The sequence below is a fragment of the Acipenser ruthenus genome, chromosome 17 (genome assembly GCF_902713425.1).
Source record: "Acipenser ruthenus chromosome 17, fAciRut3.2 maternal haplotype, whole genome shotgun sequence".
Lineage (NCBI taxonomy): Eukaryota > Metazoa > Chordata > Actinopteri > Acipenseriformes > Acipenseridae > Acipenser > Acipenser ruthenus.
This window is the reverse complement of record NC_081205.1, coordinates 20,499,028-20,617,647: the sequence shown is the minus strand read 5'-3', so window position 1 is coordinate 20,617,647 and position 118,620 is coordinate 20,499,028. Positions and strand designations below refer to the sequence as shown.

Below are 118,620 nucleotides of genomic sequence, written 5' to 3'. Positions count from 1 at the left end.
ACAAAAGCAAAGTTTGTGGGGAATAATAGCCATTTTCTATACTTTTGAGGCATAAGCAATTAGGAAATAACACTTACTACCCAGGAACCAAAAAAAAAAAAAAAAAAATTGTTACATGGTGTTATTTAGCATAGCCTGTCACTGAACTGTCTTGATTGAGTTTGCTTGTGTTTGGAATGTGTCTACCAAACTGGACAACAAGCAACATGGATGTATTGGTGCTGTATCCTGTTAAAACATGTTTTAAAATACTGAGTACAGTGCCGTCACTTTACAAATAACCAATTTCAGTTTCATAAAATGAAAAGGAAATAAACATGAGCAGGAATTTATGTGGAAGTACTCAAGTTTACTTTATTGTTCTGCTGTTTTCAGTGGAATTCTCTTTCCTACATTACTAAGAGTGATATGCAATTTCGTTATCTTTCCTAGTTCTGTATACAAGTCTGTAGTTTTAAAAGATTTTAAAGATCTGTGGAGATAAGGCATGTTTTATTTTTTTTTATTTTTTTAATGAATATATATCAATAATATTCTTCTACAATTGTAATAACACATAATAATTCCAACCTGTTTGTTGCTAGTGTTGTTATTGCTTTAAAAGTGTAAAACCAAGATTTTTAAATCCATGTTTTTACCTCTAGCAGCATTGTCAGTGGTCCCCCGTTTGTCTTGTGTTGAACTCTTGGGATATGCAAACATTTCCATAAGTGATAAACAATGATAAGTGTTGAATCAGTAAAAATAATTTACTGTTTCGAGTGCCGTTAAGCATGAGAAACTGGATTATTTTATTACCGGTTTCAACGCTTTTAGTTTATATAACTAAAACATTTCTTCCTAATTGATTCTTGTTTGATAACGAGATTCAGTTGGTTGTTAATTTGGTTGATGATGAAATTGCTGTTCCTGAATCTGTCCAGTAGATATGTGGAAATGAATTTAGTGGCAGAATTTGAGGTACAATTGTAGAAGGCAGATATAAAAGATGTCTCTGTGAAGGCAATGACATGTGTACAGCCACTTTTAGTTAGAAGATATATAGAATTAATCAATCAAAAGACCAAAGAGTGACATCACAGGTTTTTTTTTAAATACCAAAACAACAGCGTTTTAAGTTGCTGTTGCTTCCTGGTACCTAATCACATCCTGTGCTGCAAGTCGATTTCTGTCCAATGGTCTAGTTTCTATGTGAGTTGTTGCTTCGAATATCACAGGAATTGAACAGGTACCAGGAAGCAAAGGTAAAGCAAGTTCATTATCTGAGTAAAAAATAATACAAAAATGAAGAAGCAGACCCAACATCATGTGAGAGTATCTGTTATTTGAAGTTTCTCTCTCTCTCTCTCTCTCTCTCTCTCTCTGTTTAAATTGATTGAAATATCCCCCTTTTTCAGCAGGATTTACAGAGATTACAGCCAGTCTGATAATGAAGAAGCTTTTTTGTAGGACACGTATTGAGGTCTGATGGTGCGCTGCATAGTTTCTGCACAAAGCGAGTCTGCCAATGGATTTGCGTGACAAATTCAACTTTAAACCCCAGGATTATCTTGAATTATACAGTTTCTGTACATCCGTCCTGTAGATAAGTTGGCACTATCCAGATGTGTTGTTGTCTGGCAAGAAACTATGGGATGCAGTGTCCTCATGTTGGAATAGAGGGTAATGCACTGGGGGCTCATACTATTTATTTTTTCAAAGTGTCAGTTAACAGGGGAAGTACTGCATTTTCCCTCAATTGTTTAAGCAGAGGATAAAGCCACAACTCGCTTACCAATAAGGAACACTGAACAGACCACCTCCATTCCTTGTTAAGCCAAAATCCTCTTTCCACATGCAGAGCTCAAGCAACAATGTATATCTTCATAAACCATATTGCAATCAAAGTGTGTATGACTTTGTGCAGTAAAAGAGGAATACAAAAAAAACAACTTTCAATGCATTTAGTGGCAAGTGTGGCAGTCGATTTTACTTAGTCACCATCTTTGCTCTTTGAAGTAATAGTAAAAAGCATTTAATTCCAATGTGTGACAAACTGCATGTTTGTTCGTAGGGAAATATCTGTACAATATACGGTAATTCCTTTGCTTACAGCATACCCACTGCTTGTGTTCTGTGACTAAATATGCTGATGCTGCTGATCTAGCATTATTAATGGCCACCAATTTAAAAGGAGCCGTGTGCTGATCCACAGATACGTCAATGACCATATTAGGTTGTATTCCCTTTTATTCAAAGATCCAAGTATGGGGAGCTGTGGGGGAAGCTAGTCACTAAAGATCAACACTGGGACTGTGCAGATACCTATCCTGTGAGCATCAAAGACACATTCAGGGCACTGTGTGGGAGGATAGCTTCTAAAGGCAGGACGCGCCCCCTCTGAGATGTCAGCTAACACACTGGAGGATGGCAAATACTCAAAGCCTTTGCTTTTTTCTCTGACTGTACTTTTTTTTTATATAATCATGCCATTTTTCTTTACAGCTCCTCACCCATTTCAAAGATCATGAATCACTAAAAATGCAAGTGTTATGTGCAGCTTCCTGAATTCTAAATTTTAAATTTATTGAAAATGTAACTAAAAGTAATGGGATATACTTCAAAATAGGGTATATTAATAAAAATACCTACTTAAACCTTTTTAATATTAATACATTAAAAAAAAAACTATGAAGTATGTCAGTACACCCCCCCCCCCCCCCCATCACAATTTGATAGTTTTCCAGATAGATGCAAAAACTGTGACGCACAGATGGACAGCTGTCAAGGTGTTAGTATTTGTTTATTTCTATTGAGATGAGCAGGTTCATCTTAATCCAACTAAACAAGCATGCCCTACTTCCCAGATGCACTTTGATTTTAGAATATTTATTTCCAGTCCTTTTCCCAATAGTCTATGAAAGGAAGAAAATAGAATACCAGAACACAACAAAAACTCTCAGGTAAGGGAAAATTGTTCATAAAGATAGTGTGTGTGCAACACCGTAACATTTTAATCACGATACTGGCTCTTTAATGTAGATGCACAAGAACTTGGTGAATAGAAGCAACACATGTTTTAAGAATGTCATTTGTTTTATTTGATCTAAAACACCAGTGGACAAAGGGGGCATTTTACATTAAATCAATGTATTTCATGTTGTTTAAATAGCACATATTTAAATATACATTCTCATTAGAGACTTAAACAGACAACAGCCAATTACCTAACTTGTTCCCATGAATAAAAATCTAGCAAACTTAAAAGGTATACAGCATATCAAACAGGTTTCAGTGTACATAAACTGCTTTATACTTTAAAACTTGGTGGATTTCCTGTAAATAAAATCATTGTAATGTACAAAATGTTATATCTTCATTCCAGTTCAGCAAAACACACAAAAAAATTATCTAAACTTGCAAAAGCCTTTCTAAACAATTCATTTCAATACATGCATATTTGATCTATGAAAACTGGAATTATTCAGTGGCTTGGAAAAGTATTTTTTAAAAGTTAAAACAACGAAGAAAAAAAAAAGTAAAGTTTGCTAACAAAATAAATCTAACCTGCCGTGCACTTTCATTCATCATATAGGTCTTAAATGTGTGAAAGAAGCACAAGTTACAACAAACATGTATTTTCATTTTAAAACATATCTCATTTTCTGTGACTCAGCATGTCAGTTACTGCTTCACTTCCTGGGTCATTTCACCTCAGCAGGGTCAAAGCATGTTACAGGGTGAAAGCAGCTATTGAAGGGGTGTGGACAGTTTCACTCTTTAAATGACCAATGACGAGGAACACTTCCTGAAAGCATAGCTTGAGATATCCCGTTTTAAAATGAAAATTCATCTTTACTATACCATGTGTTTCTTTCACAACTGAGACCAACTGGTGCCCAACAGGTAAGATTAATGGAATTCTTTTGTTCGCTCCGATCACTTGAACAGTATACACACCCGAGATGAAATGTCCTTTTAAAACTTCCATCCTGTTGCATAGATTTAGCTTTGTACATTATACAAATACAGCATCCTGGGTCGTTCTTTACAATCAGAGAAAGTGTTCAAAAACCTTCTATACGTTGAAGACGCGAGATCCACTTTGAAACACGGCAGAGGGGTTTTGGGATAACCTGGTCTTCACCATGGGCTCCTAAAAAACAAAACAGACACAAAAACACCATTTAATTCACAACCATATTTCAACATCAGTGACCTTTACACATAACAAATGTAAAAGGGGAGATCAGTTACAATACAGTCTACCAGAAAAAAGTGATTACCAGGCTTTAAAATGCATTCTCTTTTCCTTACATTATCACTGTGCTAAATTCTTTGTTCAATTTGAAATATGCACATTTTTCAAGTACAAGTTTAAATACGTGGTATGACTATGGAATATCTAACTCATTCTCCCTGTTATGTCTTCTAGATTCACTTTGTATATCATTTCCTTTTTCAGCTATCACATTCCAGTGACGTTTTAGAGCACCTCATGCTTCTGAAATTTCAAAAACATGTCTAACGTATGGTATAAAGCAAATGCATGTGTAACAGGCAGTGTTGTGTGGTGCACTGCAGTTACAGATTCTGGCCTCTGTCCTTGAAATGAAAATAGATTCAAAGCTCTATAACAATGAATGAAGACAAGCCTAGCTGGTATACATAATGAATAAGATGCTTTCATGCAATGTGTGTTTAGCACCCAGCCTCAGCCCTGTTACACATGGATGAAGCTAGGAACAAGCAAGACCACAAATGCAATTTTAAAACGAGAACTGTTCAAGGAGATAAAAGGATAAGGAAGGATTATGTCTATATACCTTGCACAAAACATGCATACTTCTTTCAGTGACTGTTTTCTAAGTTCAGATTCCTTACGTGATTCATGAATCCCTTGTTTTATCCAAGCATAGTTTTTGCACAAGGCATACTTGAATTCCTTCCTTATCATTGCATCATTCTAGAATCCTTCTTGCTTCAAACTTGCATCTATGGTGTCTAGCTGGACCTAGTATGATTATTGCATTGTGTTGGTATGGGCAGGTATGACCAACTGTCCTTGTTTATAGCAGTGGACCTGGGAGATTTCCATTTAAGACACACCCAGGTTAGGCAGATTTTAGCCAGGTCAGAATTTGAGATTCAATCAGGAGAAGGAGATTAACACTCCTGCTCTTCTTTAAAAGAGTACATAACAATATTAACGTCTCATTATGAAAGACTCATAACTCCTCCAGCACAGAGCCCCTAGCACTACTGCTGGTATATTTTGGGGCATTGGTTGGGCTCTGGCCCAGATGTTTTTCTTTCTGAGTCTATCTTAGCTCATTGTATTTCCACTCCAGGAATATCTCTTTAGTCATACTGGATTGGGTACTATAAATGCATCTTTAAGCATAAAATGGCTTAGTTAAGAAAGATCAGCACCCATGTTTAAATGAAGGAAGCCAGTGATGTTAGGAGTAATTGTGGGATGGGGGAGGCAACTTTGTTGTTTTATACTTCTGTGCAGTATGTTTGTTTTTTTTCAGTGTGGTAGCATGTTCATGCATAAAACCATGGGCCAACATCCACTCAAACCCACTGTAAACGTTTTTTTTTTCTTAAATTGTTTATATATATATATATATATATATATATATATATATATATATTACCAATTTAAGAAAAAAAAAGGCAAGTAGTTTTATACTCATGACAAGAATTCTTTAATTTTTTAACATTTTAGTTTTTTACAGTTAGTTGGCTTGCTCACTAGCCTTTCACCTTTGGATGGCTGGCTTTGACTCAGGTCAGCGTAAAATGAGTTTAGTGGTCTCAGCCTAACCACTGTAAACTTTTGGCAGGGGTTTTCAGGTCAGGGGGAAAAGCAAAATTACAATTTTACAGTGCTAAACCATTTATAAGGGACAGCTCAATTGATGGAGCTTCGTTGGCTAAAACAGTAGCTACGCCACCCCTGTCGTGGCACCCCAATGCACCAAAAATAATCGCGAAGAAACTTTCTCTGTCAAAATTTGCCATCATCTTTGGCTTTGAAGTCAGTTACAAACGTTTCCGCTTCTGACTTACACGATAAAGACACAAATTAAAAGTTTACCTTAGGATTTATGATTGAGTTTTTGATTATTATATTACAGCGGAACCTGAGAGAATTAATACTTTCAGGCAGAGTGGCCAAAGTTAGGGTGCAGAGGTTGAAATGCTTGCTCGGGGTCTGCTTGGTCACTGGATCATGCCCAGCATCTATTATGTTGAACACAGATTATAAGATCTCATATGAAATGTATGAACGGTACTCAGTATATACAAGAATGTTACACACAGCAGAATGCTGTATGCTTTGTTGCACTACGCAGTGCCTGCTCAGCCAGTTTTGTACGACCTGCAGCTCCAGTTGGATTGAATCCCGCTTGATAAACAGCAGTCCCTTTGTTATAGCGGCTGTGCAGAATGTAATTGCTGCTGCCACAAGACATTCTTAGAAACTAGCAGCTTGCCTCAGGAGTGCTATCCTGGTAGACAGCATTTTAATGAAATGTTAAATCATACCATCATCATGTGCTGTCCATAAATCCAGCAGGTATACCACCGCGTCAAGCTTCCAGTACATCATTAGGATATCAGGAAGATTTCAACCTCTTCGTTCCACAGGAAATGTTTTTAACTCCTTTTTATGGCACCTTTCTTGTTTGAGTAGTTCATAACAGCCACAAAGGATCCTTAGCAAACTCTGAGGCCTGATTTTAGTGATATAAATTATGGTATAGGATATAGTGGAATTCAACCCTGGTCTTCATGTACCCCCAGCTGTCTAGGTTGTTTATTTGTGTCAACAAGGTAAAACATTTTGTTTTAAACATACATTATTTTTCACATTAAATATTGCTGACAGACTGCTTCTGTGTCTTCAAACAGTGCATACAGTAATTGCTCCATAGTCTGTGTTCATTAGACTGTAACCCACATCTTAAAAAAAGAAAATTGGTTGAAACAATTGTGCTTCCATGCTGGCTGATGTATAAACACAAGCTGCAATACTGATTTGGAAACCAACTAAAACTATAACAAAAAAGCAATTTGTACCCCTTCTACTATTAATGCAAACTTAAAAGTCTAAACAAAGAGATCTCATCAATTAATATACTTTTAATTTGCTAGCATTTAACAGTTAATTTTGACAATTAATTGAGCAAGTGTACCTTTCCCCTGTGGGTACTGCCCACATAGGTGACTAGAGCACTAAATCCTTTACCCCAAAAGCGAAAGAGCACTAGACTATATCAACTTGAAATGGGTTCCACAGCAGATGATGTAGTGCACTTAACCACATGACTGCGAAGCAAACTCTTTAACTGAGCGGTAAGACTATTTCCTGCCCTTTAATTCAGTGGGCTGAGATGCCAGTCAGTTGGCATGAGAAACTCAAACTAGACAGAAAAAAAAGGTGATGGCTGAAATGTGACAGTGTAGGCATGAACTCAAATGAATTCAAATTCATAGTATTGTTAACTATGATACTGTCAACATACTGTCCACAGAAGCACAATAGTATGACTGTTGTTAATAAAATTTGCATGGAGGAGTGATGAGGGTGAGTTTGGAGCAGAACCAGCCAGTGGGCATGTTCTGTGGGAAGCCTACAGTTTGAAGACTGGTTCAATGTACATGTGGACATTTCTCTTGCCTTACATTACAAGTTAAAGGAAATCTATTCAAAGACTCCATTCAGTGACTACGATAAAATGTCCACAGAGTCCGGAGAGGGAGCAAGGAGAACTGGAAAGTAATAAAGATATAAAGTCTGTACATCTTTCACAGTGCAGAGAAAACACTGACAGACAGCAGTTCATTTTAGCACCAGCACACAATTCACCCAGATCTCTGTTTAACCTGACCTAAATTTCAGATTATATAAATATCAATCTACCCTGGCCATACTCTGAAATCTGCAGGGCCCTATGCAGGTAACCCCAGAGCCCAGAGCCACCCCAGCTGATGTGCTTGACAGCTCACATGTTTGGGCTTTTCAGAGCTGTCAGACCACTCTGGACCATTGTCATCCGCCTTTATCCAACATCTCCAATTTTTAACCCCTGATGAATGATAAAGACCAAAATGTTCCAGACTGTCAAGCCATGCGTGAGCACCAGCAAGTTGGCACCGCTAATATCACTGACACTTACAGTAGTCTAGAACCAAGAAGAATCAGGGGGACACGACTGAGGTCTTGAAAATCTTACAAGGAACTGACAAAGATGGAAGGAGACACTTCTTCAACACAGAGTGGCGAGGGTGTGGAACGGGTTACCTAATCATGCTGAATCACTGGGATCCTTTAAGACCCAACCTCACAGAGTTTTAAGATCAATCAGATACTAGGAACCGGAGGAGCATAAATGGACCGAATGTCCTCCTCTCGTTCGTAAATGTTCTTATATTCTTATGCACTCAAGCTCCATGGTTTGAAGCCGATTGGGGCATTTAACTGATGGCTGTAGAGACTAAAATATAACTTATTGAGGTCACAGTCATTCAAAACACATTAGATCTGCCCGGAATAGTGTCCCTAAAGACAAGCAGATACCAGGTTGTCATGGACAGAACATCCCCTGAGATTAACATGACGTCTCATGCTGCTATGTCAGCTGCAGCAGCCCAGGAGAGATGTCAATCTGCCACATTGAAGCCCTGGAACATCTTGGGGATAAAGAGGTTTGGATTGTTGGTAACACTTTAAAATAATGGATGCAAATTCATAATGAATTCCGACTGAATACAACAGGAATAACACTTGAATATCTTATGCACTGCAGAAGGCACTGCTGCCCTGTGTAGCTAATGGAATTATTAAAAAGGTATGTAATAAGTAACATACATATCTTACCAGGGATATAACTAATAAATATAACAAAGCCCCATGCTTCAGAAAATGGAAGAGTTTCCCAAGATACACTTTAATGGCTTAGCATATCAAGTATCAGAATTAAATGCTCCTGTAACCAAGCCCGTAGTATGTATAACTTAAAGGGACAGTTCGGAATAGTTCAGGCTTTTCAACTCACTGCCCAATGCATTCTGGTAAGCGTAGTCCTGCTTCTCTTAAAGGTAGAATGGTACTTGAGACAGGTAAAACGTACCAGAATGCATTGGGTTGCGAGCTGAAAAGCCTGAACTATCCCAAACTGTCCCGCTGAACACAGAGCCATATGGTCACCTTAGTCAAAATGCATCAAATTCAAGGGACAATTTGAAGAACCATCATATTATGAGACAGGAATACACTCCTGTAATCCCATTGCAAGTCTTGCGTTAAAAAATGCATATCGCACAACTTCAGAACAAATACCACACTAAGCATGATAGGGAACATCACTGCTTCTCCATGATTGTCAAAAGGGCATTGTTAGGAATTTCACAACAGACTTCTCTGAATAATCTCAAAATAGGTGAAGCTGAGCTCGTTGTTTAGATCAATCGTATCCTGCTGTTGAAAAACATTTTACTACAAAATACTTCTCTTATAATAATTACAGTAGTTATAGCCTACTTTGAAAATGAATTGATTTTCCCAGACACATTTTACTAAGTTCATATTACAGAGTAGTGATACTGATGGTCGCAATGCTGAGTAATCAAAAAACAAACCTAATATTAAATAACATAGTTTAAATAAAAACTTTAATTGAAGTTATAGTAGTGATAGCATGTTGGCACAATTTAGCACAGCTCAAATCTCTTTTGTGCTATGAGGAAATCTTAATAGAAATATTTAACAAATAATTACATTTAACCATCCTTTGAAAAAAAAAAAAAAAAACAGGAGATGGCCATTCGAACACTTCACTTACAGCTCCTGCAAACCCAGATAGCCACGATTAGGAAAGCAAAATTGGAACGTTTCTGTAATATCATTCTAAAATCTTCCAAAGTCATTGTAAACACATTTTAATGCAATACACAATTAATTAATGTTACGTTCTCATGATGCATGATATCTGAAATATTAGCATAGCGTGATATCTGAAATATTAACATAGTCCCTCCTTAATTATAGTATAAGACGCTTATACTATAACTGCACATAATAACTTGTATTTCAAGCTTGTCGTCTTTTGCAAGTGGTAGTGATCTCTTACCGAGGTCCCTCCCTTGGTCCTTATGTTTGCAGGATCAGATTTTTCTGCTAAGGTGCTCTGCTGGCTATTGTCGTCCACCTGCAGGGTCTCCATCTGCTTGAACACATCTCCCCCAAAGGCTGCTCTGTAGCTGGTCTCTGGAGGAGCGTCGGGGCTCGGAGGCACGTAAGACGGCTTTTTTCTTACTGGTTTGCATGGTTTGGCACCCATCCACGGGCGGAATTCTTCTCTGTGAAACCAAAAAAGCAAAAATGTAATTTCAGAGCTTAGTTTTATGTAAAAAAAAAAAAGTTGAAAAGACCTGTGAACTCTGTATTTCCAAAGAATAAAAGTGCTGTGGGAAACGGTGCTGTAGGCATTTTTGCTTGCTAAGCTTAAAGTAATTGAAGCTAACAAAATAGTTCCATACATTTTCTCTGCCATGCACATCCAAGTTCTCTAATATGCAGTTTTGAAAGAAACATATGTTTCAACACACATGTATTTTCATTTTAAAACATTATATCTGAAACTATACTAGGTTAAAGAAATCTCAGTTTGCAAGCCTGAGGATGAATTTGTCCCCACCCCTTCACTGGCTTATTTCCTATCAATGACCAATTAGCTGCTTCCCCTGTTGACTGACATGCTTTCAGCCAGTAACAAGCTTGATCCCGGTATACACTGCTGGGGTAGAGTGACCAAGGAACGAAAGCAGCAACAGGCTTCCTATAAGGCCTGGATTGCAAACAGAGATTTCTTTATTCTACTGTAGGACCAGATATCATTAAAAACAAAAATACTGCACATGTGTTTAAATAACTCCACATTTGAGACATATACCTAATGCAATATCTTGCCAGAGATATAACCAATAATAACAACAAAACCCCGAGATACACTAAAATGGTATAGCAAATCAGGTTACAAAATTAAGTAATTGCAGCTAACAAAATATGTCCATAAATCCTAGCCATTTTGCACTTCCATTTGCTAAATAGGTCTGAAATGTGCAGTTAAAAAAAAAAAAAAACACCTTTTACAGCACACTTGCACTTTAATTTAAAAACATGACCTCTGGTACTGCTTTAGGTTAAGGGAAGCTCTTAGTTAATGCCTTATTCTTGGGTTGTCTTTTTGCACATACTTCCTGGGTCATTTCACCTCAGGATTGTATTCGGAGTCGAAGCATGTTACTGGCTGAAAGCATGTCAGTCAATAGGGGAAGCAGCTAATAGGCTATTAAAAGGGAAGGGGTGGAGATGTTAAAATGCGTTTCTTTCAAAACTGCACATTTGAGACCTATAGAATGAATGGATGTGCCCAGTAGAGGAAATGTATGGAACTATTTTGTTTGCTACAATTATTTTGAAGGTTCCTGTTACCAAAATTGTAGTATGTTGAATAACTTCCTGGGCCTGTTTTTTTAAGTTAAAAGTTGTTAAGTTAAGCTTGCCTCAATTTTAAAATGTTATAAAAATAGCAAGAAACAACTTTACGTTATAATATTTACAAAGAGCAGTGCAAGCTGAGAACTTATCTAACCTATAACGCTAGATTCCCAAAGCTTTTTACTTCAAATTGTCATAATAAAAACTCACAATAAAGTTACCAAACTACAAATCTTTTTTAATTGTTTTTTTTTCCTTACAGAAAAAATGAAGTTAATACTGCAGCTTTGAGATTTCAAGACCGTTTGGTCAGACAAGCATACAATGTTTTATAGACGTGAGTAAGGCTCCAAAGTGAATGTATCATTTTAATGTCTTGGTTTCGCAAGCTTGCTGATCATAAAACCCTCTGTCTGCTGTTTTATGATGTGGACTGTCCTCATTTATTTATTTCATGTATTTATTTATTGTTGTGATGCATTTGTACAATTTACTCATTACAAAACATCAAGCATCAAGTACTGGGTATACAGAGTGATTAATATTGTGATATTACACTGTGTAACAATTTTTTTTTTTTTTTTTGTTCCTGGGTAGTAAGTGTTATTTCCTAATTGCTTATGCCTCAAAAGTATAGAAAATGGCTATTATTCCCCACAAACTTTGCTTTTGTGACCAGGACAGTGATATTTTGAAATTTACCTATTTTCCAGAACATTCCAGATAGATTCAGTGCTGAGTAAACTTGGAGTAACTTCTAGAACTTTCTAGAACTTTCCAGTAATATAAATAGTAGTATAAATACAGGGGCCTTAAGCCCACCAGTTCAGTTTAGTTCCAGCTGCCTAAGTGGATACATATCTGCATTTTTCTGAGATGGCATCAAGAGGCTGCAAGCATCCGGCAGACGCATTTTGAGACTTCAAAATGGTGGCATTCCTGATGGGTCTCCAGGGCGGTTTTACCAAGTTTCCCTGCTATCTTTGCCTTTGGGACAGCAGGGACACCAAGGCGCACTACCACAGGCGGGACTGGCCACAGCGGACCGAGTTCTCTGTAGGGAGGAACAACGTCAAGTGGGAGCCACTGGTGGACCCCCGGAAGGTGCTGATGCCACCACTGCACATCAAATTGGGCCTTATGAAACAATTTGTCAGAGCTCTAGATAAGGAGTCGGCAGCCTTCAAGTACCTTCAAGACTTCTTCCCTAAGCTGTCTGAGGCAAAGGTCAAAGCCGGTGTCTTCGTCGGACCACAGATAAAGAAGATCCTGGAGTGCAATGAATTCCCCAAGAAGCTCACTAGTGAGGAGAAAGTGGCTTGGATCAGCTTTGTTGCAGTGGTTCGGGGCTTCCTGGGCAATCACAAGGCCGAAAACTATGTGGAGCTGGTTGAGACTCTGGTGAAGAACTATGGCACAATGGGCTGTAGGATGTCCCTTAAAGTCCATATCCTTGATGCTCATCTTGATAAATTCAAGGAGAACATGGGAGCGTACTCGGAGGAGCAAGGCAAGTGCTTCCACCAGGATATACTGGACTTTGAACGCCGCTACCTAGGACAGTATAACGAGAACATGATGGGAGACTACATTTGGGGGCTGATTCGTGAAAGTGATTTACAGTATAATTGTAAATCTCGAAAAACTACTCACTTCTAAATCTTTTGTAGTCATTTTTGTATTACTTTAGTATAAATACATGTTAATTTGGATTCATATGTTGTTTTTTTCTGACTTTATGTGAACGAAAAGACACAAATTCGCCCGTTTTCTCTTTGGAAATAGGTAAATTTCAAAATATCACTGTCCTGGTCACAAAAGCAAAGTTTGTGGGGAATAATAGCCATTTTCTATACTTTTGAGGCATAAGCAATTAGGAAATAACACTTACTACCCAGGAACAAAAATTGTGTTACATAGTGTTATCAATGATTTTTATTCATACTGTATTCATATTGTCTGATGATTCCTGTCTGTGGAGCAAACAAGAAAAACTGACATTTCAGAGACATACAGTAGTTAATTAATTAACAGTAATAATTTATTTATTGTCTGACAATTTCTTTTAGGTGCATATTAGTGTAACATTTCCAGCCCGGGCCACAAGCAGTCTTTCTGGGTTCAGCACCAGAGCATCTAAGCACTTTAATCACTGGACATAGCAGAACCAACAGCCTGGACTGGTTCCATTGCAGAATGGTGGCGCACCACACCAAGAGGATGGTCCATTCCTCCTCTGGTTTCACTAACTCTAGCTCTGCTTGGCTTCCACATAAACGCTAACCTAACATCCTGCCACGCAAAAAAAGAAAGCCAACCTCTGGGAGGATGTTATTTAGATTGATTAGCGTCCAATAAACACTATAGATTTAAATACAGTGATTATTGTGATGTATTTAAAGTTCCAATCTGCGATGAAGCTGTTCTCCAGAATGGCCATCATTTATGAGACTGTACCATAAGTGCCAAGCAAAGACCTAAATTGCCCAGACTACACAAGATGAACTTTCTTATTTAGTAAGAGACACCCTACACACTTCCTATTAACCAATATTATTATTATTTGTTTATTTAGCAGACGCCTTTATCCAAGGCATCTTACAGAGACTAGGGTGTGTGAACTATGCATCAGCTGCAGAGTCACTTACAAATACATCTCACCCGAAAGATGGAGCACAAGCAGGTTAAGTGACTTGCTCAGGGTCACACAATGAGTCAGTGGCTGAGGTGGGATTGGAACCGGGGACCTCCTTGTTACAAGCCCATTTCTTTAATCACTGGACCACACATGCTCTACACTGGAGCTGTTTCTTTGTCCAACCACTTATGCACACCACTTGATAATAAGTGTCCGCAAACATAATTACATTTAAACTAACACACGATTTTCACGATTTAACATATTGGCTGCAAATTCCTATGAATTTCATTAGCTGCTACTCCTGTGGTGTTCCACTTGAATTGAATTGAATTGAATTGCATTTCTCTTCAGGACTAGAAAAATCATTACCAAAATCGCAACTAAACCATTTTTCATTCAGATGCTACTCCTATGCAGTCCTATGGACCTCTCTTGAAGTGTATATGAATTTACAGCCATTATATGAAACCCATAATTAAATATGGGATCCTAACATTATTTAATGACTTACATTTAGGTGCCACTAATATGTACCATATAATGAACTGATATTTACTATGAATTCAATACGGTGTATGTTAATTCATATGCAATTACATTTGAAATAGTCACATTTCTCCAAAAAATTCAAAACAATAAATAAAAACTGTTTATAGCTTCATTAAAATAGAAACGAATGAACATTTGTGAATAACTGAGCTGGGTAATGAAGTCCATTGGGGTACTGCTGTTAAAGAATATATTTGAATAGAGTTGTGTCAGAGAGTGCAAAATTTGAGATACGAGCAGTCGCATGAAAAATAATTATCCTCGCCCAGCAATGAAAATAGTTCATGCTGAAATGGTACCCACCATTTCCCTGCCTCATTAGTTTTAATAGCATTTTCTCTGCTCCTGCTAGTCTTGTGCAGATGCACATTTCATTTCAGCATAATCCCCAACCATAACTTCACAATACAAACTAAATAAGACAGTCACTGTCCAGGAGCAATAACTGTGCAGGGTCAGACTGGTATGTGCTTGTGGAATGGTTTGGCTGGGGGTCCTTCTGAGAGCCACCCTCAAGGAGGGGGCTTCAAGGCGATGTGCTGTGCTTAGCCTATCCCCCAGAAAAGATGCAGTTGCAGAGGTGGTGTAGGGGAGGATGGAGGGGCAAAAAAGGTGCAGACTTACCACTTCCATCCACTTTACAGGTCTGAAATGTGCAGTTTTGAAAGACAAACATGCATTGTCATTTTAAAACATGGATATCTGGTACTACACTAGGTAAAGTTAAAGTTATTAGTTCACTTGGCTACCCTACAGGAAACATGTTACACTTACACTTCCTAGGTCAACAGACTGCTGGTTGGTTACTGACAGAAAAGAAGACACTAAAGATGTGTGGACAAGTTATGCTGGATCATTAATCCACAGTGCAAATCAAACCATGTTTAAGAAGGAATACAGTTCATATTTAGAAAACTAGTAACAAGAATCTCTGTGGTAATTTATCAAGTTTGGATTATTAAGAGTCTGATTTCCCTTTTTAAAATAATATTGCAGATTTCACTTTGAATAATGCCCATAATACATCTGAAATCTAAAGGGAAATATCTAAAGGGAAATACAATACTACAGTTGTTCAAATAAATAACTCTGGCATGCTGGTGAAGAGCTCCTGTGTAGCCTGGAGGCCTTATCAGCCTGGTAACAAACAGTGCTCACCCAAAACTAACTGTGGCATTAACCATTCTGTGTGCATGCAACTTAAAACATGGATAGAGTTCATGGATAAGGTTAATAACAATATTGGAAGGATCTAGTTGAAAGCTGGTCTGCTAGTGATCCATAAAGACTGGAGTGTTTGCATTGTATTTATCCCATAAGATAATGAACCGTGGAAGGGAATCTAGAATTTTAAAAAAAGTTATGATTAATATGCCTTCAAACATTCCAGATCTCTTTTGCACTTTAAGCAAGCAACAATACAATAGCAGAATCGTTACCAATGGAAACTTACCCCCCTCTCCACTCACACTCACATTAACAACCATTACAAAATGACATTCTTTTACCATATTGCTGGGCAGTTCTATAACCTTGTTAAAGAATTCAACAACAGCCAGTTGATAAATATCAAGCTATATCTTCAAAACACACTCCATAAATCCTTCTTTCTTGGTTTTGTTTTAATGAGGCACATTTACCACAGCATATACTGTATTCTTTACATGTACGTTCATTATCTTGCATTACACCACTTTGTGCAGTATTGTGATCACACCAATGTTGTGTTGTACTGTTTGTTTAATTTGAGTGCATGCTTATAGAATCAAATATATCAAGAATACAGTGTAACTGTCAGTTTCAGATATGCAGGCATACTTTAATAAGGACTGAACATAGTATTTTAGCAGCTTGGGGTGTCTGCTCTACCTTATTGAATAAAATAAATTTAAAAAGATGCATTGAGTGTTTTGAAAATATAGCTTGCTCTTCTGCGAAGAAAATATAAGCAACGCAGGTTAAGGCTATATTTGCATCTTGAGCAATTCTAAAAAAAGGCATAATACCACAGTAGAGACGTAAAAAGTGATAATTCCTCTAGAGGAAAATAAACTTGAATTTTTACCCATTCGACTCCTCGAGACCATCACTTTCAATTCAATCACTCGACAACACCCACAGTACAGAAATGTTCATTAATGATCAACAAAATGAGAATACGTTAACAAAAAAGGCAAACCTGGTTCATTCGTATCTTAGAGAAACTGGAGTGGAACGGGAAATTAAAACAAGGTAAAGGCAATCATCCAAATAAAGCTGAAGCACTAACGGATAAAAGACATAGAACGTCTTTACAGGACTGAACCACTTCGTTTAAAAAACCCAACTGTACTGCTGAACCTCGTCTTCTTTAATATTAGCATCACATCCATGTATTATATAAAAAAAAATAATAATAATAGATGGGCCTCTATGCAGTATCTATGCAGGTCAAACATGTTATGAGATTCAGTTTCGGGGATTTAAATTTCAATTATGTCATAAAATGATGTTGAAGCAAGTGCAAAGGCGAATTTCCAGAGAAGAATCAAATAAATAGAACTTTATAAAATAAACGACTCCCTGCGGTTGCTAAGTTTATCAGTACAATCACTGTAAAGAGTTCATGTCGCACACACCGCACACATGGTAAGATAAAACAATGGTACAGTTAGTAAAACTCGTTACTTTAGGATGGAATGGTTGACCTGTACGTATTACTTTATAAACAAGTTCTTAAGCCATAGCATTAATATTAATGCAACTTTAACCCAAAAGGAGAACGCTCCTAGTTACGGGAATCACCGTGGTTATGAATGGTGCTGAAGAACAGCGCCTAAAGACATACCTGTTAGAGGTTGTTTTGATTGTGTTTAATTGCTCTGCTCCCCATCGCTGTCTGTTTCTCTCTTCTTTCTCGGCTCTTTGTGCTCCCGGCTGGGGGTACTGATTAACCGGACTGTCTGACGGGGAGACAGAAAATCCATCTTTTTTTCCGCCATTGCTGGTCCACGGAAAATTATCTTTTTTCGGAATGGGCCAAGGTTTGAAGTCCTGTTTGTACTGGGTCACAGTCTGAAAAGGTACATCTGGTGGCTGGTAATCCTCTCGAGGTTTGAAACTTGGTTCTTTCCGTCCCTTCCACGATCTCCTGAACGCCGGATCTTGAACAGTAGGTGATCCTCTGTGATCTGGTGTCAAAGGGTAATCGTTCCTCACAGATCTGTCCGCCGGGACGTGCTTTGTGACTGATCGAACGTCTTGATCGGTGATTTCCGAGTAATTCTGAATGGTCAGTGGAACTGAGAGATCTGATTTATCAAATTGGTTCCAGAAACGAGCAAGACAACATACCCTACTAATACATGGCCAAGCCATGGTCGTTTTTAACAGACAACTAATATATATATAGATATATATATTAAAATAGGAGAAAAAATATTATAAACGCACACATAACGCCATACCTAGAAAACAATGCTGGTGCGCTTTCTACATGTTAGTGTGCAGCAATGCCAAGCTGAGAGTGATGCTGACTGCTTTTAACCAGGGCTTTTCAATACACCCCTCACGTGGTTCAAAGGCTTCGAGCGGGTGCAGAATAAATCCATACAGGACCACCAGCAATGGAACATTACGACCTCAGGACCGACACGAGGAGTGGAGCATTAGGTACTAGCGCCGTTCAATATGCTACATCACATATCATTCTCAAATGCAAAACGCATTATGTTGTAAAACGTTTTCAGTGTGTTTTGCACTGCTTTTCAAATTAAGTAAGCAAAGGCACTTCATATTGCAGTATATCTGTTAAGCACTATTTCTCGTCATTTGTGTTTAGAGTCGATCGCTATCAATTTCTCATAGTCACTTTTATTCACACTTGCTCTTCTGCGAGGAAAATATAAGCAACGCAGGTTTTGGTTTTGCAGAAGCCATCGTCAAGTCTCTGGGAGTTGACAATAAAAATCCCCCCTAAAAGTACTTAACAGACTTCGCATATCAGATTCAACTGTATATTCCAAATCGGTCTAGTGCGTCATGTCCCCTTGGAAATACTGTGCATGTCAGATTAAAATGCCATGTTTGTAACGGTCTGCTCCGAACAGTTTCTGTGCTTGCACTTAAAAAACAAGTTCCCTTTCAATTCGAAGACGACCACCAACAACAACATTATGTTTGGGATATGCCTGCCCATTGGCTAGGTATTACTGAGCTGCCGATAGGCCCCTTCCTGGGATGACGCACTCGGTCACCGTCATCCTGAAGACGCCATTTCTCTTTTTCCTTCTCAAGAGCGTAAGGTAAGAACCTCTGTGTTTAACTGAGTGTTATTGTAAAAACAGCTTCCTGAACTGCATTCGTGCTGAAAGCCGGCTTGCCGCTTTCCCGGAATCAGTGACTCCAAACTGAAGTTTCTTTTTCTAGCTTCCTCACTTCCAGCAGCCTGCTTGCTTGCTTTGCAAGCTGCCTTTTTGTTTATTGTCTGTCATATGTGAGTGACTGCCTGTGCAGTATTATAAGAAGTGTGTGTGTGTGTGTGTGTTTTCTCTCTAAAAACTACACTCTTGGGAGAATACAGTTCCTCCACGGGGTTAGGCCTTGCTGTACCCCCGCTGTCCAGTGATTCCACTCGCCGCTGTCTGGCTAGTCAGCTCGCCCGCCGCGGCTTCAGCCCTTGTGTCTCCCTGGTGCATGCTATTCACCGACCAGGTGTGTGACCACGCAGTTAAGGTAGGCACCGTTGCATAGCTGCCATCCGGAGCTTCGGTACCTCTGTGCACGCATAGCCCTCGGTACTTCGGTACCTAGGTGCACATGGTGCTCATTGCACACGGCACACGGTGTGGCACAGTACACATTGCACGTAGTGCTCACGGTACTTGGTGCACACGGTGCCCTTGGCGCTTAGCACCCCAGTGCTTGGTATAAACAGTGCTCAGTGCACCCTCTGCACCCGGTGCTTATTGCACTCGGTACGCGTGGTACTCAGTAAGGATGCTCAGTACACTCGGTGTGTCCGGTGTTTAATACAGTCGGTGCACACGGTGGTAGGCTAGGGTTCCCAGTGCACTTGGTGACCGGTACCCTCGGTGCTCACAGCTCCAGTGAGCTAGTCTCGGCAGTGCGCACGGTGCGTGTTCACTCGGTATGCACAGCAATTGCGCACAGCACTCCAGCCTAAAATACATCGCTGTAGGCTCAACAAGACCACGGGGTTAGACACAGTCTCCCATGGCCGAGTCATCAGCAGCATTCGGGGCCCCACCCCCGCCCCTTCAGCTCCCGCAGAGCCCCTCGCAGGAGATTCCCTGTGCTCAGGCTCCTGCGCCTAGACCTCGCAGCTGCTCCCCCTCCCCCCAGACGAGAAGGATAAAGCGTTCGAAACAAGTGAAGGACATTATTTACTTGAAGGAGCAGATGACACTTGTCCTCGAGCTTCTATCTAGGCAACAAGTTCCTGCGGTACCAATACAGGTCCGACCCTGCTGCTACCTGCACCAGCCCCGGCCACTGAGACTCCTACAGGAGCCTAGATTGAGTCGCAGCCATTAATGGCGGAGGAGGACACACTATTGTTAGCAGCCTCCTGGGATGACCCCTTCTCCACGCCACGCCACGCCGGTCCATATTCTGGACACAGGCAGCGGCTCCTGCGGTGCAACTCTTCCCATTGTTTCCTGACTTCATGCAGGAAGTACGCTCCTCTTGGGACTGACCGGCGTCAGTGCCGAGTGCGTTGAAACAAGTCGCTAGGCTCGCTGCATTAGAGGATGCAGAGAAACTGGGGCTTGCAAATTTTTCCCCAGTTGACTCCACCATCGCGGCCTTAGTTAAGGCTCCGCTGGTGGGTGGATTGCCCAGAGGCCCCATGTGCCCTAACCCTCAATGTAGGGTTACGGAGACAACCAAGCCCCTCCACAGACCGCCAGGAACGTGGGCCGCGGTTTGTCCAAGCAACAGCATTCCAGGAGGCAACTTCAGGGCCATCACTCTAGGCAGCTGTCTCAGCGTAAACAGCCCCAGCACTTATCCCTGTCAGTCACTTTTGCCCAGGAGCCAGAAAAAGATGAAAAACTTAATTATTCAGTATGTTTAGCATGATGAGATGTGATATGTAAGATTGTTTAAAGATAACTGGGCAGCAATGTGGAGTAGTGGTTAGGACTCTTGACCGGAGGGTCGTGGGTTCAATCCCAGGTGGGGGACACTGCTGCTGTATCCTTGGGTAATTGTATGTAAAAATAATGTGTAAAAAATAATGTAATTGTATGTAAAAATAATGTGATATCTTGTAACAATTGTAAGTCGCCCTGGATAAGGGTGTCTGCTAATAAATAAATAATAATAATTTAAATTAGCCCACTAAATTAGAAACAGGGTTTATATATATTCAATATAAGCTCCATCTATCAAAGTGTTTATTTACTGTTTCCTTTGGTAACCATCTGAGGCTTGACATAAACAAGTGACCATACTTTGCAAGTGAGCACTACAGTATATACAATTACTGAGTCTCTTTTGTTGAGCCTATAACCTCATTTCCAGGAGACTGCAGGCACTGCTAGTTACTTCCAAAAATAACAATGTTACTGTTGACTGATTTTGAACTTTCGTTAACATTTTCTGAACCACCAAACACATGTGTAATAAAAAAAAGATGGTTTCATTCAATTAATGGAGTTTCCCCTAGTAAAAGCATAGGAAAGGGTAATAAAGCATGGCAAAGCACAAGTAAGCATTGTAAAGGCCAGAGAGGTATGGTGAGGCAGATTTAAAAACATGACAAACAATGGTAAACTGTAGTCAAATCATAGTATAACCATAGTAAAAACATGGGGAAACTGTAGTAGAATTTTATAAGGTTTACTTGTTTTTGAGTACAGTGTAATGGTGTTTTTTTAACAATATCTAGGAGAGGGGAAGAAATCACACACCTTATATTATAATCTTCATTAGCAGGGTGTAAATCGGGGGTATTACTACATATAAAAAATTCTTCTTGCATTGCAATTCGAATTAACAAAGTCAAATAATGTGGAAATATTATAAACATACTGGAAGACATCTGGGCTTCAGCGCTCCAGTTAGTGGTAAACAGTGACCTACTTCAGCAGAGCATGAACTGAGCAAACGGAAAGCCCTGAACACAAGCAAATGCAAGGTGTCAACACCAGGGGGATTAAAAGCTTCCCCCTGTTTGAGAAGTTACTGCAGTAGAGATAGACAGTGCGGTCGTATCGGATTCCTGCCTCACTCGAGATACTTTGACCCACAGCCGGAACAGAGGCTTTGGGACCATATTTCTGAAAGCTGATGTTTTTGCAGCCTGAAGAGGTAATTTAGGTTCAAGCCACCCAGCTGACACTGGCAATAGATATATGGTTAAACCAGTACACACACACACAAAGGGTCTTCACAATCATATAATAGAACAATACGTGAAAGGTTAAACAGAATGTATACAAATGTGAATTTATTGGGTTATAGCCAAATATAATCCAAAACATACATAGGAGGCTAGGAGTGTGACGAACGAAAAGACGGATATGATCAGCACATAGGTGTCCCTGTTTATTTAATGAGGACCCTAGAAACACAAGAGCCACTGGGTGAACATATTTGATTTATAGAGTATTTAGACACGTTTTAGTTTGATCAGTCAGATACCAGCAATTTAAACCAGCCAGGAAAGATAAATAAATATGTGTACTAAATTGACCAACAGAAAACTGTTTTACATCAGTCAATTCAAAATATTTTTAATCAAAGTGGACCATTATTTCAATGAAGCATCAGTGTAATAGACCGCTGACATTCCACAGTACAGTTAAGAATTTTACAGAAGTAAAGCAATTAAAATGATCACAATTTATTTTTTGTGGAGGGCTAATATTACACCTTTAAAATGCTCAATCAGAATTCTAATAATACTAATAACTTGACTATAACTATAAAATAGTTTTATAGTTTTATAGTTTTACCTTGCATATGGCAGTTATGAGTGATGGAGGTGTTAACTAAGTATCTTGGCCATGGCATCCTTCACTTTGAGCTGCACTTTCTTCTACACCAGCCAATCAAAACCATCAGGGCAGAAAATGACCTGCCAGCAACAACATAAGGAAACCAAGAAATATTTAATGAACAAACAGACAATAAATTAATACACAGTGACATACAATCCTATTTAGAGAAAGGACAACTAACACCAAGATTCTGCCAAGAATAGTATATGAAATGTCTGACCTTGTAAGGAACCTGGTCATGCTTGCAGGTCGTTCAAAGAGAGCAGTGCACTGACCACTGAACCCCCCGGGCTGGAAGGGAACACCTAATCTAGCTGTCCTCCAGGGTTTGATAGCTTCAATACGGTTCAACAGTAACATCAGGCACTTAGGTGCGTCGGCCGAAAGCAGGATGCAGGACCATATTCAGCTTCAACATATTCAACAGACACCTGGTACTACACACAGTTCTCAGTTTGCTTGTCTTGCTTTCCAGGAGGTCTGTTTCTGCTTTACTTCCTTGGTCATTTTACCTCAGCAGTGTCTTCTGGGTCAAAGCATGTTACTGGTTGAAAGCATGTCAGGCAAAAGCGGAAGCAGCTGATTGGTTATTGGCAGGAAAGAAGCCAGTGAAGGGGTGGGAACAATTTCACTCTCCAGGTGTGCAAACAGAGATTTCTTTATTCTAGTGTAGTACCAGATATGTTTTCAATCGTTTATTAAAACTGCATATTTGAGGCCTATGCAATGAATGAATGTGCATGTATATCAGACAGTCTGCTTCCGTTGAAGGACTGTAGGCAGGAGGTATGGATTCTGTGGAGAAACTGCAGCCATGTGTTGTTGGGGATTCGCAAAACAGGGAGGATATAACATCTTGTACATCAGAAATAAGAGAAGACTAGGCAGAATCATTAGCGGACCACAGCATTCCTAGCAATGGTAACAAAATGGACCTGGAACAAATATTTCTGATAGCAGTCCTAACGAAGTAGCACTCTGTTGCTATGGTTTCAGTTTGGCAACATAACAATATCTTACCACTGTGGTACTATTCTACAAATGAGTCATTTCATTGTAGCTGCCCTGTGCCATCATTGCCCCTTAGTACATAAGAAGATTATATTGTTAGGGTTTGTCTGGTTAAAAATGTTCGTTGTTGTTTCCTTTGTTAGGCTGCAATTTCTCCAAGGGAAAGATGACAGCTGCTGTGTTAACCACTATCCTGACATGATGGTTACTATTGAAGATTGCACTGGGGCTGTTTTTGATAGCTGCTGCTGTATAGTGTTCTAGGGCTATGGCCCTGAAACAGTGAGATTTTCCCTAGTAGTCAAACGTCATCATTAGCGGACTCTTGTGGGACGTGGTGACTGGCCTATGAGAGCTTGCTGGCTGCCCTGCTAGTTAATAGGGCAGCGTAGGTGGGTTAGTAGGGGAGTAAGGCGCAGAGTTGGTGTAGGCGGCAGCCTTGGCCGAGGATGGATGCCCCGTTAACAGCTTGTTAAAGAGGGCCTTTGCCCTGCCTTATATTAGGGTTATGGTAAATAAATAACCCTCCCCTTTTAATAGTAACCACTACCAGACAATTTGGCAGCATGGTCTACAATGTAGTTGTGCACAAATTCTGGGTCTAAATTGACTGTTTAATCTTAATGCATGTGGTGAGGATTAAAACATTGCTTGAAATGGGAAATATTCAATATGTTTTGCAGAATTTAAGGTATAGTATTGGTGTCTGTAGTACCGGTATGTATTTTTTATTGAACCTCTGTTCCTGGAAATGTTTTTTTTAATGAAGACAAGGGATCTGCATATTCAGATCTTGTTAGATTTGATCTAGAGTGTGTTTCTTAAAACAAATCTTAGATTTCTAAAGCATACGTGATTATATTAATGGGTATCAGTTGTTAGTAGTTTGTAAAGTTTCACTGTATAGCATCATGCTGCACTGAAGAGATTTCCTGGTGGTCTTGACTGCCACCTCTTGGACAGTCTTGGCTGAATACATCGCATGGCCTGTGAATTCAGAGTCTTGAAATGAAAACCTGCATTTTGGATTGGTGTGCTTGGTATTGGGTGGGTTTGCAGATTAGTATTGGGATTTCATGATCTGAGGGGCAGTGCGAAATTTATTTCAGGGGCCCTTACAGTATACCCAAGAAAATGTCTGTACAAAATTACTATTCCCTTGTGTCACCTGCAAGTAATCACACTATCCAACACTACTCACACCACCTCACCTACCTGAACTGGCATTGTGAGGCTGGGATGTTTTCTTTTATTTTTTAAAACCAGATTAGGCAAATGATTGAGAGAAAAAAACTTATATACTATTCATACGACCTACAGTAAATTATGCACGATGCTTTGAATAGTGATTGTGAATGATATAGGTATTGTGGATAGGGCATTAGTTGTGCCTCATTAAGCTCACTGTAAATGTACTTGGCTCCAACTGCTATGTAATGGAAGTCTTGTTTTCATCACAGGATTTGGATTTCCCTTACAGGTAATAAGGAAAAGTATTGTGATCTTACCCACGCGTCATGCATGTTATTTAGTTTCCAATTCTTATCTTGTTTCTGTTTTTCATCACAGCTTTGAAACTTATTTAAAAAAAAAAGCTGAGCAAGGTTCATAGCCACAGGCTTAGCTGCTAAAGACTCATTCCATTCCCTCACACAAGGGCTTTCTGCAGCATCAACGTGAGACTACAAATTAGATAGTGTAATTACTCTCGGCTGCAACACCTGTGCGAGCGTCCCTGCAGAAAACTCAGTTAATTACTGCTGTTAACGAGATGCATTGTGGCTGGGTTTCTTCTAATTTTATATTTAGAGAATATTGCATTGTGTTTATGTAGTATTGACTTGGAAAATGCTGTTGAAAACCAGTTAACTCAAGACGAAATGCATCTGTTTAACAGCAGCAGTCAACTGAACCAGCTCATCACAAGGCAATTGTTAGCGGGACGTTTGCACAGGTGTGGTAGGTGAGATTAATAATCAATTAAAACCCACTGTGGGGATACTATCGGCTTCTTGAAATGATCTAGCAGCAAGTCTCAGTGATGAGGTGAGTAGAAGAGGAATCCGTTTTGTAATCCCTTTCCATTCCACTTATTTCAGGAGGTTACCTGCCCTATTCAAGGACCCTGTGTCACTTCTTTGTGATGTCTGTTTTATTGTTTGAAAAAACAGAAGTGCGTTTTGGATTTTTATTAGGACCTCTGCATTTGCTGATTCCTCGTGGCTGCTAATTGGGAATAATATCCTGCCGATATGCATCAGAGAAAAGCGATTGCAAAGACTGTTCACCTTAAAAACAACAACAAACACCAAATTGTAAACACATTTTTCAAATTGTTCATTACATATTTGCATACTTTACAGGTTTGCACATATTTCTCAAACTAAATCAACTGTTAGCAGTAAATTTCAGACTTTTTTCTTTTTTTTTTGGTAGCAAGCGCCTAAGTGATGTAAACAAAGCAAGTTTGTTTTTAGCGAACCCGTAAGATAATTTCTGCAATTATTACAGGAACCTAATTCACAACATCCGTCCACTGCTGGCCCTGTGTGTTAAACATCTTTGAAGTTCATGTAAACTGTAAAAACAAAATAAATAGCAACCATAACAATGGTTAGCAGTATAACATTGTGTCTCTTGTAATTTCTGTCTGTTCTCTTTCCAGTGAGTAAATTACTGAGCTAGGAACACGTGCCACGGTTTCGTTTCCAGTAGTTATCAAAGTTTTTCTTCAGGTTGTTATTTTTTGAGGGTGAGTATCATCCTATTAGGTTAAATTATATTTAATACATATTTTGACAATTCCTGAACTTTGGCCAAAAAAAAGGGATGCCCATTCCTTAGCTTTCACACCTTTATCACGCACTTTTAAAAATCTGTTCAGGCTCTTTTTCCATAGGCTCTTTACCGGCTTAAGCATTAGTTTCAATATACAGTACATTACGGTTTAAAGGTCTACTCAACCAGAATACAAATTTGCTTATGGATGAAAATTATCCAAGTAAAACTCAATATGACAAAGATTCTGTACCAGGAAAGCTACAAAATGAACGACGTTACTGTAAAGGTACAATACAAGGATCTTGGCAATTGGCAGAGTGCATCTTTGTTGTCAAAACAGCCACCTGAAAGTCCCAATATAACCACCAAACTTGAAGACAGGATCAAAATAACAATGGATTCATTACTGGTAGTTGCCATTAAACCCGTTTCTTGTATACAAGATTTGGAAGTGGAACATCGTTGAGATTAGGAAACCTGTGCTGTAGCCTACTGTACTGTAACCTGTAAATCTCCTTGTTCACTTGTTGTTATTGCATTTTATCTGCCAAACAAAATGAAGGTGAGGTGAGGATAGCACGTTACGTGCTTGGTTGTGCAACGTTGTATAACCCAAACTCCAGTGGATTAGGATAATGGTACACAGACAGAAGCAGCTGATAGACACCTGTTCAAAGCAGGTGACCCATTCAGCTGTACAGTAGATTCCAAACGGGTAACTGAGGTAAAGAAGTATTAAAAAAACAAACAAACAAACAAACAAACAAACAACACTATTTTCAGAAGTGAAAGTGCTAGTTTTTGTTCCACTCCAGTTCGCTGCTGTCAGACTGAAACCGCCCCCGGCACGATCCTGCGTATATGAGTGTAGGACTTCCGAATGGTGACGCTGCCGTGGTGCGAGACGCCCCTGGGGAGAACGCACTCTTCAGTCAGTTTCTGCGCAGCCGGGTCCCAGCACAGCACAGTCGCAATTACTTCGTTCTTCTCGTCCCTGCCACCCGTCACAAACAGCTTGTTGCTGCAGGCGGCGATCCCGCAGCTGGCTCTCTCGTGGCTGAACCTGGTGACCAGACTCCAGGAATCTCCCACAGGGCTGTAGGAGTAGAGGGCTTTCATTGCACCACCTCACGAAAACAAAGGAAGGCAATATTAGTCTATTATATGATGCAAAATGATCTCAAAGTCATCTTTGGCTCACATGTAGGCCAATTGATGGATTTTTCTACGTGTCTAATTTTAGTAGGTTGATTATAGTGAAGCCAGTACATGGAGTTGGTAATAGGAAAAAGTTTGTGCAGAAAGAAGCTTTCGTCTGCCTTTGCTTGTGCCATGTTGCTCTACTCTATGCCACAGGCTGTACCCCGTGGGATATCTGTGAGCTTATTAATAATCAATTGGTTCGCCCTGTAATAGGTTTCCAGCCAAACTTGCTGATACTCACCCACTACATAGATGTGGTCCTTGAAGGTCACAGCGTTGATGCACTTGGCTTCGATTGGCATGGGGGACTTTAAAGTCCATTTATTAGTTGACGGGTCAAAGCACTGTGTCTTATCCGTGGCGAGTTTTCCATTCGGCCCTCCTCCAATCACGTACAGCTTCTTCTTGTAACTCGTCGCAGCAAAGGAGCTCACGTTTAGCATGAGAGGGGCAGCCTGTCAGCAGTGAGACACAGGCCGTTAGAACAGCCAGAATCATGATAATACATTCAGTACATTTGACATGCCTTATATTATCTTTACCCCTGGAAGTGATATGGCAACAGGAGTAAATGGCAACTTTCTTTTGCTACAGTGTGGTGCTTGAGAGATCTGCATGAAATTCAATTAAGCAACAAAAACAAAGCAAAAAGCATTAAGTGACCAGTAATAATGTTGCTAATGGAGCCATTTAAAAAGAGTGAGAACCAAGACTTTAAAGTCTAGTCTTAACTTGTATTAGTTTTATCCACAAAACACTATATAGTTCCAGTTTACAGATCTCCAAATCCCAGATTAATATGTACAAGCTTAGAACCTTTTACACAAGAAAGTGTGGGCCGGTGATAATACTGCTAACAAGACAAGAGGTGAGAACATTTATTTTGAACTACTGTCGTTCACCTATTACTCATTGGAGTAATATTTAATTGCTTACAATTACAGTTCAGTTATCATTTTTATTATCTAATTCATTATGAACAGCCCTTTAAGCAGGTTACGGTATGTTCTCGATTGTACCACTAGATGGCAGAGTGTAATTAAAGTTTGCTATATCGTGAACAGCTTAGTTGACTTGATTCCAGTTTCTATTCCTGCTCATGTCCCACACCTGTCACTGTATAAGTCTGGTAGGAACGCTACTTGTTCTGAGTCCAGGAATCCCACACTTTTACCTGTGTCTAGTACTAATAGCAAGAGCTGGGATTTGAGGCATTTCTTAAAACAGTGATGGTTTGCTGTGACTCGACCCAGGCTTCTAACTGTGGAGCTTGTCCCTTCTGACAGGTGAGCTGGGTGTAGAGATTTGCATTCTTTGTAAACAGTGTTTGTTTTAAGTTATACACAGTATGCTTAGCAATAGAATGTATGTGCGGTGCAGTATGTCACATTGAAAAAAATAAATCTGGTCGCTAACTTTTCGTGACATAATATAAAAGTAACTCATGGAAATTTAGCCACATGAGTGGTATACAAAATATGTATATTCTGTAAAATGCATAAAACAATATATGAGTAGGGGTGAGAAAGATGAGTTACAGCAAAGGAACATGGTTTTTATTATGGCCTTACTGGTTTCTTTATGGACAGCCACCATCCAGCTGATACCAGTAAAACCCCAGCACAGGTTTACAGCAATTATATTCATTTAGGCTTGTGGACAACACTCAATTTATAGAAGAGTCCTGCAGCTTTGCATTATAAGACCCTACACCATCACCTCAGTCCAGCAGTTATGAAAGGCGTCGTATGTTTCCACACTGTTCTGCCGCTGAATCCCATCAAAGCCACCAATCACGTAGACTTTGCCTCCCAGCACTGCCATTTTGTGTCTCCACCTGCCAGTGTTCAGATACTCGATTTGGATCCATTTGTTCAAAGAGGCATTGTATTTCCACACGTCATGCTGGGTCTCCTTTCCACCTGCAAGCATTACAGACACTGTGAGGATATGAGGTACAACTGTGTCGACCTACAACAAGACAACCATTTTAAAAATATTTCAGTCACGCTTTATTTTGTATTGGTTGTTACAACTAGATGGGTTTATGAATGAAAGAGAGGTAAAGTTAGCCCCAGTTGTGTGTTGTTTTACCCTAACAGTCAAGATATCACAACCTAAACTATTTTTGTGTTTTGTCAAACATGCTTTTTCTGCAGATTTGAATAGCATACACAGTTGGCTGTTAGTTCTGTTTATTTATGTGTAAGGGTCTGGTCTTTAGAGGAAGAAGATGAGGCAAGAAGTGATTGTTTTTTTAAAGGAGGATGTTCCACATGAAAGACGCCAGCTCTTTCATTGTTGTTCTCGTGTTGTATTTGTGAAGCAATACTAAAGCACACATTTCTGTGACAAAAATCTCAAGTAGCATTCTCACTGGAGAGTAGGAGTATCATTTCCTGTGTAACAGTCGCTAACCACATCCTCCTTTTACCCTTTAGCACCCAGAGACCAGACAGTATACATATATGGGAACAAGTCTTTTGGGAGTTTGAATAAACATCAAGGCCAAAGTGTCTCTCCCTGCTTGCTCCGCAGTCAGGACATGAACCTGCACTCCCTTGACTACATGGATTACCCAGCACACCATGCAGTCATTCCTTAACTGGGTGAGCCACGTGGGGAGAACTACAGTAACAGCGTTCAGAAAGTTACTTTTATAAAGTATATTGTTACAATTACTGTCAATTATTACATGCATTATATTTTACATAGATACTTTTTCAGTTTGGTCAGGCTACAGCTGGAAATAGTCTTTGAAGATCCAGCTATCGAACCCACTCATTCCCTCCACTGACACCGTTTCTAGCAAGAACATACGAAAAGCACATTCATGTGAGCTCTGACCTGCACTGTTGAAGCTCTTTGTGATTTCCATGTTATGCAATTAGCCGTAGCTCTTTTTTGAATTTAATGAAAAGCAACTATTACATTTTTTTTTTCATTAATGTAATCGTGATCCATTATTTCATTACCTGTCTGAAAAAGGAACTATTACAGTTACACATTACTGAAAAATGTAATCGGATTACAGTAATGCGTTACATTTAATGTGTTACTCCCCAACACTCATAACTAAGAATAGTTTCTGACTGGCTGTGATTATGAAAACATCTTCTGATAATGTACAATAAAAACCCCTTGGATGGTCCTTGTACAATCTGTGTCTCACTTCATTTATAAATGGTGGTGCATACCTGATATATACACTTCATTCCTAAATGTGATGCAGGCGAACTCCACCCACTTCTTGTTCTCTGCCTCGGTCTCCATCTCTGTGATGGGCAGCTTTGCCACCTCGAGCCGGCTGCGCCGCAGCGGATCCAGACAGGTCACCTCCGACACAAACTTCTCGTCTTTAGTACAGCCTCCGATAATCATGAACACTTCGGACTGGAATTCCTGTATCCTGGGCTTCGTTCGCTCAGAAATGATCTGCAATTAGCAAACAGCATGACAACATGGCTCAGTCATGCAGCAGCCAAAGCAAACATCCTCCACTATCACATTGAATGAGTACAATACTGTCAAATGGGGGGTCGGTCCCCCTGGGGGTCACAGAAGGGTTTCAGGGGGTGGAGAAACAAATGCATCACAAGCAGACTAACTCTTTATTTTTAAATTTAATTTGATACCTGCAGTGATTATTTTGTGTTGTGAAAGTCCATCTGATTAGGAATAATACCCTTCTTAATGTTAAAATGTAGAGATACCAATGTATTTCTGTTATCTATTAATGAGGGGGTCTATTGGGAGGGTTGAGGCAGACCCAAGCCACTTCAGTTAGAAAAAGTTTGAGAACCACTGCTATAGATAAATGTAAGTTGATAACTAATCAATTCCTGTGTTGTATGTCATATAGTCTGATTGTAGCTAGTCCATTGGAATACACATTTTTAAATGTAGGTTTCACTGTCTGGTTCATATGTATTGCAAAAATACATATCATGACAATGGTTAGTTCTAATTTCTGAACTATTAGTATACTTTAACACAAAATAACCAATCATCAATGAGTTGCTTGTTAAAAGCATTCTCATGAAAAAGTGCCTCGCTATCACTTATTGTAAAAGCCACAATATCACTCTCCCACTTATGAATGTAAAAGATTTCCTAAAAAATACATGCTTTTGTGCAACTATTGTGAAATGTGTTACACAATTAATAAATCCTGGTTTAAAAATCATAATAGTTAGTAGTTTTCATTTAGCACATTTTCTTTTGTTTACAAACAATTACTAAATTGCTTCTGGTTTACAAATAGCCATTCTGTAAACAGGAAAAAAAATATATAAAACACCTTTGATTTATAAATCAGAAAGACAAAATTCAGAACAGCTATACAGTACTTTATAAATTCTATACAGTACTTTAACCCAATTCATTATTTAAACATCCAAATCTATAAACCTAACATTTAAAACTATATATATATATATATATATATTGTAAAAGATCCTCACCCACTCGGGTTCGTTGCCCCTTTAAAAATAGACCCGGCACACAGAAATGGATTTTAAGCGCTGGTGCGCTATTTTTAATCAACACAAAAATCAAAACAAAACACACAAAATAAACACCTAGCTCGGTACGAGCACTAACTAACACACAGGAACACCCTGGCTAACACGGGACAGCTACACTGTTTCCCCGTCCTTACAAAACACACTGGTTTTATACAGCACTTACTTTTTCTCACTCATGACTGCCAGGAAGCAGAGCACACCTTTCTGCCTCCTTCTCCTCAGCAGCCTTGAGCAGACTAGCTGCCTCTCTTAAATACCCTGCACCTGGTTTTAATTTAACAATAGCTACCAGGTGCAGGGGATAATTAATAATAAAACAATTAACAAATCAATGAAACAATCAACCAAAACAATTAAACTAAACAAATGTGCATTCCACACATGTTTTCCACTCAGGGAGGCTTTAACCCCCTCCCTGCTGTGTTACACTTCCCCCCCCTTGTCTTTTCAAGACACCGGCCACTCGACGGCCACCTCCCTCCACCCTTAAAAGACCACCCACCCTCAAGTCCAGCAATGTCAATTGTCGCCCTCTTCCACGGGCGGGCTTGAGGGTGGGTTGGTCCCTCCGGCGTTTCCAGGGATGGACCTAGGACCGACGAGGAGGGACCCAGATGGCTTGTCCAGGGCGACCACAGCGCAGGCCGGTGACCGGGAGCCAGGACTGGCAGGCAGAGGCGCGTGGCTGTGGACCGGCGCAGCGACGTCTTGAATCTCAGGGGGAGCGGAGCAGTAGGTAGGCGGAATGGAGCAATCAGCAGGGGGAGCGCCAGCGACGTCTGCCTTTTGCGCAGTGACGTCTTCATCCTGCGCAGCGACGTCTGGGATTCCAGGGGGAGTGAAGCAAGGGACCAGGCAGGCGACTGTGCCTGGCTGTACTGCGACCTGGGAGCCAGGTCAAGCGGAGGGAGGTCTGGGCATTCCGGCCTGGTGTCCACGCTGCCGGGACAAGGGACCTCCCTCGGCAACGCCGGACTGGCTTGCAGGGGAGGCGGCACATCCTCCCCCTTGACTTCCACCGGTGACTCTGGCAACAGTGGCTCCTCCCCTCTGGGCTCTGAAAGCGGCGGCTCCTCCCCTCTGGGCTCTGAAAGCGGCGGCTCCTCCCCTCTGGGCTCTGGAAGCGGCGGCTCCTCCCCTCTGGGCTCTGGAAGCGGCGGCTCCTCCCCTCTGGGCTCTGGAAGCGGCGGCTCCTCCCCTCTGGGCTCTGGAGACTGCGGAGCTACGCTAGCCTGCTCCCATTCCAGGAGTAACCGCTCCAATTCGGTTGGCTCCCGCTCCTGTCTCTTCTGCGGTGCCAACCCCATCTCTCTCTCCCATCTCTCCAGCTGCTCCTTCTGAGCAGCGGCATTTCTATTAATCTGCTCGATCAGGTACCATAAATCCATCTTTCTGGGTCGTAGGGGCGCCCACACTTTCTGACACCAAATGTAAAAGATTGCACCTCACTCGGGTTCGTTGCCCCTTTAAAAATAGACCCGGCACACAGAAATGGATTTTAAGCGCTGGTGCGCTATTTTTAATCAACACAAAAATCAAAACAAAACACACAAAATAAACACCTAGCTCGGTACGAGCACTAACTAACACACAGGAACACCCTGGCTAACACGGGACAGCTACACTGTTTCCCCGTCCTTACAAAACACACTGGTTTTATACAGCACTTACTTTTTCTCACTCATGACTGCCAGGAAGCAGAGCACACCTTTCTGCCTCCTTCTCCTCAGCAGCCTTGAGCAGACTAGCTGCCTCTCTTAAATACCCTGCACCTGGTTTTAATTTAACAATAGCTACCAGGTGCAGGGGATAATTAATAATAAAACAATTAACAAATCAATGAAACAATCAACCAAAACAATTAAACTAAACAAATGTGCATTCCACACATGTTTTCCACTCAGGGAGGCTTTAACCCCCTCCCTGCTGTGTTACAATATATATATATATATAATTAGCTCAAAGAGCCAGCTGACCAGCGTTTCGATATGTTGTACATATCTTTCTCAAGGGAGTCTGTGTTTGAATCAAAACATTGGAGGTATTTATAGGTTTTTGACAGCATGACAACTACTTATTGTTATTGTTTACATTCAAATCCATGATTTATTCTTACATGATGTAATGCTTATATATATATATATATATATATATATATATATATATATATATATATATATATATATATATATATATATATATATTGTGAGGAAGCAGGTGGAGTGAGACAGCAGGGAGGGGGTTAAAACCTCCCTGCAAGAGAGAAAAGATGTGCGAATGCACGTGTTGTTAATTGTTTTATTAATGATTATCCGCACCTGAGCGTGATTGGGCAGTTTAAAAGGAGAGCAGTCAGTCTGCTCGGGGCTGCTGAGGAGAAGGACATGGAATGGAGTACTCTGTGTCCTAGCAGTCCCGAGCAGACTGACTGCTCTCCTTTTAAACTGCCCAATCACGCTCAGGTGCGGATAATCATTAATAAAACAATTAACAACACGTGCATTCGCACATCTTTTCTCTCTTGCAGGGAGGTTTTAACCCCCTCCCTGCTGTCTCACTCCACCTGCTTCCTCACAATATATATATATATATTTATAAATCAAACTTGCAAATCATTGTGAATCATAGAAAAACATACAAATTTCACTGTCTGATCAGGATTTTCCACATGTTGTGCATTAAGAAAACTAGGATCCTATGATACATCACAGTAAAACATGTAAAAACAAGCCTTTAGCTGCTCTAACAATACTCAAGGTCCTTTATTTAAGTATTTTATTGTATATAATTCATTTCCTAGTTTTGGGATTACTGTTGAGGAATGCTAATGCTGCTCATTTTCCCCCTATTTTTCATTTGCTTGTTACTGCTGTGAAATTCATCGCAGGAGTAATGTTTGTTAGAATATTATTTCACTTAACAAGGAGTTCAGATATGTTGTTATCCAAGCAGACATCAGTATCTTTACACATTCGGTTACATAAGCCACAGGTAGTTAGGTACAGCAACCCGCTGTATATAGTTCTTTTTCTGTTCATTTAGTGCCAGCTCTGAAATATGTTGAGATTATATATTTTTACTTTTATGCAGGTTATGATACGGTAATGAATAAACAAATTACAGTAGCTTTACATGTCCAACTCCACTCACTGTAATCACACACCCACAATGCATTTCTTACGGTGGAGGTGGGGTGAGACGTCAGTCTCCCAAAAGCCTAAACTTGAAATGTATTATAAAAGGGATCATCAGCACAATTCTAACCACAGTCTGGGTGACTTCTGAAGTTGTATCTGTACTATGTACATGCACATTATTTACATGCATGTATCTACTGAATATAAAGCCATAGATTTTCTTAATAAATCAGTATTTTCACTGAAATGCTGTTGAAACATAATATTGCACAATACATTGCTTAGAGGAGATTCTGTGTCAACACTGCAGTTCTGCTGCTGACTCGGTGTCTGACTTCAGACAAGTCATTTCCCTTTATTGTGTTTCAGTCTGAAATTTGTGGTTGTCTTACTACACTGTAGAATATATGCACAAACTTGTGCAGAGTATGAAACCCTAGAATTCAGCAGTGTAATATACACTTATCCTTCACCCACTCCTGTTGTTTGTGACTCTCTGTAAATTGTGGAGGTAGATACAACGAGAAATTGTAAAGATTTGCTAATAAATAAATATTTGTTCAGGGTTTGGCAGGGATGGGGTTATAAACCCATCCCTAAACAGTACATCTTTTTAATGTCCCCTCTGGTTGGACTGGCCAATCATACATGTGAAAGTGTATTACTTTTGGGAGCACTGTCCTAATTGGTAAGGCTAAATTGTATGACCAATTGTCAATTTAGCCTGGCCACATGTATAAAGGCATATTTTGCTTCTTAAAGACAAAGCCTTGTTTTATCTGTCTGAAACTTTTTGTTTTGTTTGCTTGTTTATTTTATGTTAACATTTGATTTATTTTTTAATAAATACAATTGCACAACCCAGTCCTTTAATGTACTGTGTTTATGAGAGTGTGTTTGCTTACTGCCTTGCCTGGCCATCAGCTGCTTTACCATATTGTTTTTTTGAGTTTTAATAAAAATCAGAATCCAGCAATCACTGTTGTCCTATATTTGCTCTGAACTTTGATCTTTGACTGAGTACCTGCTGGGAGAGATGCAGGGGAAAACTGTTAACCAGATTACACATGGGCCACCAACGACATCAGGAAAGTTTGATTGGCAGGTGCACTTTTAATGTTTTGTGAATTTGATGATGGTTTACTTAAATCAATTTTCATAGAATGTAATTTAAATCTTCCAACTCTTCTTGATATCACTGAAGAGAGTTCCACACCTACCTCATTCCCTGACAGATGGTACATCCTTGCCTCTTGCAGGAGAGGAAAGACTTCGGGACATTTCCGGATCGACTCGTCCCCTTCAACCCTCTCCACAAAGTACCAGGGGTCCAACAAAGGCAGCCGGACGTGCTTCAGAATGTTTGGTAAGAGTGACAGCCTCTCATTCTCTCTGGATTGGACCCAGCTCATGACCGTCTCAAACACCTGCTCTTCCTCGGTCACACTCAGCTCATCGCTCTTCAGGATGTTGCAGAAAATGTCCTCTGGGAGGTCGAGGAACTCTTCGTAGGTGACGACCTGTGGGAAGTTCTGGATGAGGAAGTTCTGGACCCGTGTTCTCAGGGTGTCCAGTGAGTGAGTGTCGGCCAGCCGCAGAATTCCGACGCAGTTATCCGGATGCAGAACTTCAGTGAGAAAGTTTGCGCAGGCATCAACCATCCGCAGGAACTGGGAAGATCATGAAGAATAAATACATACATCAACACTTTCATACTTAACCTCAAACACTCAATCACATGGGTGAAATTAGCTGCTATACATTTCTCAACTTTGCAAGTTTTCCAAAAGAATGATAATTTCTCGTTGTGTCTACCTCCTCATTCTACCTCCTGCAACAATTCTGAGGCTCTGGCTGAAATGAATGATGTGTTCCAAGAACAAAAAATAAGAGAATGACTGTAATTCTCTTTATCCTGGTAAAAGTTAGGCGATGTATTCCACAGCTGTTTTATGATGTGTGAATAAAAATATCAAAACAATCGCAAATGTGTATAAAAATATACACAGGATACAGCAAAGCTATATTTAAAGTGTTGTGTCTTGTAAACATGTCTTACTTATTGTTGTGTGATGATGAGAGCCTTTTGTATGTGTGTGTACTGGTTTGTTTTATAATTATTGGTGTTTTTTCCTTTTAGAAAAAAAAAATGTTAATAACAACTAAGACCTGTGGGTGACAGAGAAAAGATAGAATACAGTTTGTGTCGAGCAAAGAGAGAGACAAAGCATAGTGAAAGCATGGTCAAGCATTGGTAAGCATTGTAAAGCCCAGAGAGGAATGATAAAGAAAATGAAGAAATATCACAAACCATGCTAATCCATGGTAAATGCAAAGTAAAACCATGGTAAAAGCAAAGCAAAATGAACCTATAAGGGATTATTTAAAATTATTATTATTATTTGTTTATTTAGCAGACGCCTTTATCCAAGGCGACTTACAGAGACTAGGGTGTGTGAACAGTGCATCAGCTGTAGAGTCACTTACAATTACATCTCACCCGAAAGACGGAGCACAAGAAGGTTAAGTGACTTGCTCAGGGTCACAAAATGAGTCAGTGGCTGAGGTGGGATTTGAACCATGAATTGCTTTCATAATAAAGTGTTAGTTACTATTGTTTAACTGTACACGTAGAATTTACAATAATTGCCCTCAATTAGTGCTTTGCTAATTATCAACATCATTATTGAACTAATTTACACATGTTTTCTATTGACTGTTTGACTGATGTTCTATTTTAAGGAAGGACTAAGAAAGGTCTAATGATCGACTGAAACATATGCTTATTATACGAGCAGTCATGCACTGCATCCTGTATGTTGTCTATCTGTTAATAAATGTACACGTTTTGTCAATAAAACAATGACTCTTCATGTATTACATGACTCTTTAAGACATGTCTATACCAACCCACATGCCAGCCTTCTTGGAAAAGCTGGTAACTCTACTCAAAGTACCCAACAGTTAGGGTGCACACATGGGTTTGTTATTACCCCTATCAAGGCTTTAGTACTGCCTCCATTTCGACTAGACTGAGCAAGCTGCTGGAGGTACAGTATAAGAGTTCTACTGAGGATTGAGGAAATGATTACTTGTGTTCTGTTTTACCATCTGAGCTTTCAATGTGGGTGTTATTATGAGGCTAAAACCAAAAAGCAAATTTTCTCAACATTTTCTCGACACTCTGTCAACATGCAAACAGGCTCAAAAAGCTTGTCACGAATACTGGACTGAAGATGCCATTTTATCTTTATGATTGATACTGTATTAAAAATGATTTCCAGTCTTTTGTTAAGGTTATACAATATAATTCAATATGGTGTAGCGATGTGTCTCTTCTTGTGAAGTTTCATTCAAAGTACTTTACAAACCAGTAATGAGAAATGTTGATTCAGAATCTCTAATAGATCTTGGATGTGATTTTCAGTGGCAACTAAAACACTTGTCACCCAGTTTTCAAATAAAAAACGAGTGTGAAAAGTCCATTACTAAGAGCTTTACTTGCAAACATAAAGACAACAAATCAGTGAAATACTGCCAAACCCGGAACAATTGTTTGGGCCAACACATAAATTAAGATATAATACCCCAGCAAACTGAGGATAGATGAGTCCTTTGCTTCCCAAACCCTGAGCTGTGGCACTAAGGAGGGCAATAGGGCCCCTACTAGGTCTCAGAAGCAACATTACCTCAGCATAAATGTGTTCTGTATTAAAAAAACGGACATAACGAAAATGTAAATTCAGCAACCAGAATGCATACAATAGGTGCGCCTCATAACATGTGAATCGGCTGAGGTCCTCGTGCCCACAAGAAGATATCACACTATAAGAGACAGGATCAAACTGAGATAACGCTGATGTAAGGTTCTGCCGATTACCAACATGCACATGGCTGTGGGTATGGTATATTTAATGAAGTGAAAACTGAACTGGGTTTGTTTATGCACAGCTTGTGTTTTTGTTTCCATTACTGCGCTAAGTGCATCTCAAGGGATTTTGAGGGCTAAAGTACCTGAAAGCACATTGTAGTCCTCTGAGGGTTCCAAAATAAACCACCCAGCCAGAAGACCTTGGTGTGGTGCAGAGATGACTTTTTACAAGTTTAATAAAACCTGTGTTGAAGTGTGTATATGTCTTAAGCAAATCGTTTTTGTCCATGCTCACAAGTAATGTGGGTTCACAAAATGCAAAATAGCACTTCTTCACTAAGCTTTGAGTTATTTGAATCGGTGAAAAGAAAAACGTACTGTGGATGAAATTTTAGCGCAGGATGTGTTGGTAATGAATCTGGTGTTACAAAAATATCTGTTTTGTTAATACTCCATTTGGTGGATATCTGTCACAACTGCAGCTAACTGCAAATCTAATGAAACTCACTGCACATATACTGTTGATCCTTTGAATGACGAACCTGTTCCACACACGGAACACAACCCTTTCCATATGTTTGTAAACTGTAGTTAGAATCAATGTTCTTTACTTGCATGTACAGTACAGATATAGGTAAATTTCACAACCACTGGTCCCCAAACTGTGTGTGTTTTTAAATACCTAAAGTTACCAACAGGAGGTCCTGCTTTGAGTGACATATTAAACTGTGCGAGGAGATTTAGGAATCAGGTGGGGCAGAGTAATTGTATTCCTTGTATTCGAAAGCCTGGGTTGCCTATTTCTTTTCCAATAGGATTTCTGAGTCATGTAAACTTGGGATTGGAGCTGCACAGGGTTTTTAGTTTTCAATCTGCAAACAGGCTAGAGTCAGCCTCAAAAGCTCGATACCGTTCATAAACAGGCTGCATTCAAGCTCAATGATGGGGATCTGAGCTCCAGTTAAAACAACAGACAAAAACACTAACGCTTACACTATACCACATACAACTGACCGTCTCAGTATAACAAACTGTTACTTCCTCATTACACTGCTCAGAGAAGCAGAGTTAAGCTGCTTAAATAAAAATCTATTAGGGCTCCCAAGTGGCGCACCCAGTAAATGTGCTCCATGTGGAGTGCAGGATGCGCCCTATAGCCTGCAGATTGCAGGTTCAAATCCAGTCAATGTCATTGCCGACCATGACCAGGAGTTCCTAGGGGGCGGCACACAATTGGCCAAGCACCACCTGGCTAAGGAGGGCTTAGGTTGGCAGCGCAATCCAGAGTTTACCACGCACCAGCGACTGCTGTGGCCGCTACAGCACATGCGTATCTGCAGATGAACCATTCAGTTCTGTGTTGTTCTCCGGCACTATAGGTCTGGTGGCTTCGCTTTGGATCCGCAGTACGAAAAAAGACGGATTGGCAGGAACACGTTTCGGAGGACGTGTGTTTCAGCCGGGGGGTTGCAGTGGTGAACCAGGATAAAAATAGCAATTGGGCATTCCAAACTGGGGAGAAAACCGGGGTAAAAACCATTGGGGACGACTAAATTTATAAAAAATGTTTTAAAAAAAAATCTATTGATGACCCACCAAATAAGTCACGTATTATTTACACTAGGAATAATACTGCATTATTCTCTATATATTTACTTCAATATGTATCTATTTAGTGCAGGTTTTGCGCAAAAGAGGGGCGGGGAAAAGACTGGGAAGGGTAGGGTAAAAGAAAAATTACTACAATCATTTATTTTCACTTTCGACTCCCAGTCTCCTTTCTCTCACTTTATGATTTTATTTTGTGATTATTTAATTAGTGTCAAAATAAATGGCCTTCATCTACTCACAGTTGCAGTCTCATTTCTGTCCAAAAAGAACCTGAAACAGGTTGGGCAGCAGTGTGGAGTAGTGGTTAGGGCTCTGGACTCTTGATCAGAGGGTTGTGGGATCAATCCCAGGTTGGGGACACTGCTGCTGTACCCTTGAGCAAGGTACTTTACCTAGATTGCTCCAGTAAAAACCCAACTGTATAAATCGGTAATTGTATGTAAAATAATAATGTGATATCTGTATAATGTGATATATTGTAACAATTGTAAGTTGCCCAGGATAAGTACAATATATTGATGGACGTTACATAAGAAAATGAGATGTCCTTTTTTCGGAATACCATGTTCCTTCCCAAAAATGTGTTTTAATATTAGCCTTTAATAAAGGAAAACGACTGCTTTAATTAATTTTCATGTATCTATTTCAGTGCAATGTAGTTTCTTCAGGTAATAAGAAATATGTTTTTTTAACATTTACATTTTATTTCTGTTTTTTCATAAAAAAAAAAAAAAAAAAAAGATTTCTGGGGAGAGTAAATAATACATTAACTTTGATTCATGTACTAAGGGTTACTCTCAAATGAATTCACGATCCAGTTTATGGTAAACTGTGCATGGATGACTTGCACAGTCAGCTGTCAGCTGAGTCCCCAAAACTGAGCTGAATTCGAAAATGCAAAGAGGCCCAGAATTTGGGACGTTATCTAAAAACCAAGGCGGCCCAGAATTTGGGACGTTATCTAAAAACTAAAGCGGCCCAGAATTTGGGACGTTATCTGCAAACCAAATCGGCCCAGAATTTGCGACGTAAAACAGGGGCAGTCTATATGTAAAACTGTGATTACATTAGAGATAAACTAATGTATCCTGTAACAAAACTGCAATAGTGTATACATTTTATATTAAAATATATCGCAATAACAATTATAGATATATGCTACTTGAAAGAAAAAAGTACACCACCACAGAAAGCCAATTGTTACATTCGTGCATAACATGATAATTCATATAAAGTAATATCACCCATAGTTTGTTATATCAGTACAGCGTAATACAACATTATATTTTAATGGTAAGGTTGTGGAAAGCAGATCACTCTCTCTATCTGATCACAATGTTAAAAATGCCTGCAAGCTTTTCCACTCGTGTGACGACATATTCATGTGACAGACATGGACCAATCAAAACGCGAGACTGTTATGCGGTTCCATCCCAAAAACCGGGCCTGTGTCATACCTCAAAAAACAACTCTAGAATAAACAATAGCTATCCTTAAATGGGATATCTGTGGCAAAACATATTTTAAAGACCTTTTTCCCCTTCAACAGAGCTAACTGAACTTTATTAAATCTATGTAATCGGTATAATTTGTGGATTATAAATACATTTCAAAATATATTTACAAAATACAGCGATACAAGATACAGCTAAACCGTTGGTGTATTCATTTTTGAACACCGTTTGTTTACGCATCTCTTGGCAAACTGAGTTAATTAATAACAATAATTAATAACAACTGTCTTTCGTTGCATTTCGGTAACATGGCTTCTGGGTCAGAAGCGGGTCGAAAAAAAATCGGACCCGCGCAGGAGTTTGCTTGAAACTAACACAACCAAACGGCTTACCGCGACGTATTAAGCAGAACAGTAAGTTGTAAGGAGCAGTCTCTGTGGAATAGGTTGTTTTGAAGTTTAGTGTAAAAAACTAAGAAAAATATATACCTTCTTTGCAGCTCATTTAAGGCAGAGATTACAAACAAAAAAATGTTGGCCAAAAATAAAAGTTCACCCTGTGTTCTAAACTGTTTCTCTGCTCTCTGCTCTCTTGTGTTTCCTCCCTGACTGCTGACTAACAGGAACACATTTCGATGCATGCAATACACTACACAGACAGGCAAGCTGACGCACTCACCTGGAAAAGACTTGCCGCTTCAAGTATTCTCTGCACATTTTGCTTGGTGATGAGTACTTTGCTGGTGTAGGTGTAATCCAGCAGGATCTTCATGGTTTCTGAATCTACACCTTTTATTGCGATTGTATCTTCATGTTTCTCTTTAAGATCATTACAGAACATCGCCCTATTAAGGAAATAAAAAGGATTGTTATTTCCAGCATCTTTCTATTAATTGCAGGTGCTCCAACATCCTTGATGCAATTCAATTCTGTAGATTACTGTACAGTACACATTTTTCATTGATAAAGGTAACTTCAGTGGCACAAAAAAGTAAATATGAAACGTGAGTTATAAATATTTCATATACTGATGCTAGTAGTTTGTAGTATAAATACATATATGTATGGTCTGAAACTGGCAATGATATCAACTTTATCTTATTACTTTTCCATAACTACTATTTGTATAGCGATGCTTTGTCCTGGTGAACTGTGTAGTAACCTTTAACACTACTCTGTGTTTCATCAGTTTCCGTCCCTTCCTGTGTTTTACAATTAGGCTGTATTTTTTCATGGTTATCACTGATTTTACGATTGCCGTGTAATATGCAGTTCCCTGTGGAAATGCCCATTTCTGAAAGAATAGTGTAAATATACATATTTTGTATCACTTAAAAAGAAATACAGCAAATGTTTGCTTTATTGATGCACTAGCTGTTACACTGCACTTAGGAACCTGGCAGCCAGTTTAGTTTGCTTCTGTTAAAGGAGTGAGCACACTGCATGGAGCTACACGATTTCTTTGAAATGTCTTCAACACCAGCTGCATCAAAGATAGGAAATATTTCTGCTAAGTATCGCTCTGTTCAGTACAAGAAGTGGACATTTCCCCAATTGGAGGGGAATTAGCAGCAACACATTCTGCATTAACCCCAACCCTGCCAAAACACAATATGTACAATTTTACATGGGGGGGAAGTGCACTTATTTTGCTCAAATGAGTGGAGAGCTTGGCACAGGCTTCCCCCTAGCCTGTACCTTCACAACAAGTGACAGGGACACCTCACCCTGCCATATGCTTGGCTTTCATGTGTTGTCATAGTTACAAGATGTATAACATGTTGTGGGGGTCTTATGAGGGCCTTTATTCATATGTTATATTTTTTTTATGTAGCAAGTGGGCTGTACCCCAAAGCTTCAGGGTTTTTGTATATTTTCCTTTTTGTTTGATGTCTTTTTTATATTTTGAGTCCCTCAGTCTATACTCCATTGCCTTATCACAGAACATTTTATGATTTTGTTATTTTTTAATTACAGCCCAGCAAGGAGACTTGGATGCAGAATGCTACGTGGGAGAAAGGGTGTATTCTGACAGTTATTGTTGCGTTTGTTTTCACAGGAAGGAAGTGGTTACTTCTCAGAAGTGTGTTTCCTTGCGGGGTTGTCATCACAGAAAACTGAAATGAAACTATTTTTGTGAAGTTTTTATTTTCAAAAATCCTTCTGTTTATAGTACTGGGACAGCGTGTGAAAATAATAAAAAAAAAATAGATGGTGTCCCCTTAGCATCAAAGAAACTTAAAAAAGGGTGCAGAAAGAGGAAGCTACACTGCTTTGGAATTTAAACAGAAAACCAGTGTACTGATTGGCTTTGCTGTTCACCCATAATTTCAAATATACCTAATCATGAACTTTAAGGTAAAACTTAGGGCCAGTTTCAAAGGCTTCTGCGTTTGAACCAAGATAAATGTTTTTATTCAAGTTTCAGCTAGGGTCTTGATCAGTATCTTTCTATGTAGATTTTATAAAACAATAAATTACAATCCTCACTGAACAGTTTGAAAAGTGTTGTTGGGTCCACAGAATTATTAGGAGGCAATTGATTTTGAACAAACTACTGCATAGTACAATAGTCCCTATTGTATTGAAATGGTACCATCGTAGTGAACAGAAGTATTACTGTGCATTGGCTTGACAACTTAGTATTGTTTGACAACTTTATTAACACTGTGGTCCCACTCTAACAATGGCTTATATCATTGTAATTGATTTTGTACTGTCCTTGGCCCTTATAGGTAAACCTACAAAAATGTACCCAACACCAAAATGCTTTTTACCACTAAAAAACATATCTGGGTTTATTCAATAGCTCTAAATGGTGATTGATAAAAACACAGCCACCGTTTTAATAATTCTAATATGAACCTCCCTGAATTACTCATATTTCTACAGACCTTGGGCCTTTTATTAAATATTTTGTCTGCAAATCCAAAGCTGTTTAGATTCATTGAATAGACCCCCAAAGGACTGGGCCCCCATTTTTTTTTTAATGCAAAACAGTTTATTAAAGTGAAGGCGGAAATATTCCTGCGTGTCTCCATGCTGTTTCGTCTGACATTCCTGGAAACAAGTGTCTACCCTTGCAGGGTTAGTGCTTCCTGCTGTTACAATGCAGATCCTGCGGAATTCCTGATGGGTTACAAATAGCACTCACTGGAATCTGAGTGGACAGGATATAGGTTCTATTTAATGGTCTAACTGTCGCTGGTGTGAGGTGGTAGCAATGCTGAACATGTGTGTATGTTTTTATTTAAAATTAAGCTGCGTTTAGTGGATATTTACTTGTTGCAGTTCTCCAGGAATAGCCAAGGCAACCCGTATAAAGGGCTACTGTAGTAAAGGCATAGCCAAGTGTAATAAAACATAGACAAAGCATGCTAAAACCCAGATGCATGGTAAAAACATGGCATGCTGTGGTAAACTGATACGTGCACAGTATAACCAGGGGGAAACATGGGAAAATCCAATAAGAATGTACATATTTTACACTGTCATTTTTTTTTTAAGAGATACCAAGTAATCTGTTATTTCTCCAGTTCAATATTGTTGTCGTTGACAAATAATTCTGATTATGTTCATTAAGACATCTCTTAAACAGATCAAGAAAGGTTCACTTTATTGCTAAGGTAAAACTATTGGAAACATAGTCAAGTAGACAACGTTACGGCTAGAGTAAGATGAAGGAGGCACTGGCAGAAACGGACTGTGTTTCTTATAGTTCAACCTTAGAATTGTGATTGAGTGTTTAAGGTTTGGATGATTCACTTTATTGCTACCAGAAATATGAACAAGACCTCTAACAAGTTCACACATTGGGGGGGGGGGGGGGGGGGGTCACAGCCACTGGGTGTTTTAATGATCCCCTTGTTAACTTCCTTAAACACAATACAAATATAATGGAAATGTGTCTGTTTTATATCACATTACTAGAGTTTAAAGAGAGCAATATTTATCTCCCCCACTGTTACAATACAACACAAAATGTGTCAGGTCAACTAAGCTTTGTGTTTCACATATGACATTTCACACTAGTTTTGTGTGTAATCCTACTCATATGTGTGCTCTGTATTTCATAATTATTGTGTTTTAACACTAACTTGTGTTCTTGCAATTGAAAGAGCTGATGCTATCCACAGTGCATATTTATACAAAAATGAGCTGTTTCCTGATGGAACACTGCCAAAGATTTTAAGAAACAATTGAACAAATGACTCAAAACATTATATTAAAAATGCCATTAGAATGGACATGCCATTAGAAATATGAAACAGTAATAATTATGACACTAATATTAACACTAGCCCTTTTTAAAAAATGTGTACAACTTATTCTATTTATTTAGATTCATTTTTTGATTTCTGACTGTCTCAAATTAACTTCAATGTTCTACATAATTGACTTAAACTTTTAAGGGAACAAGGGCATACACATTCTCTATATTTAAAAAAATTATCATTGTATTAAAATATAATTGAAACAGATTTAAGATATAAATGCATTGAGCTGAATATATAATTGTAATATATTTCTTGAAACTATAAACGGCATTTAGCTTGGGCAGTAACTAGAAGTTATTAGAAATACTGAAAGAATCTTAATAAAATTCAATGGCACACATTTTTTAACTAGAACTCTTGTATTCAATGTCTTCAGTGCATTTCTAGATTTAGCATTATGGAGTGTTTATAGTTACAGAGCACTAACATCATTAGAAAGATCAATTTTTTCTACCTGAAATAATTGCTGGCAGCCGCTAGGACAACCCTGTGGCAAGGGAATTCCATTCCATCCACATATAGAGTAACATCTGTGAGTGAATTCTCCAGTCGGAGGTTCTCCAGACCAATCTGGAGCTGAGAAGAGAGGCCAGAATCATCGAACTTCACCTTCCCATCACTAGAGTTCTCCACCAGCCCGACCATCTCTGAAGATCCATCGTCCAAGGAGCCCGCTGGCTCATCACTGCTCTTTTCCACGAGATCTCCCATACCGAACCTTCAAAAACGACATTAGCATTCCATCCCAACAATGGCACCCCGAATGCTATTCATTTTGATGTAATGCAGCATGAATGAGTGGGATTCTTATTCTTCGTTTAGTGCTTCTTTTTTTTTTGCTTTCCTGCTAGGTCACGTTGCAGTCGCTGGGTGGATTTCCTGTTCACGTCCCCCTGCTTATCTATAGCTAGCAGGTGCAAAACAGGAAGCCCTGCACTTTCTCAACACTACTTAGATGGTAAAAGTGTTGGTTTGCTGTGTCTTTAAGACATTCCTACTAGACAGAAAATCCCAGGCACTGATAAGGTGTGACTTGGCAATGGTGCACACAAACTACCCTTAGAAAAGTTTTAGTAAATGTGCATTTTTTAGCTCCTTTACTTTGCACGGCTGTAAATCTGAGATTTGATATAGTAATAAGAGTGATGTAGTGCTGGTGCTGTCCCTCTTCATGAACCATGCTTAACAAGCATCATTAATTGACAGAGACTTCATTGAGACCCGATAGGATTGACATTAAAATGATGGGCACTAACTTTGCTAACAACCACTCCTCCCATCTTCTTTATCTTCGCTTCATACAATCCATCCACATTCTGGAGAGATACGTTAATACATTCTATATGACAGCCGTAACACTTAAACCTGTAATATTGAACTGATTATCCATAGTAGACTTAACATGATTATAACTTGTTTAGTATGCTAGTGTAATGATAATATACGAACTGGGCTCTTTTTGAACTTGCCCTGATAGTGTCCCTATGCAGCTCAAATGTAATGCATTTTATAGTTTGGTTTAAGGAAAAATCACAATAAACGATGTACAATATTGTCTGTATTGTATGAACATATCAGTAAGCAATATTTACAATATCAGAGTTAAAATAAGCAAAGAACATTGAAATTTGAATACTAAGCCCCATATTGTCCCCCATTAGCGTGACCGTGTCCTTATGTTTAATCTATGAATTAAAAAGATTTGGCAACACAGAACCTGGGTTAGATAAACATACCATTGTTACCAGATTTCCAAAGTGAAAAAACTGGATTTCTTTTCTTCATTTCATTGACGCCGTAGCAACTCTGAAGCAGTTAAAATAAGTATATAATTAATTAGTGTGCTATTTACATGCTGAAAACTACAATGGCGGTCATAATAATATTATCAGGCTTTGACCAGGGACAGTGGGAATTCTTTACAATGTGGTGCAGCTTTCTGGAAGCTCAGCTCACTACTGTATTATTTCTGTGTTTCTTAGTGTAGCATTACTCAATACAGAGCTCCACCATGTGGCAATAATATAATGTTGTTCTCAAAGAGAATTGGCACTTTTTAAATTGAATTCAACCAGAATGTTGTATTTTGAGTTATGAATTCATAATACTCAGCCATACAATTGTTAGTAATATCAAAAGATACTAAAGTTACCATACAGTAGTATTCTCCATATGGTAGTTAATGCTGAACAGAGTCCACAGTCAAATTATGTAAATCTTAGATCATTCAGTTTGCTAGACTATGTTGGAAAACCACAGCTCACAAGGCAAACTTTCCAACAAGGGAAAGAGCGCAAGGCTTTTTTCAATCAACTATCTTGAATGTGTTTGACAAGCCAGTGCCAGGCCTGTCACTTTTCACAGGGACCTCATCCCACATAAATTTTTTGTTTTTAAATTTTATTTAAAAAGTGTTCATTATATTTTGTCCCTCAAACAACTTTGAAATAGCTGTTTTATAAGCGGTATAAACAACTTCGGGCCGTGCAGTTCCAATGAAATATACACACTTTTTGGTGGTCAATCAACACCCAGGAGTGCGTAGATTTCATTGGAACTGCACGGCCCGTTGTGGTTTATACTGCTTAGAAAACGGCTATTTCAAAGTCGTTTGAGGGCCAAATATATTACTCTGTTTTGAAAATAGATATGTAACTGGATAACAAACACCTTCACAAATGGTAAGTCCCACTTACACAATGAAAATGAAACTAATAACAAACGAATTTATAGTATAAAACTTATTGGTTTTATGGCACCATTTATGCCTTGGAGTAACAGTTCTGCATATAAAATCTGGCACACATTATGGCATAAAATATGTGGCGTAAGACACAACACACACTAAACATCACATGCTAGGGATCAATATTGTTCTGATCTGTTGTAACAACATGATAATAAGTGATGTGCTGCCCCAGCTCTGAGCTTGCCTTCAACCAAGTCAGTCTGTCACACATTCAGGTTGTTCTGGGAATCAATGCGAACCTATTTATCAAAACTACACCATGTCCTGTTATCAAATAATTACAGGATTTGGAATCCCATTGAAAGAGAAAGGCAGAGAGATTGTGTGTGTGTAAGGATATTTGTCTTGTTAAAGAGGTCACCTTTTATTTTTGTTAACTATTCTGATGTTATTATTCAATAAAGAGCTACCATTGTGGTACACCTGTTATCTCCTTATCTAAAATCTAATTAATCAGCCTGGACAAGACTGCTGGGGGATCCTTAACAAACCAGCTACACAGCATGGACACAACAAAGCAGCAAACTTTTACATGCAGAAAGATGCGTTTACTGTACTTGTCAGTTATTGAATTCTACGAAAACAGAACTCTTTCTTGCAGCGGAACATAATACTCTGTTCAAGCACTCTTACCATAACAAAATATTTCACAGTTAATTATAATAATCACAAGTTACATTTTTTTTTGGTTTATTTCAATATTTATTTATGTATATATTTATTTATTTATTTATTTATTTATTTGGTCAATTAAGTACATCTTTTAATTTGTATTTTGACCATAACCCATTAGGGTCCAGAGTTTTTTGGAAAGACGATTCTCTGCTTCATTCGTGGTCCCTTGGCCCTGGTTCCCTCTCTCCCACAGTCTGGCCCAGGGTTGGTTTGCAGGGTGCGCTCCAGGGGGAGCATGATGTCTCTCTTCTAGTGGGTTCAGCTCCACCTCCCTATATTTAAGAAAGGGCCTCTGTCTTTGCAGTTCTGTCTGTATCTCCCCCTTCCTCTGCTTTTGCCTTGTCATTTGGGGCTGGGAGACTGGTGGTCCAGAGGGGATGCTGCTGGGTACATCAGGGGGTGTTGTCTGACTCTCTGAGGGGGACGACTCAATCCTCTTTGCCGAGCCCCTCTTGCCTCTCCCTCTCCTCTGTCGCCTCTTCCGGGGGAGGGACTCTGGGGGTTCAGGGCAGGGGTGGTTCTCCTCTGGCTCCCACTCGCTCAGGACAGTCTCCTTGATCCAAAGTGTAGAACTGGGAAGACTGTCTGAGGTGGGAGGGAGAAACCATGTTCTCTCAGTGTCCCTCACCCTGGCATGCCTTATTCTCTGTGGTAATGGAGGAAGAAATGGGGCCGGCAGTCTCTCAATTGTTGGCTGATTGGTAACTGAGGCCTCCTCATTCTGAGGCCTCCTCTTTCTCACCCTTCTCCTTCTTCGTTTCCCCTTTTGTTCAGGCACTTCCTCTTTCTCATCTTCTGCTCCCCCCTCCTTTCCCTGCTCCACCTTTCCTTCTTTATTCTTATCCTCCACTCCTCCTTCCATCTCTCCTCCCTCCATATTGTTCTCTTCTCCCTCCTCCCCTTTCTCTTCCTCTATTCCTTTTCCCAAACTCTTCTCTCCCTTATCTTTCTCTACTCCTCCCTCCTGAACTCCCCTCATCTCCTCCTCCTCATTTTTCTCCACTCCTGCCTCAACTGTTCTCTCCTTTCCTCCCTCCTCCTCTTCCTCCATTCCTATCTCTCCCTCCTCCTCTCCCTCCACTCCTCTCTCCTCAGCTCTTCTCTTCTTTCCTCCCTCCTCTCTGTCCTCTTCCACAACTCCCTCTTCAACACCTCCAGCCATATCATTCTCTCTCAACTCTCCTTCCTCCACTCCTCCCTCCTCCCCCTTCCCTTCATCTATTTGTCCATCAACTCCTCCATCCTCTCCCTCCTCTCCTTCTTCTATTCCCATCTCACCCTCCTCTTCTCCATCCTTCCATTTCTCTTCCTCTACTCCTCCTGCCAAGCTCCACTCTCCCTTCTCTTTTTTCTCCACTCCTCCCTCCTCTCCCTTCTCTCCTTCATCTATTCCCATGTCTTCCTCCACTTCTCTCTCCTTTCCTTTTTCTCTCTTTACTTTTCTCTCCTTAACTCCTCCCTCCTCTCCATCCTCTCCTTCCATTCCCATCTCAACCTCCTCTTCTCCCTCCTTCCATTTCTCTTCCTCTACTCCTCCTGCCAAGCTCCACTCTCCTTTCTCTTTTTTCTCCACTCCTCCCTCCTCAACTCTTCCCTTATCCTCCTCCTCCTCCTCCTCATCCTCCACTCCTGCCTCAATTGTTCTCTCCTTTCCTCCCTCCTCCTCCTCTTCCTCCAATCCTATCTCTCTCTCTTCTCCCTCCACTCCTCTCCCCTCAACTCTTCTCTCCTTTCTTCCCTCCTCTCCTCTCTTCCACTTTCCTTCCTCCACTCCTTCAACTCCTTCCTCCAGCTCCTTCTTCCCCTCCTCTCCTCCCTTCTCTCCCTTCTCTCCTTCTATTCCCATGTCTTCCTCCACTTCTCTCTCCTTTCCTTTTTCTCTTTTAATATTTATCTCCTCAACTCCTCCCTCCTCCCCCTCCTCTCCTCCCTCCTCACCCTTCTCTCTCTCCTCTTCCACTCCTCCCTCCTCCAACATCCCTTCAACTATTTGTCCATCAACTTCTCCCTCCTCTCCCTTCTCTCCTTCTTCTATTCCCATGTCTTCCTCCACTTCTCTCTCCTTTCCATTTTCTCTCTCCACTTTTTTCTCCTCAACTCCTCCCTCCTCTCCATCCTCTCTTTCTTCCATTCTCATCTCACCCTCCTCTTCTTCCTCCTTCCATTTCTCTTCCTCTATTCCTCCTGCCAAGCTCCACTCTCCCTTCTCTTTTTTCTCCACTCCTCCCTCCTCAACTCCCCTCATCTCCTCCTCCTCCTCATCATCTTCCTCCACTCCTGCCTTTTTCTCCTGTTCTTCCATTCCTATCTCTTCCACCACTGCTCTCTCCTCAACTCTACTCTCCTTTCCTACCTCATCTCCTAACTTCTTCCGCTTTCCTTCCTCTACTCCTTTAACTACTTCCTCCATCTCCTTCTCCCCCTCCTCTCCTCCCTCCTCAACCTTCTCTCTCTCCTCTTCCACAATTCCTTCTTCAACAACGCCAGCCATATGCTTCTCTCCCGACTCCCTTTCCTCCACTTCTCCCTCCTCTCTTCCTTCCACTCCTCCCTCCTCCAACATCCCTTCATCTATTTGTCTATCAACTCCTCCTTCCTCTCCCTTCTCTCCTTCATCTATTCCCATGTCTTCCTCCACTTCTCTCTCCTTTCCTTTTTCTCTCTTTACTTTTCTCTCCTCAACTCCTCCCTCCTCTCCATCCTCTCCTTCCATTCCCATCTCAACCTCCTCTTCTTCCTCCTTCCATTTCTCTTCCTCTACTCCTCCTGCCAAGCTCCACTCTCCTTTCTCTTTTTTCTCCACTCCTCCCTCCTCAACTCTTCCCTTATCCTCCTCCTCATCCTCCACTCCTGCCTCAATTGTTCTCTCCTTTCCTCCCTCCTCCTCCTCTTCCTCCATTCCTATCTCTCTCTCTTCTCCCTCCACTCCTCTCCCCTCAACTCTTCTCTCCTTTCTTCCCTCCTCTCCTCTCTTCCACTTTCCTTCCTCCACTCCTTCAACTCCTTCCTCCACCTCCTTCTCCCCCTCCTCTCCTCCCTCCTCACCCTTCTCTCTCTCCTCTTCCACAACTCCCTCTTCAACAACGCCAGCCATATGCTTCTCCCCCAACTCCTGTTTCTCCACTTCTCCCTCCTCTCTTCCTTCCACTGCTCCCTCCTCCAGCTTCCCTTCTTCTATTTGTCCATCAACTCCTCCCTCCTCTCCCTTCTGTCCTTCTATTCCCTTGTCTTCCTCCACTTCTCTCTCCTTTCCATTTTCTCTCTCCACTTTTCTCTCCTCAACTCCTCCCTCCTCTCCCTCCTCACTTTCTTCCATTCCCATCTCACCCTCCTCTTCTCCCTCCTTCCATTTTTCTTCCTCTATTCCTCCTGCCAAGCTCCACTCTCCCTTCTCTTTTTTCTCCACCCTTCCCTCCTCAATTCTTCCCTTCACAACCTCGCCCACCTCTTTTTTCAGTCCTGCCTCAACAGTTCTTTCATTTCCTCCTTCTTCCTGTTCCTCCACTCCTATCTCTCCCTCCACTCCTCTCTCCTCAACTCTTCTCTCCTTTCTTCCCTCATCTCCTCTCTTCTTCCATGTTCCTTCCTCCACTCCTTCAACTCCTTCCTCCACCTCCTTCTCCCCCTCCTCTCCTCCCTCCTCACCCTTCTCTCTCTCCTCTTCCACAACTCCCTCTTCAACACCTCCAGCCATATCCTTCTCTCCTAACTCCCCTTCATCCACTTCTCTCTCCTCTTTTCCTTCCACTCCTCCCTCCTCCAACATCCCTTCATCTATTTGTCCATCAACTTCTCCCTCCTCTCCCATCTCTCCTTCTATTCCCTTGTCTTCCTCCACTTCTCTCTCCTTTCCATTTTCTCTCTCCACTTTTCTCTCCTCAACTCCTCCCTCCTCTCCTTCTTCCATTCCCATCTCACCCTCCTCTTCTTTCTCCTTCCATTTCTCTTCCTCTATTCCTCCTGCCAAGCTCCACTCTCCCTTCTCTTTTTTCTCCACTCCTCCCTCCTCAACTCCCCTCATCTCCTCCTCCTCCTCATCTTCCTCCACTCCTGCCTTGTCCTCTTCTTCCTCCATTCCTATCTCTCCCTCCACTCCTCTCTCCTCAACTCTTCTCTCCTTTCTTCCCTCCTCTCCTGTCTTCTTCCACTTTCCTTCCTCCACTCCTTCAACTCCTTCCTCCAGCTTCTTCTTCCCCTCCTCTCCTCCCTTCTCTCCCTTCTCTCCTTCTATTCCCATGTCTTCCTCCACTTCTCTCTCCTTTCCTTTTTCTCTTTTAATATTTATCTCCTCAACTCCTCCCTCCTCTCCCTCCTCTCTTTCTTCCATTCCCATCTCACCCTCCTCTTCTCCCTCCTTCCATTTTTCTTCCTCTACTCCTCCTGCCAAGCTCTGCTCTCCCTTCTCTTTTTTCTTCACTTCTCCCTCATCAACTCTTTTCTCCTTTCCTCCCTTCTCTCCCTCCTCCTTCCCTTTCCCTTCCACTCTTCCATTGTCCACATCTGCCTGCTTCCCCTTCTCTTGCTCTTTTCCCTCCATGCCTATTTTTCCTTCCTCTTCTCCCTCCACACCTCCCTCTTCCTCTACTCCTGCCTCCGCCCCCTTCTCTCCCTCCTTGCCCACAACTCCTCCCTCTTCAACACCTCCATCCATACCCTTCTCTCTCAGCTTCCCTTCCTCCACTCCTCCCTCCTCCTCCTTTTCTCCTTCTTTCATTCCTGCATCTTCCACCACCTCCCCCTCCTTTCTAGTTCCTCCCTTTTCTGCCTCCACTCCTCCCTCCTCCACCTTCTCTTCATCCCTCTCATCCTTTCCTTCCTTATTCCCCTTTTCTCCCTCCACTCCTCCTTCCTTAATTACTCCCTCTTCCCCAATCTCTCTCCCCAGTCCATCTTCCATTTTAATCTTTCTCTCCTCTTCTCCCTCTTTCCTATTCTCTTCCTTCATTTCTCCCTCCTTTTCAAATACCCCCTTCCCTTCCTCCTCCCCCTGCTCTCCCTTCTCTTTTAGTCCCACTTCTCCCTTCCTCCCTTTTTCTTCATTTAGACCCCCCTCCTCCCCTTCCTCTCCCTCAACTGCTTTCTCCATACCTCTCTCTTCCTCCACTCCTCCCTCTGTTTCAGCCTCTCTCTTTCCAGTTTTTTCCTCCCTCCATCTTCCTTCTTTCATTCCTCCATCTTGATTCTTTGTTTCTCTATCTCCCTTCCAATATTTCTCTTTCCCTCTCCAGGTCCTCTCTCTTCCTCCACCACTCCTCCCTCCTCTCCTCTCTCTCTCACCCCTTTCTTTTTTTCTTCCGATCCGTCCACAACACGTCTCTTGATTACTTGTTTTCTTTGTTTGTTCCCTGGAGTCTAAACTCCAGGGCTCTTTCTTAATACAACACAATACTTTTTGCATGTCTGCCTTGTCAATGTTTGATCCAACACTGATAGCAAAGCAGCCTGAACCTTCCTTTATACCCTTGATTACATCACCAGATCAGTGACCTCAACAGTGATATCAACAATGGGCCCATTTGTGATGTCATGGTGACACAAGTGATGTCAGTTGTGCATCCTTTCAACTGCCTTAACAACACAACAGAATGTAAACAAACTAAAAATATATTTTAAAACATATATAGTTTCTTATTCTAAGAAACAAACCCATTTAAACTGTATGATATGAGTAAATGCATTTTCTAATGTCTCCCATAGACATATATAATTCATTATACAGATTCACTTGGTTTTGAAATCACTCTTGTGATTCATTAAAACACCATCATGTGACACAGTTTACACGACAGTACTTATATTTTAATTCTTCCATAGCAATTCTCATACACATTCTCATAGCAACCGCTCTGACTCTAGACTGATGTACTCACCTTTCACAACACAAAGAAGAAAAATGGCGGTCTAACAGGGGTGTTGATAGATGAAAGAGAAACAGAGGGTTTGATGTTGAAACGCCGCTTGGGCATCCAGGCTTTATCAACAAACAGGCAGTTGCAGGTGGCCGCCACTAAGGTACCAGCAATGGTATCCCTAGTGCGGAAGGACATACACACAGGTGTACATAATAATACAAAAACACAAAACAAAATGCTGTACAATAACAAACAAGTGCCAAAGCTCGAGCTGAGCGCTGCTCCCACTAAAAGGGAGGCCTGCTTCAGGAACCTTCTCCCTGCACAAATAAACTATACTGTGATGGGATTCAAATCCCCTAAATCTTTAAATGAATCCCTTCCATAAATACACACAGAACCCTGGAATACACGCGGACATTCTTGGTTGGTCTATTGGTTCACTCTCCTTGGCAATCGGCATATTCATTAACCCTCACACTGGTACACAAGAACAGGGTCAAACAAAAGAAGAACCAAGGACTGGCTTTTTCAGCCCCTTTTTAAAGGCAGGTGGCCAGAGTTAATTGATAATAAATTATTCAATTAACACCTGGCCACCTGCTGCAGATTAAACTTCAATTAGGCCCTGCCATATCTAGCACACACTTTGTTTTTACAAAACTTTAACCAATTGTATTTTTAAACCAAACCAAACTATTTTCTTTATAAACCCAACCAAATATACATTGTTTACAGGGGCAGGTCTCCACCCTGCCACAGGCAGAAACATATTTACCTCAGCTTTCTGAAGATGAGCTTCAAGAAATTCTAAATCAGGGCTTCTCAAACTCAATCCTGGGACCCCCTGTGGCTGCTGGTTTTCATTCCAACTGAGCTCTCAATTACTTAACTAAACCCTTAATTTGCTTAATTAAACCTTTTTACTTGTTTTCAGCTCTTAAACAGTTGCAGTTCAAGTTACTTATCAAATGTTATAGCTAACTTGAAATATACAACTGTTCAAGAGCTGAAAACAAGTAAAATGGTCTAATTAAGCAGATTATCAGTTCAATTAAGGGTCTAGTTAAGTAATTGAGAGCTTGGCTGGAATGAAAAGCAGCAGTTTGAGAAGCCCTGTTTGAAATGAAAAAGAAGCTAGAAACGTTTATTCATCTTTCAACAACATCTACTCCAGAAAGCCTTAAGACCTCAACTGCCTTCTGGAGAGTTCTACACTGCATTCTGAAACCAAATGCAGATAGAGCCGTCTTTCAAGGTTTAGTAAAACACATATCGACTGGATATTTGATATTTTGTGGAAAACTATTGTCCCCTTGTGTTGCTATAGTGGCCTTCAGAGGACAATATAGCCGCTCAGCTTTTGTCTTTGACAGTATAATCCCCTGTCAGACACTACATCCCCCTCAGAGACAATAGTTTTCCACTATAAGCCTCAACCAGCCCATACTTGTAAAATGAAACAGATTCATTCTTCATTATTAATGGTGTGGCATTCAGCTTGAGTACAGCTCACAGTTAAAGCTCTAGTTTTACTGCAGTCTGTGGGGGATGAAAAAAAATATGTACAACAGCAGTCAGCTGTATTTGTTTTAATAAAAATTCCCCTTTTGATCACCAGTACAAATTTCTATTTAAAAGAGAGTAAAAGCATTGACAACTGAATATGTCTTTATCCTATAAGTTAATACATTGCGTGCAGGGTGTCTCTTGCTGTATAAGAAATGGGTGAGAGGACCGCGAAGCAATACTGAGTACCCTACACACGACATACAGTATTAACTTATTAAAAATCACACACATGAAGATTGTAATCGCTTTAAAACCAAATATATATATATATATATATATATATATATATATATATATATATAAATTTATGTGAAACATCACTTTTCTTAGAGGTTCCAGGTATGTGTGGGGTTTTTTGGTTTTGTTTTGATTTTGGAACACTGGAATTCGTAATGAATGACATCTGTACGCAGGCGAAGATGAACTGGAATTTTGGCAAATACTTCACTGTGATTGGTTTATTTCTGATATGTGATTTATAACATCAGTCTGTGTACCCTCAGAAACTCTTAATGTCACATTCCAGTAGTGAAGTCACTGCACCATTTTGCTAAGAGTGGAATTCACAGTGACATCAGCTGTATCACCTTCTAAATATAGGTAGCACCTTTTAATCTCAGAGGAATCACAAGTGATTCCTCCTGTCTGACTGAATTCCGAAGCATCAGCCAAGGATTTCATTTAACAAGACAGGTGGTCTAACTGATGCATCCTCTGAGATTAAACGTTTACATATGTATGCCCCTAAGAGGTTTTTTTTTTATGTCCCATTTAATTTGTTTTTAGGTTATATAATTTTTTCTGAGTAAATGTTTTTTTGGGTTTTTTTTGTTTGTTTTTTTAGTATTTTAAGTATGTTCCTTAATTGTTGCTAGGGTAACCAGTTCCTTCTTGACTGTGTAATTGAGAGGCAGGTGTGTAAAGTGGTAATTGGCTGAATACAAGCTATAAGTAGGTGTGTGGGTTTCTATCATTTTGAGTGTTAGTATGGAGGAATGCAACATCCATTATTTTATTTTGTATCTTCTACAGTAACTGTTTACTCAGCTGCATCCCTAATTGGTTGGTGTGGTGTAAGAGATGACGTCTCAGCGGGAGGTAATTGGCTAGAAAATCAGGCTTCTGATTTTCCCAGTGGCTGCTTGGTCCCATACATTGTTGCAGGTCATCTTGGTCTGGATGGAGAGTTAGCAGGTCCAAAAGCTGGTGTGAGACGGACAGGGGATCCGTGAGCCACAGGGGCTCCCTGTTGAGTTGGTTTTATTGCATACTGTACTTCAAGCGTCAAAAAAGATTCAGCCCAAATAAGAAAACAGGTCTGCCCATGCTTTACCACCCATATCAATTTTGCATGCTTGTCACTCTACAAATGAAATCAAGTCTCACCCACCTTTCTGCCCATTCAGTACTTGATCTGGGTTTTATGCGCTTCCTTTGTAATTATGTCATAAACAATCCTACTGTCCTGTTCTGTGCATTAAAAACAGTGCAATTATAAAATATGTGGGTCAAGCAGATAAACACAGGAAAACAGAAACAGAGCCAAGATATGTCAGCACATTTGTGCACTTTTATTTACAACAAAGAACTTGTTAAACAAAGTGCCAGGAACACTCCTCACTTCATCACCACTTCTCCCTCACACCCAGCTGACTTGTATAATGACCTGCCTTACAGGTGAACCCGTCAGTTCATTTCTTAATAGAAGTGTTTAGGGGACAATCAGTCGGGATGCTGGTTTCTAACATTCCAGCCACATTCTCACCAGGCTGGAACGGAGAGGACCAGACAGAGCTTTTTCCTGCAGGGTTAGGAAATGTCAACCCTATCCATGTCTCACCCTGCCACAATAATATTTCAAAAAGAATAACCTTGTTAAGTGGCATTGCATTATAGGAGTATGATATATTATTATGATTTTTTTGAAAAGTAACAAGGTTATGTAACAATGTGAACTTTCATCTCTGTAAACCTCTCTCTATATATACACACGTGTGTGTGTGTAGTGGGGTGGGGCTTAACAGGTCATACTGTCACAAGATTCAAATAGAATGACAAGCTGAAAGCCAGCTGTAGGCAGATTTAAAGAAAAGGGATCATTCAAATTTGAGGAATAGAGCCCAAAATCACTCAAACTGATTAAAACACCATATAATTGTCAGGGAAACGTACAAAATACCACTGCACCTGCTCTTTAACCTTATATAATATACACCTGGTTTCAAACACCTTGATTTATCGCTGATCTTAACATTTTAAAGGTAAGATAATCCATTAAATTGGAAGATAAGAGCAGTGAGTAGGAATAATTTGAAATTACAGGTATATATGATTTGGTAATACCTAAGTAGGAAATATTTTCTGGTAAAATGGTGCCGTTTCTTTATTCAGAATGAGGTGTTCTCGTGTATTTCTTCCCTGGTTTCCACAAATTAATATTTTAGAGAAAAGAGAATATTGTGACATGTGATTTTATGCAAAAAAAGAGAGATTTATTTAAAAATGCACCCAGCTTTACATGTTTTGTTGACCATTTACACTATGTTACAATGCAAATAACACAACTGTTTCTTTTACCAAATGCATTATTTAACTACATATGTATTTAGAATGTATACACAGCACCAGTATGTACCATACAAGTCTGTCAAAGCTGCAGTGTCCAACAATCATGTTCAGTTTTAAATACATGTCTATTGCATTCCTCAGAATTCCTCATCCTCCATTGATTAGATGGCTCCAGGTCCATTACTTGGTGGGAATAGACTGTGTAGTAAAGGGAATTTCATTATGAACTCTGTAAGTCCATTATCAGGCTCAATGGTGTGCCTAGATCCACGTAGAATTATCAGGACACAGCAATCCTCACCTCACCAGTGTTGTTTTAAAGCAAATAATAAGAAAGATTGTTTTCTAATAGTGAAAGTGCCCTCTCGAGGAATGCTCTTCCGTGGGATAGTTGACCTTGCCTTTCGTTAGCGCCCTCACCATGCGATGCATAACTCCCAATAGCGGTTAACACATGGTAGAGCCTTCATCGGCAGACACTATTGTTTATATAACATTCGCTGGTGTCTGTTGACCGAATTCTTCCATAGTTCAGTCTTCTTTGCTTCAGTTCAATGACATATATGAGCTACAGTGCAACAGTAGTCCCTGGGGCCTGCAACTATTTACTGCTGTGTGGGGATATAAATGTTATATCCTAGTGAGTAGAAGACATTAAATGCAGGGCTTCCATTTTATTTCCTCTAATTGTTAAAATAATTATAGCTAACAAAAGAATTCCGTACATTTTTCCTAACTTGCACGTCCATTCACTATAAAGGTCTCAAAAGTACAGTTGTGAAAGGAACATGTTTCTTTTTCATTTTTACATTTGTTACTACACAAGGTTAAAGAAATCTCCATTTGCAAGCCTTGCTTTCAAATTGTCTTACACCTTCCTTGACTATTTCTCCGGGAAAGTGAAATTGTCCCCACCCCTTCAATGGCTTCTTTCCTGTCAGTAACCAGCCAGCTGCTTCACTAATTACTGGACTGCTTTGACTCCAAACACTGCTCATGTGAAATGACCTAGGAAGCACAGCAGTAACAGACTTCCTGGAAGACCACACTAGCAAATTGAGAACGTTCTTTAACCTACTGTAGGTCCAGATGTCATGTTTAAAAATGAACATACATGTTGATTCAGGTGGGGTGAAGACGAACACACACTGTCCTCCGAAGCGTGTGCCGTCAGCTGCCCACTTTTTTTACACACTGCAGCCACCCAGAGCTACAGCGTCAGAGGACAACGCAGCCCTGGGCAGCTTACAGGCAAGGCTGCAGGCGCCCGGCCAGACCACAGGGGTTGCTGATGAGCAGTGAGCCAAGGACACCCTGGCCGATATAGCCCTCCCTCCCCGGGAGGTGCTCGGCCAATTGAGCGCCATCCCCTGGTAGCTCGCGTCCTTGGTCGGCAAAGGAATAGCCTGGACTCAAACTGGCGACATCCAGACTATAGGGTGCATCCTGCACTCCACGCAGAGCGCCTTTACTGGATGCGCCACTCGGAAGCCCCGATATCCTCTGCTTTTGACTAACTCTGAGGACACCTGGTTTTTAGTCCTGTGCAAATCATGATTTTAACAGCTGTTGTAAAACCGAGACCTATAAGTACTCGACAAGTTTGCAATGAAAAACAGGAGGATGGGCTTGGGGATCTAAACATCTGATAAGGTAGGTTATTCTTTTTTTTATTTAATTTTGTATGTTTGATAACTGCATAGTAGTGTTTCTAAATGTAACTGTGAGGTGAAACATCATTGTTCTTAACAGGGCAATTTCGAGTTCATTGCAAGTTTGAAGTGTAGTTCATTTTTACTTGCAGAAACATTTTTATAAATTATTACACATCTGCGAAACCCCACCCCCCAAAACAAAATCTTGACTACACCAATGCCTGCCATGCCCCATTAGAAGTCACTATGGGTAGATTGCCAGTTCTGTGGCAAAAATATTTAGCAGCACTTATGTCATGGCATGTTTGGAAGGTTGTTCTGTGCAGTCCTTTTTGGGCCTCTTTTCCTATAGACATTATGTCTAAGGTTCTGATTTTCAGCCCCTTGGTGGTTAAGATTCCTTCTTTGCCTCATCTTTGCTTTACTTGCTTTCCAAGTCTGGGAATGTGTTTGCTTTGTCTTGTTTTGAACTGAGGCCTTCAAGACCATGTCTGGAAACTGCTTGTCATACAGCAATGCAGTGTACTGCAGCTCTGGTGTAATGAGCCTCTGACATCGTGTTTTGGTTTGGTCAATCAGATGGGGATTGAGGTTATAACCCTGAATTTCAGCAGCTCCGTACTGAAAGGGCTTAAAGGAGGTATCTTTTACTTGGGAAGGGTCCACCGCCCCTCCTTCCTGGAGACAGATTTTCATCAGTTGGTTCCTCCTGTCCCTGAGCTTCTTGACTTCATCCTGCATCTTCTCTCTCCCCATAGACTCATCGATCCTCCTCCAAAATGTCCTGTTAAAATGCAGGTAGAGCTTCCAGTCCAGGGAGTTCCACTCTTTTATTTTCTCCATGGTCTCAAGGGACAGCTGCTGTTTTGTTTTGTTGTTCCTGCTGTTGAGTTTGAAGGAAACCACATCGTCAAGGGACCAGCAGAGGGCGTTCTTCAGCAGGATCATGGACTCGTCGAAATACTCTGAAATCAAAATGAGATTGAAGGTCTTCGCTATCATGGCGATGGACAGGTTGAGATGCCTCTCGTCTTTCCCGTTGTTGTTAAACCCAAAGTCAAACATCAGCAGGTTCTTTGCATAGTGGTTATTGGGAAGTGAAGCGTTGTAGTGACTCCAGGGATCCTGAAGAAATTGGTCCAGTGTGCTGACTTTTGAGAAAGCTGGTATGTATTTGTAGTAAGAGAAAGAGGATTCCATCATGGTGACTGGGTTCCGCAGGATGGAGAAATAGAATGAATCTTCTGGCATTACTTTCCTAACCTGTAAATGGCAAGAGAAGGAGAAACGTCACATGTATCAGATGTTAGCTAAGGTTAGCTGGATCGTTCTCTATAGTTGGATTCAGATATAGGCAGGCCAAACCAGAAGTGGATGGGGGTCACATCAGAATGCGAACAGTTAATAAGTTTCTAATCAATAGCAAATGTTTGTACACAACTGAACTGTGATGCAACCATACCTACTTTCGGCAGGGCCCAGCCACTTCTGAATTTGAATCCTGGGGCTATGACGGTGGCCCAGATTTAAAGCTAGAACCTCATTAAAAAATCTCCTGCTGATTGACCCTTTAGAGTTTTGTTTTTTTGTATGAAAAAAAAATATTGAATTTAGTACTCAAGGTGATAAAGGTGTTTGCCAATACATTGCTATAGAGAAAATCAAGCATCATCTGAAAGAATATAATATAATATAATATAATATAATATAATATAATATAATATAATATAATATTCGTTAATTATAAGTGAAGTTTGCTTAATCAGATGGGTGCACAGGAAGTCCATATCAGATGGCATATGGTTGTTCACTGCTCCATTCTAGCAGTATTATAAAATATGAAGTATTCTTTTTATCAGCCCGATCTCAGGTGCAACTGGTATGCAGATGTCTTGTTTTTTACAATGCATTATACATTATTCCTTTAAAATTGAATAATGGTTGAAATACAGCAAGCAGATACATTTTGAATGCATGTGACTTTGACCTCATCCTCTTATTGGCTGCACCTTTGCTGTTTTAACTGAGTTGTTCTTATGTGGAGAATTAGGGACCCGTATCATACACACAGCCTGGCCATTGAACACAGTTAAACAGAGGTCTTGACTACACTGTGGACATTAAAGATCTCAGCAGTGTCCAGGCTAAATCCCAAAGGTAAAACTCCTCCTTCTCTGAGTTTCACATACATCAGCTCTCTTCCAAGGTTACTATTAGAAAAGCTGTCTACCCTCACCTTTACAACTGAGTACCAATCAATGTAAATTAACTTCCGCATTGAGTGTTTTAAAAGCCGATTGGAAGAATATGTTCCTCTCATGCTTGGCGCTGACTCAGTCGGTATGCCAGTAAAAATGTCTGTGCCCCGGATGAGAGAAAAATATTCTTCCAATCGACTTATAAACTACTCATTGGGGAAGTTTGTCCAAAAAACGACATGTTTGTAATAATTTCATGACGTACTCCCTTGGCTGCACAAATGCAGTTCGGTTTTTCAGTTTAAACTTTCATTTCAGTTTTACCAAAAGCCGACTGCATGTTAAAAACAGCTGAAAGAGTTGATAAAAAAACTAAACGATCATAGCCAACTTGCATCCCTAATTAGGGATTGTACGGTAACAAATGACATTGAACTGTTTTCCAAAGCCAGGCACACAGCACAGACACCATTGTTTGCAGAAGACCTGCAATAGTAATATCATCGTGTCACCTGCTGTTACAGATACTTGAAAGGATGAATAGCAAACTGTCTGCTATGTAAAATGACATATAATCTATAGTGAATTCAAAAACAGCAAACAATAGTTGTGTCTTTTGTTGTCTTGTCATGTTTTATTGCTAAACAGAACTAGTTGTGTTACTGTGCTGTGTGCTAGCAGGTATTATATTGTTAGTTTCAGAAACAAAATTCTGTTTCTCCTGATGGATGATTATATCAAATGGAATCTATTGGAAAAGCCAAGCCAAATGTAACATTCTTCAAAGGTTGCTTTAAAGTCCTGTAATTAAAGATGTAAACATTACAAAATCCATCACAGGCCTATTCATTGTCACAGACCTGTTCAATGAAATCTATTCTGAGCTCAGAGTCTTTCTGGCTAGTAGCAATGTCGTGCGTCATAAGCTGGTGAACAATAAATCATGAGAACATTGTCAGAAACTTACATAAGCTGGGAGCCTGGAGTCAGTTTCCACTCATCTTGTCCTTATTACTGAAATTGTTAACATACCTACACTTCTAGCTAGCTGTTTGAAAATAAAAACAGATTAAGTTCAGATTAAGTTTGCTGTCTTACCTCTGATATGTGGAACCTCATATGATTGCACATGATGTCATATTCCTTAATGGTCTTTGACTTAAAGCCTTCAACGAAAAAAGCTGTGAAATAGAAGGGGTAAAAAAGTTGGTTGTGTTTGCCATGGGGAAGGGCAAAAGTCAGGTTCCTGGCATCTCCAAAGCGGTATAAAATGTTCAAGATGGTACTGCTAGCTGTCTTATGCGTTTTGAGAAACACAATGTGAGTTTTTTGCTGGCAAGATGTGCTTGCTTTGTCTAGTTGCTTTAAAGCTCCTGGGTGGAGCTCAGGAAGGGTGCTGCTTTCTAGCAGGTCCCTGTTGCCCACCAAAGGTGCAAGGGGAGCTGATGAACGCTGGTCTTTGTCAGTCTTTGGCTGCTGTTTTAAAGTCACAGGGCTTTCAATGTGGTGATTCTTGGTGTCTGAATTTGCCATTGGTATCCCTTCCTGTTTGGTGGAACTTTGTGTTACAGGTGATGGGTTAGCATTTTTGTGTAATGTGATATCTGGATGGACTGGTAACCTTGAGATTTGGCCTTGAGAGGTAGCTGATTCTTTAGGGTCCAAATCATCTGCTTGTCTTGTCTTTGTTTGTTCTTTGAGAGCAGAAACTGGGCCATCAGAGTCAATTTTAACTTCTGAATGACATTTGGCTTCTTGATGTTTTACATCCTTTAAGTCTGTGGCTCCAATGATTTTCTTTGAAGGATCTTGGAGGTTGATCGCAGAGCTCAGAAACGATACAGATATTTCAGTGTCCCTGCTTTTTATGAGAATCTTTTCAGCAATGGCTTGAGAGGTACCATCCGAAAAGCTTACGTTAGAATCCTTTTTATAGCTGTCTTTGTAAACTGGAGTGGGTTTCTGGGATATGTGGCTGATGTCTCTATCTGTTTGGAAAGTTTGTTCTCTTTCCATTCCTGTTTTGTATTCTTGAAAAGGTATTTTAGAGGGCTCTTCTTCCAATTGATGTTGCGTTGATGTGATTGTCCTTTCAACTTCAAATATGAACCTCATATTAAACAGCTTTTCGGTGGCAAACTGTTTCAGGATCTGTTCTTTCCTGTAATAACAAGATGTTCTTAATTTTTCAAATAAAGAAGAAAAGCAGCAAGGGAACTCAAAACCATTTTTACATGCTTTGCTTAAGTAAATTACCCTGACTGTGTTTTCTTGTTTATACTACATGGTCATAAAATAGTCACATTACACTTCTGTTTTATTGCTTGCTCAATAATTAAGGTCATATGCTTTTTTTGATAACCAAATGTATCTGTGAGTGCTTAATATTAGGTGTTGACTGGAACACCCTCTATGACTTTTGGGGCTAATCTTACAACCTTGTTGCTCACTCAGATTGTGCTTCCAACTGTCCAATTAGATTACTCTGCAGTTAAAGATTTTTTTGACAATTGTAGTGCAAAGTGGTTAAAGAGTAAGTAGCATTTTTTTTTAATCGCTCTTGATGCAGTGATTTAGAGGACAATAACACCATCATGCCAGATCCTTTTATTTCTAACACGCTTCATATTGAATCAAAATGATTTTGATTATTACATTATTATGCTAATTCCGATAAAGAAACCGTTTGTTTACAAAACGTGGTGAAAATGGCTCTGTGACTGGCAACGGAATATAGGTCCTATTTACTAATGAATAAAATAAACCTGTGGTACTAAATGCAAAACACGTTAATACGCCCCATTTAAACAACATTGGGCTAGGTCGTAATAAGTGCATTTAACAAACCCATCATTTAAATGTTAGCTTTTTCTATTCCTGGTATTTCTGGTCTTTAAGTGTTGTGTTCCTCTTTGAGAAAAACAAAAATGTTGGAGTAAAGGGCACTTGAGAATGTAAATCATTAAAAGACAGCATGTTTTTGTTTTTTTTAAATAATGTGACAGTACATTACACAGTGCTTTCTTCCTTTAACGAACATGTTCAACAATGTACCTGCTATGTCTGGTCACCCCGAGTATCTGAATTGCCACACACAGAACAGCGAGAACCATTAAAGCCGTCCACATGAAGCGCAGGTGAGTGCAGAGCACTGTCTTCAGCCACCTGTGGAAACAGAAGGGAGCCAAGTCATTTATTCATGTACTGATTCAAAGAGGCACAGGGATACAGTTTTAATTTTAAGGTTTGTATAGACACCATCAAACACAGATCAATGGAAATCAAGAATACAAAAGAGAATATAGGGGTGACACATTTAAGATTTGAAGTCTGTGTAACCGGGTGGAGACTGTAGCTTCGGTCCAGAATGGCAATTCTTTATATTATTGAGTACACAACACACAACACACTCGGCAAGTTTCCCCACACCCTGCTCCGAGGAGCTCCCAGGCTTCCTTTTAACAGCCCACAGCCCGCCAACAACATTACAAAATTCTAACCCATATGTTATTGGTTTCATGAGCAGTGAGTGGAGGAAGGATAACAAACTTGCTGGTCACTATTTTATAAATTATATTATTATTATTATTATTATTTGTTTATTTAGCAGACACTTCCAAGGCAACTTACAGAGACTAGGGTGTGTGAACTATGCATCAGCTGCAGAGTCACTTACCACAACGTCTCACCTGAAAGACGGAGCACAAGGAGGTTAAGTGACTTGCTCAGGGTCACACAGTGAGTCAATGAGCGAGCTGGGATTTGAACCGGGGATCTCTTGGTTACAAGCCCTTGTCTTTAACCACCGGACCACACAGCCTCCCTGAATTGCTTGATAATTCGACAGAGATAGCTGGAAATTGTGCCTGACTATGTATATCAGAGAAAATAAAGTAAATACAACCTGAAATTATTCCAGCTGGATTGTAAGGATATTGTTCATTTACTCTATCTTGGTTTAATGATTTCGATTGCTAGATAACGACAGCTGTGTTTTCATGAGACTACTAGATGGATGCGGTACAGATGGCAGTGCTAAAGTTAATCTGTGTACGATATCTCCTCATCACACATATTTAATCTTAGCGTTTGTTTTACCTGACACTGGCCAGATGTCAAAACAAAAAGAAAATCCAACATCCTTGAAATCTGAAATGCAACAGACATCCAGTATATTTCAACTACATTAGGAGCAAGACTATTTCTGTACGATTTAGCAGCCACCTTATTTGCTAATTTACTTATCCTTTTAAAAAATTAAGTAATAAAACAATAGTTGCTGCTGATGCATGGTGGAATATGCGTGTAATAACAAGGAAATAGCCCATGCCATGGTGTTCCCATGTAATTATATCAGGTAACAAGATGTCGTTCACAAGAACATTTCCATGTTATTTTATATTAGTTTACATGTAGGAGCAGTCGACGTCAAGTGGCTGTGAAATAATTGTGAAGCATGCAATTTCTGAGGGATGGAAGTGTGATTGCAATCCCTTAACATTCGTTCCAAGCATTTTTAAAATGTAGTGCACAAACAGCAACGTGCTACAAAACAGTGTTCACAAATACAGCGACAGACATTGTCAAATACGTGGTTTCTTAATTCTTTTTTTATCATTCAACTGTCAAATAATTAGTAGTCGTTATACCCCTACTGCACAAGACAGCTGTTACAGCCAGTAAGCACGTGCACAGGGATTGGCTTGATAAAGTCCTTGCTTTTGTGTTAGTTAATTAGCTTATTTTATAGTCCCTTTACTTTGAGCATCCAGATGGGAGTGAGAACTGACCAATCAGAACTGGGCTGTGGATCAGCACCAGACTAGAAGGAAAACAAGTGGGTCAGAGAGCTGCTGGCTCCTACTGTCAAAAGACGTTTTCCCCAAAATGCCTCCTGGAATTTGTTTGTTAAATTCGGTCTCCTGTGTTTATTTGTCAGCGTCACATTTATACCAACAAGCACCAAGATATTTTTTTAAAGCAATGATAAAATATATAACCCCAGGAATTCTTTTTGACAAGAGAATCAACAAAATAATGCTGGTTGTCAGCCTTTCATTGTGTTGTTGGATAATCTCTCGAGCGTCCATTCCCTGAGGTGTCCACAGAAACAAAAGACACAGGAAGGCAGTATATACCCTTATAGAGATGCTTGCAATAGACAACTGGTCTACCGCTTGTAGGTTCCAACATTACCAGCAACCACAACAGATATGGAAGCAGTAGTGCTGTGGTACTATGTTTCTGTGGATTTTCAGACAGTGCAACTGTTGATGCCAATGCTATGTCAAAATAGGAAAATGTAAATTTCCCTTGTGATACCCTCAGTAAAGAACCATTGCATTGCCACTGTGCCAATCAAACAGACCCGTGAGGTTAGCACAGCCTGTAAATGTTTAACAGCCTGCCTAAGCAAAGTTTATGCTTCAGAGACATTTTAATTATATACATGAATCTTTATGAACAGTGTATAGTGGTATACCACAATGAAAATACAGCACAGCCAAGCATGGTAAAGTGCTGCATGTAAGACCTAAAGCTGGAATCAATGGGGATTCAAGGAAGTACATGCAGGTAGGCAGAGAACTGGTTTAAAGGAAGCAGAGAGTACTTGTAGCTGGGGCCGTGCTTGGACCCATGTTGTTTCTTATCAAAGACTTAGATGAACTAAAACAGGCTCACCAAGAGAGACCTTGGTGTTGTAATAGACTCACCCCTGTCAGCAATCAAAAAGGCAAAAATGCTTGGTTAGAAATAGACAAAACTGTAGACTACAAATCAAATGAGGTTACAATGATGTTGTATAAGGCACTGGTGAGAAACAGAAGTTTCAGACTTTCCTCATAGCTATACTAAAGCATTTATCATAGTTTATAATGGTTTGGCATGTTTTTAAATGTGATTTACCATACCTCTCTAGGCTTTACAGGGCTTTACAGTTATACGTTTACCATGTTTACACTATGCTTTATTACACTTTGCTAACCTTTTTGCTAACCTTCACCCATGTTTAGTGTTGGCTACATCAGTAAGAAAGTTGTGAGAAAGTAAATAAGAAAATGAAGACGCCCTGGTCATGTACCTGGTCCTTGCTGACTTTTAGCTTTAGAGGGGTGTGTGTGTTTGCACTGTACCTTATATATCAAGTTTCTCCATGTTTGATCATTATACATTTAGCTCAGAGACAGGCTGCTTTCGTGTCATTGAAAAGAGGGGGAAGACAGATGAAGAGAATACTGTTAAGTGGCTGAGGTAAGAGGTCGATTGTGATGTCACCGTTTTGAACTGATTTTGCAGGTATCATTTTTTTTGAAGCAGATGACCTCAACCGTGCTGATATGGAGGATACAGCACAGTACAAACTGAAAATAGCACGGTTAATATCATGAATTGGGTTTCTCCGTAACAGCAGGCTAACCGTGCGCTCTGACTGGCTGAAAGATCCTCAGCAGTATAATATAATATACAAATATAGACGAGATATTTTGGGTATAGTGGAAAACTATTGTCCCCTCTGACTGATATTGGGTCTGAATGTGGACTATTCCACTATATCCAAAATATCTAGTCCTTACATATTTCTTTTTAATTAAATGGCAGCTTGGGTTCTGCACAGTGTGCTTAAGATCTTGTAATTCTCCATGGCTTGTAAATCTGTAATTTTGGAGTGAAGAATATTGTTGAAAGATGGCAGGGTTTTTTCAAATTTTGGGTTTTTTGTATCTTTTTCTCTTAGAATTTACTGACGCTCAGTTTCAGAAAGCTGGGGAAAAATAGCTTCCACCATATATTTTTGTGTCTGTTTGTGAGAGTTAAGCAGAGAGGGGTGTGAAAGTAGTAATACTGCAATCACATTTGAGCAAAATTAATCCAGGAGTTGAATCTGGTTGTCAAATCCAGGAGTAGTTAATGTAGCTTTATGCCCTGTTCTGTTCACACTAGAAACTAATCCCAAGTTTGATGCAGCTTAGTTTTCTTTTTTTCTCTTTCTAGACACACTAAAGCTGGAGTTGACTCTGCAGTGCAGTTCTTTTGATCTGTGCCTGTGTAAAGCATGAGCAATCAAATACAATTAGCCGCATTATTTTTTAATGTGGCTCTGGTAATAATTAATGCAGACTCAAAACTACCTCAGGAGGTGGATTAAATAGTCTTGGTGTCAGCATTACTCAAATATTCATTAAGGTAAGCGTGAACAAAACAGGTTGTGAGTCTTGCTTCAGTGCACAGTCAGCACCGCTCATGCCAGTATGAAAACATCATCTGGATTTGAGTAATGACTTGAAGAGCCCAGGTAAAGAATCGAAAGTGTTAATGTGTTAGTGAAAATCCAAGTGTTAAGATATCCAGCCTTTCACAGCAGTATTTATGGTATGGTGTGAATTACAATCCATTTAAAAAAAATTAAATCTGTCTCTGAGTCATAACAGTTGTACTTCTCAAGTACTTGAACTAATGACTTCACCTAGAATTGTCATGGCAACAGCCTATATTTGCAGTCAAGCTGGGTTCTATATAAGCACAGCAGTTTCTCTCCACTTTCTATTCATAATAGGTCACATTTATCAAGGCGTTTAAACTTTTACTTGCTTGTAGAAGGAAAAGTTAATTTTACAAAACTCACAATGTATGGACGAGTCCTTCAATGAACCTTCTGAGTTGCTTGTCACAAGGAGTGTCTATAGCAGTGCTCCTCAACTGTGGCTCTTGAGATCCATTACAGTCCTGGTCTTTATTCCAAGCAGGTCCTAAATTAGTTAATTGCATCTTAGCAGATCCAATTAACAATTGTAGAACCTTTGTAGAACCTTTACGTTGGAATAAAAACCTAGACTGGACTAGATCTCTATGGACAGAGTTGAGTACCACTGCTCTATAGTTTCACAACATTAAAAAAGAATGGACTTTTAAAGGATAAAGAAAAACACTTGTCTCTTTACTAGAATCAAACAACTAAGTAATATAATTCACAGTTTCTTAAACACTTGTTTGTAGATTGTATACTTGAGGAAACTCTTTGGAAATAGTGTCCAGACAGAGTTCTAATATTTAATGGAGGGTAGTGTATGTTATAAATACACTTTCCAAATTAGGGGTGTAAATACTGTAGTTTAGAGTTTAAACATTGAAATGTTATCCAAATGTTTTGAATTTTGTCTAAACTTTTAAACGTTGCCAGAAATATTAATGTTCGTCTTTGTATTGTCACAGCAGTAACTATAAAGTTTCAGGTTATTTCTTTAATATGAGTATTTATTGATATACACATCAGCATTGCACACAGAGTAATATCATGATATCTGGTGCTACTACACTATAGGTTAAAGGAAGCTCTCATTTTCTATGCCTTATTCACGGGTATCTGTTTGCACTCCTGGGTCATTCCACCTCAGCAGTGTCTCCTGTGTCAAAGCATGTTACTGGTTGAAAGAATGCCAGTCACTAGGGAAAGCAGCTGATTGGATATAAAAACATGGCTCACAAACAGAGGCTTCTTTAACTTAGTGTATTACCAAATATTATGTTTTAAAGTGAAAATGCATGTTTGCTAAAACATGTGTTTCTTTCAAAACTGCACATAACGAATGGATGTGCATGCAGGCTGCAATTATACGTATTGTATCAAGCCGGTGGTTAAACCAGCTTAAGATGCCAGCCCCCCCCCCAGCCCGCACCTGCATCCTTAATGTTGGAATATAGTGAACTCGCTTGCTGCAGCAGAGTCACATATGGTTACATGATTCCAGCATCCAGGAAATCCAATCTACAAGCTTAAGAATCAAAACTTTTCCTCATGACAGGCAAATATTACTTTTCAAAATCCAATACATATTTCCCATACAGGTTATTTGTTATCTGATAAATTTTGGCATAACAAATAGGACTGCCTTCAAGTTCACTTAATGCATTTATTTCCTTTAATTTAAAAGTCTGCTGACCTTTTCATTTTCCACACAGAGTCCCCAAAGCCAGACAGAGAGACTTATTTAAAATGGATACAAAAACCGCACATCCAAGAGTTTTTTTAGACAGTAAAACATATCCTGTGCATATTACATATTACTGTAGAACCAGCCACACCACATTACCTTTATATATATAAAGTGCATTTATACATTTATTAGAAATAGCTATAATTGGATGTTCAGCAGTTCCAGTTCTTTGCTGCATTTAGTAATTAGGTCTGCCTCAGATTTACTCAGATTTAATCAATTGATGCAGGTCATGCCACCTCCACTCTTTTTCACAATGTGACTCAGACCGGATTATGTTCTTTCTGACTCTGCTGTTTTCTGATGAACAAGTGGTTTAGCTCTAGTACAGCACCAATGCCCAGCAACTCACTGTTTCTATACAGATTCATACTTTCCTCTGTCAGCACAGGTTTCAGATACCCAGTGTCCCTGTGTGCCGGGTCAAAGCCAGGTGTAACACCACGTGCAGCATTTTCTTCAAACACATTTTAAAGAAGAGCACACAGCTGTCAGCCAAATTGTGTTTTCCAGGATCGGCACCTTCATTTAATAATACTGACATCAGCTTAAGATGCGTACTTCCTGCACCTCTCAACTCCACATCACCACTAGGAGGCAGTTCCTTGGGTCTCTTCCCCATTCTCTTGCCCCCGCTCTGGGTGAGGACCAGTCTGCCCCATAGGCCAAACCATTCCACTTTCAGTCATTTAGTTCAATCCGCCCACTTGGCTTCTATCATGCAGTGATATCCAACGCTGCTCTACCCTGTCCCGATTGTAATACTACCCAAACATCCCGCCCCCTTGGTAAAGTAGGTGTCAGGCTCCAGCATGCACCAACATTTTTCTGCTAGTTTTATACTATTTAGATTAATATTAATTTGCCTTTGTTCAAAATTGATCCCTATCAGTCTGGTGATTATGTGAATCTCCATAGTTCAAGCAATCAAGGTATTTAGGGTTGCCTATTTTCTTACAGTAAAATGTAATGTTCTGTTTACAGGTAATACGGAATGGGTATGTGCAGTATATTTTGCATGGCTGTATTGCTTTTTGTTGACCCCTGCTCAGACCCAGTCCAGAGTCCAGATTTTCGTCTATGAAGGCATTTTTAAACAAATTGAGATAAAGCTTAACAATGACCTCATTAGCATAAAGTTTTCATCGGTCCTGAGCCTCAACCTGCTATTCATAAGAATGAATGACAGCAAAATGCTGTCGACAACTTGGAGTTATTGAACGCTGGGTGCGTTGGAGTGTAAACTAACAACAGCATCAAAGTGACATTGTCAAAAAAGTTATCTGACCGTATTTAACAAATCCCACCCCCCAATAAATAAATAAAAAAATAAAACAATAAAAAGACACAAGTTGTTGAACATAATCGCATCTTACAGTGTATAAATCACGGATCATACAGGCACGCTGTTAATAACATGATGGGTGCTGCTGTCGGTAGGTTCCATTTGTTTATGTTCCCAACAGCTAACGATGGAACTGAGCAAATGTTTATAGAGCTGATGATGTCATCAAAAGGAGACAGATTTCAGTCATGAACGAATATATACCCATTCATAAATTGCTTAGCGACAGTCGCTGGTCTGTACAGATCATTTAATGAATATCAATATGGACGACTTTCGTTAGTTTTAAATGAAATTCGATTACCTAGGACAGTCGGCAAGTACTTTTATGAATAGACCCTTATATGTCTGCTGTGATACTGGATATGTACCAAAAACATAAGACACGGACCCACCCATGTCTCATGTGAGCGTTTCAGGCCCTGTACACTTCTGAAGCCAAATCCTGCACACACCCTGTACATAGCAATGCACCATTACTTCTCCACAAAGATAATATACATTCAATCACTATTCCCCAGATATACACAAGGTCAATGGATCTGGGAAACAGAAACACTGAACTGAGCAATGGACTTCCAGAGGCACATACAAAGGGAAGATCCCATCAAAAATACATCACTTGCATTGTATCTCCATGCGGTAGAGGCATTCAATAAAACTATCCAGAGGCATGATGAATAAATATTTATAAAACCCATGGTCAATTTAAAAGTCACTTTTATAATGGATGCCAGTGTGGCAAGTGAAAATCACTAAAATCAATGAAAAAGCAACTATTTTAACAAATGAATGATGGTTCTAGTTTTGCATTGGCAGAAATTACTTTGAATGAATGTTTCAGTAAGAGCTAACCAATGTGTTTAATCTGAATTTGAGTGCTGAAACTAGATTATTTGAAAACTCATTCTATACTTTTTACTGTTTAAACATTACTGTAATCTGATTACATTTGTCAGTAACTTGAAACTGTAATTGTGGTAGTGGATTACATTTTCTGTGAAAAAATGAAAAGTTATCTTCAATTACATTTAAAATAAAAAAAAAGGCCAACTGCTAATGCATAAAATGGAAATCCGAAAAACGCTTCAACGAACAAGCTTTTTATATCCTCTTGCTAGAAAATGGTGTGAGAGGAGGGAACGAGCTGGATCTTCAAAGAATATCTGGAGCTCCAGCCTGACCAAACCAAAAACAATCTATATCTCTATAAAACCTTAACTGTGCCTGAGAAGTAACTGTTTGTAACTATACCTGTAAATTTTTTCAAAGTAATGAGTTACTGTGAGGTAAATACTTGCTAGTTTGTTCAAGTAACATGTAGGAAAATGTGTTATTAATCCACACCCTACTTATAACTATAACAGATTACTTCTTAAAAGTAACTTACCCATCACTGGTTATAGTTTTGCATTGGCAGAAACACAGGGGTGTAATATTAGTTTATTTTTAATGAATGTTTCAATGAGGGCTAAACAAACCTTTCCACTTCATTGCCATGTTTACATGACATGGGGCGTGTTAAGCTTGGAGGTGAGTCAGCCCCAGAGCTCTGTCACTTCCCTCAGGGTATACAGTCTCAGTGTTTCAGTCAGTCAACAGCGCTCCAGACAGCATAAACACCGCTCCCCCTCCTTCTCCCCCTCCCCCTCCCCCTTCTCTGCCACTACAGCTGTCCCCAAGGCTTGTGGGCGTTTAAACACCCTCAGATATAGAAAACTATAATCAGTTTTTTGTTTACCTTGTGTGCCTCTTACAGAATCAGGTTTCGAGAAATGTGTCAAACCCCATAGTGTAAGGATTTACATTTCAATCTTCTGTTCTTAAGTAATAATCTCTCCTTTTTCAATGAGAAATGTTGATCATGGTCTCCTGTTGGTAAACCGTGGGTTGTGGGATTTCTTATGTGGGTTCTTAGTTTACATCTCTTTCATCTTCAACCATCAACAGTCCTGATTTGGAATGCAATCTTAACCCTTGTTCTATTTGTTTGGTTTTTGAAAAGCAGAAAAATGTAATCTTTGCAGGGTTGTGCTCAGTTTTGTGCTGTGAAAAATATTTGTGCTGAAAAAATCTTGTGGTTTTCATATATTAACCTTTCTGTCAGTTTTTTGTGAAGTCTTATATTTGGAGTTTCAGTTTAATAGACAGGAATATTACTGCATCACCAGGTATGCATCACAATTATTTTGACAACAATCTGTGTAATTTTACTTATGGACTGATGAACATGTATTTCTGTCAAATGAGTCATCCATCTTTAATTAGCTTACACTGTACATATGTAATAAACTGTTAATTAAAAGCTGATTTGGGATACTAAACTTTAAGCATTAAATACTTAAAATTAGAGCTATAAAATTAATATTATCTTTATCCCTGCTTTTATAAGAGGGTAGAGGCTGGGCATGAACCAGCGACCTTGCACACTGCAAGCACACTTAACCACTATGCAAAAGAGCCAGAACAGTTTGCATTCATGGCTATAGAGCTTTTAACTGAATCTCATCTCACCGTCAGGGAAACGAATCCTTAAAGGCAGTTCTTCACACAACACCGCCTGTTACCTAGTCTTATAAAATAAAACTACTGTGTATGCCCTGCGCGTGAAGACAGGGTAATAAAATGCAAGTAGTCGACACAATCAGTGGTTAAAATGTACAGCTAATATTAGATTTCAGATATAGTTGTTGACTTTTTTACCCCAACTGTTTGATATGTTTTGTTTTTTGTTTTGTTATGAGTTATTATTTGTTGATTGATTGATTTATTTTACAAACAATAACAATATACCAAAAGAAAGCTGATACTCTTTGGAGTGCCACTTGTAGAATGTCTTGGTTGTTAAAATAATCAACAAATAATTGAAGAGGGACCATTATCTATTTATGAATACCAAGATATTTAGCATATCTAAAGCAGTCAGAGTAGGGTAAAACAAGCAATACACCTCCTCATAGTACCACATGTCCAGGAGGATGTGTATGTTTCCCTGTGACAGGGTAGCATCATGGCCCAGCTGTTACTGGCAGGAAGAGAGAGAAAAGAAAGCTGCAGTGAGCTCTTTTGGACAGTTTAATAATACACTAAAACAGTACACAAAACACATGAACAAATAAAAAGGCACAAGGGCCAAAACAAAAGGTCTATACAAAAACTCACGGACATAAACAGGACAGCAACACAGCACAGCACCTCCACCAACACCGACATTAATTTTAACATTAACACCCGTTATCACCCTTTTTATACACCTGTGACTGGAGCCTAATTAATCAGAATATATTCAATTCACAGATCCAGCCACATTCCCACATGACTTCTGCTAACCCAATATTCCCCACACACATTACCCCGGCAGGGCTTTCACCCTGCCACAGTCCCCAAGTCTACTTTGGCAGCCAGTCAGTTTTTCAGCAGAGTGTATTGACACAGGAATGTGTCAACCATATTGCTATAGGCAGTACTCTGTGTAGCAATTAGTGCATGCAGTACCCTTTTCAATGTCAACCAGTGTAAGTACATCTTACAGTTAATAAATAACATTTTCAGACTGATGTTTAAAGAACGTATTAAGTATAACAAATACCGATATGACAAAACAAACGGGGAAAGTGATGTTCAGGATTTGCATTCATATATTTTGAGATTAAAACAAGAATACAGACTTTCAGTTAACACTTTAATTATTAGAGTTTTACCTTTGACTATATGGTTGCATTTTCTACAAAAGAGTTAAAGACTGTGAGATTAGGGGGTTCTGATTCAGGTGACAAGGGCAGAAATACCTCTATCTGTCTCTCTCGCCTGCTTAAGCTTTCATCTGCTAAACACCACAGCAATAGCAATATCACCTGTTATCCAGACTACAAAAAACAGCAGCTTCAATTGTGCAATGCCAGCTCCATTCTGCACCCCCTCCATGGGTGAGGTCACTTGAAACCAACTCAAAGTAACGATGATTCACTTCAATTTGTGACAAATAAAGAAGTGCATCAGTACCATACATCCTGCTGTATATACACAATGAAAGCTATCAGTGACATGACGAAGTAGACACATCCACTGTATGTACATGTACAAATACACAGGCTGACAGAGGGCTCCATATACTGTACCTCCAGATTCTGATACTACCAATCATAATGTCGTTATAAAACGTCATGACGACTGGATCACCTAACTAGCTTTAGAACTACACTCAAAAATGGCATGACATCGGAGTCAAACTGGTTCAATGGATTTGTTTTTAAACTAGCATTTGGAAAGTTATTTTTACTGTGACCAGTTTATTATAGGTGTGCAGAGACGCCACTGAGTTGCACTTTGTCTCCCTAGTAATCACTGGACGGCAACTAAACATTAAAAAAGGTATCACAGCAATCTATAACTATACTGCGTTTCATGAAAATCTACCTTCATTGTGTTTTGCTTCTTTTTTTACTTGGAAGTGGGTCATGCTATAATCAGTTGCGATGTTACCAGACAGTGTGTTAACATAACATGATATTAATCATTTTGCGCTTGTTAACACTAGAACTGCCACGGCAGTCATTTTGATGGTTTTAGGTTTTCAGATGTATATTACTCTGCGTGTCTGAAAGCTTTGCAGTTGTCCCATTGATGACTTTTCTGAAATACATGTATTAAATGCCCTGAAGGCGTTTGAAAGGCAGGATCGCGAAAATAAGGAATTTATAATCCCGCCCACCTAGAACCGCCAAAGCCGTCATTTTTACTGCCTTTTACAATACATGTTTTTATTTTGAATATAACTTACAATATTCTATTTTTTTATATACAAGCCTGTTGTTATCTCTACTGGGCTTGGCAGCCATCAATTCCTTCATTTTGCACCAGGGAAAATATCAGTAGGAGAGATTTCATCTTGAAGCTAGCCACAGCACTTCAGCAGAAACATTTCAATCAGAAAACTGCAAAGCAGCAGGCTGCAGCAGCTCAACCTGGATTCAGTGCTACAGAGTGACACACACAGAGAAAAACATATGTTACTTTCGTTTTCAATTAAAAAATAATTTTGTTTTTACAGTTTCGTATGCACATATACCTGTTTACACACTACTTTCTTTTTAATGTTTATTTTATTATAGTTTGTCATTTTTTTGAAGTAGTGCTTTATATGTGATAAGTTAGAAAATAAACCCTTTTATGTTTAATTGTTCATTTATATACATTGTTTCGGCTGTGCAGATGTTTGATATGACGTACTTGAATAAAACTTTTGAGTTGTATCCGATTGCTTGTCTTTCATTTTAATATTGATGTTGTTTAAAATGACTGCCTGCGGCGGTTTTAGGTATGAGTATAACCGCAGTGGTTATACTTGTGTTAAACAGAAAGTATGAGTAATAAGCTTTGATGGCACTTCCCGTTTTAGCCTAAAAAATATGAATACTCAGTATTGATAGTCGTTTACACTTGTTACTCTGCACACTGTATTCAAACAGAACTCCATCATACTCCACTCCACCACGACAATTTGCATCATCAGAAACTGCTAAAATGCATCCAGTGTGCACCAACACAGCATAGAAAAGTTCCACAAATGTTGTTGTCAGGTTTATTGTGAATTGCATGGAGCGCAATAGTGTGTACCCCTTATCTAGGCTGGGAATCATTTTGATATTTCTATTGTAGAGAAAAACAACTCGGACATTAACATCTGGAGCTAGAAGTAAAGATTTTTGAATATTTTAAACTGTTTCAATTCCCTGATCTAATACAAAAACACAGTTGTCTTAAATAATGAATACCTTCACACAAAACTGAACCCATTAACCCATGTTTCTCCCTTGACCAGGTTTGCATTGGGCACTGTGTAGTATGAGTGGACTAAACAGAACTGATCTCAGATAACTGGGCCACCTTGAGTTCAGCTACTTCATTACTCCATGCACTCCGAAAGACAAAAGACAAAGGAGGTAAATATACTCTGAAGCAGTGCTTTGGTTTGTGTTACTCATTGTCTCCCTAGTAATCACTGGGGGGCAATATGACTTACATCCAATCTAGAACTATGCCAAGTTCCATGGAAATCCACCATCAATGACTAGCAAGGAGAAAAAAAAAACATGCAGAGTCTACACCAGAATCACAGGAATAATGGAATTCCAACTGCTGGAAGAGTTGTGGTCATACCAGATCTGCCAAAAAAGTGTAGCCCTGTACATAGTCCCAGTGCTTTCTACATATAGTCAGCCACTATGTGTAGCAACATTTAATCTAATAAAAATGAACTAATAGCAATAACAACATATTACTGCATTTGTTTACATTAAGCCAGTGATTACTGTACATGGTGGTGCACACATTATGCTAATCATTTCCTAGAGACATAATTCAAAATCAAATGCTAACAAAGCTGCAGTTACAACACTAGCTACAGCAAGAGCCTTACGTTTCCTGGCAGCAAAACGAGATCAACATAAAAAAAAACATCACTTAAACATCACACATACAGAATAAATTATATACGTAGAGAAAGAGAGAAAGAGAGAGATAATTCATGAACAGCAAACATATTTATCCAAGGAGAATCAGGATCCAACAGGATACTCATCAATCACTAGAAATAATATACTATGGGCCTCACTTACGAAAGGGCACTAAATGCAGCTGTAACGTGCACATTAAGTAGTGCGCCTAACGTGCATCATAAATCAAAATGTACTGCCCCATTTACTAACAGAGGACGCATTAATTTATGTGCACACGATTTGGCTAATTTACATACCATAGCATGCACACTGCATGTATTGTAAACGATAATTTAATGTGCACGATAATGTCCAAGACTTACACTTGACCACCGTGGTATAAAAAGCCCCAGCAGTCGTATCTTTTGGTTACTGGCTTATTGTGAAAGGTGGAGGTGGCTTACATTGACCGAAAATGAGCGATCAACAGACGCAGCACTCAGCAGGGGACAGGCAGAGGCAACGCAAATTAAAACTGCACGCAGAGGAGTTAGAAATTCTAGTGAAGGAGGTTGTTTTAAATGATAATACCTTGTTTGGTCCAGTGTTTTATTTAACAACTCTATTATTTGTACCAATGTAATAGACTATAAAATAAAATCGAAGAAAATATAACATTAATTCACGTTTATTCACGCTTAATAAAACCTGTTATTTACAGGTAATTTCACTGCTCTATATGAAAACTTTAATGCAAGTAATGCCTTCATGATGCCAAATAGAAAGCATAGCCCAGAAAATTAGGTTTAAATAGTGCGTCTATCAGTGATTAAAGCCTGGTTTCCAAACAAACTAATTATCCCTCAGTTTAAGGTGCACACTGCGATTATCGCCTTTTAGTAAATACTGTGTGAATAAAGCTCATCTCATTAATCAGAGTGGGGTGCCTCATTTACATACATAATCATCTATTACCAAAAAATGTCATATTTATTCTGATTACCATAGTGTGGCACAATAAAATCTGTGTGTGTCATAATATGCCCCCTATTTTGCGTGATAATTAATACAATTGCAATAGTAAATACGGAAATCGTTAATATGCACAGTAATTGCAATTATGGTACCATAATGTTTAGTGCCATTTCGGATGTGTGTGTATATATATATATATATATACATATACTGTGAGCAAGCTCCCACTGTCACCACCAGGGGGCGCTCATGGTGGTCTGCGATCACCAGGGAGACCTGTGGTGGCCATGGAACAAGCCTGCCATGACGTCCAGGGACTTACTGGGCAACAGGCTGCAGGTGCGGCTATTTAGGGATTAACCTTGGAAACCAGTTAAATCTAATTAGGCCAGATTGACCCCAGCCTGTCGCCTGTAGAAACCTGGTTAGTTAGAGCACCACGCCAGTCATTCAGGTGGGTTCTCTGACCTGAAGGCCTGGCTGTAGTTTGTCTAAGCGCAGTCCTCTGTGCTCTCATCGTACCGGGCGGCTGTGTGGATTCTTCAACCCGTCTGTGCTGGATCTACAATCTCTTCTCCTACTTATGGTTTGACACCATTGTGACTATTTCTTTATTTATTCTGTTTTCCTCATCCTGGAACTGTATTGGGCAACCTATTCTGAACTGTATTTTGTGTACCGGAATATCATTTTGTTTGCACTGAAGAGTTGTTGAAACTACATGTGAAAACCCCATATTAAATCTTGACTTTTGTTGGAACTACCTGGTCTGGTTTCTCAGCGTGCACGAGCCCGGTCACAATACACAGTGAAGTTTGATACTGTATACATATACTAACCGTGTATTTTAAATACTGTACAAGACCAATGTATTACAAAGATAATGCATCAAGGAGACTTCCAGATAAACATGGCTTATTCCTTTATTGTTCTCCTTTACATTGTGTGCAGCTTTCTCTCTTGGTTGGAGACTGAATGAAGTCACTTGATAAAACACTCCACACTCAAATCCTCTCCTGCTTTGTCCTCAAGCAGCATTATTAGCTCTCTGTGACTAATGTCACTACTTTGGTCTGAGCTGCTCTTTGTCTCTGTAGCAGGGAGTGTGAGCTGAGTGGGGAGCGGAACATGGCAACTTTATATAGAGTGGGGGAGTGGAGCAGGGTGGTTGCTGGAGCGGAGCACAGAGCGGACATTTCCAGCCCGCTCTTTCACAGCACTGAAAAGAACTGAGCACGCTTTTATTTTTCTTAAATGCATGTTTGGCCATTTTTTAAAAAGAAGATGACAAATACAGATGCAGTCACTTTACAGTATTTTCCATCATGCCTGTGCATAACCATTCATTTTCCAGTTTCAAACCAAAATTAGGCACTGTTTTGCAGACTTGAGAATTGCATTTTCTTTTTTTAAGTTATTTATTTTTTTACTATATATATATATATATATATTGAACTTTATATATATATATGTTGAACTTTATAATTCATTATGGAGGGAAAAGATATATTGCCCTGATTGTGGAGCTGCATTTGTGCCATATTATAAAAATGTGAGAAACGTTATCAGTGTGTCCATCTGTCTGAGGTTATTACATAGCCTATATTGTTCTTATACAGTTCTACGGTTATGCCCCAATACAGCGCTATGAGCACTGTTTATAGTGTCTGTACTCTTAAGGATAGTTCATATACTACAGGGTGGGCCGTTAGCTCTGTTGAGACTCACTCATATGTGTTCATTGGTTGCTTTGAGCTCCCCATGAGATATTCGGATACAAACAAGCCCAGTATAAAGCTAATTTGATATGAATCATTATGCATAGTTTGAAATAGGTGACTACACCGTACATGACATCGTAGGAACCTGTTAATTGCAAGACGATATTTCCTAACTTTTATTTTATTTTCAATGTACGCATTTTTTCAGTAGCAATCAATAATAATGAGAAAGCGTCTTTGAATTGAATTGAGCATTTTATGTTGGATCTTTTTCTTAGCTGATCATAGCTGGGTATTTTTTTTAAAATTTTTTACTTGAGTCAAGCTCTGCAATTTATAATAAGGAAGATTAAATAGTATTCCTTTCTGAATGTACATGACATCTGCAATCAGCAACACAGTGGGGGGAAAAAGGCTAGTTTTATTTTATTTTTTAAAATGAATACCATGTGAGCGGAGCAGAATTTTGTCACTGCTCCGCTGCGCTCACATTCTCTGCTCCCTAGTAACCACTGGGGGGCAATGAAATCCTTACAAAACATAACTTCAGTAGTTCAAACCTATTGCATTCCCTAGTTCACATCAATCAATACTGTACATGATAATCTATAAAACTTAGCCTACAATGCTTCAGGCAAGTAATACGTTGTGAGGAAAAACAATCATATCCATGAATGTTGTGTAATTGTGCTGTCATTTTCATGAGAGACTGTATTAGCCTGGGGTAACGAGTGATGGCTCCTCGCTGGTGGTTTAGATTAGCAGTCTTAGTTTAGCTTTCAATCAATAATTGGATGGATATGGAAACCAAACCACCATCTCACCCATAAGCAGGTGGTTCACTGTATAGCCCTCAGAATTATGTCTAACCTCTAAGGAGAGCGTTCTGATATAAATATACTAAACAACATGAAGAGTACAGTATGCTAGTTTAAATGGGTCGAGTTGTTCTTTCCCTGGTAACATGCGTTGATAGTTACACTATTATTCCTAGAAACAAATACACTTGACCCAGACCTTTTTTATTTTGCCATAGGTGTACAACAAACTTCCTAAGGTTCATGCCAGTGGGTTTCGTTTTATGGTAATTATGGAGATGATATGCTAATATTTTGGATATCACGCATCAAAGGAACCATACCTACTATAAATTAAAAACACATTGCATTAAAAAAATGTGATAACAAACATTTTCAAGATAATTATAGAACTGCTGTAATTATAAGAAAAATATCTTTGTATTAAAATACTAACAGTAGTATTTGATTCTATGGTCCTAAGGACCATGTTAATTGACATACACAGCAAGTTTAGCTTGTTGCTGAGACTTCAGTGTTTTACTCAGCGACAGTCTGGAGGTACCGTATGTACAGGCCATCTAAATATTGTATTTACTGTATAAACAGATTAACCTGTTGTGAGATTATTCAGAGAAGTCTGCTGTGAAATTCTTGAGAATGTACTTTTGATAGTCCTGGGGAAGCACTGATGTAGCTCTGTGCCCTTTTGCTGATTGGCATTTATTAATTTTCTTTAACACAAAATTGAAGATTTGCAATGGTGTTACAGTAAGATGATGATTCCTCATTTGTCCATGCATTTGACCCATGGAACAATGGAAATTGAACCAGACTAGCACGGTCATAGTCCCTCCAGGTGTTCCACGCTTGGAACGTTCATTTCCCAAATTTGGTATAGTACGATAGATTCCATGACATCAATATTCTAGAAAAAGAATTCTGGGTGCCAAAAGTCTTGGTAAACATAGGCACTTTAACATTTAAAAACACAACAAACATAATGTTCTTTCCATGAAGATCTACAACTATGCCAGAATTCATTCACAACTACCTTCCTTGATTACATGTTTTGCTTTGTCTTTTTTCAAGTTACAGTCTACATCAGAAACATATGAATAATGGCATTCCAGCAGTTGGAAGAGCTGTGGCCATATTACATTAGTCTTATACATAGTCACAATGCTTTCTCCATATAGCATGACTTTAAAAAAAAAAAAAAAAAGAAACTGCAGCAACACTAAACAACAAGAAACCAGACAAACAAATAAAAAAAAACCACCACTTAGCTATGTCAGACTGCCATACTGTACAATATACATTAATAACAAAATCATATATCTTAATAACCATGTATATGAACTACAAGCAATAGACCATTTACAAAACCTGGGATCAAAGAACATGCATAAAGATGATTTCCTACAACATAGCATAAAGACTCACATGGGTAGAGCAGTCTTCCAGAAAAACGCAGCATTTTCCTTTATTGGTTTCCTTTGTTGAAAGGGTGTCTGATGCATTGTGTTCGTATATGTGTGTGTGCATGTGTGTGTGCAGGTTTCTCTCCCCTGGTTGGAGACTGAATGAAGTGACTTCATAAAACACTCCACACTTAGCTTTCTGCAGTTAGACCCCGCCTCCAGATACTGGATTGGCTCAACCAAGGGACCAATAAATATTTATAAATAGTGAAGGAGGGTGACTGGAGTAGGTGGATGGAGAACAAAGGCCTATAAAGACATGTCTGTGTTTCATAGGTACTGACAGAGTAGTTGTTTACGTGTGGATACTGATGGAAAAATACAATGATTCTTTTTTATTTTGTGAATTATGTTTTTTTTTAAATTTACATAGATAGATAGATAGATAGATAGATAGATAGATAGATAGATAGACAGATAGATAGATAGATAGATAGATAGATAGATAGATAAATTTGAACACATTACAATTCATAGCAATATAGAGTTAATATAAATATAGTATAAATATGACGATAATAACATGGGATAGTAACAATGTCAGTGTTAGTAAGATAAGTTGATGCCTTACCATATGTTTTTAAATTCTCAAGTTTGTTATTTAAAGAATAGGAGATCTAACAATAAATTCTTCCATAGCTGTAAAGCCAATTGTTGCAGTCTTTCCAGGAAAGTATTATACAGCAGCTTTTTTAGCAACCAGAAAAGAAGAAAGGGTTAATTACAAGCCTAGCTGAAATTGAATGTCTTAATCTATTATTTTAGATACATGGAAAAAAATGTTTTCCCAATAAGATTTTAATTTGGAGCAATTCCATATCATATGTATTAGGAATCAGTGCCACATCTCCAGCCTTTGTTTGAATCACTTAAGCCACTTTGACTGTTTCTATATTTTTGTTTTGTTTTGTTTTGTTTTTTTTCCTACACCAGCCTTTAAATAAACATAAGGGACCCACTAAAGAGCATATTATATGCATGTTTCCTGTCAATGAGACCAGAAATAATCAAGAATCATCCCTTCCAGCACTGGCCAGCTCAAGCTGGGGTTGTGTTTTAGAACAACTTAAACTGGTCTGACCAGTTTACCAGCTCCTAGCTGGTGTGACCAGCTTACCGGCTCCTAGCTGGTGTGACCAGCATCTCCCAGCACCTCCTCCATTCTGAAAAAATGGTTCTGATGTCACTTTGGAATAAAAGTGAAGTTTTCCTTTGTAAATTTGGACCACTGTCTGCAATAAGTCTTTTATCTGAAAAATCACTGTTGATTTTCATAACAATTATTAGCAACATACCCAAGACATACTTTATTTGGAAAAAATAATCGTCCTGCCATGCTTTTTGCTATATTAAAGGAAGTTTAATGTCTGTGATACAGAATGCGATAATATTAGCAGAGTACACAACTTGAACTTAGAGAATAATTCCCATTCAATAAATTCATGATAATTATTCCTCCAGTCCATTTTTATATAACCTGATGTCTGTTCTTTATCATTCAGTATCTGTTATTTGTTCCACATTAACTAGTTTGCTTAGTTTAGTTACAAAGTTAATTACCATGGGTTAAAAAATTTGGCTTGTAAGGATACCTGAGGCAAAGTTATGACTTTTTTAAATGTTCCTAATACATGGTAATACCTGATGTGGAGGGCATTATTGCGTCAATGTTTTCAATTAAATCTGAAATCACTCAATGGCAATTTATTTATTTACTAGTCAAACTATATGCTAGAATAAGTAAGAAGATTAAAAAATGTTAAGCAAAAATAGTACTTTCCACATATTCAATAAAAACAATAAAAACAATGTTAGCCTACTTTGCTTTGCGAGTTTTGGTTTTACTGAGCAAATCAGCACTTTCAAGGTCATAAATTGATCTTGACTTCAGTGACGGTTAAAAGAGTGTGATGCATATCTGATCATTTCATTTTGGCCCGTTCCAACCCTTGTCTTTTTCAGGGAACACAAAAAAGATACAATGTCAAAAATACACAGTGGAAAGGACTGTGTTTTAAAATAAGTAGGCTTCCATTTAGATGTACTGTAGTTGGTTTTGTTGGTACAGTACTATGTTTTCAACGGAAGTAGTATTTTAATTCAGAACGACATGATTCTGAAAATATCACTTGCCAAAAGAGACGACTGGACACATACAGCACATACTTTTAAATCCAGTGCGTATTGTAGCAGTATGTAAAATTCCCCATTAACGACCCAACAACAGCAAAATGAAATCAAAATGTTATCCATGCACAGAACTGCGTACAACATAAAAGGCGATGAAATTTAGCAAAAGATTAAAAAAACACAGTTTCCAGAATTAAAACAGTATCCAAAGTCAGAATTCAAAATTGCAGAATATAGTGCTCAATAAGGCCCTAATGTCACAGTTCACTTGCAAATGAAAATGCACAAAAGCAACTAAAGATCACAGATTTAAAAAAAAAAAAATTCATCACAGTATCTAAAACGGTTTAATGATGAACTGTTTTACATTACAGTAGTTTCTTAATACAAGGACAGTAAAACATGATTGGCGTGTATCTTAGTGTCATATATCCGAGTGCTGACTGTATATATAAATATTAAATAGAATGTATAAATAAATATTACACCCACTCCAATTTATATTAACCAACCCTTTACTTGAACACATTACAATTCATAGTTAAACAGAGTTAATATAAATATGAAGATAGTAACATGGGTTATTCATAAATGTCACTGTTGATGCCTTATACCATATGTTTTTACAATTCTCAAGTTTGTTATTTAAAGAATAGGAGATTGTTCTAGGTTTATACTATCTAACAATAAACTCCATAGTTGTAAAGCATGTGGCTTGGAGTCTTTCCTGGAAAGTAATATACAGTAACTTCTATAGTGACTAAAAAAGAAAAGATTAATTACAAGTCTATCTGAAATGGAATGTCATAATCTATTGTTTTAGATAAATGGAATACAATGTTTTCTCACTAAGATTTTAATTTGGAGCAATTCCATATCGTATGTATCTGGGGTTCTGTATCAGTGCCACATCTCCAGCCTTTGTTTAAAGCACATAAGCCACTTGACTGTTTCAATATAAGGTTTTGACCTCCAGAGAACATGTTATTTTTCTACATCAGCCTTTAAATAAAGCAACATATGGGACCCACTAAGGAGCATACTATATGCATGTTCCCTACGGATGAGACAAGAAATATTCAAGAGATAGTACATCAGCCTGCAGTACCCAGGTTGCCATGGTAACAAGTGGTCTCTTGTAAAAACTGCAATTGTAGTACATTCATAATTTTTTTTTATATATAACCTATTCCTCGCATGATATCAAAGCTCTTGCTTCTGAGCCAGCTGAAAGTTTAACCTTGACACATCTGAAGAAATGGAGGTTTGCATTTGAAACAAAGAAAACAAAGCAAAAAAAAAAATAGCTTTTTACAATTGGGAGAGAATACCACTTTTGATAGATACAGCGCAGTGACCTACGAAAAATGTCCAATTGACTCAAAATAGGTACCAATGCATCTCTCAGCTGGACCTCTAAAAGATAAACAGGAGGAGAATACTGGCCCCAGCAGACAAATCTTGAAAACTGGAGGGACTCTCTTATTGTCCCTCACTGGGAATGAAATCCCTCAATAATAAGTAACCCTGTAATTCCCAAGCAATTTTAAATGAGAAAAGCTTTATTTATGTAACTAGATTCTGTTTCTGGTACAAAACACAACATTTTTTCCTGTCCGGCAACACATACAGTAATGCAAAACCATCAGTGAGTGCTTATCTTCATCACTCTACAGCGTACCCTACTGGCCAGGCACCTGGTGAGCTCACGCAGACATCTGCAGGGCTGGTCTGTGACCTCCAGAGGCTGGTAGCTCGCTGACATCCACTCTTGAGTTCCGTGCTGTAAAGAGGAAATTGGCTTGGCCGTGGGATCAAAGAACGCCCACTGAACCTTTAATTCTCCTGAAGGAACGGAATTGAACATTTAAAAATAATAATAATCATAACCAGCGGTCCAGATAAGCTGCGTACCTGCCGTTTTTACACATTAAAAAAATTTGAAATATGTACTAAATTTAAATTGAATGCATAAAAATATGCATAGCAATTTTGCTGCACAGCTTGTCTGTCTCCCCTCCCACCTCCCCTAAAACATCAACTAAACTACATCTCCCAGAATACAATGTCTTCAGTTACTATGAAACTGTACACAAGAAAAACCAACCCAACAACATTATCCAATCTCTGGCTAGCCTTGTTGTCTCTGCAGCCAATCACAGTAAGAATAACAAAAATTTGAAGCTACACAGGTTGAAGCGTAAACACCCCAGTCCAGCTAAAATTCCAACTGGAACCATCGTCAGAGGCAGCCTCTAAAAAAAGGTGCCATAATATTAAACAATGTTTTATAACTTATTAATGCATTTCCTTATTTTATTTATCTGTATGGCTTAATATTTAAGTTTTAACATGTTCACTGAGTTTAAAAATGTAATGTTAAAATATAAAGTAATTAATTTGCAGAGTCAGTGTGATACCTAAAAAAATGTGCTGAGCCGATAAAGATCCTTGTAGAACATACGCGTGGTTGCACAGTAGTTCAAAGTAACATTGCAGTTAAAATGGAAGGCTCTTTTTTAATGCCTACCCCATTACCATTAAGGATTGTACAGTACTATATTTATTGAGATTACTCATGACTTCAAGGTAATGTTGAATTTTACCCCCTGAAAATACATTTTACTCTCTCAGTGTTAAAACTAGAGGGTAAGTTACTCCCAGACCCCAAATCTTATCTGGATCACTGATCATAACAGTCTTGGGTTTCACTCCCATTGCCAAGCGAAAACATTCAAAGAATTAGGTGAAGATCATACCCAAGCCTAAATAAGTATTTTCCTAAAAACTCCTTTGTTTTGATTGGGTTGATATGGAGTGAAACATATAATCATCAGTGTTAAGGTACCAAAGTAATGTAATTAAGGATTGGTGAAAAGAAAGGTGTAGTACTGTACTTATCTGAGGCTGACAACAAGCTTCATATTGTGCGCATGGCCCTCTCAATAAATACACACTCTCATATCCTCCTTTTTTCTAACTCTGATTGGGGACCTGGGACCGTGGGATACAATGGTGGGGTAAAATGTTCAATAAATATCTGTTTACAGGAAGAAATAATAGAGCCTTTGAGCAAGGCTAATGTCTGCTTTCCCATGGGATCGTGAGGAGACCGAAGCCCAGGAAAGCTTCAGAGCTGCTGTGAGAAATGGGAGCCAAAGGTTACATCTCATTACTGCTTCTCTTTGCTTACCCTGAGAAACATGTAGCCATGCATGAGATGGTAGGAAAAGTTGTTCTCTAATGCAGTCCCTCAACTAACCCTTTAAATGTTTCATTTTTGCATCCCCCCCATCCTTCCTTCTCCACTGTTGTATCAGCTATGCTCCAGAGGGTGAGATCAAGCATCAATATGCGTTACCTAATTCCAAAATCAAATCATTGTTTCTTGATATCTGGTGTGTCTCAATAAAAGATTTAATCATAAACGTGTTTCCGTCGTTTAATACTTTGACAACCAAGTAAAAGTGCAACCTGCTGGTAAATAATGATACTATTTTAATTCAAGATGTGATAAAGCTGTTGGGTGGCTGTGGCAGGGTAGCAAAAACAATTCGCGAACACTTACTTTACAAAACAAAAGGAAATCACCACACCCAAATACCTGGAGACAAACACTCTCCAAAACACACTCTATTTACATAGCCAGTGCTCATTCACTGCCACACATGCCCCCCCTTATGAACAGCACACATGGCCCCAATGGGCCACCTCCACCCTTAAACCCCAGTCCTTTCTCAAAAAGTCCATTATCATACTTTTTCTTTTTCTATCTGGCTAGGTAGAAGGGTGGGTTGTCCCACATTCCAGCACTACCATAAAGAAGTGACAGGGGACTTGGCCGACGTGGATGGGGTGGCTGGAGAGCAGGTAGGTGACCAGGAGGCTGCAGCTGCAGGACGAAGTGTGCTTCCTGGTGACAGTGCAGCGAGTGTAATGCCAGCAAGGGAGCAAGGCTGGGTGTCTGGGAGCCCAGTTCGAGGGACCTGATCTATAATAGGAGGCGGTGTGGTCCAGTGGTTAAAGTCCAGGGCTTGTAACCAGAAGGTCACCAGTTTAAATCCCACCTCTGCCACTGACTGACTCACTGTGTGACCCTGAGCAAGTCACTTAACCTTCTTGTGCTCCATCCTGCAGATGAGATGTTAAATCAATGTCCTATTGTAAGTGACTCTGCATATAATGCACAGTTCACAGCCTACCTCTGTAAAGCGCTTTGTGATGGTGGTCCACTATGAAAGGCGCTATATAAAAATAAAGATATTATATTATATTATTAAAAAATAAGGATAAGTGCCCAAATGTGGCACTGGGGTGGTGGTCGGGGCTGTGGTGGAGGTGGTCTTCTCACACACACACACACAGACACCTTCTCTGTAGCCAGCGGCTCCCTTTTGTTGGACTCCGACCACAAAATTTCCTCTGTCGCTGGAGACCGGTGTGCCTCTCCCTCGGCCGCTGGAGACTGGTGTGGCTCTCCCTCGGTCGCTGGAGACTGGTGCGGCTCTCCCTCGGTCGCTGGAGACTGGTGTGGCTCTCCCTCGGTCGCTGGAGACTGGTGCGGCTCTCCCTCGGTCGCTGGAGACTGGTGTGGCTCTCCCTCTGTTGCTGGAGACTGGTGCGGCTCTCGCTCAAGCTCCTCCTGCAACTGCTCTTCAGACTCAAGCTCCTCCCACACCTGCTCTTTGGGCTCAAGCTCTTCCCAAACAGGCTCTTTGTGTGCCAGGAGCTTAGTTTTTTTTTTTTTTTGTTTTTTTTTAAATACCTGCATTGCTGATCCAAATCTCCAGGTGGCACTATCCCACACTGACACCATATTTGGCAGGGTAGCGCGAGTGCAGAGGTGGTAATGCAGAGACTAGCAGGAATAGCAGGTTGAAAGTGCAAATGCGTGCGTTTATTAAACAACAGTGAACCCAAACGGGCAACAGAAATAAACAAGTTAAACAAAACAATTCTCAAACACTTACTTTACAAAACAAAAGGCAATCACCACACCCAAATACCTGGAGACATTAACCTCTTCCCTGCCCATCACCAGCACAAACACAAACTATTTACATAGCCAGTGCTCCCGCTCTGCCACAGTGGCCATTATGAACACCAAAATGATGCAATGCACTCTGTACTCATGACGTATGGCAGCACTGAAGATGAATTTATTAACACGGTTACACTTGAGTATTACCATGTGAGGTGTTGGGGGCAGTTGTATACACACACTAGGGCTGTGCAGAGTAAGTAAGCCCCTTCAAGATGTTTTTTGTTGGCAGGTAAACAAAACAAGCCTATTCATTCATGTGTTAATTCAACAACAAGAAAACTGCTGTCTCTCACCTTTACAGTTGAGCACTTATTAATGGCAATAAACTTCTGCATTCAGTGATATAAAAGCCAATTGGAAGCTAATTTTTCTTCCATCCGGATATGACTTATTTACTTTTGTCTAGTTTAATCAGAAGTTAAATATACCCAAGACTACAATTCACAATGCACTGCAGAGATGAGGAAATGAGCAACGCATAATTCAAATCATTTTATATCAAAAGGCTAAAAGAAAGGCAACACAAATAATTGCAGATAACATATCCATTAGCACCTTGTGATCATCAGGAATGACATTGGTCTTATTGACTTCATAAAACGGAACTCATCAGTGAAATTGTACTAAATATGTGCTTTTCCAGTTATAAGCAAAATACAACAGACACCGAAGCAGGTGCAAAAAATAACAGAGAATCAAGGTAAATCTCAGTGATAGTATTCAACCCTTATGACTGTGCTGATGATCTTCTGTTTTCTGATAACTTCTAAGGCCCCAGTCTCACTATGGTCTTTCACACCTCCTAACTCTGAAATGGGACACTATCCTAAGAGCAGATTTAAAGAATTACCAAATAATCAATAATGTTTTTTTGCAATCCTGGCTGCATTACCATAAAATAATTGCATTTGTCTTTATTGCAACATGTGTTATTTGTTACTTGTTAAACCCAGTTACCTTAACTGTGGCCTCACATGATGGTACCACTGTTCTTAGAAATGAGGCAGTAAGTAGGGTAACAGAAAGCTTGTATGCTTTAATGCCGTCTGACTTTTCGGTTTCCCAGATTATAAAGACTGCACAAGGACTCACGACTGTGTTCTTAGAATTTCCTCTGTTAATATTGATTACAGGTTCATTCAATAAGTGAGGCAGCAGCATGGTTAAGCCTTAGAATATTTATTCAAGGGAATGATAAGACAGACGTGGCCCAGGATTTTAGCCTTGACAAAAGGATGGAGGTAAGTCCAAACTTTTAGGGTAAACCAATGAGGGAAGGACAAACATACATTTATAGCAAATTTGCAGGAAGTTTTAGTAAGGGACCATCCAAAATGATCATCATTTTCTGAAAGCGTATAAAGCGTGCACTGGGGGAAGAGTGGGGTTGAGGGCCTGCATGCTTATGATGACATTTGTGTATAGCTTTAAACATTCCCATGCCTTCCTGCAAAAGTACTGCATAGGCACCAGAGATGTCATTTTTTGTCACAGTTCATTTTATTTTTGGTTGAGAAAAGGGATCCTCTTACATTTGCCTACAAGGATGCAATTCTGGTTGACACTATGTTTCAATATAAATAGAAAATGCATGTAGGTGTTGGCGGAGTTGCCCCAATGAAAGTAATACAATATCATTTACCTTAAAATGACTAGAGCTGCCTGTCTCGGTAGATTAAATTCTATGAAAAATATGTAAAGCTAAGTAGTACCTGCTTTCCACGCATGGACAGAAAAATAGTGTTGTTATGTTTTTAGACACACTGAAAACTACTAAAGAATGTGTTTTATGAAAATCACATGAACTGTATTTTCTCTGACTTCTCGACTTCTATTGATTGTCTAGTGTACTGGACGTAATACATCAAAGGGTGAAGTATTTTTAGGGTTGAGACAATCCCTATAATGTAAAGAGTTCCAGCAGGAAACTGCACGGTTTACAAAAGTTAATCCGCCAGAATTTATCTTTTAAATGAGAACTCAAATGTTGTGTGTTAATTCCTAATCTGCAACCAGATATTACATACAGGTCAAATATCTCTTATCATGCTTTTGTACAATTCCTATTTATAAATGTCTCCACTAACCTCTAATGTTTGCTTATAATCAACTGAAGTGCTCGGCCTATTTTTTTTTTTTTTTTTTTTTTACAACATAATAACAAGAGAAGGTCATTCTGCCCATCACTGCTCCTCTTGTTTTGTCAAATTGGCCCTAAAGGATACTAATGATTCATCAACAACAACTTGGCTTAGCCCTTCTATATAATATGTGATCCATATTTTTGGTTTGCTTGGCTAACGTTGTGTTGATATAAAATGGCTGTTTGTCCTTAAAGAAGAACTGTTTCACTCTGCCTCACCTTCTAGTTGACTGCTGCCATTAGAAAACAGGCAGTATCAGTTCCATCTGATAAAGCTAAGCGTTGTCCCTAGCTGGTTTGTTTGGGATAAGGCCAACCCTGTTCAAATTAGGCCTGACAACTAGTTTTTCACCTTGAAAATGAAATCCTTCCCCCATGAAACCTCTGCTATCCAGCTCAGATATCCATTTCAAACAAACCCTTGTACTTCTGCTTTTTAGTTCTAGCTTTCCTCTGTACCAAAAAATAAAGCCTAGCACATTTCTCAGGAGCTATTGAATTCAATTTCCAGACAGTGAAACTGATGAAACAACTTCTCTCTAAAAGTGTTAACCAAGATTTTAAAATCGATTTTCTTACCGATTTTCTTAGCGCCAGCAAATATTATCACTCTGCCACACCTTTGTATATCACTTGGCTCTGTATAGAATTGTATAGTTACATTTGGAATCTGCCAATGTTAAATTTAGAACAAGAGCTTGCTGAAGATCAAACGGGGCCCCTCATTTGATGATTGGTATGTGGTTCTACCTTTTATAAACGTACCTGTTTCCCTGCACTCACTCATTCTCTCTTCTTATGGGGGGCAGGTGAGGACCTGCCTCAATCAAGACAGACAATGAGGAGGTGGTATAATGCACGGGTGAGACCGCACAGAGTACTGTGTCCACCACAGCAGCAAAGGGACATTCTGACCCTGTAGAGTCCAACAAAGAGCCACCAGACTAATCCCAGGACTTGAAGGAATGAGCTATAAAGCTAGGTTCAAAAAACAGAATCTGTTTTGCCTAAAGAAGAATTAGAGGGAACACAACTGGTATTTCAAATCTTAAAAGCAGTTGACAAAGTTAACCCTAACTAGCACATAAACCAGGACCAGAGAACAGGGTTAGAAATTAAGTGCAGATAAGACATTGGACAGAGGGTAAGAAACCATTGTCACTTACAGAGTGGTGAGAGTTAGGAATGGGCTACCTTCTCATGTTGTTGAATCACTTGAATCCTTTACGAGCCGACTTGACAAAGTTTTTATCTCAGTTCAGAATCTTACATTGCAATACGTAAAGGTGAGAGCATTTCTTTTCAGTTCTAATTAATGGATGGTTTGTGGATTCAGTTTCTTTGTACAGTACACAACTGCCATGCTTTTTAAAAAGACTCATTTTTAAGCTGCATTGTACACACTCGATATAGTGCGCTCTTTCACTGCAGAGACAATAGTAGTAATAACTTAAAGAGTAAATAGCTTCCAATGTCATTTTAATTGATTCTTCCCCAACCTTTTCCTTTTTTATGATGGCTGCAGTAATTCTGAGTGGTTCTGGTAGCCTGCCAACACAGAATAGATCACCTAAAGTGTGTTTATATCAGCAAGAGCCATCACCATCTCGAGCACAGCTAAGTATTGCCAGAAAAACAAAAGGTCTGTCTTGAGCATCACTGTGGCTAATCTCTTCTCGACTATGTACATGAACATCATCTACGACCATCAGCTAGAACTGAACAGCAGCTCCTGAAGAAGAACCACTCAGAACAATTGCAAGCGTAATACAAAGGTAATATAAGGGGGCGGTAAAAGCATACTGAAGAGTAAGTTACACACTCAAAAGCAATTGCAGCTTGCAGGCCTGCAACACATGTTATAGCAAACCTGTATTTCCGTGATATCTGATAGTACTTTTTAGGTTAAAGGAATCTTTCAGTTTCTATGCCTTATTCTTATCTGTTTGCACTCCCTATGTCAGTTTCCACCTCAGTAGTGTCTTCTGGGTTAAAGCGTGTTACTGGTCATCAGAACAGCACATTTGAATCCTATATTATAAATAGATGTACAGGGCAGGGAACATGTACAGGACTGTTTTGTTAGCTACAATTTCTTAAGCTCAATTTATTCAGCTATATTACAAAATGTCCTTACACCCTTAAAACATAATTTTGTTGTGTGTACAGTATATTCTTCCCTGGGCTGGTTAACAATAAGAATGGTGCATTTGGGTTGCGCAAATGTTGCATTCGGCTGTGCGCCCTTGTACTTAAAGTTTGCTTGTTGAATCAGTTCCAGCTGATTCATCAAGATACTCTCATTATATAAATGGTACGATTATTCAAAGCAATTAAATGAGCCTGCACACAAATCTCAAGTTCAAGAGTACACAGCTTTAAATGCCAGTCTGTTTTTCACTCGTCCCTTTTGATGATGAGAGCAATAATGCTGATTGCTTCAGAGTTCTGTCGCACCAAGACAGTGAGATGTATTGATTTCTTTCTGGTACAGTCTCTAAGGCTTTGCACTTGTGTGAAGGCCTTTTTGTTTTACCAAGTGTCTGGGATTCCTGAATGCAGAGAAATCAGACAAGGCTGACCTTTTAACTACACCTGCTCCTATAATATACCACGTAGCAGGTGTGGCCAACAAAGCACTCGGGTTCCAATATAAATTGCATTTCTCATATGCGGACCATCAGAATATGTGTTGGTAATAATAACGAGACAGAATAACCATGTTTAACACAGAACTACATGAGTAGTAGGGATCGGAAAACAGTAGACTAGCCCCTGTGTCATTCCTGGATGTTTTTTTTTTGGTTAAATTTAGGTTATTAAAAATTATTTTGCATTATTGTACATAAGCCAACCCTAACATGAAAGGTAGCACCGATACCACTAGTACCAAGTAATCATTAGTTATTTAAAAAGTATCATACTTCCAATAAACCTCTCTGTGAAAAGGAGAGAAGGAATCTGAGCTGCAAGTCTACCTCTCGACCAGGAAGGGCGCTGGGTAAGGTTGGTGGTACGCCTTCTCCGAGATGGTGGGACAAAACCAGATGTTGGCCATCTTGGGGAAAGCGTGTAGCTGTATGACTGCGGAACAACTCCAGCTGTGGTGTGGGCGGTGATTGGATAGAGCGCGGCGCCTCATTTATTACAGGGGGGAGTTGGGCGGTACAAAGAGGAAGCAGCTAGGTGAGTACGGCCCCTTACGTTGAATGCTAATCTATGTGAATGGCGAGGTGAAAACAGCTGATTGGTGGATTAGCAAGAGCGATTACTACAGTAATAAGCAGTGTTATTTAAATCTATGTGAATGGCACATATTGAGATCCAAACACCTGTTTGCCCGAAATATACGCCGTGCTTAACATGGTATAAATGATGCCTTTGTTATTGAAATCAATGGGAATGGCAAATGGCAAACGCTATTTGTCCGATATAAATGGCTGCAAAGAGACAAAGGAATAGATTTTATGCAGCTTCTTAGGGTATAAAATATTTATTTCTTCTAATGTAACAGGATTACGTTTTCTTTTTCATTAAAAATACACTGCCGTCTTTTTAGAAAGTAAGGTATTAAACCACATATTGTAGCGTAATGGACAAGAAGCTAGCTCAGAGCAAACAAGCCTCATTTCACAATATACAGTCTGCTTTTGACATGTGGTACGGTGACCTGGGGAAAACTGTACAATTACAATGCAAATTTATAATGGTAAACTTTCAGAAGGAGAGTTCTACTGTTCAGTAACCCCAGAATGCCATTGTGACAGACAGCGAATGAATCCTAGTCAACAATCTACCTCCTGACCTGTGAGGGCATGGTATAACAGGAACAGTGTGCCCTGGACTGGTTGGTTTGACAGTACATTCCAGGGTCAGTTGGAAGTCGGTCATCCAAAAAGGGGGCGAAGCCACAATACTAGAAGTCAACGCCTTACAGTCTTGTGTCAGTCATGGATTGGAGGAGACATGATTGCACTCACTACCAAAGGGGGCGTGACTGAAGGTATATCAGGGGATGTGGCCGAGTGATCTCTTCCTTTGTTATGGTTACGAAAAGACCTGTAAATGACGTACAAATGAAAAAGTACCGCAAGTGTTTAGTGTTGTCTTATCTGTCTGTTTAACTGTTGTTATTTGTTATTCAAATGAAAAAGTACTTTTTTTCTATTCAAATCCATTAATGTGTTTGTGATGTCATTTACTACATAGTTAATTATTTAACAATCTACTATTCCTTTCTGTTTAAACCTTCAAGCATCACAGTATTTAGTCTATTTCTAGTAGAAAGTTTAAATAAAACACTCAATACCACATTGCCTGAATGTTTAAACAGACAGGAATAGTAGATTGTTACATCATTACATATGTAGTAAATGACATCACAAACACATTAATGGATTTGAATAGAAAAAAAGTGAGTGCTGTTGCCATGGCACCAAAAGCCTATACATACCTTCACTGTTTGTTTTCAAACACACTTTCCCTTGACAAAGCTATCTATTTAGGAAAATCTTGTAGGTCATTATTAATTATGATAAGGCATGCTCAGGTCTTCTGTGAGCCAGCATTATACAGCCTGTATTAATTAGAATGTCTAGCCTATTGGCTGCGGAGAGCTTCACTGTAATCCTTTCCAACAACACCAGACGTGGGATCCCAGTCAAAGACGTCAGCCAGCAGCGGGGCTTGGCTATAAATACATTTTCTTTTACAATGTGCTATCAGAAATCTTGCCTGTCGTGGTGCTTTCAAACATTTATTGCCATGATAAACCTGCTAAAATGTCACTCTGTTCTTTCCAGATAATTTATTTTGCAATTGATTTATTGTAGGCAATGTCTTTCTATACCCTCTGCTGCCCTTCAGATAGATACAGCTGAACATAAAGTTCCCTTTCAATTCGAAGACGACCACCAACCAATACTTTTGGGATATGCCTGCCTAGGTAGGTATTCGCTGAGCATTTTATGTCAGAGCTGCCAATAGGCCCCCTTTTGCCTTTCACTACGGTAAGGTAAGCAATCTGTATCCCTAACCTGAGTGTGCTTTGAAAGAGCTCCTCTGAGTCGACTGCAGTTCCTTTGCATTTGTGCTGAGAGCTGGCTTGCCGCTCTCGTAGAATCAGCGGCTCCATATGAGTGTCTTTTTACTTTTTCGGCCTGCTTCGCTTGTGTCGCAGGCCGGCTTTTCTCGGCTGTCCGTCGTATAAGTGTAGTATACTGCCTGTGCAGTATTGGTGTGTGCGTGAGTTGTCTTTCAATCTACACCTTCAGGGAGAACACTGTTCCTTCGCCGGGGCTCGGCTTGCCTCAGTGAGCATAGCGCCTCGGTGCTCGATTCACTTGGTGTGCATGGTACTTTGGTGCCTCAATGAGCATAGCGCCTCGGTGCTTGGTGCACACGGCACGGGGCTCAGTGTCCTCGGTGCCTCAATGCCCTATGCCTGTAGACGGTGCTCCACTCCGCTGTAGGCTATGCACTGCCTCGGTTGTGTGACTGCACGCAGTCCAGGCTAGACACCCTTGTCCAGTTGCTGTGGTTGAGCCTGTGTGAAATAGTTCTCTCTCGAGTTTTCTGGAGTTCCCCTGACGTATCGCATTCACTGCAGCAGAAGAACTGCATGAACCAGGCTTATTCTTGTTGTAAAGAAAGCCTCTGTAAGTTGGTAAACTTCTGTTGTCTGATGAATTTGTTCTTCTGTCTTTACAGAAAACAGGTCACTCACAATTTTGTTTGCATTTTAGCTGTCACTGGTTTACATGCTTGCTCACTCAGCTATCTCATTCGCTGACCTATATATACAGCTACACATAAATGCTGCGTGAAACAACCAAACAATTTACAGATACTCTCAGATTTATATTTCAGTACATGATAATACATATTTTAATAATAAGGAAATAAAGGAACCGCCTAATCAAAACTGTTTTATATCCATTTTCAAGATTTCTGTATACATAACTTAATAATAAGTACAGTAGACCTACCTCTTTAGTGTGATCTGAAGGCAAATTAAATATAGTGTGATTTGATTCACTGCTGGCTGCTCCAAAAAAGCAAGCTAAATGTAATGTTGAATTTCATTAGCTTGCTGTGATGTTAATGCCTTGACCACTGGGGTGTAAGACCATGGAAAGAGCATTTTTTTCAAATGATTGTATGTTTGAAAACAATGGAAAGAGACAGAGAGAACAGGCTGAAAGGGAAGGAAAAAAAAACCTTATTAACCGATAAACAAAATCTTGAATATCGTTTTCATTCCAGAACGTAATAAATAATTTCATTTTGTTTTTTGTTCCATGAAAACTTTCGGGGTTTTTTTCCATTCTGGTGTTATGCAGATTTCTGTATCCCCATAGAATTCTGTATCCCCTTAGACTTGACGCCTGCGTTTTATTTTGCTACAGAATTAGTTTGGTCTTGTTTTTAATATTTGTTGCAAACTGCAGCAGAACTCAATGGCAGTGCTTGACAACACAGCAGGACTTGGGCACAGGAATATCGCGCATCCACGTCCAGCATTGAAAAATTGCACCGGCACAGGCGTGGAATCATGCTGGGATACAGAATTCTATGGTGATACAGACATCTGCGTAACACCAGTTGCCGTTCTGTTCCGAATCCCTGCTTACAACAACGTCTCACCCGAAAGACGACGCACAAGGAGGTTAAGTGACTTGATCAAGGTCACATAGTGAGTCAGTGAGTGAGCCAGGATTTGAAGTCGGGACCTTCTGGTTACAAGCCTTTTTCTTTAACCATCGGACCACACATCCTCCTAACCAGTACATCAAGGAAGCAACCTCCTAAATTCTACTGTCTGGAGCAGGAGAGAATTTAAGCATTTGTTTCAATAATAGAAAACCAGAGTCAATGGTTAAGGTCCAAGCACAGAGCCCTGCAGCACCTCACCGAGTACATGGTCCCAGCTAAATGTTGCTCCCCTTACAAGTACTCTCTGCTTCCTATGTTTTAACTGGTTATGTAATACCTTGCATGTACTTCCTTGTTTGTCCAATGAATTCAACTTTAGGATTAATTCAATAGTGCTTTGAAAAGCAATTAAAAAAACTCTGATCATAACTGCAAACTTAATTTAATTAACCAAAATTGTTTTTAAAAAAAAATAGCAATCTTTCACCTAACATGCCTAAGAAAAGATATTTTTGTGGGCCCCATTATCTTTTAAATATCTCCAGACTTGAGTATGCAGTTTCTGCAATGATAATCTTTGTTTCTAACTGCACACCTGAAAAATATAGTGCTCCACAACAGATACCTTGAAAGCCATACCTATTAGACACTCAATAGTGCTGCATTTAGAAACACAAAAATAAACTTAAATTCAATGACAAACATTACAATTAGAAGTCTTTTTGCATTCCCTGTTCCTATATGTACTGCCACAACTTTAATTGACAATCTGGTTTAACAACAAAAGGCTGTATGCCTAAAATGTGTTTCTTTTTAATTGGCTTTTTTAAATGTGACTATGTGACCTTTCAACTGCAGAATGCTGTATGTTAGCAGACTGGGAAGCTCCCCAGAGAGAAGCACATTGCCTCTCGCTTCCCCCTCACAGCTCACAAAAACATAGCCGAGGATACTGCTTGCTGTCTGCACCATCAATTATTCATCGCATCTGAGTGCACTGTCTGCTTGTTTGCGAACGCAGGAGTTTTGATGATTCAAGTCATTAGTGCATGACTGGGCTTTAGAATGTAAAAAAAGACTTTTCTTTTGAAAATTAATTTGTTTCCCCATGTCAAGATGACATTTTGTACCGTAGCAGAAAAACAATACTTTCTGGAGCAATACTAGAGAGCAATTCATTTGAGTTAAAAGGGAAGGAAAATCTTAAAGTGTGTTTAGTTAAATCAAATTATTAAACAAAACACAGATGGTCTTCAGGCTTTAAGACTGGTAAAACAAGCTTTCCCTGGAACAAAATACATTTCACCCAACCATTTCTATCCATGCTTGACCAGAGCAAACCTGTTCCAGAAGCCAACTGCTAATAACTGGGCTTTCGGCAGCCTTTTATACACACCTTGATCATTTTATCCAAATTAAACAATTCATTGATGAAACGTTTCGAGGCCCGAAGAGAAGTGTTAAATGAGCCCAGTTAATCAAATAATTAGACCAATTAAGTAATTGAGAGCTCGGGTAGAACGAAAACCAGAAGACACTGCAGCCCTCCAGGAACTGAGTTTGACACCCCTGCTCTACACCAATGTGATTGGAAGCACCCAGTGGTCTGTGAACTAAATATTGTACAGTTATGATAGAAAAAGCTTGTTTCCTATGGCTATGAGAAAGTGAAGGGATTGCTTGTTGGCACAAATCAGTAAACACAATGGTCCCAAATTTTCAGAGAGGAATAAAACTTGCAGGAGCAGTTACATTATTGTTCTTAATAACAATAATGTATCTATATATATATTTTTAGAAACCTCATGAGTGAAATAACCACAGGACTCTATGAGCGTTCATGTTGTACTCTGTTAATATTACAAGCACAATGTTTGGAAAGAAAGTTTAATTAAGAGCTGATATCAGAGAATGACTTTCTGCTCCCAATTTGCTTAGCAACGCTCTTAATGTGGAGCAGTGCGATTCGACTGCTCATTTTGTCATTGCATTTGAATAAAGGATGGACAGATTCCACAATGAGATCCGGTAAGAAAAATATTCACTCATGACCACAGAATATGAAAAAGTGATTCAGTGCTAGCTATCTGAACACTTGTTGCATATATTTAAATAGATACATAAAAAACTAATGTATAGAATTTCATGTTGCACATAGAAATCTATTGGCAATCATAAAAAGCTATAGAAATCTCTTCACCTACATACAGATTGTTTCATATAAATTCCGATAGAGAGCTGTAGTTTTTTGGTAAATATATCCAGTTTCAATGCATAGTTTATGTATCAGTATATAGTTAGTTTATTCCAAATGTCTGAGAGTTAGCTTAAGATCCTTACTTGCAGGTGAGGTGAAATCCACCACACATTAAATATATAGCTTAGGGATGGGTTACTGCATGCTAGATTATAAAGAATACATGCTGGTCTGGAACCTATTGGAGTACATGCATGTACATAACTGATACAACATAGGAAGCAGAGAGTACTTGTAAGAGGAGAACCCTCTAGCTGGGACCATGTGCTCAGTGGGTTTCCACAGAGATCTGTGACTGGACCCCTGTTGTTTCTTATCTGCATCAATAACTTAGATCAGGGGATAATTAGCAAGCTTGTAAAGTTTGCAGATGACGCAAAGCGTGGGGAGTGGCTGACACACTTTCATTCACCTAAGAAATCCAAAAGGCTGTAGACTGCATACAGAACTTCTTCACAAAGTAGGTGAAACCCAATTTGGCAAAGTTTTGAGATCAAGTAGCTTCTAGGAACCGTACAGCATAGATGGGCCAAATGGCCTCTTGTTCGTAAATGTTCTTATGTTTTTAAATTATTATTTTCCCTCATATAAGGGACATACCATTTACACAAAATTGTTTTAGTTTTTTGTCCACCCACTTTGTTTCAGTTTTTAAACTGAAGCCGAAAAAAAAATGTTGAATACATAAAGAACATTTGTGAGGAATACATTTGAATATTGAATAAATATGCTTCCTGGCTGCCAGCTTAAAAGCTTTTTTGTTTTTGCAGAACAGAACATTTCCCTAAGCTTCAACTGAAACAAGCACACATAATATAATACCCTCAGGGGGTATACATTAAGTGAGAGAGAGATGGAATGGCTTTTTTATTGTTTTACCAATGGTGCTTAGTGTAGCTAACACTTAGAAGCTGACAAAATACACTGACAACCCGCCCTCATCCCTTGTTCTTACTTGGGGATAATGTGGGAGTCAAGGAAGGCATTTTCAGCATCAACAAACAGCCCACGCATCTTCTCTGAAAATAGCTTTTATTTCTATGCTGGGCGGGTTCCCTGTTTTTCCATATCCTCTATGGAGGAGTTTCACTGAACACTGATGTTTTTTTTGTTTTTGTTTTTGTTTTTGTTTTTTTACATTTTTGTCTGAGTGAAGCTCAAAAAAGAAAAACACACCCAATAAATCAAGACTTTTCAAATTCTGTCCTGGGGACCCCCAGTGTCTGCTGGTTTTCATTTCAACTGGGCTCTCAATTACTAAGCAAGACCCTTAATTAAACTGATAATTTGCTTAATTAGACCTTTTTACTTGTTCTCAGCTCTTAAACAGTTGCAGACTTCAAGTTAGCTATAACATTTTCTAACTCAAACTCTGCAACTGTTTAAGAGTTGAAAACAATTAAAAGGGTCTAATTAAGAAAATGATCAGTTCAATTAAGGGTTTAGTTAAGTGATTGAGAGCTCAGCTGGAATGAAAACCAGAAGACACAGGGGGTCCCCAGGACCGGGTTTGAGAACCCCTGCAATAAACCAAACCAGAAACAAACATAAAATTTAGGTTCCTGTCTTAGGGGTGTCCAATCCCGGTCCTGGAGGGCTGTTCCACTCCAGGTTTAACAGGTAAAATGATATCATTAACTACTTCAGGGTCTGGATGGAGGTTTAATTGGTTTAATTTAGAGCAGGGTTGGAAAGACCAGGAGTGGAAGGGCCAACTTTGGACACCCCTACGTAAGTAGTCCCAGGTTATTTCATATTAGTTTTGGAATTATACGCCAATAATTAATCTTTAATATAACGGCAAAGGTACAGTTGTATGTTATAAGAGTCTTCTCGTGAGCAATTTGGGTGGGCAAGAAATATTGTTCTTTGTTATTAGATTTTACAGCTATTTATATAACTAACAAAAAATGAATACTTTGTATACAATTTTCTTTTTCAATCATGTATCCAATAACATGTCTCCCTGCAACACTCTGCCCCTAGAGGATGCAAAAGAGACATCAGTAAGAAATACACAGAATACATTTGTATTTTTTCTAACCATTGGCACAGCATGTCGCAGGGAAACAGGTTCATAATTACACTGGGGTGGAATAAGAGATAAGGGATGATTGTGAGAGCTATAGTGAAGCTACAAGGGTACTTTAAACTTTGGAGTAAAGGAAAAACAAATAATTCGATTTCCTCTTAAACTTGTGGAGCCTAATTCAGTTTGGTAACCAAATAAAGTACCTTCCCTGAGAAATGAGTGTGTCTATAAAGCCCAGTAACAGCACTTTAATCCAATCAATAAACGTTATGAATCCCTGCTAAATCACTTTTGGGTTCCCCACAATCTTGGCAACAAAATGGGACGCCAAAAATAGAACTAACTCACATGTTAGTTATCAATTACTAATGTAATGTTAGTTATCAATAACTAATGCCCCTGTTTGGTGCTGTGAATAAATAAATTAACCCTATAAAAACTGCTACACTTCAAAAGTTTTGCATAGCTTGTATTCAAAATTTCTAGTAAGCATGAAAAATACTGTATTTGCATATCTTTGTTTGAGATATGTTTTGGGAGTATGTTTTAAGCAATAATGTACTTTTGATAAGCACCTCCTTTGCATATTGCTGCATACAAAAGCTTCTCCATCTGTACTTTTCCACACAGCAACATTAAGTGGGACATTAAGCTTGCAGAAGTGTGAGGGCAGGGCAGGGCTGGCGTCAGCACCCGAGCAACCCAGGCAAGCGCCTGGGGCCCCGACGCCAGAGGGGGGCCCACACACATGCAGAAATAAAATTACAAATATGAGTAAATGTACTATTTCTGTGACACTGTATGTGTGCAGTGCAGTGAAACTTGTCAAAGCTCCCCCTTTTTCTTTTCTCTTTTAGTCCCTCCTCTTCTCATTCCCTATTGGCTTCCACACTCTCCAGTTCTTCACAAAGCCGTAAGCTATTGGATGACCTTGACATACAGTTATACAAAGGTCCTAATTAAAGACATTATATAATTGGCACATTTTTGTCATACTTTCCAACAATCAAGACTTTCATCTGACAAGCGTTTTGTCGAGCCTGATTGTCATAACATCTATTATTAATTAAACGCCTATTATAATGATACCATTTTAAACCATCAAAAATGAAACCTGGCGAACCTCTGGAACCTCCAAATAAAAAGAAATACAAATCTGGATGTCAAAAACGGTAGGAAAAGACTACAACAAAAGAAAATCTATAAAAAACTGCAATCAAGCTTATCAAGGGTTATCTTCGGTGGCAGATGTCACAAGGGCGATTGAATTCCTTGGCTGTCCTCTTAATCGAGTGAAAGAAGCAGAATAGGTTAACTTTGATACCATACTGCCTCTGGAAAATCAAGACAGAAAGTCTTTTGTTAGTTTGACTGATAAATGTCAATTCAGCCCGGCCAAATTCACTACTGTAAATACTCTGTCAAATTTTCATGGCGATATTAGGATGCTCTATTTGTATGTCAGCTTTTACCTGTGACACACACTTAAATAAAGTCTGGGACAAAGCCGCTGTAAACAACATCGTTAAACAGAAAAATTGCTCTGATGAGAATGTTTCTCCAATCATCCTTCAAACCTAAATCAGCATTCTAGTGACACTGTACTATGCAGTTATGAATAATTCTGACACATTACAAAAAAAAATGTCTTGCAGAATATTTAATGACCCGGCTTAAGTTATATACTGCACTCGTAAATTCTGCAGAGCGTGAAGTTCACTTTGCCATTAGTTTAAATGTACAGCTTGTATGCATATCCAGCCATCATCAACAGAATAATATGTATGAATCATAATAATCCTGAGAAAGAGGCAAAGTATGTATGTGGAAGGTTTAATTCACAAGTGTCTGACATAACTCAAAACAGTGGATATTATTTTTCATGAATATTTAAATATGATGTATTATGTATGTATATTGAAGCTGTGTTACAGTAGAGAAATGTCTGGGATATATACATAGAATTAAACACTGCTCCTCTCCTCATTAACAAACGAGTGGCATGCTGTTTCGTTATGGAAAATGTATTACTTTTTCAAGAATTAGTTACATTAATAACCTGGGGGCTGGGTGAAATATTTTGGGTGTACTGTTGTGGCTGATTAGTGGAATTTGAATAGGAATAAAACATGTTTATACTATATGTTTCTTACATGCTGTTACTTAATGATGTGCTACTACTAATAATGTATATTATAAAGCTACTTTCAAGAAAACCGTACTACTTTCAAGAATTGTAAAGTACTACATAACTCAATTTCATGTGAACTGTAGGCTAATGTATTCTGCTACTATTACTACTACTACTACTACTACTACTACTACTACTACTACTACTAACAATAATAATAATAATAATAATAATAATAATAATAATAATAATAATAATAATAATAATAATAATTAAAACAACTGTAATAGTGACTCTTGTCTGACACGCCTTGTGCTGATCTGCTATCCTACTGACTGCTGTCATTGAATCTGGCCAACTATCCAGGGAGCCCATTGTGTTGTCCTGTTATTACCTTACCAGTAGGATTCTGCCTTACACCCAAACTGAGATGTATAAAGCACCAAACAATCAATAACTTATTACAGTATATCCATTGCTGTATCAGGCATGGAGAAGTAAGAGAATGACAAAATATAACATCTCCACTAATAAAAGTATAACTCTACACATTTACTCTGCAGGCAGACCCAAGCAAATAAGCTTTCTTGAAATGTATACTTTAGTCTCTATGGTTTCCTGGAAGTGTTCAGTTCCTGCACACAGCTCTTCTTTATTCCCAGGTTATAAATTGTTGCTGTTATTTTGAGCTCTTTTCAGGATGTAATTTCCAGTGTCCCCTGCTTTGTAAAGATGCTTGCCCCTCATAACTGGAAATGTCAGATCCTCAGCCCAGTCGGGCTCTGACTGACCTGACCGGGGCTCAGCCTTGTAAGGTCTGAGGCATCCAATCAGCCCAAATTGAAAGTACCAGCAGGCTCTCTATTGTTGACTATACCAAGAGCAGACATTTTAATCATGTCCCTAAGGAAACCCTTGTAGGAAACCTAATTGAGAAATTGCTGCAACTGCTGATGGAAATGATAATGAGGCTTGGGGACCCTCTGATATGAAAAATAGTGAATTCTGTCCAACTCAGATATTTTTTGGATGGAAAGAATACCTAACAAAATAGCCCTCTGTGATCAAATTGAAATGTATGAATGAAAAAGTCATCAGTCCAGAACCATTACTCCCTGTGGGACACTCTCTCTGAAAAGGGGAATAGACAGGCATGTGTCTAGACTAATATGTGGATGTCAAAGATGTAGAACTGGGCAGCCACAAGCAGAACCAAAACCGTGTCCTGTATGTACCCATATGGAAAAGCATTGTAGAATAATGTCTGAATGTTTTAATTTTCTCATTTGAATGTTGAATTAGACAAAGTAAGGTGAATTGAATGTATGGAATGTGATGCAGCTCATCAAGTAAACTGGGCTCATCCGGGAGAACTAGAATGCAGATGGGAGACCTGCTACCAGAATTCAGGTCTCATGCAGCTATCACGTACTCAGAACTGTCACAGACATTTGCGATGCTCAACGATGGATCCCGGACCGTGTGGTCGCTTTTAAGGAACCTCTGAGATTAGAGCTGGACAAAGATGTCAATGCTGCTGTGAGCACTCTGATATCCTGGATGCAAACTGGATACTGTGTTCAAAAGACCATTGGAAGAAAAGTAACTGATTAAGGGCAAGAATACTGTTGTAAAAACTCTGTATTAATTTAGATTATGCTGAGACAGCTATAAGCAGAAATATTATTGCAGAAATCTGTGTTAGTCTAAATGAGAGACTTCTGAAACCATAAAACACTGACCTAATTTAATTTAACCTTGATGGGGCCCAGGATTCTTATGGTACCAGGAACATATATTTTAACAACCAAGGCAGAACTGACTGACATAACAGGACTTCTAATTTAAGGGCTCCTAGCTTTTATAATCTTAATTTTAACACTAGAACGGCCGCATTTATAGGCATACCTAGAACAACCATGAGCGGTTAATTTGACCGACGTATTAAAAACAACATAAATATTATAATGAAAGGACAAACAATTGAATATAAGTTGTAGTTTTATTCAGGAACGTCATATAAAGCATCTGCACAACCGAAACATTGTAAATAAACAGACATTTAAACAGAAATGTGTTTATCTACAGACACATTACATAAAGCACAACCTCAAAAAACTGTAAAAAAATGAAATAAACAAATCTTTGAAAATAAATTTGTGTATATACAGGTATATCATGTACATAAAAAACTGTACAACTGTAACGTATTACATTTTCTTTAAGTATATTGCCTACATAACAAAGCGCATATACTGTACACAACCGAAGCTATGCATTTATACACAGACATACTACAATTGAAATTACATGAATAAATAAACATTTGAACAGAATGAGCTTCATTTACAATCGTTTACAAAGTCTAAGTGCTGGCACAAATCACACAGATCCTGCGCTTTTCAAAATATGCAGTGCACTTACTGCAGACTGTCTTTGCGTATTTGGCACAGCTATCAACAGTAACCCAGGCTTCTGGCACCAAATGCTCCACGGGCATATACTAGTGCAATGAAAGCTTCTAATTCCTCCAAGGGCATTGACCAGGAATCATCTTGTAGTTGTCGTGGGCTTCTGCTTCAGTGCAGCGTTGTATGTGGTGAAGCGTATGCATGTCAATCAACAGGCTAAAAGCACTGAATCAATGTTTCGTTTTGCATATGTCGTGGGCCCTGGAACTTCCCTCAAAATATTTTGTTCACCCCTTCTACCTGCAGCTTCAACACCAGGATTTATAGTATTCCAAACAGTACCATCAGTACCAGCCTCTTGAGTGCCAGGTGGTATTGGCACTACCGCTGGAGAAGCGGCTGCCTCAAGTGAAGTAGTGGCTGGATCAGGTGCAGGGGCTGATGCAGGTGAAGTGGCTGGCATCCTTGTAGGGGTTGCCACAGGATTGCTTCTTCTCCCACGGGATCTCCTGCGCCCTCCCTGTCACTGCTGCTAGAAGATTAATCTTCGCAAACCCAGTCTGCTTCAGAGCCAGATTCGTCATTATCCGTCTCTTCTGCATCAGAATCATTGTTTGGTAAAATTTTCAGTAACTCCAAACACTGCTTTGCTGTCCTGCATCTTCCGCGATCCATTTTCAATGTGTAAAAACAAGTGACTTGTACAGTAACTAGAGTTCAGACAGACAGCCAGGTGCAGTGAGCTTGAGGAATGATGGATATAATCAAACTTCAATACATAGCGGCAAGTCCTGATAAATACAAATAAAGCCGCAACATTTCATTGTTATAATATGTTGTATATGTATCGGTCAATTTGACCGCTCCTGGTTGGAATAGGTATGACAGTATTTTATCTCTCTAATTTTTGCAGCTATGCGATTCTTTCTTTGTCAGGGTAATTAGTACATATATTTAGAAAAAGTCAGGAAAGCACAGCTTCGTATCTTAAACACACACACCATAATTTAAATTTAAATTCCAAAAACGGTCAAAATGGATGTTAACAAGTGAGATGAACTCCATGATAAAACAATATATATTATTAATTTTTAGAAAATACCTTATCTTAGAAAAATGGGAAAAAGCCTGGTACTGCATATTACTAGTTTTAAGGAGTAGTCTGGCACCAGAAAGTATATTATTAATTTTAGAGATAAAGACTAACAGACCAGATGTCTAGATTTAATTAAAGCCTTCTGATGCACAAAGGAGAGAAAACGTCCTATGAATATGGGAGCAAAGTTACAATTAAATATCAGTTGAATTTGGCAACACAGTCTTAACTGGTCCATGTTTTGAAGACTTCTCTGCAAAGTTGACCTGGTGGTGTACTCAGTGCCTCTAGTTTAGACGACTGTCCTTTCTTTGTTCCATTTTATATTTTAACACTAGAACCGCTACAGCAGGCATTTTGACGGTCTTAGGTTTTCAAATTGAAATGATTCTGCGTGTCTGAAAGTTCCTAAATACATGTATTAAATACCCTGATGCCATTTCAAAGGCAGGATCGCAAAAATAATCGCATTTTGACTGTCTTTTACAATACATGTTTTTATTTTGAATACAACCTACAATATTCTATTTTATATACAAGCCTGTTGTTATATCTGCTGGACCTGGCAGCCATCAATTCCTTTGAGATTTCATCTTGAAGCTAGCCACAGTGCTTCGACAGAAACATTTCAATCAGAAAACTGCAAAGCAGCAGGCTGCAGCAGCTCAGCCTGGATTCAGTGTTCCATTACTGACACACGCAGAGAAAACATATGTTACTTTAATTTTCAATTGAAATAATTTTGATTTTACAGTTTTGTATGTACATATACCTGTTTACACACTAGTTTCTTTTGAAATATTTATTTCATTATAGTTGTTCATTTTTTGAAGAAGTGCTTTATATGTGCTAAGTTAGAAAACAAACCCTTTTATGTTTAATTGTTCATTTAAATGTGGTGTTTCAGCTGTGCAGATGTTTGATATGACGTGCTTGATTAACTGTTGTCTTGGCATGTGAAAATCTGTAAGCCAGTACAAGAACAACTCACTATAGGAATTTATGCTATTGATTTATCCTCCTATTTGCCTCCCCTGATTATACCAGAGGACAAAAGAACTGCATGGACGTAACAACAGAACGTATAGTAGTTTCCCTTAGTGGTGATTTATAGACCTGCACTAACATTACTTACACTCAATGCTAATATAGGGTAACAAAGTTAATCAGGATTATATATTTTAGGGTGGCAATGTTAGGATCTGCCATTGTTTAGATCATTAAAATGGGTAAATAAGGCTGAAAGATGAAGTGGAAAAACACTAATCATTTTAGAGATCGTACAACTTGCATCTTCAATATTAGATACAGAAGTCTCAGCTGACTTGCCATACAGCTTGGTATCTCTTGCCCCCTTTTTAGTGTCACACTTCCAGTTTGCTATAAATTGAGCACTACTGTCCTGTATTTGAACTCACACCTCTCTCTCAGAGACTGGGGCTCTTACTCATCAAAATGGGAACGGCACCTCACTGTGAATTATTGCACATAACTGCAGTCATCTTGCAGACAGACTAGGTCTGTTGTTTTCAATGAAGTGCAGTTGCTACGATTTGAAAGCTATCAAATAAAATTGAAACTGAGTGATAGACTGCAGTTTGTGTGTTACCTATACACATGTTACTTGTGGCTGCAGACGTATTTTAAAATAAACTGTTTAAGTGTCACTTTAATTTGACGCACCACAAATATGTTGTACAGGACACTTATAATTAAAGCACACAGGAAAACCTCATATAGCTCAAACTGTAATGCCTATGAGGTTAACTAATTATATATAGTGTGGTATAGTGAGAAGAATTTTTGGTTGCAGCTATTATGGATAAGAACTGGAAAGAAAGCAGCATTACTAGAAGGCCCATTGAAACAGAATGGAAAAGAGAGGCATCTGTCTGTATCGTAGCTGAATCCAAATTATTGCCATACACCAAGTAAGACTGTGGGATACACTGTGCCAATGTGAAACTGTGCTACTCAAAAGGCAGTGTCTGTACAGCAGAAAACACATATGACCTCAACGTGACAGCCATATTAGATCCATTTCAAGGTCACTAACATATTTAGCATGCACTGTTTATATAACCCTCAAATATATCAATATTAGGAATATCAGGCCCAAAATGTGAAGATGAAATAATATGCATTAATAGACACACAACATTTGAATGTATTAATCTATATACAGCAATGGGTTACTGCCTGATGTTAATCAACCCTACAAGAAAAGAAAGTGTTAATTTCAGTTACTTTGTATCCTTAACATTGCTACTCCATTACAGAATATCTGTATTAAACAAGCATCAACTCTATATAGATATTTATCCATATCTTTCAAATCTAATTGGCACTGTAGAGAGTAGGGTCTCCCCAGCATGACTTTTAAACACACAGAAAATCGCTAAGCTGACAGAAGGTGGTGGGGGAACTAGACCCCCTTTGGCTTGATAACAGGATCCATTGTCATTGAATTATAAAAACATTCACTGAAGCTTGAGTTTCCTCTGCCCTCTCGATTGCTGGGTATACAAGGACAGCAGGTCAAATCGTACAATGTGGTTAGTCTCCTAGGCTAGGATCTCTACAAGAATGGAGCTTTTGATAAGATCTCCCCAAGGACACCCAGCGGTTCCTATCTAGCAGCATGAAAATAGTGCTCATAATCAAAAACCAATGGCTCACAAGGCACGATAGAGCTGGGGACGTTATTGAGAGAGGAAAACAACGAAACCTCAAATCACTCACTTATATACTGTAGATACTGTGCTACTGCTGCTAAGTTACCACTTTATAATTCAACTGTAAATACATAGCTTCAAATGTCTTTTTATTAAATGTTTGACCTTTTCTCACCTTTTTTTATTATGCTTGCAATTATTTTGAATTACTATCATTTTCTCTTTGTCTGTCTGTGAGCTTGTCTGGATAATTGGAACTGTCAACGGCTGAACAGACCTCCTCAATCCCATTCATATCATGTTACAAAGTGGCTTTTCAGCTAGAATAAAGGGGGTAGATGACTGACATCTTTAAAAAGAACTGGCAGAGTCAACCCTAACCAACTTTAAGCACAACACAGAAACCAGGACCAGAGGAGACAGCTGGAAATTCAGTGGAAATTAGGACTGAGTGTAGAAGACACTTCTTCACACAGAGTGGTGAGAGTATGGAATGGGTTCATCGGTCATATTGTCACTTGATTCCTTTAAGACCCAGTTTGACAAAGTTTCGAGATCAATCAACTACTAAGAACCGGATGAGCACAGATGGACCTCCTCTCGTACGTAAAAGTTTCTTATTTAGAGACAAATTATAATAACTGAATATTGAAGCATCAGAACCCCAAACCACTCCGTAAACATCATGAAAAGACAAGGGAGTGATGGAACAAATAAACAAAATGACATTTGAAGTGAATTGCTCTTTAAATAAAATTTTAAAAAGCAATGAACTTGTCAGGTAGCAGGACTGCACCTTGAGGAAGAGGGTGGGATTGGTGCCTTGACTGGGTATCACAAGGGGCAATGCTGCAGTATGTTTGTGTAAAAGTGTGGATGCTGGGTGAACGCTCCATCATTGGTCTTCACAATGGCTTGATTGAGCAACAAAACGTTATTCAGTAAGTTTTGTTTCTACAGTATACAAAGTCTTGGGTTACTGAATCTGTTTATTTAAAAGAAGTCCCATTATGAATTCATATAAATAAATGCCTGTAGTCTAAAAAGACTTATAAATGTTGGAAAAATTGGCAACATAACTAACTTTTGTTAATGGTAAACAACTATTACAGGTATGAGATGTATACCTTCCAGATCCTTGTGGATATGTCAAGGCTGTGATCAGGCAAGCAGTGGCCCAGCCCTAGGTGGTGTTTTTGTATGAATGGCAGCCTGCATGCCTTTTCACAGCCTCTTCCTATTCAGTAGATATTTATGCTTTCTTTGTAGAAAGCTGGAGCACAGCTGAAACCATCGAGCTTTGCACCTCTGTGCTGTTCCCTCTTCTGAGCTGGTACTGGCACACATGCTACAGATAAGATTATAGCTGTCTGTTTGTTTAGTAGTTTCAAGTCTCAACAGGTTTAATGTGCTGAGAAATATTGGCGAGACATTAGAGCACCTTTTTTCTTCTGCAACACTGCACAGCACACACTCCGTGATGTATTCTTGTTCCTTTTTTTATACTGAACTATACATTACATAGAAACGGGATGTAATTCAATCTCACTTAGACATTTGGTTCTCACTGACTGATTAGTTTTGTATAGCCATCCAAGTTAAAACCACATATATAGTATCAATCAGTTAATTTGGGTGACATTTTTAATTGTATAAGTATCTATCAAACCAAAACACTTGTGATGCAGATATGTACACTTTGTGTAAATGTATCTGTCCCTTTCATGACTGCTTAACTGGGTATGAAAACGGAATCTCTTAAACGAATTTGGTAATATATAAAAGCTGCATCTCCCTGTTGCAAGTCAGTTTGTCACAGTGGGCAAGACAGCAGATCTGATAGTAGGCGCTTGGTTGGCAGGCGCTTCCATGTCCTCGACTAAACTTATTACTGATGTTGTATCTCAGGTTACAGCCTCATAAGTGATGAAGCTATGGGTTATTTTTGGAGAACAGGTTTTGCTGAAGATTTCCAACAATATTTAATGATTATACAACATCTGGACACTGCTCTCCCATTGTTTTCTGTGTTATTTGTAAACAACTGAACAGCAAATAAAGCAGGGCTGAGAGATGATATTTATTATTGACCCCTGTTCTAAAACCACTACTTACCGATGAAACTGTTTACTGGTGACCGTGTGAAATGAAAACGATACGTTACAGTTGTTGATCCAGTTAACCAGTACAAAAAGAATCTTCTTAGACACTGCTACAGAGTACCAGAAACTTACAAATGCAAGCTGTTGACATCTGAATTGACTTTATATGCTGCTTTGGTGAAAGTTTGAAATCATGGACTAATATATTGTGAAATGCTCAAAATAATATTAGGGAATATCTAGATCTAGTTCATAAAACCTCCTGCAGCAGTTTTAGTTACTGGTTGAAAATACTGTATAAACTGTGCTTTGCTATAATTCATCATTAGTGAAACATTCTATCCATAACTTACGGTTAATACCATTCTGTAATTATGAAAAGGCAGGGTCTTCATATCAACTCCAATCAGACACAAATAGACATAAATGCTTCTAGATATAGATGCCATCTTCATTTAAATCCAAACACTGTGAGACTTACTTCATGATGGAATTCTGTGTCTCCTCTATTCAAGCTGAATGCTGTTCTGATTCACATTTATACTGTACCCCCTCTCCGAGTCTTTGCTCTTCAAATGCTTGTCTTTGTATTTCTTCTGTGTTTTTTTTGTTTCCGCGTAACTAAATCTATTTCACAATCAAAGCTTAGGAGAAACATGAGGCGTTTTCTCAGGTGAGTTGCAGCAGCATAATCTTCTACTGTCGCCTGTGTGAGTGCCTCATTGTCCAGCGGTAGGTTTGCCACCTGATAGCTCCTGTAATGTGTACAGCTTCGGTATTCTCTGGTATGCTCTGCTATTCCATGAAGGAAATAGTACAGCAGAGAAACCCAATAGCTCTTCATTAACTAAACCAGGACCTCCTGAGGGTGAGCAAGTGGCATGGCTCCAAGCTGTTTAACTTCCCTCAATCTGAGTCCCAGGACACACACACACACACACACACACACACACACACACACACTGCCACTTGGACTGACTGCCTTTCAGTCACCCCCTGACAGACATGCAGACTAACTGGACTTTGTAGAGTTATGTTGTCTATAGCCCCTGCAGTTCACTCCTGTAGAAATGTATTCCCTATGTTTATGGGGTGGCACTTGCAGAAGACAGTAAACTTGCAGTAATATTGCATCTTTCCCAAGCTTCTCCTATGGTTATACTATGCATTGACCACAGTTTACCATGGTGTGTTATGTTTTTATTAGTATGCTTTACCATACCTCTTGGGGCTTTACAATACTTACCAATGTTTCACCACTCTTTCATTATGGAAAACTTTTATAATGGGAAACTTTTATAAGGATAAGCTAAGGTCATTATTTTGAGAAAGTCTTTCCAACTGGTATTCTTTCATACTACCATGGACCATACAACTGGTAAAATCTTTTTTCATTGACTCAAAAGTTAAGGATCTCAGCTATCACACTCAGGTACCCAAATGGAATTCAGTACACAAATTATAAATAAATAAATAAAAACTATATACAAAATAAAAAAAAAAAAAAAAAAAAATACAATAGTGCAATTCAGTGTCTCCTTAGCACTGGAGGAAACACTTTGAAAATACAGCCACATCTGTTGTAGTTAAAACCCACTCCAATGGTGCAATCAATCAGAAATAAGACCATGCTACTATAATGAACCCAGCATACTTCTTTAAGAGTTCATATTTAATATTAAGCTAATTTGCATATCTCCACCCAAGTAGCGGGCAGAGTGCAGGGCTTGGTGTCCAGTTGTGGACAATCGATGAGAAAGGAGAGCTAGTGAGCGGTCCAGTACTCTGTCACACTAACTGTATTCTCTCTAAATTTGTCATGTTTGCAGAGTTGTAATGAGAAAGTATTTTGTATTCTCTCTAACTTTGTCATGTTTGCAGAGTTGTATTGAGAAAGTATTTTGTATTCACTAACTTTGTCATGTTTGCAGAGTTGTATTGAGAAAGTATTTTGTATTCACTCTAACTTTGTCATGTTTGCAGTTGTAATGAGAAAGTATTTTGTATTCTCTCTAACTTTGTCATGTTTGCAGAGTTGTATTGAGAAAGTATTTTGTATTCATTCTAACTTTGTCATGTTTGCAGAGTTGTATTGAGAAAGTATTTTGTATTCTCTCTAACGTTGTCATGTTTGCAGACTTGTATTGAGATTATCTTGTGCTTGCTGATCAACACCTACAAATAAAAGGGGTCTTTTACTTCACTTGCAAGAGCCTCGTGGATTTATTATGTTCAGTGAAGATTGCACATTACATACAGTTCTTCACACTACAGAACACAAAACGTATCGATAGAGCTGTATTAAAAAATAGTAATGTTAATAGATTTAAAAGCAGGCAAAAAAAAAAGATTTTAAAGCAC

General features: G+C 39.2%; 4 protein-coding genes across 5 annotated transcripts; all 4 read right to left on the bottom strand.

The window, feature by feature from the left end:
• Positions 1-3,054: 3,054 nt before the first annotated feature.
• On the bottom strand, positions 3,055-18,701 carry LOC117423222 (microtubule-associated protein 6 homolog). Its single transcript, XM_034038726.3, has 3 exons — positions 17,512-18,701; positions 10,125-10,353; positions 3,055-4,135 (listed from the first exon to the last, which is right to left on the bottom strand). The coding sequence occupies exons 1-3, from the start codon at positions 18,039-18,041 to the stop codon at positions 4,058-4,060; spliced, it is 837 nt and encodes a 278-aa protein (XP_033894617.1). The 5' UTR covers positions 18,042-18,701; the 3' UTR covers positions 3,055-4,057.
• A 3,561-nt stretch (positions 18,702-22,262) lies between these two features.
• klhl6 (kelch-like family member 6) lies at positions 22,263-47,404 on the bottom strand. Of its 2 annotated transcripts, XR_009307579.1 has the most exons (8): positions 47,018-47,404; positions 42,966-43,131; positions 36,572-37,021; positions 30,886-31,123; positions 29,408-29,610; positions 27,930-28,143; positions 22,914-27,612; positions 22,263-22,770 (listed from the first exon to the last, which is right to left on the bottom strand). XR_009307579.1 is itself a non-coding variant. In XM_034038460.3 (7 exons), the coding sequence occupies exons 1-7, from the start codon at positions 47,272-47,274 to the stop codon at positions 27,311-27,313; spliced, it is 1,830 nt and encodes a 609-aa protein (XP_033894351.1). In that variant the 5' UTR covers positions 47,275-47,404; the 3' UTR covers positions 22,784-27,310. The 2 variants fall into 2 exon arrangements, 1 of the variants encoding a protein (XP_033894351.1); XM_034038460.3 differs by lacking the exon at positions 22,263-22,770 and having other exon boundaries at positions 22,784-27,612.
• A 1,921-nt stretch (positions 47,405-49,325) lies between these two features.
• LOC117974167 (uncharacterized) lies at positions 49,326-55,154 on the bottom strand. Its single transcript, XM_034928817.2, has 6 exons — positions 54,326-55,154; positions 53,633-53,947; positions 53,033-53,446; positions 51,140-51,616; positions 50,326-50,572; positions 49,326-49,359 (listed from the first exon to the last, which is right to left on the bottom strand). The coding sequence occupies exons 1-6, from the start codon at positions 55,152-55,154 to the stop codon at positions 49,326-49,328; spliced, it is 2,316 nt and encodes a 771-aa protein (XP_034784708.2).
• A 3,806-nt stretch (positions 55,155-58,960) lies between these two features.
• On the bottom strand, positions 58,961-85,670 carry LOC117423752 (uncharacterized). The gene is made up of 4 exons (XM_034039882.3): positions 85,547-85,670; positions 66,887-66,997; positions 64,931-65,993; positions 58,961-62,897 (listed from the first exon to the last, which is right to left on the bottom strand). The coding sequence occupies exons 1-4, from the start codon at positions 85,621-85,623 to the stop codon at positions 61,929-61,931; spliced, it is 2,220 nt and encodes a 739-aa protein (XP_033895773.2). The 5' UTR covers positions 85,624-85,670; the 3' UTR covers positions 58,961-61,928.
• Between the last annotated feature and the right edge of the window lie 32,950 nt (positions 85,671-118,620).

Excerpts from the sequence above, each read along its gene's own strand:
- LOC117423752 (XM_034039882.3), bottom strand. The coding sequence starts at position 85,623 with ATGCATCAGACACCCTTTCAACAAAGGAAACCAATAAAGGAAAATGCT. Across the intron at positions 66,998-85,546 it reads TGGAAGACTGCTCTACCCAT|GTGGCTGAAGACAGTGCTCT; the intron begins GTGAGTCTTTAT and ends CTGTTTCCACAG. Across the intron at positions 65,994-66,886 it reads GGGGTGACCAGACATAGCAG|GAAAGAACAGATCCTGAAAC; the intron begins GTACATTGTTGA and ends TTGTTATTACAG.
- klhl6 (XM_034038460.3), bottom strand. The coding sequence starts at position 47,274 with ATGGGAGATCTCGTGGAAAAGAGCAGTGATGAGCCAGCGGGCTCCTTG. Across the intron at positions 29,611-30,885 it reads GAATGAAGTGTATATATCAG|GTGGAAAGGAGACCCAGCAT; the intron begins GTATGCACCACC and ends TAATGCTTGCAG. Across the intron at positions 28,144-29,407 it reads TTCATAACTGCTGGACTGAG|GCTGCCCCTCTCATGCTAAA; the intron begins GTGATGGTGTAG and ends CACTGCTGACAG.
- LOC117974167 (XM_034928817.2), bottom strand. The coding sequence starts at position 55,154 with ATGAAAGAAGGAAGATGGAGGGAGGAAAAAACTGGAAAGAGAGAGGCT. Across the intron at positions 53,447-53,632 it reads GGAAGAGGAGAGAGAGAAGG|GACTGAAAAAAGAGGTGGGC; the intron begins GTGAGGAGGGAG and ends CTGTTGAGGCAG. Across the intron at positions 50,573-51,139 it reads AGAGAATGATATGGCTGGAG|ACAGTCTTCCCAGTTCTACA; the intron begins GTGTTGAAGAGG and ends CTCCCACCTCAG.
- LOC117423222 (XM_034038726.3), bottom strand. The coding sequence starts at position 18,041 with ATGGCTTGGCCATGTATTAGTAGGGTATGTTGTCTTGCTCGTTTCTGG. Across the intron at positions 10,354-17,511 it reads ATCAAAACAACCTCTAACAG|AGAAGAATTCCGCCCGTGGA; the intron begins GTATGTCTTTAG and ends TTGGTTTCACAG. Across the intron at positions 4,136-10,124 it reads GGACCAAGGGAGGGACCTCG|GAGCCCATGGTGAAGACCAG; the intron begins GTAAGAGATCAC and ends TTTGTTTTTTAG.